General features: G+C 44.1%; 3 protein-coding genes across 7 annotated transcripts; 1 reads left to right on the plus strand and 2 right to left on the minus strand.

Moving 5' to 3' along the window:
- Positions 1 to 11,323: 11,323 nt before the first annotated feature.
- LOC112258561 (rap guanine nucleotide exchange factor-like 1) lies at positions 11,324 to 41,850 on the plus strand. 2 transcript variants are annotated; one of them, XM_042327334.1, is made up of 15 exons: positions 11,324 to 12,602; positions 25,980 to 26,058; positions 28,909 to 29,059; positions 29,750 to 29,847; positions 30,341 to 30,456; positions 30,742 to 30,909; positions 31,299 to 31,396; positions 31,619 to 31,741; positions 31,897 to 32,075; positions 32,283 to 32,373; positions 32,678 to 32,728; positions 32,954 to 33,041; positions 36,863 to 36,927; positions 37,047 to 37,101; positions 39,681 to 41,850. In XM_042327334.1, the coding sequence occupies exons 1-15, from the start codon at positions 12,221 to 12,223 to the stop codon at positions 39,803 to 39,805; spliced, it is 1,869 nt and encodes a 622-aa protein (XP_042183268.1). In that variant the 5' UTR covers positions 11,324 to 12,220; the 3' UTR covers positions 39,806 to 41,850. The 2 variants fall into 2 exon arrangements, with proteins under 2 accessions (XP_042183268.1, XP_024288771.2); XM_024433003.2 differs by having other exon boundaries at positions 11,325 to 12,602; positions 30,344 to 30,456.
- A 6,877-nt stretch (positions 41,851 to 48,727) lies between these two features.
- On the minus strand, positions 48,728 to 54,154 carry LOC112258562 (WAS/WASL-interacting protein family member 2-like). The gene is given in 10 exon segments (XM_042327335.1): positions 48,728 to 48,912; positions 49,079 to 49,180; positions 49,576 to 49,619; positions 49,621 to 49,668; positions 49,670 to 49,772; positions 50,180 to 50,857; positions 51,419 to 51,523; positions 51,775 to 51,907; positions 53,019 to 53,138; positions 53,922 to 54,154. Coding segments are annotated over 9 exon segments (1,314 nt in total). The 5' UTR covers positions 53,079 to 53,138; positions 53,922 to 54,154; the 3' UTR covers positions 48,728 to 48,871.
- Positions 54,155 to 59,828: 5,674 nt separating this feature from the next.
- Positions 59,829 to 120,141, minus strand: LOC112258563 (junction plakoglobin-like). Of its 4 annotated transcripts, none has more exons than XM_042327336.1 (16): positions 119,986 to 120,140; positions 83,436 to 83,490; positions 82,156 to 82,320; positions 81,446 to 81,699; positions 77,412 to 77,650; positions 75,610 to 75,811; positions 74,779 to 74,923; positions 74,544 to 74,647; positions 73,520 to 73,858; positions 69,711 to 69,863; positions 68,557 to 68,676; positions 68,222 to 68,372; positions 65,561 to 65,682; positions 64,762 to 64,804; positions 62,492 to 62,641; positions 59,829 to 61,008 (listed from the first exon to the last, which is right to left on the minus strand). In XM_042327336.1, the coding sequence occupies exons 2-15, from the start codon at positions 83,449 to 83,451 to the stop codon at positions 62,505 to 62,507; spliced, it is 2,190 nt and encodes a 729-aa protein (XP_042183270.1). In that variant the 5' UTR covers positions 83,452 to 83,490; positions 119,986 to 120,140; the 3' UTR covers positions 59,829 to 61,008; positions 62,492 to 62,504. The 4 variants fall into 4 exon arrangements, with proteins under 4 accessions (XP_042183270.1, XP_042183273.1, XP_042183271.1 ...); XM_042327339.1 differs by lacking the exon at positions 119,986 to 120,140 and adding an exon at positions 119,799 to 119,936; XM_042327337.1 differs by lacking the exon at positions 119,986 to 120,140 and adding an exon at positions 104,098 to 104,211.
- Positions 120,142 to 144,179: the final 24,038 nt, after the last annotated feature.

Below are 144,179 nucleotides of genomic sequence, written 5' to 3' on the forward strand. Positions count from 1 at the left end.
TTTATGAAGCCTTAGGTCTGTGTTTCGGTAGGTAGATCATTTGATGACCCCTCTTGAACATCTAAGTCCCGTTTGAGCCAATGTAGGAATGATCTGAAGTCTAGTGTTGTGACACTGAATAGGCCTCAAGATGACTCGCCGACTGCCAGTTTTATTATTTATTTCACCTTTATTTAACCAGGAAGGCCAGTTGAGAAGAAGTTCTCATTTACAACTGCGACCTGGCCAAGATAAAGCAAAGCAGTGCGATACAAACAACAACACAGAGTTACACATGGAGTAAACAAGCGTACAGTCAACAACACAATAGAACAAGTCTATATAGAGTGTACACAATATTTAAAGTAGCAGTTGCAGTAACCCTATGGCGTGTGAGTATACAGATGTAGGATATTCATTTGATCACTCTTTTGCTGCTGAGAATTGTCCTGCATAGAAGGAAATGCAGACTTGAAGTGTATTCAAGGATTAAAAAGGCTTCAAAAGTTTGCAATTTTGACTTCTTTAAAATGTCAGACTTGGTTTGCAAAGGTTGAAAAATGTATCTACAAATTTGCCATGAATTATAATTCAAATAATTCACATTTCCTGTTGTAGAAAACTGGCTCAAATTAAGATCCTACACTTAGAAAAAAGGGTTCCAAAAGGGTTCTTCAGCTGTCCCCATAGGAGAACCATTTTTGGTTCCAGGTTGAACTCTTTTGGGTTCCATGTAGAACCCTCTTTCTAAAGGGTTCTACATGGAACTCAAAAGGGATCTAACTGGAACCAAAAAAAAGGTTATTCAAAGGGTACTACTATAGGGACAGCCAAAGAACCCTTTTAGATTCTATATAGCACCGGTAAAGAAAGATGAGAGTAATAAAGAGAGATGAGTAACAACTCATTAGGCTACTCGAGCAGTATGTGTGAGTTTATTCACTGTTGAAGGACTCTGAATATGACTCATCTTAGCCGGGCTGAAATCATGAGATGCAATTCAAAACAGCAGAGCCATAACGATGGCACATTCTGTCTGTTCTTGTGACCGAGACAGAACATTTAGCAGCTCTCAACTAAATATGCAGCATCAGATAGACTTCTGGAGTGCATGTGTGGGTGGATGTGAAGGGATGGATGAAGGGGTGCGATGGGTGTTGAGAATGAGAAGTGAAGGCTCCATATATCAGAGTGCTTGAAGGGGGAGTCTGCCTGTTTGAGGAGTTAAGGATCATCTTTTGTGGAACGGCCCCAGAGGGCCCCAGCCTCCCTCTTCCCAGATACCCAGAGGAGAGCCAGCTGATCTCCATCCACAGACATCAGACACACTCAGGTGACCGGCCTCATTTATCTCTCGGCGGGGCGTGGCTCCCTCCTGGCTTTGTTTGTGTAGCCCCTGGAGCCCTGAGGGGGGGATGGGTGTGTGTGTGTGTGTAGCCCCTGGAGCCCTGAGGGGGTGTATGTGTGTGTGTGTGTGTGTGTGTGTGTGTGTATTTCATTGTGTTACTGTATATTCTGTGTGTGTATTTCATTGTGTTACTTAATGCTGGATGCAGTGTTTATCTACGACAGTATGTCCATGTCTGTCAAATTAAATCAAATTGTATTGGTCGCATACACATTCTTTCAAATCAAATGTTATTGTGTGCACTTGTCTATGTATGTGGTGTGTGTGTGTGTGTGTGTGTGTGTGTGTGTGTGTGTGTGTGTGTGTGTGTGTGTGTGTGTGTGTGTGTGTGTGTGTGTGTGTGTGTGTGTGTGTGTGTGTGTGTGGAGAAAGGGGTTTGCACATGGCATAAGGGCAGCATTGTGCCAGCGGTATGGGGGATAGAGGGATGACGGCCGGACGGACGGAGGGTGGAAAAGAGGACGGGGGATTGTCCAGATGAGTCATCGCAGATGTGCACCTCCCTCCCTCCAACTATGTCCACCCATCAGTAGAGCAGAGAGTGGAGTGGAGCGAGTGCGTTAGGCACGCTAGGTCATTTGTCATCTTGGTGGATGACACATTGTAGAGGAAAGGCACAGCACCGCTGAGACTCACATTCAATGTAGTCCCTGACTGATAGGGTCACGCAATCGCCACGGCAACGTCTGTCCCGATGTAGTTCAGCCACAGGGAATATCAATTCAATATCTTTTCATGTCCTGAGGTACAAAGCAAGTGTGCCACTATAACCACATTGGTTGAGACAACAAAGCAATTATGGATTCTAAGGTGATTCCAGTCATTCATAACAAAACAGAATGATATAAATATTGATCCAGTTGAACACAAGTGATAGTTTGCTTTTAAATGTTTTTTTGACCACACCAAACAGACCATCTGCAGTAAAGGACATTAGGTAGAACTCAAAACCTATAGTTCTGGCAACTGCGTGTCAATAAAAGTCTATATGTGACCCCCGTGACCTTGCTGACCTCAGCTCCATATAAAACCATTCACCATCGGAAGGGCAGTGCTCCCATAACAGCTAATCTGGTGATCATACTAGAACCTCCATGTGACATTTTCCACCAGTGTGTGGAAAGTGGAAATGACGGTTATGACCAGTAACCTCATGGTTGACCCGGCCCCTTTCCGCTCCTCTCCCTCCCAGCCTGTTCATTCAGCTTTTAGCTCCTCTGTGCTTCCCTTGAAGACGTTTGATTGGTTTCCTCCATAGTACGGTAATAAAGTGTAAAGTGTAAAGCACAAGCGCTTACTTTTGGGAGTGCAGGGGATTCCTTCGTGGAAACACCCAGTGGTCTCACAGACCAGGCAGTTACAGAGAAAGCAGAAATGGAGAAGGAGGATGGAGAGAAGAAACAGAAAGTCAGGGCTGAGGGGGATGTGAACGTACAGTAACATGATAACCGTATCCTCATTTAGTAGCATGGCAGACCTTGTGACTGAGGGCAATGCTTGCAATCACCACTACGCAACATAGCTCTGAGTCATAGCTTTGTGGTCAAACCTTGTTTCCATAGTTACCAAGGGGAGTTATTGTTTGGTGGGATTTTTTTTAAATTCAGGGTATTTCCAGAAATAGAGCCGTAAGAAAATGTATGTGTTAAATAAGGAAAGTCTTTTTAAAAAACTTAGAGGAACAAATCCGGATGCGGCCAATCGTTCTCTTTCAAATAAAAGGCTGGAATTTCCCGATAGAATGCAAAACTCCAAGGTCAGTCAAGGTGAAGAGAGTCATTTTAGGTATCTGACAATATGTTACAGTTGACAGTATTGGTGTAACTTGAAGCTACCTTATACATCTCCTGAGCTATCCATTGCAGCCATACCTCTTTCAAGCACCCCTGAGGTATCAGATAACAACTTGAGCTGCACCTGCTAGCTAAATCGGTGGATTTTTGACAGCAGCAAAGTTTCTGGAGGGTCAAGTTAGGAATTAGCCCACTGGGCACAGACGTCAATTCAACATCTATTCCACATTGGTTCCACGTCATTTCACTGAAATTGCCCAGTGGGAGGTTACCTGTCATAGCTAGACAAATGTAAGGCAGCCAAGGGGGAACAGCACTACAGGCGGAATAGGACAAGATGATGTGACATTTTCAGGCTATCTGGTTATTCAAGATCAGCACACCATTCACAGCGGTGGTTGTGAGGCTTTTGGTCAGCAATGATTCACTCTCACTTTGCATCTTGTGAATAGTATTAAATGTTTGTGTGAATTAGAAACGTCCATGTATTCAGACTGGACCAGTGCATTAGTGATGCATCAATATAACTATTCAATACGACTTCAATACAACTACACAACAGACTAGTATGAAACGTCCCACCTACACGCTCTATCTATAATCAAAAGTATTGTGAAAAATGCACTTATATGTGTATTAAAGTAGTACAAAGTTAAGTTTTTGGTCCCGTATTCATAGCACGCACTGAGTACATCAAGCTTGTGACTCTACAAACTTGTTGGATGCATTTGCTGTTTATTTTGGCTGTGTTTCAGATGACTTTGTGCCCAATAGAAATGAATGGTAAATAATGTATTGTCATTTTGGGAGTCACTTTTATGGTACATAAGAATAGAATATGTTTCTAAACACTTCTACATTAATGTGAATGCTACCATGATTACGTATATTTGTGAATGACTCGTGAATAGTGAGAAAGTTACAGATGCACAAATATCATACCCCACTCCACCTCCTGTGGAGAAGGAGGATGGAGAGAAGAAACAGAAAGCCAGGGCTGAATGGATGTGGAAGTCACAGGAGGTTGGTGACACCTTAATTGGGGAAGATAGGCTCGTGGTAATGGCTGGAGCGGAACAGGTGGAATGGTATCAAATACATAAAATACAAATTCAACACATGGTTTCCATGGTTTCCAGGTGTGTGATACTATTCCATTCGCTCTGTTCCACCCATTATTATGAGCCATCCTCCTCTCAGCAGCCCCCTGTGGTGGAAGTACAGTACAGTATCATGAAAAAAACGTATCCTCATTAGGTAACATGACCTTGTGACTGAGGGCAATGCTTGTAATCACTACTACGCAACATAGCTCTGCATCATAGTTTTGTGGTCAGACCTAGTCTCCATAGTTACCGACAGGAGTTATTGTTTGGTGTGAATCATTTTTAATTCAGCAGTAAGAAAATGTATGTGTTATTGAGAAAAGCCCAAAATAAACATAGAGGAACAAAGTCTTAAAGAGGACGAGCCAGTCATTCTCTTTTAAAGAAAAGACAATCAAAAGGTCCAAGGTCAGTCAATTCAGTGTCTATTCCACGATGGTTTAATGTAATTTCATTGAAATGACTTGGAAACTGTTGATTCAAACAGTATGTGCCCAGTTGAGAGAGAGAGAGAGAGAGAGAGAGAGAGAGAGAGAGAGAGAGTGTGTGTGTGTGTGAGTGTGTGAGTGAGTAGGGGACTCCACTCCTGTGTCAGTGATGTGAGGCGGAGGGGTTTCCCTGAGACAAGTCACACAGTACACATGTTCCCCATCCCTTCCCCCATCGACATCCCTACAGCTCTGGGACAGACGTCGCTGAGCCTGGCATATTGCCAGCGGTGACGGAAGGCTGTGGCCTCTGTGTGTAAGCGCTCCTGTCACTCGCAGACAGGAGCTAGGGAGCTAGTGCCTTGTGTCAATGAAGACAGCTAGTGGGGTTGCGCTGAAGGAACCAGAGACAAGGATGAGGTCATTCCTCAAGGAGACCAGACAATCAGAACTATTGTCTCAGGGGGCTTGCAAATCCATGCACGATCCCACAGCTAAAAAAACTCAACTGCATTGTGGTTGGTTGTGTGCGAGGTAGGCTTCACTACTACTGCCAGGCACTGTCTTGTTTGACATTTTATAGAGGGACACACTGCTTGCCGTTCGCTGCAAAGAAATGAACTGATAAGTTTGGCAACATTGCCTCAATGTCCAGGCAACAGCCTGAGGGAGTTAGTATGCAGTAGGTTGCGAGAGAAACGATGCCCCAAGTACATGTTATTGAGAAGAGAAGCCATGCTTTTCAATATCCCCAGTCATGAGCTCTCTTACTCTGACATGTGTTGTGTGGCACCTGTGTGCTCGCTGTTTGGAAAGACCTCTTGCATAGGCATGGAGCCGGATCAGTCAGCCGTGGGTGGCTGGAATCGGATCCCGCATTTTTACTCTGAAACAAAGTATTGAGTATGCGGCAGCTCAGAGTGAGTATACAGTTTCCTCCTGCAGTCGGGATGGTGACGAAACCATAAGCGACACCTGATAAGGTTCCATTTCATCTGAGTGCCTCGGCTGCTGGTTGCTGTTTAAGCCTCACGCTCTGTTGTTCTATCTTCATAGCTCCACTCATTTTCCTATACAAACATGATCGAATTGACTACCACAATCAATATCACTCAATTGGGAATTCCAAAAATACATCCTGAATGATTTTCAATCACAAGCCACAAGTACTGGAGTGATGAAGTCACACTCAACACCAGTAGTAATCAATGGCACTACTACACAGGCCTACTACCACTGACCTTTATTTTCCAATCTTCTAGCGATCCTATGTTCTAGTAGAATCAATATAGTGCTTTCACTACTACTATTGAAATGGCCGACGTCGGTTTAAACAGAGCAAATTAAATTGGAATGAAACTTAACTAAGAAAAGGCTATCTCTAAAATAAGGTCAAATAAATTGCGCTTAGATTAATAATTAATCCATCCCTGAGTTATTTATTTAATGAACTACTAAATCCAATAAGTGAATGGTGATTTTAATAATTGATGAATTGGCTTCCATCCAACCCCTGACTTCTTCACAAACAGTCTGTTAGGCAATGCTCTTTCTTTGACGTCTCAGCTCTTGCAATATGAATTTATTCAATTCTTTAACATAACAGCATGTTTGTTACCATGTCCATCGTACCTCACTGAGCTGAAAAAGAACAACCCAATAATCTGCGGTGCATTATATTAGGTGCCTGCCTTGGAACCAAGTCTTTTTCTGTTATTGTCACTGGTTATGACTGCCACCTGTCCATATAGACAACACCCATCCACCCACACTTAACAATGGGCCATTTGAGCAAATAGGCATATCCACAACAAAATAGGAGATAGAGCAAGACGACAGCACAACTGACATATAGAACTGTCTTGTTCTACAACTGACTTCTAGAACTGTCTTGTTCTACAACTGACTTCTAGAACTGTCTTGTTCTACAACTGACTTCTAGAACTGTCTTGTTCTACAACTGACTTCTAGAACTGTCTTGTTCTACAACTGACTTCTAGAACTGTCTTGTTCTACAACTGACTTCTAGAACTGTCTTGTTCGACAACTGACTAGAACTGTCTTGTTCTACAACTGACTTCTAGAACTGTCTTGTTCTACAAACTTCTAGAACTACAACTGACTTCTAGAACTGTCTTGTTCTACAACTGACTTCTAGAACTGTCTTGTTCTACAACTGACTTCTAGAACTGTCTTGTTACAACTGACTTCTAGAACTGTCTTGTTCTACAACTGACTTCTAGAACTGTCTTGTTCGACAACTGACTTCTAGAACTGTCTTGTTCTACAACTGACTTCTAGAACTGTCTTGTTGACAACTCTTCTAGAACTGTCTTGTTCTACAACTGACTTCTAGAACTGTCTTGTTCTACAACTGACTTCTAGAACTGTCTTGTTCGACAACTGACTTCTAGAACTGTCTTGTTCTACAACTGACTTCTAGAACTGTCTTGTTCTACAACTGACTTCTAGAACTGTCTTGTTCTACAACTGACTTCTAGAACTGTCTTGTTCTACAACTGACTTCTAGAACTGTCTTGTTCTACAACTGACTTCTAGAACTGTCTTGTTCTACAACTGACTTCTAGAACTGTCTTGTTCGACAACTGACTTCTAGAACTGTCTTGTTCTACAACTGACTAGAACTGTCTTGTTCGACAACTGACTTATAGAACTGTCTTGTTCTACAACTGACTTCTAGAACTGTCTTGTTCTACAACTGACTTCTAGAACTGTCTTGTTCGACAACTGACTTCACAACTGACTTCTAGAACTGTCTTGTTCTAGAACTGTCTTGTTCGACAACTGACTTATAGAACTGTCTTGTTCTACAACTGACTTCTAGAACTGTCTTGTTCTACAACTGACTTCTAGAACTGTCTTGTTCGACAACTGACTTCTAGAACTGTCTTGTTCTACAACTGACTTCTAGAACTGTCTTGTTCGACAACTGACTTCTAGAACTGTCTTGTTCTACAACTGACTTCTAGAACTGTCTTGTTCTACAACTGACTTCTAGAACTGTCTTGTTCTACAACTGACTTATAGAACTGTCTTGTTCTACAACTGACTTCTAGAACTGTCTTGTTCGACAACTGACTTCTAGAACTGTCTTGTTCTTGACCGGTGTGTATAAAGGGTTAACCTGCCACACACGTGTGTTTTCAGCAGGGCTCTAGCCTTTTGACCCTAGGGACCCTAGGGAAGATTTGATTTAAAGGCCCCCCTCACCTCATGGGCAAAACATGTTAGTGGCCCCCCTTTTGATGGCAGAGAGAAATAATTTACTGCAATTCTAGACATTTTGCCATGGGTGGAGAAGGTTTTTCAGTTTTAAAGCTAATACCATTCACTTCTACACATTTTGCCATTTTCGTTTAAAAAAAATATTTTTGGTGCTTTTTTCACAAGTATGTGGTGAATTTTCAAAACTAAGTAGAAACTCTAAACCCTATCATATGTTCCGAACCTTTGATTGAGCATTCATTGGATTTCACACATCGTTCATGCAAAATCAAAGTTGTCAGTAAAATACTATCAGAACATTTATTGTAGTGACCCATACATCCAATCTTGGTGGGGCAAACTCCACAGAAATGTTTTATATGCATGCCAGCAAACCCACAACACAACACTAAACAATACATTAATTGCACTATAACGATGACAAACAATGCCCACAAACTGTTAAAAACATAGCTGATATGGCAGACTTGCTTAAACAAATGTGGTTTCTACTGAAAATTGAGATGTACAAACAATGGCATAAGGGGACGACGAGCGGATAAGAGGCAATCCGTCATTCCGATTAAGACATTAACGAGCGAGCTAGGATGGACGTTGTCAAAATAACTATTTGTTCAGCACCTTTGAAATGTACAATGACAGAATTCAGAACATGGGCCGTTCTTACAGTTCTCCCTGTACACCAAGTCAGAACCATAGCATAAATAAAGGGGGCATATAAACAGACAATGAAAGCTCTTACAATATTTCTCTAAAACAGACTATAGGCTACATGTGCACCAACAAGTCAAAACAGTAGGCTAAGTTATTAGGGGGAAAGGGACCAAATTATTAGGGTGAGGCACATGGGCTACTAACGGCTTACTACACAACATACACTTAGTCTTACTTTCTCAGCTACAGTATATTTATCTCCCTGGCATATTACATAATTTATGCAGCAGCATACAACACATTTTTGGACTCATCTTGTTGTGATGTGCTTACTTGCTTACTTGAACTGGAAGGTGGGCAGCGGTCCTTCGTGGGCAAATTATGTCATCAAAGTCTGGCATTCTCAGGATTTATGGTGCTTTCAAGACAACTGGGAAATAGGAAAAAAACAATGTTGAATCATGACGTATGTGATCTTCAGGTCGGAGCTCTAAAAAGAGGCCAGAGTTCCAGAGTTCCAGAGTTGGAGTTCCGTGTTAGAGGACTGTTCAAAATGTATTTTCCAAGTCAGAGCTCGTTTTTTTTGAGTTCCTAGTTGTCTTGAACTCAGTGAAGTCTGAGATTTCCCAGGCCCGAGTTTCCAGTTGTTTTGAACGCGGCAGAAGTCATGATGGATTGACAGCATGGCCAATGTATTCAACCTTTTCTGGCTCATGGCATGTGAATATTTATCCATTTAAACTTAGAAAAGAGACCCATAAACACAGATTTGGACCACACATCCACTCCACTGAATAGCAGGCTGATAAGCTGCTATAGTGATTGCTTTGCAACGCTTGCAGTTAGCCATTGATTCCTTCCAAACCACTCATTGTTATATTTGCGATTTCCAACTTGTACAATGTTTATGGCCAATGAGCACTGATACATTTTATCTGTAATTTCTCTTCATATGACAAGGATTGAAAATAATTTGCCAGTAGATTGTTGACTTGATTCCAGATGACTGCTGGCTGAGATTTTGAAAGTATAATGTTGACATGATCAGTCCAATCAAAGCTACAGTAGATATGTGATTTGACATCATTTTATCTGTGGCCAATGACCTTGAGCCTTCTTGGATGGGCACTTCCAATGTAACTCTATGGCAGCACACAAGGGGCTTGAATTTTCTAGCACACCCTGTAGATTTTGCGGCCCATGAGTGACAGAACACAGAGCCAATCACGGCGCAACCTGAGAACATTACCAACCCCTACGCAATGTATTTTCAGCTTGCTGCCCCACCACCACAGAAAGCACTGAGCTAGGCTGACACCTGCATGTTGGAGCTGCCTTACTCAAGAAAGCAAAAAAATAGGTAATTTTTGTTTTTGACTTTGTTTGCAAACTGATATATGCCATGTATTAATGCCAAAATAACAATAACATATACTTTTTTTGCTAAAAAGTTGGGCTCCTCCATTTAGTTATTTTAACAACCATTTAATCCAACAGTAAAAAATACAAGGTACACATTTCAAAGCATATTTTTGAAGCACTGAATGGAACAAATAGAAAATGGTAAACATACACTGAGTATACAAAACATTAGGAACATCGTTCCAATATTGAGTTGCACCCCCCTTTTCCCTCCAAACAGCCTCAATTTGGGGCATGGACTCTACAAGGTGTCGAAAGTGTTTCACAGGGACTCTGGCCCAAGTTGACTCCAATGCTTTCCACAGTTGTGTCAAGTTGGCTGGAATTCCTTTGGGTGGTGGACCATTCTTGATACACACAGGAAAATGTTGAGCGTGAAAATCGCAGCAGCGTTGCAGTTCTTGACACACTCGGATGTGTGCTCCTGGCACCTACTACCATATCCTCTCGAAGGCACTTCAATATTTTGTCTTGCCCATTTACCCTCTGAGTGGCACACATACACAATCCATGTCTTAATTATTTTTTAAAAATCCTTCCTTAACCTGTCTCCTCCCAACTGTCTACACTAGTTATAGTGTATTTAACAGGTGACAGCAATGAGGGATCCTATCTTTCAACCAGATTCACCTGGTTAGTCTATTTCATGGAAAGAGCAGGTGTTCCTAATGATCTGTGCACTCAGTGTAATTTTCCATACAGTATTTGACTAACTTGACATGCACGATAAAAAAATGTTTGTATCCAATGGCAGGTTGTGAGCATGTTGAGAAATATGTCAGTCTTACAGTTCCATTGTCCTTATACAGTATGTAGGACAAATCATCAGAAATAGAGGTATTGTAAAGGAGCTATTGTAAAAATGTAGCATGGTGTTGTTATATGCCATTTCTGCTCCATGCGACATTGTACAAGATCACCGTTTCTATGTGACTTGTCAACTGATACAGTATCACGTGTTTCTCTGCTTGGAAGTACACTTAGTGCCAGGTTGGTAATTCAGCCATGATTACTACAAGTTTAGATAGCTGCGTAAACTAACTTATCAATCAAAACATTTTTAGCTGACATGGGCTAATCGAGTGATTGTCAGTGACTGACATAACTAGAGGAAGACTGCTGATGTACAACAACATTTCGAAATTGCCCCTTGTGTATATTACTATTCTAAAGCTTAACAGTAAGTTAAGACCCCCCTCCCCAAAAAATGTACGTTTATTTTTGTTGGTCGTGTCCCCCTAGCGGCCGGTGGCATTAGGCGACCTCCTTATATCGCTTTTATGCCTAGAGCCGGCCCTGGTGAGCAGCTGCCATTCAGCGGGCACTTAGGAGCACTGACGGTAACTGCAGATGAAGGAAGGAAGGAAGGAAGGAAGGGAGTGGGCGAGTTAATATAGCAGCGGTCCCTTATTCAGCACACACACCCGCGAAGAGTTTGAGTGAACGAGAGAGAGAGGGAGGGAGTGTGTGTTTGTCCACACAGAGCTCGAACCACTGCATTCAAACGGAGAAGGGGAGAGGGAAACGGCTGCTACTTATCTGAACAAGCTTCCACACATACGGAGGAGCCGAGGCCATTCCCACTGGCGATATTACTGCAGTAGATTGCATTGACGCCAGCAGCAAGAGATACCTCATGCGGGCATAGACGCGTCGCATTTGTCGGTGTTAAAAAGCTACTGGGGCGCCTATTTACCAACCCCCGCTGTTATCCTTATTTTGTTTCGGTTTATCTCATTGTACTCTGCTGAGAGTGTTTATTCGGCACCTTGCGTTCGTCATCCAGTGTATTTTGGCCGCTGCTTGAAACTGACAAACACTGTTCCTTGACGCGCCCGAAACGTCTGCAGAGGTGGAGGAGACGCCAGGGAGCGGTTGTTGTGGAGCAGGTTGGGATATTTTGCGATAAAAGCTACTCAACCAGAACGTGCAGTCGTATGTGAGCACGCTTTCGCCGATGACGATAGACTGCTGCTTCACAAATCGGATTTTTACACTGCTCTTTTAAAATCATGATTTGACAAATGGGTTAATTATCACCATGCAAGAGTTTACTACGAAGACCGGTCAATAGAATTACGCATGGATGCTTGTATAATGTAGTCACAACGTTAGTTCCTGCAGAGGTATTCAGTTCATATCAATCACCATCGAAAAAAAGCCTTATTGCGGTATTGTATCAAAATGCCTGCGGGAATGAAGCCCCTGGAAAAGTTTTTGAAGAAACAGACAACGGCGCTCACTCGAGCTGGTGGCTTTGGTGAGAAGGCGACTGGCACTGGAACTTCTCGGCGGCGAGCCAGCCTGTCTCGGGTGGTTCCGTTTTTCAGGGAAACTTCTCCAGAGAGCGGTCCGGCCAGGGAGGTGTTCAGCCCGGACACTGAGGAAGCACCGTGTTGGCCCTCGGCCACTGCGGACATTAGGAGCCCGTCGTTGTCTAGCGATGAGCAAAGCTCCGAGGCGAGTCTGGACACGAGCTGGACCCCGCTGCCTGCGGACACACCGGACAACCTGGCGCTGGCGCTCCTGGACAGTGTGGCGGGCAAACGATATGGCAACTGCACAGGTAAATTGACCTTGTCAATCAACAGCATTTATACAACACAGTGCATCCACCTATTGGCCTGTGAATCATCACACTCAGTGGTTTGACTAATGCCTCAAATGTTTCACACCAAGTCATGGTGTTCTTGCCTTTCACTTTTGCAAATTAGCCAAGCAATTCAGTTGTCAAATGAATGTAGCCCATCCAGGAACCCCAAACTACCATTTGGTCCTTGCTTAGGCTATATCATAGTCTATAGGCCAACATATGCTATTGAAAATAACTAAGATTTAGCTTATTTTCTCATTTTTCTCCAAACAATAACATAAACCCCAAATACTCAGTCAGTGATCTATTCCAGGCTGTAAAATTAGGGATTAGGCGGTGGTTCCGTCACATCATTGCCTTGTTATATTATCTGATTCAACGGTTACATAAGAACGTCTGGCCTCATTAAGAAAAATAAAAGCCTGTTTATTTAAAAGGGATGGTCCAGATGTTCTCAAACCTCAGAAAAGAAGACCTCGCCAAATGAATCATATTTTACGCTTTACATTTGTGACACTTACACCAAAAACGAAACTCGTCCAAAATCTAACGTATAGCCTCTAGGGTTCAGTTTATTCAACAAAAACATTTTGATTGAGCTCATTTGCACTTGCCCATTACAGTAGCAGCAGGTCTTTCATATGGAAACAGGCTGCTTCACTATCAGTAATGGAGGGTAGCGATAGTCTTCGCACATTGGCTGCTGAGTTTGTGTACTTATTTATTTATTTAAAAAAAAACGAGGTCATGATTCTCTTCCTATAATACAATGTTTCTGTTGGCCGCTAAAGAGCAGACGATACAATGTGTTTTATTCTGGAGTGGGCCTTGCGTGGAGCGTCTCAAATAGAAGCGAATTCTACTTTAGCGCTTGGTTACGCAGACGGTCGTTCACGCACGCGAGCTGTGTGGGTGAAATGATGAAATAACATGTATGTGTACATTTTTATTTTGCAACGCTCGCTCACGCAATGTAGCCAGTGAGGTTTGCATGTAATGCCTCTAAAGGGAAAAGTAATCTTAAACTGAGTCAGATTACGTTACTGAGTTTGGGTAATCCAAATATTAGGCTACAGATTACAATTTTGAACAGGTAACTGTAACGGATTTACAATTCGAAAGCAACCTACAGCAACGCGGGAGCCCACATTTGTATACACTGTAATATAGCAACCATAAACATATGAATGTGAGGGAGCTGGTGATGGGTTCTTGGAATGGTGCCAGAGAAGATTCCCAAGCTGTTGATGCTGTTGAATTGAAGTAGGTTAGTGGTTATAATGTGATTTATTCCTATCCTGTGGGGGATGGTTGGTGAGTGATACACTGCATTAGATGACACCACCACTGTCAATATCTACCTTTGAGCGAAGCCTCCAGTATGTCAATTTTTACTATGCATCTCATTGTGAGTCTTTTCCTTCCACTGCTTATTAGAACAAGTCATGCAGTAACAGGATTTAACAGAGTTTTCCAAGGTAGATTGCCAAGGCTTCCTGTGTAACATGCAGATTTTCCTCTCGGCCATTCCTTGAATTCTGCTCAGTTTATCTGTTATGTTGGTTGGTGCATGATGTGGGTTTCACACTCTGTAACACTAACAGATCTTTCTGGAACATCCAACAGATTTATGAAGTACGACTGCAATGTGCTGGTCAGGCATTATTACAGGCAACAATGAACAGATCAATAGCATATGATCAGGAAATGTCTCAGAATGAACACCTGCAATTAACTGTGTGGAGGACACATTGAGACATACTGTTTTAGTGATAATCCACATCAGTTCCTGTTCTGTTGCAGGAGGAATCTGCTCTACCTAGGTTCATATAGTGCATAAGGGTTCATTGTACCTCCAGTAAATTCTCTTAGAACTATTCTGCTTGCGGGCAACCATCCCCCATTATGCATTGCAAAGCCAGTGTACCTCCTGTCCTATGACCCCTTGACCTTGCTGACCTGCTCCCCGGGTCATCCTGTATGTTCCTGTTAAACTGACTGAGCATGCTTGAATTCCCCTCTCTCGCGCTGTTGTTTCTCTGTCAATTTCCGCCTACAGCATTTAACAGGAAAAGACATATCTCCACTGCATCATTCCTAAGAAGAGAGAAGTGGCGTTGTAGTGCTAGAGATGGAATTGGCTCTGTATAGCAGCCAATAGTCATGTTTGAAACAGCAGATGTGATTCCAGAATGTATATCTGATTCCGAATGAATGAAATTGGGAGATTTTAGTGATACATAGGTTGATGTTAAACCTGATTTTATGTATGCTTTTAGTTTGACAAATACTCAGGGATCTTGGTTGGCGTACGGCTGAAGAGGTTACATGAGAGTTCATCTGGTCCATCCCAAAAGGTCACTATTCTGTTTGACTTTTATTTGTCCGACTCATTTTGCTCTTTGACTTAATTCACTCCAGCGGACTGCGTTGGTGTTATAAACACTTAGTGAACTACAACCCAGATGGTTTAAATATGTTTAATCTCGTTTAACCTGTTTCTTGGAGGGCCAAGCTCGCTGCTGTTTGGATGGTGATGCTCTAGAATATGTAAAAAATGCGTGGCTAATCCAGGATTAGTTAACAAAAGCGGACCTGCCCACCCTTTCATGTGGAGCAGAAATTAATCTTTGGATTATGGATCTAGGTTGGATCTTGATCCTGCCTTATAGTCAAAATGTTTCTAATTAGGAAGTGTGTGTGTGTCTGTTGGATGCAAATGTGTTTATGGTGAAACAATGTCAACCAGGTCCACTACGACTCGGACACTGCATGCTCCCCGACCTTATGACCCCCTGTCTCACACACCCCTATATGACATTCTACCTGACAGACTTGAGTACACCACACCGTATAACATTTTACCACTGCGCACCACAGTGCTCTCACTGAGATACTATGCACCAGGCTGTCCATATCAGCAGTCCCAGATCAGTGTTGGCTGAGTGGCCCTCCAGATGAACACCATAAACCCTCTGAGTCACTGCCCTCTGCTTGTGTGTGTGTGTGTGTGTGTGTGTGAGAGAGACACAGTGCCGCAGGTAAAGAACAGATTATAAGCATTTTGACAGCCCCTAAAAAGTCCCGTCCTTTTCGAGGTCAACGGCAACGCTCTTATGTAACCCTGTTTACCTTGTGGTTTCATTTCTCGTCCACCCACGCTATTGGTTCTAGGACCAGGCGTGTTGAGGCAAGGGTTAGGCCATTTTTAGCGGTGTACATGTCTCGCAGAGTTACAGTGGATGTAAAGATCAAAACAGTCTGTTAATGAAGCCATGTCTGACTCGTAATGTGTGATACAACTTAGGAAACCACATGTCTACAGTCCATTCCCACTGTTATTGTCTGATAAATAGTCCAAATGAAAACAGATGGATAAGACTATCATCATAATAACAAAGAGGGTCATTTGCCCCTCCACATCCTGTGTATTTGGACAGTACACATTCTTAGTATACTATAGTATTACATGTAAAAGCACGGAACTAAACATGTCGTATAGGTTTAGACCAGTCACCCATGGGTTCAATAATGAGTTGAAATAGCTATGGTCGATACAGACGAGGGTGTCAGGGCACTGGAGATGCTGCAGCGGTTGCTTACAGTGCAGAACAGTACATGGCTGGTTTGTCTTGCAGAGTGACGAGGACTTTGGGGTTTGATGTTGGCTTTTGAAACACTTGCAATGCAGAGGGGGAACATGTCTCGTATCAAGCTCCACATCAGTTATTCACAAAGCCAAGTGGGATGTTTAAACTAGACTTTGGCTGTGCTTGACGCTCTCATTGCTTTGCATTCCACATCCAGCGAGACACTCCTTAGGCGGCAGCTCTGAGACTCTGAGCCACGCAGCTGAAAAGTCTGGTGGAACGAAAGGGAGCGGGAGGAAAAGGGACAGAGTGCAGAGAGAAAATGTGATTTGCGTTGGGCTGTGTGGGAGGGATTCTGATGATTCTTTTATGGAAAGAAAGTGGGATTAAAAGAGATGTGGCTGCCTAGTGCCCACTCCTTTTGGATGCTTTTACATAAGGAGAGGAGGGACGGCGGACTCTCCCCTGCCTCCTTGCTCTCTACATGCCTGCACTCTCCTCTCAAGCCCACGCACCTTGACCACTGAGGAGAGTAGAACACGATGGGGCCCTCCAGGGATGATTGACCTGCCTTACTTACTGTGTGTGTATATGTGTTTGAATCTCTATGTTCTTTTTGTGTGTGCGCTTGGATGCATGCGTTTGCATTTCTGTACTTTTTCTCTTGGATGGATGTGTGCGTTGATGTGCTTGCATAAGAGTGTGTGCTTGGATGTGTGTGAGAGTGGGTTGGAGCATGTCTATCTGTGTGCCCGGCGTGGAAAAGAGGCTCTCCAGCACAGCACCTGTTCACATGGCAACCAGCACTTCCAGGGAAGCAGCAGGAGGAGGAGGAGTGGGGGGAAGAGAAACAGAGGGAATGCAGGAAGGAAGGAGATGAGTGTTTGAGAACATGAGACTTGGGAGAGACTGAAAAGAGGTTTCATAAACTATATGGACAGTGTGCCAGCCAGTGGGAGGAAGAGGGGGACGGAGAGACTGAGCAAAATACTCTTGTTAACTGGCTTCTATATCATAAGGATGTTCTCATCTAATCATCACTTCTTTATCTACTAGCTTATCCAGGTGGCATGATGACAAGTAGATCAGTGCAGTGGCTTCTTTCTCTCCGTTGGCAGTTTGGTACCAACTAGTTTTGACCATCCAGAGGGAGTCGGGTTGCAGCAGCCTTGCCAGCCGGGTAGTGACTATGACTTACCCTGGTGAACTCCTTCGCCACTTGACATCCTTTGATGTGACCGGAGCGGTGGTTCTTATCTCTGCCATGCGGTGTGCAACATTAGGCACACACACACTCGCGCACAGATGGCCCCGAGCACATTGGGGCAAGGCAGTAATATCAACCCTTCTTCCTCCCTCCCCCTGTAACACTGAATACTGACCCAGGGACAGGCCTAATCGCAGGGGATGGTAGACCAATCAACTTGGCAGGCTTAGGAATCTGATTTGGGAACAGTTGTATTAGAGAGAGAGAATTGACTAGCATGGGAACTGTCAGGTTACATTTAAGGGACACACACTCAATCCAAGACCAAGAAAAATACTCTCTCCAGAATGGTCCCCAGCATAAGGGCCAGAGTAAGATGTACATGCTACATGATGATAAACTGAGAGGGTTTGGAGAAGGCATGAAGCCACTATGGCAGGTGTATTGTTAATTATTTTATTTTTGTTTATTTTATTTCACCTTTTATTTAACCAGGTAGGCCAGTTGAGAACAAGTTCTCATTTACAAATGTGACTTGGCCAAGATATGACAAAGCAGTGCGACACAAACGACACAGAGTTACGCTTGGAATAAACAAACGTACAGTCAATAACACAATAGAAAAAGTCTATATACAGTGTGTGCAAATGGCATGAGGTAAGGCAATAAGTAGGCCATCGTAGCGAAGTAATTGCAATTGAGCAAATTAACACTGGAGTGATAGATGTGCAAGTAGAAATACTGGTGTGCAAAAGTAAATAAAATGTGGATGAGGTAGGTAGATTGGATGGGCTGTGTATAGCTGCAGCGATCAGTTAGCTGCTCAGATAGCTGATGCTTGAAGTTAGTGAGGGTGATATAAGTCCCCAACTTCAGCTATTTTCTTTTCAATTCGTTCCAGTCATTGGCAGCAGAGCACTGGAAGGAAAGGTGGCCAAAGGAGGTGTTGGCTTTGGGGATGACCAGTAAGATATACCTGCTGGAGCACGTGGAGCCAGTGGGTCTGGCGACGAATATGTAGAGAGGGCCAGCCGACGAGAGCATACAGCTCGCAGTGGTGGGTGGTATATGGGGCTTTGGTGACAAAACGGATGGCACTGTGATCGACTGCATCCAATTTGCTGAGTAGAGTGTTGGAGGCTATTTTGTAAATGACATCGCCGAAGTCGAGGATTGGTAGGATAGTCAGTTTTATGAGGGTATGTTTGGCAGCATGAGTGAAGGAGGCTTTGTTGCGAAATAGGACGCTGATTCCAGGTTTTAGTTTGGATTGGAGATGTTTAATATGAGTCTGGAAGGAGAGTTTACAGTCTAACCAGACACCAAGGTATTTGTAGTTGTCCACATATTCTAAGTCAGAACCGTCCAGAGTAGTGATGCTAGACGGGCGGGCGGATGCGGGCAGCGAACAGTTGAAAAGCATGCATTTAGTTTGACTAGCGTTTTAAGAGCAGTTGGAGGCCACGGAAGGAGTGTTGTATGGCATTGAAGCTTGTTTGGAGGTTTAACGCAGTGTCCAAAGAAGGGCCAGATGTATACAGAATGGTGTCTTCTGCGTAGAGGTGGATCAGGGAATCAACCGCAGCAAGAGCGACATCGTTGATATATACAGAGAAAAGATTAGGCCAAGGAATTGAACCCTGTGGTATCCCCATAGAGACTGCCAGAGGTCCGGACAACAGGCCCTCCAATTTGACACACTGAACTTTATCTGAGAAGTAGTTGGTGAACCAGGCGAGGCAGTCATTTGAGAATTCAAGGCTGTTGAGTTTGCCGATAAGAATACAGTGATTGACAGAGTCGAAAGCCTTGGCCAGGTCGATGAAGACGGCTGCACAGTACTGTCTGTTATTGATGGCAGTTATGATATCGTTTAGTACATTGAGCGTGGCTGAGGTGCACCCGTGACCAGGTCGGAAACCGGATTGCACAGCAGAGAAGGTACGGTGTGATTCGAAATGGTCAGTGATCTGTTTGTTAATTTGGCTTTCCGAAGACTTTAGAAAGGCAGGGCAGGATGGATATAGGTCTGTAACAGTTTGGGTCTAGAGTGTCACCCACTTTGAAGAGGGAGATGACTGCGGCAGCTTTCCAATCTTTAAGGATCTCGGACAATGCGAAAGAGAGGTTGAACAGACTGGTAATAGGGGTGGCAACAATGGCGATGGATAATTTTAGAGGGCCCAGATTGTCTATCCCAGTTGATTTTGTTTGTGTCCAGGTTATGCAGCTCTTTCCGAACATCTGCTATCTGGATTTGGGTGAAGGAGAAGCTGGGGAGGCTTTGGCAAGTAGCTGAGAGTATGCTCTGTCTGACCACACAGTGTGTAGAGCAAAATGTTAGTAGTTCAAAATTTCCAACAAAAGCATTGTGTGGTTGGAGGAAGGGTGAAAGGCATATATTTGCAGTAGCCATCTCATCCGGAGTTCTGCTGTTAGAAAGGCTCAAACAGAAGACCCATCAATCCCAACCTTCAGTTCCAACATGGTCTTTAAACGTGTGAAAAGCAGCCATAAGGTCACAGCAGCTGCATTGAAGGGCAAAAAACGAAAACCGAGGAAAAACATCGTATTTGTCATTGTTGGTGTAGTCTGTTGATTTAAGGGTGTTTCCTGTGGAAGCCATGTGTGTTTGTACATGTGCACTTATTTTATAGCTCTGTCACAAGGGTGTACTAGAGAGAGAGATGCCATGCGGGCATATTGCTTACGCCCCTTTGGGTCCCCGGGACCAGGATTGAGAACCAGTGGCTTAGACATCTGGGGTGTGACCCCTAGTGTTTGGTGGGAGTGTCTTGGAAACATTGTGGACCTATAATAAACATTTGAGCATTGTTTCCAAATCCGGATATATATACACACTTACAATTACCAGTCAAAAGTTTGGACACCTACTCATTCCAGGGTTTTTCTTCATTTGTACTATTTTCTACATTGTAGAATAATAGTGAAGACAAAACTATGAAATAACATGTATAGAATCATGTAGTAAACAAATCTAAATATATTTGAGATTCTTCAAAGTAGCCACCCTTTGCCTTGATGACAGCATTGCACACTCTTGGCATTCTCTCAACCAGCTTCATGAGGAATGCTTTTCCAACAGTCTTGAAGGAGTTCCCACATATGCTGAGCACTTGTTGGCTGCTTTTCCTACACTCTGTGGTCCGACTCATCCCAAACCATCTCATTTGGGTTGAGGTCGGGTGATTGTGGATGTCAGGTCATCTGCTGCAGCGCTCCATCACTCTCCTTCTCGGTCCAATAACCCTTACACAGCCTGGAGGTGTGTTTAGGGTCATTGTCCTGTTGAAAAACAAATTATAGTCCCACTAAGCGCAAACCAGATAGGAAGGCGTATCACTGCAGAATGCTGTGGTAGCCATGCCTGATTCATGCAGTCTCCTCTGAATAGTTGATGTGCCTGTTACTTGAACTCTGTGAAGCATTTATTTTGGCTGCAATTTCTGAGGCTGGTAACTCTAATGAACTTGGGTCTTCCTTTCCTGTGGCAGTCTTCATGAGAGCCAGTTTCATCATAGCGCTGGATGGTTTTTGCGACTGCATTTGAAGAAACTTTAAAAGTTCTTAATTTTCATAATTGACTGACCATGTCTTAAAATAATGATGGACTGTTGTTTCTCTTTGCCTATTTGAGCTGTTCTTGCCATAATATGGACTTGGCCCTATTTGGTAAAAGACCATCTTCTTTATACCACCCCTACCTTGTCATAACACAACTGATGGATTGGCTCAAATGCATTAAGAAGGAAAGAAATTGCACAAATGAACTTTTAACAAAGTAACACTGGAATGAGTAGGTGTCCAAACTTTTGACTGGTACTGTATGAATGTGTCCTATAGCATTAGCCACTGTGGTGGGAAAGTCAAATCGAATCAAAGTTTATTTGTCACGTACGGCGTATACAACAGGTGTAGACCTTACAGTGAAATGCTTACTTACAGGCTCTAACCAACAGTGCAATTTCAACAACAAAAAGGTATTAGGTGACCAATAGTTAAGTCAAGAAATAAAAACAACAGTAAAAAGACAGTGAAAAAAACCCACAATCTTCAAGTATGTGACTGGCAAAGGCATTGCCTGGACTTGGATGGCCTTGGGTGCATATTTGAGCCTTGCTGCAAGCTCACTGGAGCGAGTGGCCAGACAAGTCTCCGCTGCCCAAAATGGAAGGTTGCGGTTGGGGAGGGGATGCCGCAGAGTAGCTACTGGGTGCAGTTTGAATTAGGTTACTATGAACAACAGGGAACCACTGCTGCGTGTCTGTGTTTGTCACCATTTGGTTTCGAGTTACTTAGAAAATCCAGATTGTCCATGCATATCTCTCTGTGTGTGTGTGTGTGTGAATTTTTCCTCTGCCATATCGATACAGGATTGTGTATGTGTTTTATGTGCCCTGATGTTCATTTGCATCTCAACGGCTGTGTGTTTTGGAGGTGGAGAATGGGAATTGGCGTGGGGAAGATGCACCAGATTAGTGGAACAAGCGCCAACAGGCAGAGTACACACACTCGCCCACACACACACACACTCTCTACCTCTCCATCTGACCGCTTCATGCTGAAACCCAAACACTTAAGAGAGAGCTGAGAGGGTGTGTGTTTTTGTATGCGCATAGTAAGGTAGAGTACAGTCAAAGAGATAAGGTCACCATAGAAACGGGATACGCATCACAGTTTATATAACTGCATACCAGACTAGTTCGGTTCGGCTGGTAGCTAGGGATGGGCTGAAATCTGCCTTTCTGTCTCTCCAATATCAAATTGATTTATAAAGCCTTTTTCTTTTTTTTACATCACCAGATGTCACTAAGTGCTGTACAGAAACCCAGCCTAAAACCCCAAACAGCAAGCCATACAGATGTAGAAGCACGGTGGCTAGGAAAAACTCTGTAGAACGGCTGGAACATAGGAAGAAACCTCGAGAGGAACCAGGCTCTGAGGGGTGGCCAGTCCTCTTCTGGCTGTGCCGGGTGGAGATTGTAAGTGTACGTGGCCATTAAGGACAGATTGCTCATCAAGGTGTTCAAATGTTCATAGATGACCAGCAAGGGCCACAGTGGTTGTAGAGGGTTCTACAGGTCAGCACCTCAGGAGTAAATGTCTTGTTTTTTTTAAATCAGTCCCACTGGTTCAGATCCAAACCACATGTACAGCTTCTGCTTTATGAACGGTCTCCAGACCTTGTGTTGTCATGAGGCTGAATCTCCTCCCCCCTTCCACCCTGGTATAAGGTGGCCCACAGCTGTGACTTGAACCACAACCTCCTTCCATCTCTCCATCCTGCCATTTTCCACCCCTGAAGGGAGTGTGCACTCCTCCTCCCAGCCTTTATGCTTCCTGCAGGGAAAGAGAGAAAGGGGGATGAAGGACAGGGTGTACTTCAAGGCTGTATGCTCTGCCCCCCCCCCACACACACACACACCACCACAGCCCTCTTGCCGTTTGGATTCAGGCACAGACTGTGGGAGGTGGGCTTTGATCCTGAGATCAGGGGCATTGCAGGGAGGGAGTGTTTTGTTTGTTTGTTTTTCTATTCATGCACAAGTGTTTGAATGAGAGAGTCTGTCATCTGTAAATGATTTGAGTTTGTGTAAGTGCCTGTATGTGTAGTGTCCATTTGGAATCATCTACCTCTGTATGAATGTGCACGCACGTTTATGTGTACATGTACAACGTGTGCGTGGGGGTGCACATGTTTGAGATTCTGGGCGTATGTGTTTTGTGTCTGTGTTTATGTGGGAGTTGGATTTGTGCTCCTCTCTCCCACTCCTGTCATGTGGAGCGGTGTGCTCACTTCTAATCTGAGCCAGAGATTTTCTGCACTTTTAAGCTTCAGCATAATACGTGGCGGGAGGAGAGAAAGTGAGAGAACAGGCTTTGGAGAGAGGGAAACCATCTCCCCACCCTGTTACGTGCACCGATCCATCTTCGGGACATGCTATTTTTCTCTCTTTGTAGCGGGGGTTGGACACACTGTATTAGTTTGACAGTGGAGCAGGGAGATTATCAGTGGCCATCTCTCTCTGTTACCACTGTGTGGATCCAAGAGCCTGTCACAATGGGTCTTCCCCCACGTCTAGAAGGTGAATGACCTGAACAGACCTCACCAATGAAACAGTGGCAACCTGCCCGAGAGCCCGGCAGCCATATTGGATGAGTCAAACAGGATGACTTCTCTCACATTCTAGTCCATGAGACTTTATTATGTAAGCTACACATGAAACAAACAGGGAATGTGTCCTCTCTATGCTATTTGTTTCTATGGTCTCCTTTGCCATACTACACTTCATAGCTAGCTCTGTAGCGCCCTGCTGTTCCTTTGCAGGTAGAGTTGAAAGGATGTGCTATTTTCCTGTGGTCACACACAGAGCTCCAGGGGAATAATGATGGGGAAGGTGATCGAGACCCGTGGCCTTCACCACTCTTCCTCGCCCACTCACTCACTACTTTCTCTTATTCTCTCTCTTTCTCATGCACTCTCCTCTCTTTCCTCTGGTTCTCTCTCTTTTGCATCCCATTTGTTTCTCCCCCGCCACCCACGTTCTCGCTCTCTCTTTCCTCTCTCTCTCTCTCTGTGCTTTGCCTGTCGTTTGACTTTCATACTCTTTCTTTTTTTATCGTTCTGTTTGCTTCCTCTGCTCATCTTTTGCCGCTCTTCCACTCTCTCGCTCTCTGGGCTCAGTCTCACTGCAGCCACTCAACGTGGCATCTCCCAGGCAACTGTGGGAAACCAGTACTGCCAAGAGGTCGACGATGCGTGGACTCACTCGCTGCAGCACGCAACGACTACAGATACCCACATTAGCCCACAAACGAGCACGTTTTAACACACACACACACACACACACACACAGCCACACACTAGCATGCACACAGTCGAACCCGCAAAATACCACACAAGCACACATATTTAAATGTCATCCACACACGGACACCGACAAATATATTACATTCATTGGAAGTGCTTAATTACCATATGTAGTGGATACTTTAGGAAGGGAGTGGATCAGAAGCCTCTATTACAATCAAGCAATAGAATCGCATGCAGAGAATTGGTTCTGTAGTTTTCGCAATATCCAATGTCACACAGTATTTGTCTTTCTTTCCTGTTGAAATATAGTTAGAGTAGCCAGGAAGACGAGCGGTCTGAACAGGTCTTAATCTAGTAGTGATCGAACAGCAACGCCTCCATGCTTTCTATGCTCTATGAAATCAGAGCAGGTATTGCCATTCCACTGTCCCGCTCCAACGTGTGCCAAATTCTGTCTCACACACACACACACATACACCCTCCCTCCCTCCCTCCCTCCCTCCCTCCCTCCCTCCCTCCCTCCCTCCCTCCCTCCCTCCCTCCCTCCCTCCCTCCCTCCCTCCCTCCCTCCCTCCCTCCCTCCCTCAGAGGTCAGTGGGTTCCGTTTGTGACGGTCTCAGTCTGGGATTGAGCATGGGGGCAGTTTGATCAGCACGGCTAGTGAGTGCTCTCTTAATGATGCACTCTGGGTAATGGAATGTGGGGCACCCCTTTTTGTGCCGCAGCTTCTAGTCATTTTCATCAAAACCTTTGTTTTTTTGTTGTTGTTGTTACATATCCTGAACACACGTCTGCAGGCCTATATTGTCAACATCCTCACACCCCTAGTGTGCGTGTGGTGTCTTGTTGATGGTCAGTGTGTTAATATCTGTCTGTAAAATACAACACTCTTTAACTCATGTCTGACCCTGCGAGGTTAAATATCCACTAGCCTGCGTATCCCCATAACACCAGCAGTAAACTAGAGAAAGTATATCCTGTCACCGGGAACAATCCCTCCACACTCCGTCTACTGCTTTTCCAGAATAACAACTTCCCCCTAACCAGAGAGGAAATAGGCCTACACTTTCCAATTTCATCCGTCTCGTTTGTCGTCATTTGAAATAATAATAATAATAATAATAATAATAATAACACCACCACCGCACGAGTCATTGACATCTCATCTGATTTAGTGGGATTGGAGCGATTTAACCGCAGTCCAGCCGGTCCGAGACTCCTAGTCAGGGTTTATAAATATGCCTCCCCTCTGGTGTGTAGAGCTATAGACTGCAGACTGAATTGGAGCACAGAGGACCAGGTGGCGGTTTCACTGAGACAGGATTTATCTTAGCCCAGTAGCAGAAGCCCCTGCGCTGTGCCAGGGCCAGGGATTTAACAGCAGACAAAGGTGACGTTAAGGGATTTCAGACACCCATTTTTTAATCTCTCTCTGACACCATAATCAAATTTGAGCTTTTGGGGCACGACCGGTTGAACAAGTACAGTGGAGATACAGCTGCACCGGCTGTAGAAGCACAGCCATGCATAATTAACATGCTTTTCTCTCTCTCTCTCCCGCTCTCTCTTCCTCTCCTATCTCCCAATATCCCCTCTTCATAATCCCTTTTTCTTACACTCTTTTCCTGCCCATTTTCTTCTCCCTCTCCCTTTCCTCCATTCTCTCTCTCTTTCTCCCTCTGTCTCCCTCCCTCTTTCTCTCTCTCTCGTTTCCACAGAAACCCTCCTGGATGACTTCATGTTGACACACCCCATCTTCCTGGCCTCAGACAGGTTCCAGCAGGTCCTACTCCAGCAGTATCCTTTACCTTCCCTTTCCTTCCTGGCCTAGCCTGACCTGGGAGCCCCAATGTGTAAACATACACACACCTACACACCCTTCCCAGACATCCCCAGGAAGAATTGGGATGCAGGAAGGCTCGGTCCGAGCACTCCCATCCGCTGTGCAAGGCGAGGGTGGCCCACTTCTGGTTTCCTGTCCGAGTGCTCGTTAGCGTCAAGATAATGCTGTTTTGTTCAACGCCGCTACTTCGCTAGGCTAATATAAACAATGGCACTGAACTAGCCTTGACACTGGACATGAATTTGGACATGGACAATTTTTTTATTTTTTTTTGTGTGCTTTTCTTTGCTTTAGAAAAGGTTCTCTTTGTCTTTTTGAAGCAACATGTTAAGTAGCCTAGCATATGATGTCCGCTATGTTAAAAGCAAGGGCTGTTTTTTATGGAACATGCACACAGTGTTCAAGTAAAAGCTCTTGCAAATTAGCCGATTTAAAAAAAAATATATATTATAATTAATAAAATTTATTTTTATGAATATTTATATTTTATACAGTATCAAAGCCATATTAGGCTACTCAGTCAGGCCGGCACTCAATTTGAGTAAGATTATCCAGTGCTGTTGCTCGTAACTTGGCAGGAGCGCTCGACCAAAGGTTTAAGAACCGAAAACTCCTTAGTAACAACAACGCCTCTGGCTCCCGTCTGCACCAAGCCAAGGAACAGTGTTTCTGTTTTGGCACCACCACAGGGGGTTCAGTAAAGTTGAGCAACATTCCCTGATGCAGAGCTGGGATTTGGGTCGCAGTAGTAGTGCATTCATTGGCAATGAGCCACACTGCTACTTAACGTCAGCCTCGTGGCTAACTCCCTTTCTCATATTATTACACTACAGTGGACCAAGAGATATGATATGAGGCTTCTGCCTACCTATCTACAATTAACATATTTACAGCAATGATATTATCCTGCCTATCTCTGGCTTTAGAATCTTAATTTTCCTCCATTATGATCGCTTGCTTTTTTGAAGGCTGTGTGTACTGTAAGTAAAGACTTTCATCTTTAGTGATGAGACAGTATGTATTCCACTAGATATTATGTGTGTCTGTGTGCATTTGTGAGTCTGTCGGTGCATGTCTGTGTGTAAGGGATAGTGGTCTATGTTTGTCAGAGTCTGGACGGATACTACACCCCCTTTTCTCCCAGAACCCCCGTTCAGTGTGTCTGACCTCCATTCCCTCACTGAAGACCCTGGCTGTGTGTGTTTTAGAGGCCTGAGCGGCCCTTCAGACGACAATGGGACTCTCGACGGAGACTGCAACACAAAGGCATTCTGGGAAAGACTGTCCGCATGCCTCGTTGCCCTTAATGCAGCTTGTTTGGGCTCTAGCGAGATGCCCCAGTGTGGCGGCGGGGGGGGGTGTTCTTACACATGATCAATGATCCAGCCTGTTCTCCATTGTACCTCTCAACCCTTTCCCCTCTCCTCCTCCCTCCCGCTGTCTTTCTCTCCCACCTATTCTTTTTCTCTTCTCCCTCTCTCCATCCACACCTCTCCCTCAGTCTCGCTGGCCCTAATCAGATCTTCTGTTGTGGAAACACGTTTGGCTGAGAGTTCCTACCTTTACGTCATTCTCCCTGAGTAACTCATCCCAGACCCTTCTCACACACACACACACACACACACTACACTTGTAGTGGCTGAGCGATCAAAGCCCAGAACCCCGGCTATGTTGAAGAGCTTTGGAGGGACTCCAAGCCTCTGTGGAAGCTGGGGCCAAACTCTCACACCAGCAATAGAACTCAACCCAATAGAACAAAACTGAGAGAATAAGATACTGCAGTGCAATATAAACCCAGCAGCTGGCCTTAGGGTTAGGTTGCGGTTTCTGGAGCTGGGAGAAGCAGGTGAACAGGGGATCATAGCTATAGGATGACTAGATCTGGCATGTCATCCAAGGCATTGATAAATACTGTTCAGTGTGTGAGTTTGTAGGTCACAGGCCTGTGGTGGACTTGGATTGTGGTCTGAAATAGAGGAGGGTGTCAGGGATGGTCCCCTTCAGTGTAGCCGTGGAGTCCGGTGGGTCGTCCCTTCTTTATATTTAGGATAGGATGGCAGGTTTCCCCATGCGTGTCTGCATGCGTGCGCACGTATGACTCCTCTTTGGTGGCGAGTCCAACATAGACGCATGATGGTATACCTCAAGTCACCGGATGAAAAATATCCCAATATCACACAAATTCTGGTGCTGCACCATGCAGAGCTCTTCAAAACTCTTTACTGCTCTATTTGCTAAGATGCTCTCCTCTCCTCCTGCTGTGGCTGGGAGCTGGAGGGAAAAGGAGAGTGTGTGGTGTGTGTGTGTGCAATGGATGGGTGTGTCTGAGCCTTCACCACACAGCTCTCTGCTCTCCTCTGGCTAAACTGTAATTACGAGTTGCTTGTTTGACTCTGAACACCGCACTGAAATACTGTGTTTTTCCATCTGCGTGTCTGGTGACCATGGTTCTACAGCTGTGTGTTTCAGTGAGTTTATTAGAGTTTCTACAGGGTGTTTTTGAGTGCCTGCATGTGCTTGTGTGAGTGGTAATTTAATGTGTGCCTTCTGTCAGTGTGGTGTGTGCGTGAAGGTACTCGTAACTGACGTTGTGCAACTATGATAGAATTACAAAGTGTGTGTGTATCCTTTGCTAGTGTGGCATATAAATCATTTTGGTGTGGATAGTAAACAAGTACTAGAAAATAGCTTTCTCCAAATGATTCCATATCTTCCCCAACTTCAATATTAATCTCCTCATGACAGCCATCAGTAGATATTCTCTCGGTCTCTGTGGCGTTTTTCCCCCTTGACTCTGGGTTCAGATTCGGTGTGGAGGGGAAGGCAGGGGAGGGCTGGCCCAGCTGGGACGGGGCAGAGAGGAAGCAGGCTGTGCTGAGTGTTGCTTTCCGCTACCTGGATACATACAGAGAACTGCTGCAGGAAGAGGGCGAGAGGTCCAACAGCTTCCCCAAGGTACTGGTCCAGCACACATTCATGGAACACACATACACACGCGCACGCACATGTACATACGCGTGCGCACATACACACACACACACAGACACACGCACATGCACATACGCATGCGCACACACACACAGATACAGCACGCACGCACACACAAACAGACATCCAGCAGGACGATGGCGTGAGATCTAACAACTCGTTAGTGTTAAACACGCACTTTACAAGCACACACACACCTGCTCTTCCATCCAAGCAGCCTGGCATCAAGGCCGTGTGCTGTGGCGTTCTCTCTGGGTGGGAGTTGTGTGTGGAGTGTTGATTCTGGCAGCAGCCTGTTAGGGCCGCCCAGGTTGTCATGGTGACGGAAATGACTCAGCTGAACACACCTTGGGAAATGAGGCTTTTGGCCTCTTCGATCTTTCCTTCTATATTCACATTAAAAACACATCTGTCGGTTTCCTTCATGGCCTCTAACACTGCTCCGTTCTGTCGCCACTGTCGTCTACCTATCGCTCTGTAGTGTTCTGTCTCGCTTTCTTTCTCTCTCGCTCCTTTCTCTCAGAATACTGTAGATGCAGTCTGTCTAGCAGCACATCTTGTGACAAACTGCAACTGCCCTCACAGTGCTGGTAGACACACAGACAGAGGCACAAAGTGCACTCTCTCTCTGAAAGTCATGTCTCTCCTCTGCCTCAGGAGCTATATCTGTGTGCAGTCCAACAACTCAGTCAGTTCCCTGAGCTCGTGGAAGACGTGCTGAAGCTTCAGCGCTGGACCGAGATCCTCCAATGCCCGTAAGTCACACATCCACCCCAGCCAGATACGCACGCACGTACACACACACCGAGCCCGCAGCCTCGTCTTTTAGCACCAGTCTGCTAGCGTTTCTGGTATTCTGGGGCTGTTGAAAGGCATTGCAGCGGGATGTTGCTGTGTCGCACCTCTTGGTTTAGTCAAAGCCTTTATTGCACAATCACTGTTAATTAGTGTAATAGGTTGTTTTTAATGGCCTTGGTTTCTCCTATAGCCTCCTAGCTCACACTGGCTTTTCTTGCACTGCAACTATTGTGGTGCCTTCCCCTATAAATAGGGCTAGGAGTTTACCTTGACCTTGTAAGGAAGAACTCTGGCCCCTATTAATTACAATCTACTTGCTTACAGGCGATGGTACATACAGACCATTTGGATCCATCCCACTGTAGCACACAAGCCATCACAGCCAAATACAAACTAGCTGGCTTTCAAAGGATGCATAGACTGACAGACCGTCTACTGTGTTTTCCTAAGCAGCTCCGAGGAGGACAAGGAGATTCGGAAGAAGCAGGTGCGTCCTCTTTTCCGCCACTTCCGCCGCATCGACGCCTGTCTGCAGCCCAGAGAGGCCTTCCGGGGATCAGACGAGAGTGAGTGAGACAGGATGTGATGCAAAATGCATCATACTGTGACACTTTCTGTATTTTGAAAGTTCTATATCTTGAAAATGTAATTTCTCACATGCAAAAGAAATTTGGACCGTATCAACAGTGGACAAAAAAATAAATTTAAGCCAAAAATATTGTTTATTGAGTGCTATTTTCCTTTAAGGTCTTAATATACAGGCCAACAGATATGAGGATATGGGACAAATGTTGTACACACTAGAGCCATGTGGGTGAAGTTTAAAAGGGTGTGTGTGTGTGTGCGCACAGTCTTTTGCAGGGTGTACACGCCGGACCACTCGTATGTGACGATCCGCAGCCGTCTGTCGTGCCGCGTGGGGGAGATCCTGGCACTGGTCAGAGAGAAGCTGCAGTACAGCGAAGACCAGCCAACCCAACCTGGCAACCTGCTGCTGGTGGCTGTCACCTCCGCTGGGGGTAGGACCACACACACACACACACAGATACTGTATACATTAAACCTACGATTACTTCTCGCCATGCCTACTTTTTGATTTGCGTTGTGCAGGGGAAAAAAAACCACTTCAACAACCAAAACACCCAATCAGACAATGCAAGCTTTGACATGATTGTTTGAACAGTGACGCTTACATCCACAAATGAGGTTTAGATTTAAATCCACAAATGACTACCCACCACTGCTTGGAGCTAAGCTGCCAAAAGTGATTTGACTCTATGGACATGAAAACAGTTTGTTGATGTTCTGGCATGTCTCTGTGCTTTTTGTTATGTGTTCGATGGAATCTCTACTAATCCATTGCGTGTGTGCTGATGTGTGAGCTCATCTGTGTTGTTGTTGTTCTCAGAGAAGGCCGCTTTCCGGCCTAGCGACGAGGCCGTCTTCACCACCCTGGGAGTCAACACTCACCTGTTTGCCTGCGAGCCCTCCGAGCTGGAGAGCCTGGTGAGTCCTAGAGCACGAGTTATCACTTAACAATGGAGAGGAATGAAAAGCCCTGGCTGGTGGCCATTTTGGATAGCAATAAACATTGTTTACATTTGATTCATTATAGTTCTCGGAGAGTTACCAATATAAACAAATATGCCAAGGAGATGGAACAACGGTGTTTTAGTCCAAAGCTTCTCTGGTAAAGACTCCTCAATTTTTGTTGTTCTTTCTCTTTAGCTTCCCTTACCTGAGGAGATCCACTGGTCGCCCGGCGACAGTAAACTACATGACATGAGTGCTGAGGAGGTAGCCACTCAGCTGGTGGTGTTTGACTGGGAGCTCTTCAGCTGCGTGCATGAGGTCCGTGATTGGTGGAGCTGATAGTACTGGGCAGAACCTCTGCTAAATAATTGCAACAAAAAGTTAGCAGCGATGAGAACGTTTTATGCTGTGTGTGTGGTCTACCTACATTTTCGATGCTCTAGACTTATTGTACGTTTCTACATTATGTCCAGGTGGAGTTTGTGTGCTATGTGTTCCACGGTGAGCAGGCACGCTGGCGCCCCCTCAACCTTGAGCTGGTACTGCAGCGATGCAGCGAGGTGCAGCATTGGGTCGCCACCGAGATCCTGCAGTGCCAGTCGCTGCCCAAGAGGGTGCAGCTCCTCCGCAAGTTCATCAAGATCGCAGCTCTGTGAGTTCCGGGTGTCTGTCTGTCCTATTGAATAATGTGCCAATTTGATTATATATGTTTTAATAGTGTGTATGGCCACGATAATAGTTTAGATTAGTGCCAAGTAGTGTTATTTGGTCATTCCTAACAGTGTGTTTTATGGTGTTAGTTTATGGTGAAGTGTGTGTTATTATCTAGTCATATCTAACGTGTGTGTATGTACTCCAGGTGTAAGCAGCAGCAGGACCTGCTGTCCTTCCTAGCTGTGGTCCTGGGGCTGGACAACCCTGCAGTCAGCCGCCTTCGCCTCACCTGGGAGGTAAAACCCCCACACACACACCAGTGGAGGCTGCTGAGGGGAGGACGGCTCATAATAATGGCTGGAACAGAGTGAATGGAATGGCATCAACCACATGGCAACCATGTGTTTGATGTATTTGATACCATTCCACTGATTCTGCTCCTGCAATTACCACAAGCCCGTTCTCCCCAGTTACGGTGCCACCAACTTCCTGTGATACACACCCCTCCATGCACACACAGTCAACATACACGTCAGCAAACACACTGGCGTAGGGATTTGTTTATAACTCTGGGGACTATTTGTCTGTGGTTTGTGGCAGGGCCTCCCTGGGAAGTTCAGGAAGCAGTTCCAGCAGTTTGAGAGCATTGCGGTGAGTGGCTGTTCGGGGTCTCCAAGGGGACAGTTAAGGGAGTCCTTATAATATGGGCTTACTGTATATCAGGGTTGGGCTAAGTTCCATTTCAGTCAGTCAAGATTCATAAGAGGTCTTCTGACCTCAAAAAGTAAATGACCCCAATCTGTGTGTGGCTACGGGTTCATTTATAAAGGCACATTTAGTGAAGGGTGAGTGAGTGAACGTGTTGTTGTTTTTCAGGATCCATCCAGGAACCACAAGTCATACAGAGACCTGATGGGCAGCCTCAGACCCCCCCTCATCCCCTTCACACCACTGCTGCTCAAAGGTGACACACACACACACCAGTGGAGGCTGCTAAGGGGAGGATGGCTCATAATAATGTATGTTAAAATGGAATGGCATCAACCACATGGAAACAGTGTTTAATGGATTTGATACCATTCCACCAATTCCGTTCCAGCCAGTACCACGAGCCCGTCCTCCCCAATTAAGGTGCCACCAACCTCCTGTGACACACACTATACACACATCAAGTAAATACACACAAACACTGTAGTTCTCTCTCTCTCCACTACCACAAATGCATATGTTCATCGGCAAAAAGTGAAATCTTTACTAATACAAAACACACACTGAAACACACACCCCATCCACACAGGCTGCCATTGGCTCAAACCACAGACTAAATAAGTGACGTCGGGCTGCTACTCAAGGCCTCTCTCTGGCCATGGACACACATACAAAAACACAGCTGAGGAAACACTACACTGTGTTTGTGTGTGGTGCTGAAAACAGGGGCACAAACATCTACACCCCGCCCCAAACACAGCACTCCCCCCCCAGATGTTGTCCAGATGTAAGCTCATAATATCTCTGAGAGACACACACACACACACGATGCTGTGTAGTGTGATTAGAAGGCAGCCGTTGAGCCCCGCCTTGCTAATTAACACCCATAGTTAATCTCTCCCTCAACCCTAGCCTGGGTACCAGTCTCTTTTAGCTAACATTCCACTCCTTTGCTACTCCTTGTCATTTGGAGTGGCAGTGGAATGTTAGCCGAAGAGAATGGTACTCAGGCTACCTCAACCCTGCACAAACACAAAGCTCAGCATGCTGTCTCCCTGCTGGGCAACAAGTATGCGCCGATCATACTTGTTTCATGTTAGATGCAGCCGATGCTGGAGTCTACATGTAAACATACTTCTACATCCTCTTGAGGAATGAATAGACTGCGGTACATTCACAGTCATACACTTACATACACAGACATCCAGCATATTCACACACATACACACATGAGTACATACTTGAGGCACACATCGGCATTGAGGCACTTCATAACCTACCGCTCCGACTTAACAGAAGTCCCTCATTATCGAAGAAAGGCACGTTTTCTCTCTCTTTCGTTTCCTTTCTCTCCCGCTCTCACACCCTCTTAACTCAACATGGGACCCTGTCTATAAACATAACCATGTGACATTCATCTCTCTACTTTGAGAACACACACCTCCTCCACAGGTGATCAGCTCCATAATGAGCTCTACCCCTCCCCCTCCACACTGACCTCCCTCCCCCTCCACACTGACCTCCCTCCCTCTCCACCCTGACCTCCCTCCCTCTCCACACTGACCTCCCTCCCCTCCACCCTGACCTCCCTCCACCCTCCCTCTCCACCCTGACCCTCTCCACCCTGACCTCTCTCCACCCTGACCTCCCTCCCTCTCCACCCTGACCCCACTCCCTCTCCACCCTGACCTCTCTCCACCCTGACCTCCCTCCCTCCCTCCACCCTGACCTCCCTCCCTCTCCACCCTGACCTCCCTCCCTCTCCACCCTGACCTCCCTCCCTCTCCACCCTGACCTCCCTCCCCCTCCACCCTGACCTGACCTCCCTCCCCCTCCACCCTGACCTCCCTCCTCCATTGCCACGTGCCCCGCTTTGAGTGTCAACTCTTTTCTCTCTCTTTCTCCATTCCTCACTCTTTCAAATCTAATCATTTCAAGAGAGTTCTCATATTTCTTTTTAGATCAACAAATAATTGGATCTGTTCAGAAATTGGTGCGTACACTTTTTATGTTTGGGTGGTCCCGGGAATCGAACCCTCGACCAACTGAGCTACAAAGGACCATAAACTTACACAAGACAAATGTTCAACACGATGTACATACTGTAAAAACCAACTCCTATGGCTACCAGGTCGACTGCTTTCACAGCTAGATGCTTCTACTTTTTCATAATATGACCATAGAGAGTGATAGAGGACTCATCTTTGTATCTGGCCCATTATGGCGTCTGTGAGCGCACGGGCAGCGCCATTGAGGCAGTCTCCATTTTGTTGTCGTCAATTTTTTTTTGTACTGTTTTCATGAGTTGGTAAACAAACAAAGGGTCCATACTCTGGAATGTGTTGTTTGAACAGGTATAAAACCAAGGTTGGCTTTTTATTGCACCTGCAGTTATGGAATGTTTGCGCACAAGTATAATTATTTGGCTGATCCATCCTGATGACCTGGTGAGAATTATGGGTTCCTCCCTTAAAGGGATAGTTCACCCAAATGAAGAAATAACACATTGATTTCCTTACCCTGTAAGCAGTCTATGGACAAGGTACAGCAATCGATGAACTATCCCTCTAAACCATAGCAAGTCCCACCCAGTTGACTACAAAAGGGTGAAAGTCCCCAATGGTGCTGCCAATGCTAAAACAGGCTTTTGGGCACTAGAGTACTCAATCATTCTCTATGGATAGGACACACAACTGCTGGATAGCAGCTTAGCATACTAGATAAGCATTGCTATTTGTATTGCTCAATGTTTCTCAATTGTGCAACATATAGGATTTAAAAAAAAATCTGCATCAGAAAATGTCCATAACATGTCTGCAGTAATAGTGGAATGATTTGTGTTTCACAGTAACTTACCCACCAGTGTTGGGATTTTCTGTGATATTCATCTATTGATTTCTCCTGCAGGAGGCTGTGTCTGTTGTCAAAACGGGAAAGGTTATTTTGGCTGTGTTTTATCTAGTGGAAACCAGGTCAAGTGGCCATGTAGAAATTGCTCCGTCATGTCCTGGTTAATAATATTCTACACTGTTCGCTCAATTTCAGTTTGAGAAAACAAGCACGGAATGCTGTAGGGAATCATTGTACTATCTAAATCGCTGTGAAAAATCTTTTCAATAATAAAAAAACAGTTTTTACAGCTGTTTGAACCTGGTGGACCAACACCAAAGTAAATGACTTTGGGAAGAGGGGGAGATTGGTTTTGAATGCAGCCTATTGCTGTTGCAATTCACCTAGCTTCCACATAGGGGAGACATTCTGCGGAATTCTAGGTGTACCACCTTGTAAATGTTTGTACAACCTCTCATCCGTCTCCGTGACGGTGTGTGTCGGTTTGGAAGAGAAGGTGTGTGTGTGTGTGTCGGTTTGGAAGAGAAGGTGTGTGTGTGTGTGTCGGTTTGGAAGAGAAGGTGTGTGTGTGTATATATGTGTTCGGGAAGAGAAGGTGTGCCTGCTGTCCAGTGTGCAGCTCATAAAGCTCCGCTCATAGCATCTTTAGTCCAGGGGTGAAAAAGTCACATTAGCGTATCACCTCACCTCCTCCCTCCCTCCTCCACACACCCTCCCTCCTCCACACACCCTCCCTCCTCCACACACCCTCCCTCCTCCACACACCCTCCCTCCTCCACACTCCCTCCCTCCTCCACACCCTCCCTCCTCCACACTCCCCCTCCCTCCTCCACACTCCCCCTCCCTCCTCCACACACCCTCCCTCCACACTCCCTCCCTCCTCCACACACCCTCCCTCCTCCACACACCCTCCCTCCTCCACACACCCTCCCTCCCCATGTCTAGCGCCATCAGCAGCATTCAGAACATTCCTCCTGACTCGATTAAACATGCCGGCCTCCCCTTAACCCAGCACCCGCAAATTCCAGTTCCTATTGAGGGATCACAGATGAACTCTTTGGCTCATCTCTCTCGGTCCTACCTCTCCTCCGTCTGTGGGCTAAAGCACCGGTAGACGAGGGCAGCCGCTGGGGCGAGTGTCGACAAGCCATTACTTAATTGTTCCCTGCCTTTCACTGTGTGTTTACCTTTCTCTCTCTCTCGTTCTCTTATTTTTTTATCTCTCAGATCTGACCTTCCTCCACGAGAGTTGCAAGTCGTTTCATGGGGAGCTTGTCAATTTTGAGAAGATGGTGAGTATACGTTCAGCCCCTGACAGAATAGCCAAAGAAATACATGCATTTTCTTATTGGCACAATCAACGTGATTCCCCTGACTACTGTCTTACTACACGCGTCTCCTCTCCCTCCAGCATAAAGTTGCAGAGATGGTGAGGAGCATCAGACGATACAGGAGCTCTCAACTGGGTAAGCATTAATGGCCACACCTCCCTCCACAGGCACACCTGTCTGTTAAGAATAGTCTTGAAGGCGCCGAGCTCCACCCTGCCATCTGTTTAGAACAGCACAGCCCTCAGGGCCGTTCAATCACACAACCGCCATTCACTACCACCACACACACACACACAGGCATTCTTGAGACATAATGATATTACTGTCTGACAAACCACCTTGCGTGCTAACCACGCCATTATGTCGAGGTAAACACTTTAACATGATCATTCATTACATAGCCTAGTGTGCATAAACACACTAACATTATCACCGCAGTACAGCTCAAAACACTGTGATATGGTTATCACACAACCTAGCATGTTAAATGTTCAATGTCATTATTATCACGTAGCATGACATGCTAAACACTCGATAATGTTGGTATCGCGTAGTCTATCTCGCATTACTTAACATAACTCACAGGCTGGTCCACTATTTTTAGAGCCAGCATCCCCAAGAGTCAGTGTAATTAATTTGTATCGTGCTAGTGCACTACTCAGAAACATTTAGCAATCTGTGCCTTACGCACATTAGTTTGAGTAAAGCGCGGCACTGTTAGACACACTAAGATCATTGATGTTTCGCACAAATCCAGCTGACGCTGTTACACAATCGACACACACAAGAGATTGCTGACATAATATAAGACCCTACGCAATGTAACCCAGTAGAACATTGGCCATCTCCACCCTCTTATTTCTGTATGTTTATTGAAATGGGGCATAAAGAGAGGTTTCACAGCACATGAACAACTTGGCCTATCTACATACACGACAACATATAGAGGTTTATACCTTCTGAATATTCTTCATTTGTACAAGCATATTATATGTAGAAAGATGCTAATCTAGATATTTAAAAAAAATCTGAATGTTCCTCATGATAACACTACTGACACAGTGCGCTGGCTAATGACAAACACCACACAATGTTAAACACCACTAAAATAATTTACAGTACTGTACCTTATGTTATTTTTACTGCTATCTTGATTAAAGCATTGTTGGGTTTGGCGCTTGCAAGACAGGCATTTCACTGTACTAGTGTACGTGACATTTAAAACTTGAAACATGAGACCAGAGCCTAAGCCAGGGCTGGGTTAATGTTGTTGTTGTATTTTTACTTTAGGTCTAGTTACAACTTCTGTCTATTGGAGGACACGTTCAATCACCTGGTTTCTAAGGTTTAAGCTCCTTTGTGATGTAAAGAACACAAACGAGACTTGACGTAACTGTGGTGTGTAGGACCCTGAAGTTGAATAGCTTCGACCCGAAAGCAGCAAAATAGGCTTTATTAGCCCTCACTCTGGGCTTCTCAAAATGAAATATTCCATAGCCTTCATTCAGGATAGTCAGACCAGTTACAGGAAGTGCTGAAACCCTTTTTTAGGGCTGCATTATATTGCACACAGTGCTATAATGAATCTGTGCTTAGATGCGTAAATCCTAGAGGGCTTAGTTACAGCGGTACAGATTACCGCTGTACCCTAATGGACTGTATGGAGTGCTTCGTTGGGTGACCCAGGGGTCGCTCTTTTGAATTTCCCCGTCATTTCTATCCCTCTCTTTCTCCCATCTTTCTTTTTTCTCTCTCCCTCTGTCCGTCATCTGATTCCATTAAGCATAGGTTACTTCTGCTTAGCGAGCTAGAGCACACAGGGAGATGTTTAACTGTGTGTTCTCCGACAGCTATAGGCTACATTCAGGCATACACCACGTACACAAACCCATTGGGCTCTGGAGTTAATGACCATCTAATCCTATAGATTGCTGCTGCTGTTGTGATGGTGGCACAGAGGAGGATAACGGCACATCCAAGGAGGATTTTCTGCGCCCAGAATGGGAAAGGACAATCTGTGGCCATTGTTAGCCTGCCCGACAAAAAGTGTTTTGCTGTTGGTTAGAACTGAATCAAACCAGTTTCTTTGCCTGCTGTGTTGTGTGGGCTCGCCGTGAGCAGATGCTGCTGCGATCCTCTTGTTAGGTCAAGTGGAAATAGTAGGGTTGTCTTTCGCCATCTGGTGGTGAGATTAGGACATTGCACGCCACAGCAGCTTCTCTGGGGGTTAAACACTACAATCTAGCGCAGGGATCATCAACTAGATTCAGCCTTGGGCCTCATTTTTTTTTATTGAGCAAGTGGTTGGGGGATTGAATATAATTACAAATAATATGTAGACTGCAAATTGACCTCAAGCATCCCAAACATATATGTTTGACTAAAATCGTACCTTGATTTGAATACAATCACGTGCCTCTGTTATGAGTGGGAATACTTGGGAAAGGGTTGCTTAATTTAAAGTAACTTGGAGATGATTTCCTAGTGTTTTTAGACTTATGTATGCGTGTGTGTGTGTGTGTGTGTGTGTGTCTAAAAACACCAGGAAATCAGCTCCAACCTATATATTTGTGCTAAGAAATTGGGTGTGCAAATAAAAACCACCTGCATGCCAAATTTGACCCAGGGGACCCTGATCTAGGGGCTGAGTATGATTACTGCATACATTGTTTTGTTGGGGGTAACTAATGAACTGACCTCTTTCTCTTTCGTAGCTCTGGATGCAGAGCCTTCCCCCTCTCACCTCCAGACCAAGGCCTACGTTCGCCAGCTGCAGGTCATCGACAATCAGAACCTACTCTTTGAAATGTCCTGCAAGCTAGAGCCCAAAGACATGTGAGAGAAAGTGCGAATGAGTGGGAGAGGGACGAGAAAGGGGGAGATCGCCCCCATACCCACCGTACCCCCCTTCTCCATTGCAACTCTGCCCTCAATGGTCTCAACTCTGATTGGCCGAATCAGCTAGCCATTTTTGCTATGCTGGGTGTTTTCCTGGCTTTCTCCAGCCTCATTCCTGGTCTGCTTGTCACGAGCCACTGCTGATTTTGTGTATAATACTCAGACTGCTGGAAACGGCTGAGAAAAATGACTGGAACTCTTTTCTTTGAAGCCTTGTGCGTGTGACTTTGTGAGCATGTTGTGTGAGGAGAGCACAAGGTTTCAGGACTGACTCGACTAGCAGATTGGACAGCCATTTTGTACAGAAAATGAGGATGAATGAATAGTACATTTTGTTTGATTTGTTTTTGTTTCCCCAACACCAAGTCATGCTTCTGCTTTCACGTCCAAGTGAAGCCTGTCCAGTTTGCACTGCCACCAAACCCCCTTCCCCAACTGGACCTTTCTGAACTTAACCAAACCAGGATGGTTAGCCCAAATGGGGAAAGGCTGGCTTTGTTTAACTAGACCTGTTGAACCGAAGTCTTTGACATTTGACCCCCAGACAGACTGTATTCCTGCTCTTGTCCCACCTTTTCTCTTTGAAGTACTCAGACGTGAGACAATCTAACCCTGTGACCTCTATCCTAACTCTTGACCCCTCCCCTCCAGCCAATATGGGCACTTACCACTGACAGCTCAGCGGCAGCCCTCAACGAGTCAGCGACAGTTGGATAATAGAAAATATACTCCTATGCTAGTTCATACTAGTACTTCTGGGCTAAAATAAACCCAGAGTTTATACCTCTGAACAAAAGCTTCCACCGTGTCACAAGAAGACGTGGTATTTCGGGTGATGGTGGAATGAAAAGTCTCTGAACCCCATGATGTGCTGCAGGCTTATTGGTTCCCCACGTCAAAGATCTCTCTCATTGGTTGAGTCAGTTGTTGATTGACAGCTCTTGATAATTCCACACTTTTGGGGGGTTCAGACTGAGGCCGCAGGTTCACCATCACAAGACAAACCCTTCTTTATGTACAGATGATGGGAGGCCAACAAAGCACTTTTGCCCGACCTCAGGGCACATTTTCAGCATGAGAATTGTTTGTGATTGTATAAAATGTTCAGTATAGTTCAGTTCAATATAATTTTTATCGCAATTTAACAAAGCCATTGTCGCAGAACTCTCAACAAAAGAACCAAGTCCCGTTTTATTCTATAGGCATGGTACCATCATCATGGCCACTTGTACTGCACCATAGTTTCTAATATGCTGATTGATGAATTTTCTCATAGAAAGTATATGGAGTTGAACAACTGGACCCAGTGACGTTGACACCACTTGTTTGCCTGCAACTCTCTCAGGATCCCTGGGTCGCGACCTTCGCGGAGGGCTGCCTGGCAATGCCTGTACGATAAAGCTGTAATGTAAATATTCTATGTGTAAATAGCTAAATAATATGGAGACTCTATTTTGTGTAAAATGCAAGGAGATTATTTAATTTGTTTTGTAAATCTGAGAACGGGTGTAAATGGAGACAGAAATGGAGTCTGCTACTGTAGTTGAGATTAATTATACAGCATATTTCTTCAGTTTTTTGTTTAGTTTTTCTTAAGTGACTGGGAGGCCTGGGGTGGGGGGTGGGGATCTTGACTCGCGTGGGGTTTTGTTTTTGTACAGAAGTCAGTGTTTACAGTCATCTCTCCTGAAACTCAGATGTGTCATTAGACGTAGCCCAAGGTTATATCCAAGCAGTTTTATCAAATCAACCCTTAACCCCGAGGCAATGTGTAGGTCTGAGAGACTTGGATAGGTGGTAATGTAGTAAGACCTCCACTTTGCCCTGTGATGGGCTAGATGGAAGTATCACTATATTGCTTGCACCGATCACTTGTTTAGGAGGTAGGGGCTAAGGGTTTGGGAGTCGATCTGCTCTTTTTACCATGGGGAGGCCCTTCACTCTGGTCTCGGATACTACGCACCTAAATAAAGCCTCTTCTGATGACACCTGTGTGCTGTTGGGTTATTCTGTCATTTTAACCTTGGCTACTGCCTCTTTTCTCAATTTTCACTTAACATACAGTATTGGCTCACAGAGCTGCCACACAGAATGATTGAGCTGTTCTTGCCATAATATGGACTTATCCCTATTTGGTAAAATACCATCTTCTATATCCCACCCCTACCTTGTCACAATACAATCGATTGTCTGAAACGCATGAAGGAGGAAAGAAATTCCACAAATTAACTTTTAACAATGCCATCCTAATTGAATGGGACACTTTTAAATGTGCCTTTAGGAGGAAATGCAATTCAGTACTAATCTTTAAAACAAAAGCAATTTAGGTCAAAAGAGTTCATATTAACAAAGGAAATAGGACTAACAGTACAGATGGATAGCAACTCTACCATAGAGGCACAGAATATGTTAGAGGAAAACCTAAAAGAAATGGAAAAACTTATTCAAGAAAGATCAAGTGTAATATATTATAAACAATGAAGTGAACCAGATAGAATATAGGGAAAAATGTACACTTTTTTTCCATCAACATATAAATGCTACCAAAAATAATTAACTGAAACTTGTTAAATTATGAACAGTCATGATTCACCAAACCATATTTTGAAAGCGTGTTTTTCTAATAATAATGTAAAATTAACATCTTTACAGAAAGACTCATGTGAAGCCAAATTAGAGAGGAGGAACTTGATGCAATTAAAGCCTTGAAGTCTGGGATGGATGGCATAGCAGTTGAGATATACCAAACCTTTTTTGATGTACTCAGTGAACCATTATTAGTATGTTTTAATCTACCGTTTTTATAGGAGTGGTTATCAGATACTTAACAAGGTAGTCTGATTTCATTACTACTGAAACAGGACCCAAGTGGTAAAAATGAAGATGCAGTCCATTGAAAAAAAATCAAGGCTCCTTACACTTCAGTGTTATGATGCAAAAATTCTGTCAAAATGCATAGTACATATAATTAATCATAATCAGACAGGTTTTTTTACATGGACGATAGATTGGAGATAATATAAGCACTGGACACAACAGAACACCCTGCAACCTCTGGGGAAACCAGGCCTGGTATTCATAGCCGACTTTGAAAAGGCTTTTGATAATGTACGACTGGAATTTATTTAGAAATGCCTGGAACATCAATTTGAGAATTTCTTACACAATGGTTAAAGTTATGTACAGTACCAGTCAACATTTGACACACCTATACATTCCAGTGTTTTTTTGTTTATTTTGACTATTTTCTTCATTGTAGAATAATAGTGAAGACGTAAACTATGAAATAACACATATGGAACCATGTAGTAACCAAAAAAAGTGTTAAATCAAAATATATTTGAGATTCTTCAAAGTAGGCACCCTTTGCCTTGACAGCCTTGCACACTCTTGGCATTCTCTCAACTAGCTTCATGATGTAGTTACCTGCAATGCATTTCAAATAATAGGTGTGCCTTGTTAAGTTAATTTGTGGAATTTCTTTCCTTCTCAATGCATTTGAGCCAATCAGTTGTGTTGTGACAAGGTAGGGGTGGTATTTCAAAGAATGGTATTTTATCAAATATGACTTAGTCCATATTATGGCAAGAACGGCTCAAATAAGCAAAGAGAAACAGTCCGTCAATGCAGAATATTAAGAACTTTGAAAGTTTCTTCAAGTGCAGTCGCAAAAACAATCAAGCGCTATGATGAGCGCTGCAGAGGATAAGTTCATTAGAGTTAACTGCACCTCAGATTGCAGCCCAAATAAATGCTTTCCAGAGTTCAAGTCACAGACACATCAACTGTTCAGAGGAGACTGCGTGAATCAGGCCTTCATGGTTGAATTGCTGCAAAGAAACCACTATTAAAAGGACACCAATAAGAAGAGACTTGCTTGGGCCAAGAAACACAAGCAATGGACATTAGACCTGTGGAAATCTGTCCTTTGGTTTGATGAGTCCAAATTTTTGATGTTTGGTTCCAACCGCCGTGTCTTCGTGCGACGCAGAGTAGGTGAATGGACGATCTCCGCATGTGTGGTTCCCACCGTGAAGCATGGAGGTGGTGTGGGTGTGCTTTGCTGGTGACACTGATTTATTTAGAATTCAAGGTACACTTAACCAGCATGGTTCAGGGGGCAGAAATGATTACATTTGACAATTTTAGACCTCAAAGGCTTCAGTCATAGAAAAGTTATAATTAAATCTGAACGGGTTCTCTAACAGATTAGTACAATGCCTCACCCCTTGTTCAATAATGGCCTTTTTCCCTTTATTCAGATTACAACCACTCACTTTCGGTTACTTGAAAATGTAATTATCTCCAAAATATGACTATTTTTAAAATAAGCTGTAGAAAGTTGGTTGTAATTTCAGTTTAATCCAAGAGAAAAGACCGAACAAATAAACCATTATGGCTAAACTCAAATATACTAATTGCATGGAGTTGTCACACATGCATCTAACAACATTATATGGAAATGTCTGCTCTACCCAAAATTACAACCAACTAATTGCAGCATTATTGCAAAAATGGAAGAGGCAGGTGGAACTGGGAAAAGGGAACTTGTCTGGCATTAAAGACCGAATTTGGTTAAAGGAAATTGGGCTAAATAAAAAGTTTAATATAAGAAATCAAAAAAGTGACAACTGTGTCATATGGATGGCAAAATAGTTTGGAAGAGATTTGATGTACCGATTCCATGGCACATGGTTTGAGTTTATACACAAAAAGATTCAAAACTTGAATTTTTCAAATTTAAATTATACATTTTTGCAAACCAATAGGATGTTATATACAGTGCATTAGGAAAGTATTCAGACCCCTCGACTTTTTCCACATTTTGTTATGTTACAGCCTTTTTAAAATAAGGCTTTAACCTAACAAAATGTGTAAAAGGTCCAGGGGTCTGAATACTTTAAAATGCACTGTATATGGGGAATACAACCATCCCAGCTCTGCAGATTTACTGTTTTGGTGTTATGTCCATATGTAGCTTGTTTCTGGACGCAGGTTACAGGAATAACTGAATAATTGCAACATTTACCTGCAGGTAACTCTGCAAATAGCACTGATGGGTGACTTGAAAAGTCGTAGTCAATCGATCAATAATATAATACTTTTAGCCCCCCCAAAAAACTTTAATTTACAATCTGTAGAAACTATGAGAAAGGTTCAGAACTTTTGTGAAACATCACAGTTGAAAAACATAGAAATCAAAACTGGATGGTGTTAAGAGATAGCCGGGAGGGGTTGAAGGGTGGGACTAAAAACAAGATAACTATTGTAAAATGCATTGTGTCCGTAAATTGTATATACACTACATGACCAAAAGTATGTAGACACCAGCTCGTCGAACATCACATTCCAAAATAATGGGCATTAATATGAAGTTCGGCCTCTTTTGCTGCTATAACAGCCTCTACTCTTCTGGGAAGACTTTCCATAAGATGTTGGAATAGTGCGGTGGGGACTTGCTTCCATTCAGCCACAAGAGCATGACTGAGGTCGGGCGCTGATGTTGGGTGATTAGGCTTGGCTCGCAGACAACGTTCCAATTGAGCCCAAAGGTGTTCAATGGGGTTGAGGTCAGGGCTCTGTGCAGGCCAGCCACATTCTTCCACACCGATCTCGACAAACCATTTCTGTACGGACCTCACGGAGGCATTGTCATGCTGAAACAGTAAAGGGCCTTCCCCAAACTGTGGCCACAAAGTTGGAAGCACAGCGGTAAGATTTCCCTTCACTGGAAGTAAGGGGCCTAGCCCAATCCATGAAAAACAGCCCCAGACCATTATTCCTCCAACAAACTTTACAGTTGGCTCTATGCATTACTACAGAGAACACGTTTCCACTGCTCCAGAGTCCACTGGCGGTGAGCTTTATACCACTCCAGCCCACACTTGGCATTGCGCATGGTGATCTTAGGCTTGTGTGAGGCTGCTCAGCAATGGAAACACATTTCATGAAGTTCCCGACGGACAATTCTTGTGCTGACGTTGCTTCCAGAGGCAGTTTGGAACTCGGTAGTGAGTGTTGCAACAGAGTATAGACTATTTTTACGTGCTTCAGCAATCAGCGATCCCATTCTGTGAGCTTGTGTGGCCTACCACTTTGTTGGTAAGCCATTGTTGCTCCTATAAGTTTCCACTTCACAATAAACAGCACTTTACAGTTGGCCGGGGCAGCTCCAGCATGGCAGAAATTTGACAAACTAACTTGTTGGAAAGGTGGCATCCAATGACTGTGCCACGTTGAAAGTCAATGTTTGTATATGGAGAGTACATGGCGGTGCGCTCGATTTTAGACACCCGTCAGCAACAGGTATAGCTGAAATAGCCAAATCCACTCATTTGAAGTGGTGTCCACATACTTGTGTATAAGATAAGTGTTGTTGTCCATTAGTTTACTCCAATTAGGGTAACAAAGGAAAAAAAATATATATATATATATATATATATATATATATATTTTTTTTTAAATAGATGCAGACAATTACATTGTAGCTTCCATCAATCCATCTACCACCTAAAATAAAATCAATGTCATTTTGTAATGTGGATGAACTATCCCTTTAACCAAAACCTGTGGCACATTATTACATAACGTCACTAATAAAAGATGACAATGGACTGGACAGAGACAGGAAAAGTATACTTTTTTTTTCTCCATCACTGACATTTTAATTGAATTGGTACAACATGTCTGACGCAGAAGAGTGACATGTACAGAAGGAACCAGGGCCTGGATTAAGCTAAGTATGAAAGTATGAAATGGGGAATGAGAAGAAGACACGAACAAGGAGGTTCTCTCAATGTGAGTACATACTGCTCCTGTTGAATGGCCACACAGGCCCTCTGACACAGAGAGGGAATATCTAAAAGGGGGACTGAAGGCAGATGACTAACAGTGTCGTCACTGGATTCTGACAAAAGCCTGCCGTTATCCATCCCTGTTTTATTCACTATATTACAAGCTTTATACATATTAAAAGTAGAACAATAGCCATGACTACCGTATTACCCATATGAGGTGGATAAACTTAGATTAGCTTTGTTTTTTTGTGTTTTTTTTACAAATCCTGAATTGACTCCAACAGCTAATAATAAGGCAAAACACCAGCAAAGGGTTGAAATAAAAAGTGAATAGTTGAGTGACAGTTTAAGGGGGTTCGGTCACGGTGCAGGGCTGTTTTAAAATAAGGAACAAGACTAACCCCACACAACACATAAACAATAGGAACAAAATTACAGGGACCAGCCTTAAAGGTTCACCTCCCTGTGTAACAACGTGCATTTGTTTCAGGCTTGTGGTCACAAGTGCATTAAGCAAAGAAATGTAAGGACTACATTAGATTTTTTTCTTTCAAAGACAGAACGTAGACAACTATGATTGAGTTGAACAACATGGCCGTTGTCATTGGTTTGTCCATTCGACCCTCAGCAGAAGATCTCAAAATTGTTACACAGACAGACATACAGGTCTGTACTGCCCTCTCACTCAACATCGGCCAAATCCATAATTCAACTTTGTATGTTTGTTTTTTTTAAATATAAAGACAAATTGAAGGGGTACTGCATCACAAGCATATACTGTAGGTCCCATGTCTCCTTATGGAAAATCCTCAAATACTGCCACCAAGTGGCTTTTGTGGGTATCAACAAATCATATCCTGCTGAGTTCCAGGAAAAGGTTTGTATTTGCAAGCATACATTTACTTTCCCCTCAACATAATTTCTCTCTATCAATTTTGAACAATAAACTCTTGGATTGCTTCCGACTCGTTGCCTGGGTTCGGGTTGAGTATTTTAGTGTCAATGTACTGGTTCAGCATCCTGTATCATGCAATGCATTTGAAAGGCTCGGTCATTAAACTAGTGAGGGTTGTAGTGTTCGTATGAGTTAGTTGTCGTGAAATGGTTTCAGTGGCCCAGACTAGTGTTAGAAGGCATAATAACTTTCTGCTGTGCATTTAGGACAACAAGATCACCCTCATGCATTTTGTCAAGACAGACAAGCTGAAAAGAAAGACAACATGCATCTATCTGGTTTGTCTTTTCTTCTGCGTAGAGGAAGGGAGGGAGAGATTGCTGCAAGATCCCATACATGTGCATCATCATTCTAAACAGGAAGACTTTTTCACAAACCAACGATCGCCACTGTCACAGGTGTTGATTACTGACAACAATCACAGAGAACGTATGAGACTATTGCTTTGATCAGTCCATTCCACCATTCATAAGGGAAACCACGACAGCCTTGCAGCAGGGAGAAAGGATGGGGGGGGGGTATGTGCTGTTCCCAGTTCAGGTCCGACTCAGTTGGCACTTTTGGAGAGAATCTCTTATCTAATAATGCCTTTCCAATATCATCTTTGTCATCTCCACTTCTCTGTTCCACAAACCGTATACCTGAGAGAACTTTCAAACAGTAGCAGTTCCCTACATCAGCAAGGGGTGCAGTGGTCCCAAAAAGTCAATCACCTTCAGACACTTAGAGCCAGGCTGTACAGTCACTGGTGTCACTCCCGTTTCATGGTGATGTGGGCTCTCACAGTGCATATAGTCTGACGACGTGGAGAACATTTTCTTTTCTCCATTTTGACAATCGCAACAGTCTGTGTGGTATGGGAGTGAATGTCTTTCATACCCGTGTCAAAGTGTTCCCCACACACACACACACACACACACACACACACACACACACACCATCAATGGGTAAGTAATGCCTTTGTGACAAACCAGGGCAAGTTCACCCGCGCGGACACAGGCTGGGAATGGCATAAGTAAGCTGCCAACTCCACCTTCAAAATGGAGCATGACTGCCATTGCATAAATTCCTGGGCTATTCTCAAGGGCGAGCGTGTGAGTGAATGGTTATGGAGCTTAAGTGAAATGGAATGTTATCAAATGAGAAGCATGTCGGTATATGTTATATGCTGTAGGTTCTATGTGAGAAAGTAGTGTGTGTGTGTGTATATAACCCTTGTCTCCTGTACAGTAGAAGTGAAGTGGTCTCACAGTGTTCACCTTCCCACAGGCGGTGCAGGAGGAGCTCCCCTCATCACTGCCAAAGACACCGTCAAAACAATAAAAAGCTGTTACAATAAACTACAGGCCTATGGGAAAATATTACTATTCCTTTCATGTAAACATTTGTTGTACTCTGCACCAGAACATGTGTGTATATTATTTATTGGCATATTGTGTCACACTGATAAGTGAGCCCTCACCTCTGTTGGCTTTGCTGGGGTAGATCTTGGTGAAGTGCCGGTACTCCTCTGGAGCAGGGAAGTCATCCAGAGGGTGGAAAGAATACTTGGACTCAAAGTCATCTGTAGGGAGAGAAGGTTAGGAAGATGACCGTTCAGGTCAGGGTTGGTGGTCAAGGCCATTGAAGGTCAAGAGGGAGGAGAGGACGGAAAGAACAGTAGGGAAGAGTGTGATGTGATGGTAGTTCAATCCTCTCTTTTGTACTGATCAAAGTCATCCAGCCGAAGGAGCCAATAAAAAAATGTATCTTATAACAAATAAATTACAGCCAGTTTACCCTTTACCCAACTCAAAATGTATCGTTTCCCCTTCACTTTTACAGATTCAATACTTACTAGGAACATTTTATACATTCCAAAAAACTCAGAAGTAGATTGACTAACAAAATGAGAGGTGGTTGTTAATGTAGAGGGAAACCGAATTTGAGGTCAGGTGATGCAGTATGAGGAAGACTCACCTACGAAGGAGCGGGAAATGGAGGTGTGCCCATTGCGGATAGGGTGGGGGAGGGGGCGGGGGTCCGGCAGGGGTACGGGAGGGAGGAGGGGGGCTTGCCACGGCTATGAGGTTCTGAGGGGCTACCTCTGAAGGGGGGTGGTGGAGGGGGAGCATCCCGACCACCGTTTCGTTGAGTCGACCCAGGCGGGGGTGGAGCTGTACAGACAAACGATATGGTCATTAAGGAATAACAGAGCAGCCACACTGACTAACCATCAGTCATTACAATACAACAGCAAGACAGGAACGCTAGAAAAACACTGCAGGCCTGTCATGACATGCCACCATACTGACTGTAGTGCCACGCCTTGCCACGGCTTTTTCCACATTTCTACACTAATAAACAAATCACCTCTCCTCGCTTGCCTCACATTATGATAGGTGATTGACAAGAGGAGATAGAGGTTAAAAAACAAATATAGTGCGACACAGCACAGTGAGAATGTGACCGAATTATGTAACTGAACAATGCATAACACAAACAGTAGAAAGCATTAAAGCTGGCCCTAACCCACAGCTCCATTACAGGTAGAGGAACAAGGAGAGCACTAGTAGGAACATACCTGCCCCTCTGCCGGGGGGCTCACGGACTGGAGGGGGGGGGCGTCCGCCTGGCGGGGAGGGGGAGGGCGGCGGGGGTGGAGCTTGCCCCCGGGTTGGAGTGAGTCCAGGTCCGGGCGACGGCTTCTTGCTGAGGGAGTTGTGTCTCTGAGGTAGCTCCGGGGCGGCTTCGTTAACCGGACTGGAGGGGCCGTTGGTCATGGGCTGGCGGTACGGGGGGGGAGGTGGACCCAGAGAGGAGGAAGAGGAGGAAGCTGAGGAGCCCCCTGACGTTGGGGGCCGCCGGTTGATGTTGGGAGAAGGAGGTAGAGGAGGGGCGCTGTTGCGGGCCGGCACCGGGGAAGTCCCCCTCTGTCCTGGCGTGGGAGGGAGGGGCTTCTCCCGGTTGTAGGAGGGGGCGGGTGGTGGCGCCTTCTGAGTCGGTGCAGGGGGTGCATTACCCCGGCGAGAAAAAGGGGGAGGAGGTGGAGGGGCGGAGGAGCTGTGCTTCATGCCACTGTTTGGGCTGCCTCCGCTGAGGGGGCGGGAGAGGTCAGGGAGGGAGGGCCTCTGGGATCGGGAGTGCTCCGGGGGAGAGGCCTGCTGGGCTGAGCATTCTGTGCTGTCCTGGCGAACAGGAGGACGAGGAGCAGCGGGGCGCGTGCCAGGAGGCGTCAGGGATGACCTGCCAACTGAACCATCTGCACCATAAAAAATGTCACGTCATCAGCAATTTATATGAAGATGAATTTATACATGAACAGAGAAACATGAGGACATGTCTCAGTGCAGAGTTACAACAGAACGGTAGTGTATTATTAGGTTATTTTAGTCATCATAATCCATTTTCTAATATTTTCTCCTTGACAGATGGTAAGGCACTGCCCTTCATATGATGAAATCTAAGACCAATGCAGACGTGCAGGTTAGGGAACTCATTATTGTGAATCAGCAAATCTCCTTCAGCAGTGCCTGTGTCAGATCCATTACAGCCCTGCCCTATGACAACACTGAAACCTGACGGCCTGTTCTACCTACACAGTCAAAAACCAGTGCTCATTTTTCACCTATTGCAATCGTGCTTTGACGAACTAGCTTGCTCTCAAACTTGCCAGCAATAAATATAATGGAAGGGAATTAAATTGCTGTTCTAAACCCTCCCCCCAATATAAGTTTTTGACGGACAACTCCTTCAGCGGTCCAGATTTTTTGGAGAAATCTTTGTAAGTGACATCATAGCAGTTAGGATATTAAATACTTGCCTCCGACTGGTCGTAATTTAGGCACACCTGCCTGGAAAAGCCCTCCCATTGGCTGAATGGACCCTGACGAGCCTCCTCCACTACTACCACCACCTCCTTTAGGCTCTGGACAGGGAAAACAAGGTTAAATTGCATACATTACAATAGTAACCCATTATATGCATAATTACCCTCATGGTCTCCCATTTCACTCCTGCGAAATAAACCTTGACCCCCAGTGAGTGTGCTCCATGCACTACCCTAGCCTCAGCAGTTCTGTGTGTCCTACTTCCATCCAATCAGATTAGTCAGTAAAACACTACCAGAATAGTAGATCTGAGACAACAGGGTGAACCTTAGTGGTGCTGTGGCCTTACTTTCTAAGATAGGTGCGCTCCTGTCATTGACCACGCCGACCTTCTTCAGCTTGGCCCCTTTGTGGATGTCACCGAGCAGGGCTCCTCTGCCTTTGGCCTCATCTCGATTGAGCTTGGGTGGGGTGGTGTTGCCCTGCGAGGGAAGGAAGGAAGGAAGGAAAGAAAGAGAAGAGAGAGAGAGAGAGTCCTCTACTTAGCTCTCCACAGTACACTTTATGCTACCGGAGAACAGACTGAGTACATAACCTCATTTCTCGTGGACAGACAACATGAACGGTACAGTAGATCTTATGATACAACAGGATGCGTGAGATAACGAGACGCATTAGATTGGGTGCTTTGGACAAGTCATGATTTCACAGGCGTCTTTCAAATTTGGGACTTGCCCGTAACTAACCGAGATTATACATAGCCTGACAGGTAGCAGCTTGCAGAAAGCCACGTCACAGTTGGTGCACGGGAATTAGCCGGGTAGAACGTGTTCTTGATAGGGGCTACAGCACAATTCATTTGAATAAGATTACCATTTCCTGAGTCCTTCACATCAAGTCCATTAATTAGTTGTCATTTGCATAAATCTATAGCATTATGCATCCCTGTCTGCATTGGCCTGGTTGGTCCACTCGCTCATTATGTGAATTAGATGTTGAGGATGATTACTCGAGCGAGCAGCGCTAATCACTTGACTAAACCAGAAGGGCTCTGCGAACATCCCAAATGGCACCCTATTTCTTATATAGTGTACTACTTTTGACCAGAGTCCTATGGGCCCTGGTCAAAAGCAGTGCACTATAAAAAGGGAATAGGGTGCCATTTGAGACACAATCTCTGATTGGGCTTGGCAGGGAGAGTATAGCACGCACAACCACAGGCCACGAGAACAGCTTTTTTCAGATTTCAGTAGTGCTCTCCGCACAAGGTGAAACAAATTCAGCTTCACAACACCAGTGAATATAAATCCCTTTGAAAAAGGGACCTACGAGTTGTCAAGTTGGTTGGACAACTAATTCATATGAACTACACTGGAGCTAGGCCTACATCATGGTTTGGAGCTAGGCCTACATCATGGTTTGGAGCTAGGCCTACATCATGGTTTGGAGCTAGGCCTACATCATGGCTCAAACCCATTAAATATGTCCCTATCATAGGTTTGATTGATACAGTTCTCTCTTAGACCAACACAGTTGCACAGGAAACATTTTTTGCATCCAGGTGACACCTTCCATGCTTCAATAAGTTCTTACCTGGCTGAAAGTGGGGGGTGGAGGGGGGCCTCCAGGAGGGGGAGGGGGAGGAATCGGCATCTTGACCCACTGAACAAGTCTTGTGGATGGCCTGGGTTCTCAGATACAAACTGTCACCACCTGCAATAACGCATTAAAACATGTTTCAGAGTCATCCAGTGACATTTCAGTCTCATCCATTGATAATGTTATCAAGCATGATTTTGTCAACTAGCACAGTTAGCTAAGTAGAGGTGGTCCCCTTTAATTTGACGGCTTCCCTTATTATTATTAATATATTTTAAACCACGTACCTAGATAACCTTCTGGGCTCATGTGACATTGTTATTGATGACGTCTTCATTTCATTAGCAAGTTGGCCTATCTAGCTCGCAGATATCTAACGTTTGGTCAGTGCTGCTGTGGAATGTAAATGAGCCGACTGTAGATAGCGCTAAGTAATCCAATAGTGTGAAATCTCCAAATAAACCTGGTCATCGGTAGCTAGGTCAGATTAGCCAATAGTTAGCATAACAATTATTTGACTAACGTTAGGTAAGTTAGCAAGCTGACAAACTAACGTTAGCTAGTTAAAACTAACGCTAACCAATTAACATACAAACTTGAAGCCATCGCGGCGGCCCTGCTGCAAAAGGATAAGTAGCTAGCTCCATACACAACAGCTCAAATAGCTAGCATCTTGTAATAAAGCATGGCTACGATACATCCTAACTAAACGTAACGTTAGCTATGAATCTCAGCTATATAAGTTACATACATGGCGCGAGCTCATCATGGCTAATGTGTTAATGGCTGTCATATTAGCGAACGACAGGATCTGTAGCGAGCTAGCTGAGTTAACCTGCCACAGTTGGCTACCCTTGCAAGTTAGCTTAATCAGGCTAGCTAGATTGCTTCACTTACTTGAGTTTCTTAGCAGCCCATTCGTTTGATATTTGACGTTTTAACTCATATTTGTTTCTTCGTTCTCGGTAGTTCCTTCATCTCAAGTGTATTATACATTTAAAGCTGGCCATTGCTATTTCACTCCTGCATTCACTCTCACAGCCTTCACTTGCAGCACAGATTTGCTGAAGCAATGAAGATGGAAGTGTGCAGATGGAAAATGTACACTGCAGTGTACCAGAGATGGTAAAGAAAGCGAGACACCCCACTCCCTAATTTATTCGGGGCGGAGCCACTCTGGTCTACCTATTGCCCCCGCCCTGCGGAAGCGAAATATCTGCGGGGCAGGGAGAGCAGGGAGGGGACAATAAGGCACCAACGAGTGGATCCAGGAAGTGAATTCCCAATGCAATCACCCGTTGTGATATTAAATATTAGCGACAGCAATATTACCAAAGATGTTCTACTAAGATATACCACATCCTGTCGAAAAAAAAATACTGTCGTTTCCAATGGGAGGAAAATGAGCCGAGTATGTGGGATCAAGTGTCGAGATGGGTTTTTCAAAGTCGCGTTGATTTGGTCTATCAGATGTCAGTCAGATGGCTTCGTGGCGTCAATAAAATACATCGTCATCATATTCAAATGGGGACGATCAAATCAAAGTTTATTTGTCACGTGCGCCGAATATAACAGGTACAGTGAAATGCTTACTTACAGGCTCTAACCAACAGTGCAAAAATGTATTAGTTAAACAATAGGTAAGTAAAGAAATAAAAACAACCGTCAAAAAGACAGTCAAAAATAACAGTGGCGTTTTGGAGAAGAAGGACTGCAACACTTGATTTTTGCTTCGATGTAATTATGATGTTGATAAAATCCCAGTAAAATTGGCCGCATTCCATAAGCAGGCCCTTTTAGCTTGGATGTTAGCATTTAAACACATTTTTCCTTTCACAGATACTTTCTATGGAACAACAAATATATACGATTTAAAAATAAGTCAATTTATTTCTTAACTGGTTTGAGAATAAAATGATTTTGGTTGGTCAGTTATTGAATGAGGATGGATATCTATTCTCATTTGGGGAATTTCTTGACAAGTTTAGAATTCCAATAACCCCAAAATAATATGTAATTGTTTTTTTATGCGATTCCAAGGGGGTTTGTATTTTTTATTTTTTATTCCTCTGTGGTTGATGTAAGTAATAGATTTACATGAAAATATATTCATTTGCAATATTAACATCAAAGAAAAATGTAGTAATAAACAGATTAGAAATATTGTTTGTGATACTACAATTCCCTCAGCAAGATTGTTTTGATCGAATATCTATGGTGCTATACAGTGGGGGAAAGCAGGGAAAATTGCTAACAAATATTGTATCAGTAACAAGGGAAAGGAAGTTTTAATTTAAAATGTTACATAGAATTTATCCTGTGAAACATGTTTTGGAAAGATTCAAGCTGAATATTGACTATAATTGTGATTTCTGAAGACCATTTTGCATTTGTTTTTTGCCTGTATTTATAGTAGAATTTTTGGGATTGACATACAGAACTTTGTTACAAAAAAAATAGCACCGGTTGTACAATTTAATGGTTTTGATGTAATAATTTATTTCAGAAATTCTGACATTGATAAAGATGTAGTATATTTACCTAACTTTTTTCACTTTATTTTTTTTCAATTTAAAGTTTTATTAAGTGTTTTTCAATCAACCAACAAACCACATTCCACATTCACAGATGTGACAGACTTTATTCAAAATAAATATATAAAAAAATATAAAAAATGTATATATTTTTTTTAAATGATAAAATAAAAACTAACAATAATAATGGAAATGAAAAAAAAAATAATAATAATAAAAGGAAGAATATAAAGAATAATTATTAAAAAAGAAAAAAGTAATATATATATATAAAACCTGCAGCAGCACTATGAAGGTTCTTATTAGCTATTTCCAGCCTTAGCTGAGACGACAAGCAAATAATTAGCTTTGAGTTTTTACAGCAACTTACACAACCTGTATCTGCTCATTTCCCTAATCACCCCATTCATTCTGTCCAATTTGAAATATAGTTGAGTAGTGGAGACCAGAGTCTATCAAACTTGGGCTGTTTCTTGTGGAGGTCATAAGTGAACTTTTCAAGAGGGAGAAAGTCAACAATCTGGTCAATCCACATGTTAAATGTAGGAGAAGTATTAGAGGCCCACAATAGAAGAATACATTTCTTAGCAAAGTAAGTAATAGTTATAAGCAAATTTTCTCTGTCAGGACCAAGAACAAAGTCCTGCTGGGCATTAAGAAGATAGATACATGGGGTCATATCAAACTGTACATCTAGTATTTTCTGTGCAGCAGTATGTATAGATTGCCAAAATCTGGCAATCTCTCTACAGCTCCAAAATACATGCATATACAGTGGGGCAAAAAAGTATTTAGTCAGCCACCAATTGTACAAGTTCTCCCACTTAAAAAGATGAGAGAGGCCTGTAATTTTCATCATAGGTACACTTCAAGTATGACAGACAAAATTAGAAAAATAAATCCAGAAAATCACATTGTAAGATTTTTAATGAATTTATTTGCAAATTATGGTGGAAAATAAGTATTTGGTCAATAACAAAAGTTTATCTCAATACTTTGTTATATACCCTTTGTTGGCAATGACAGAGGTCAAACGTTTTCTGTAAGTCTTCACAAGGTTTTCACACACTGTTACTGGTATTTTGGCCCTTTCCTCCATGCAGATCTCCTCTAGAGCAGTGATGTTTTGGGGCTGTTGCTGGGCAACACAGACTTTCAACTCCCTCCAAAGATTTTCTATGGGGTTGAGATCTGGAGACTGGCTAGGCCACTCCAGGACCATGAAATGCTTCTTACGAAGCCACTCCTTCGTTGCCCGGGTGGTGTTTTTGGGATCATTGTCATGCTGACAGACCCAGCCACGTTTCATCTTCAATGCCCTTGCTGATGGAAGGAGGTTTTCACTCAAAATCTCACGATACATGGCCCCATTCATTCTGTCCTTTACACGGATCAGTCGTCCTGGTCCCTTTGCAGAAAAACAGCCCCAAAGCATGATGTTTCCACCCACATGCTTCACAGTAAGTATGGTGTTCTTTGGATGCAACTCAGCATTCTTTGTCCTCCAAACACGACGAGTTGAGTTTTTACCAAAAAGTTATATTTTGGTTTCATCTGACCATATGACATTCTCCCAATCTTCTTCTGGATCATCCAAATGCTCTCTAGCAAACTTCAGACGGGCCTGGACATGTACTGGCTTAAGCAGGGGGACACGTCTGGCACTGCATGATTTGAGTCCCTGGCGGCGTAGTGTGTTACTGATGGTAGGCTTTGTTACTTTGGTCCCAGCTCTCTGCAGGTCATTGACTAGGTCCCCCCGTGTGGTTCTGGGATTTTTGCTCACCGTTCTTGTGATCATTTTGACCCCACGGGGTGAGATCTTGTGTGGAGCCCCAGATCGAGGGAGATTATCAGAGGTCTTGTATGTCTTCCATTTCCTAATAATTGCTCCCACAGTTGATTTCTTCAAACCAAGCTGCTTACCTATTGCAGATTCAGTCTTCCCAGCCTGGTGCAGGTCTACAATTTTGTTTCTGGTGTCCTTTGACAGCTCTTTGGTCTTGGCCATAGTGGAGTTTGGAGTGTGACTGTTTGAGGTTGTGGACAGGTGTCTTTTATACTGACAACAAGTTCAAACAGGTGCCATTAATACAGGTAACGAGTGGAGGACAGAGGAGCCTCTTAAATAAGAAGTTACAGGTCTGTGAGAGCCAGAAATCTTGCTTGTTTGTAGGTGACGAAATACTTATTTTCCACCATAATTTGCAAATAAATTCATTAAAAATCCTACTATGTGATTTTCTGGAGAGAAAAAAATTCTCATTTTGTCTGTCATAGTTGAATGAAGTGCACCTATGATGAACATTACAGGCCTCTCATCTTTTTAAGTGGGAGAACTTGCACAATTGGTGGCTGACTGAATACTTTTTTGCCCCACTGTAGGTTCCACTTTCAGAGGTACATCTTTTACAGGTAGGATAAATGTCTGTTTTCACTCTATGGAGTCTCATTGGAGTGTAATAAAATTTGTGCAAAATTTGTAATTAGATTCTTTCATTTTTACATTAGTAGAGGAGCAGTATGCCCTGTCACAAACTTCCGCCCATAACTCATCACTGATAGTCAGACCAAGGTCCTTTTCCCAGATTATTTTCAAAGGAGTAATGAGTATTTCTCAGAAATGAGTATAGATAAAGACGATTTTGCCTTTAATGGATAGTGCTGTGACAAGAAGGGTTTCAACAACATTCAGCTGAGCTCTAAACCTCTTGGAAGTAAATGAGGAAATGACATGTCTAATTTGAAGATTTTTTTTTTAATGGGATCTTGGCACATTGAATTCACTGCAGAGCTCTTGAAAGGATTTCAGTGCAGTGGTTTTCTGATGAAATAGTTCTGAAAAGGTCCTGATTCCTAGAGTATGCCAAAGATTAAAGTTGGCATCACTCAGGGCTTTTGGCAAGTCTGGACAATTCTGTGAAGTGTCTTGTGCAAGTTTTAAATTCACACGATACCTGTTAGCAAAGGTGTCAGCTAGAGATGACACGCAGGAGCTTGCAGGGATTTGTATACTACGTTGATAGTAATTAGCATTTTGGAATCTGAGAGTAAATAGAGCAGAAAATATTGATAAAAGTCACCTTGTCCTAGAGAAATTTATATGGTTATCAAAACGTCAGGCCAAGGTAAGCCTACATAAAACACAGCCCTTTTTTAAGTGTTTCTAAAATCCCCTATGGTAAAAATGTATGGTGGGAAAATGATTGGTATCATTTCCCTGTTTGACCGCTAGGTTTAATGGGTATTATGACACCTCCATTGGTGAACTGTCTGACTAAGACATCTTCATTTATCCACGATCTTGGTATGTACATCAAAATGGAGGCAGGCTAGAAGAACTTCTCTGTAATGGTATCGAATGACGCTGTGTTACATGAGGCAATTTACACATTCTTATGACAGCAACAATCATTCTGGCTGAAAATCTTGTTCTTGAATGCAAGGTTGGGGGAAGATTGGAGTTGAATGCAAGGTTGGGGGAGGATTGGAGGAAACTACACCACACATCATCTAAGCATCTGCATTATGTGTAACTAAAACACTATCTTTAGTAAGCAAGAGGGCAACTTCTAGTTGTACCCATATTCATATTCTGGGGTGTACTATAGACTTTTTCCTTCAATTTCATGCTTTCCAAATAGTGAAGGAGTCAGGTGTGAGATGGAAATGTCAGACACCCTGCCCAGCCGTGAACTACCACAACAACCACTTGGTGGCAGTATGCCTATACTGTATGAAGTCGACACACACGCACACAAACACACACAGACAGACTGCCTCCTTTCTCTTATGTTGTCCGGGAAATCCTATCCCTATAATCAATGCTGAATCTCTACCTTCTCTCTATACACTTTATTTCATACTGGTTCTCACTTGGCATGTGTGACGCACAGTAATGGAGTGGAGCCGTGACCCATTTCCGATTCAATGGCGCCGTTTCAAGCCGTGGGTGAGTTTATCCGGTACGATCTCCCTCTGTTACATGCACAGATGAATAGGGGTTAGTTATCAGTGTATTTATCATAAGCTTTGGGTTGTTATTACTATTTGAAACACGAATGTGCTACTGAGAGGGCCGATATCCTGCCTTTTAGGGACACATGAGGGCGCTGTGAGACAGAGTTTCCTTTGGATTCTTCACCACCAGCCTGCAATGGGTTTTATAGTCTGGGGTTTGGACCTTGCTTGACTGACAGTGAGTGAAAGCAACAATGACCTCAGGGCTAAATAGGATCCAATTAGCCATACAAATACACAGGAGACAGGCTAGTTAATATAGTTTGTTTTATTTGAAAAAAAGTTTCAAACTAAAAATGTTCTGTAAAAATGCATATTCATAGTGTTAATTTCCCCTTCATTCGTATGGTACACTCATCGCTTATCAACATCATCCTTCTATCATCCCTCGTTTCTCTTTGCCTTTTCTATCGTTTGGAAGGTAGGAATGTGCAGCGGGGTCGCTATAGAACACACACTCTACACACAGGATCACGATTACAGCTTCCCCCCACACACAACCACCCACCCAATCAAAATAGAAAATAAACAGAAAGCTATATGATTATCATCGTCACAAAATAAATCTCTTTGGCATTCTTCCCCTGCCTCTTACCTCAGAACCCCCCAAAATCAAGACATAAAAAAACCACCTCCTCCACAACGACCGTACATACTTTGAGGAAACGTCAGTTGTAGTAGCTGTAAAAGGGTGCGGGCCTGCCAGACATGACGTTTTGGATCATACACACATTTTATGTTGAAGCGCAATGTATTAAACCGCGATGCATATGTATACTGTGTCGGTTGAGTGTCTATAACTGTTGGTGAGCAAGACCAGTCCACAGGAAGAGAGGTGAACCAACCGCACCAGCTGAAGTTGTAGTTTAGTGTGCCTGGGAGACCACTCGGCTGGGAGAGAGTGGCTGTGTACACACATTCAGGGGAGAGGGTGCGTGTCTCGGAACCTCAGACCCGGCAGCAGTCTGGATCATAGACTGGACTGTTAGACAGTTATAGGCAGCACAGGGACCGCTGCTGTTCCAATTAGCCACCGGTCTCATAACGTGGCGAACAGGACTTCTTGTCTGAACTCAATGTTACTGGTTATTGTTGAGGACTACTGTATGTGGCTCTGCATACCGCCATGTAAATTATACACATGAAGAAAAATAATAATAATCTGCAATGTAAATATGCAAGGAAACGCCTAAAACCAACACAGCATCTACAAGTTAAAGTTCAATTTCCCTCCACATTTACTGTAACAAAGCAACTTTTCATTTTGAGGAACACTAAATTCTTGTTATTGTTTTTTTTTCTTTTCTTTTTCTTGTGTTTTCTGACAACAGCCCCTGATTGGCCAATGTCTCCCCATGAAATGTGGTGAAATCCTCTTTCAGCTGTCCCTCCATGGTGTTCACGCCAATTTCACCCTTTCCATTTTGTGCCTTCAATGGAAGAGGCAGTTATTTAGACATAATCCAATGTTTCATGTGGTCTTAAAATGTTGCAATTATGGTATGCTGAGTTATTATAGTTATAACTATATAACTGAGGCGGCAGGGTAGCCTAGTGGTTAGAGCGTTGGTCTTGTAACCGGAAGGTTGCAAGTTCAAACCCCCGAGCTGACAAGGTACAAATCTGTTGTTCTACCCCTGAACAGGCAGTTAACCCACTAAGCCGTTGTAAATAAGAATTTGTTCTTAACTGACTTGCCTAGTTATATAAAAATAAAAACCTACAGAGCTGTGGTTTTTTTTTTTTAACCCCTTTTTCTCCCCAATTTCATGGTATCCAATTGTTTAGTAGCTACTATCTTGTCTCATCGCTACAACTCCCATACAGGCTCAGGAGAGATGAAGGTTGAAAGTCATGTGATACACAAACCAACCAAGCCGCACTGCTTCTTAACACAGCACCATTCCAACACAGAGCCAGCCGCACCAATGTGTCAGAGGAAACACCGTGCACCTGGCAACCTTGGTTAGCGCGCACTGCACCCGGCCCGCCACAGGAGTCGCTGGTGCGCGATGAGACAAGGATTCCCCTACCGGCCAAACCCTCCCTAACCCGTACGACGCTAGGCCAATTGTGCGTCGCCTCACAGACCTCCCGGTCGCGGCCGGTTACGACATAGCCTGGGCGCGAACCCAGAGTCTCTGATGGCGTAGCTTGCTCTGCAGTACAGCGCCCTTAACCACTGCACCACCCTACAGAGCTGTGTTTTACAGCCATTCTGGGCGTGTGAGTGTCTGTGTGTATGTGTGTACTGGGGGAAAGTACGGGCTGAGTCTGTGCATTAGAGGAGTTCTGTGTAGCTGTGTGTATGCATCTACATCACTGACCTGGCCCTGTGTGTTAAAGGGGGTTCTGGGTAGCATCTACATCACTGACCTGGCCCTGTGTGTTAAAGGGGGTTCTGGGTAGCATCTACATCACTGACCTGGCCCTGTGTGTTAAAGGGGGTTCTGGGTAGCATCTACATCACTGACCTGGCCCCGTGTGTTAAAGGGGGTTCTGGGTAGCATCTACATCACTGACCTGGCCCTGTGTGTTAAAGGGGGTTCTGGGTAGCATCTACATCACTGACCTGGCCCTGTGTGTTAAAAGGGCTCTGGGTAGCATCTACATCACTGACCTGGCCCTGTGTATTAAAAGGGGGCTCTGGGTAGTATCTACATCACTGATCTGGCCCTGTGTGTTAAAGGGGGTTCTGGGTAGCATCTACATCACTGACCTGGCCCTGTGTGTTAAAGGGGGCTCTGGGTAGCATCTACATCACTGATCTGGCCCTGTGTGTTAAAGGGGTTCTGCGTAGCATCTACATCACTGACCTGGCCCTGTGTGTTAAAGGGGCTCTGGGTAGCATCTACATCACTGACCTGGCCCTGTGTGTTAAAGGGGGTTCTGGGTAGCATCTACATCACTGACCTGGCCCTGTGTGTTAGAGGGGCTCTGGGTAGGCCTGTCGGGGATCGTAGGCCATCTCAGGCATGTACTGCTCATGCATCTCTGCTTCCAGTGGCATCCCGCCCATGCCCAGGTCAGAGTAGCCATAGGGGGGGTAGCCTCCATCCAGCTCTGAGGGAAGGAGGGACAGAGAGATGAGGGATAGAGAGGGAAAGAGAGAGAAATGAGAATACCCAGGCAAACAATATAGAATACCCAGGCAAACAATATAGAATACCCAGGCAAACAATATAGAATACCCAGGCAAACAATATAGAATACCCAGGCAAACAATATAGAATACCCAGGCAAACAATATAGAATACCCAGGCAAACAGAGAGGCAAGCTTATTTGGAGTATTGACACTGACAGACAGTTTGCAAGCATCCAAATTACTAGACAGGCAGACAGAAATGAGCTTTGCTCCCATCAGCAGACGTTTTCCTGTGACGGATGGAAAGAAGAACAGGAATAATAATCTCTTCACCTTCACCTCTATTCTATTCCATTAATGCTATTTCATACCCTGTTTAATAATGTGAGCACTGCGCTATGGATTAAGCATCAGCATCGAAAGGACACACAGTGCTCTGGAAGGATGGTGACTAGTGCACCGCACGCAGGCACACACACACACACACACACACACACACACACACACACACACACACACACACACACACACACACACACACGGGGATATATGAGGGATAGAGTTCAGAATTATAATTAAAGATATTGAAATGAGGAGGATTTACTGTATGCAGAGAGAGGGATGGACCAGAGGAGAGGAAGACAGAGTGGAGATTCACAACTAGGACATATGGCTGAGACCTAAGATTAGCAAGAGAAAGACGCTGTATGACTGCAAAGAGACAGTAGTGACCGACAGAGCTAGGGGGGAAAACAAAATATAAATTCACCAGAGAGAGACAGAGAGAGTGCCAGTGGTTTCTATAGAGAAGTGTTACGCAATCACAGGAAGGAGCATTAGCCGTGCAGTGGAAAAGAGAGTGTGGCTGTCAACTCAGCAGCGTGCGTGTGTGTGAGAGAGAGAGAGAGAGGGATAGAGTGCGGGAGATCGCTTGACGACGATAGATGGCCAGTTAATGGAAATGTAAATGACATGTAAATTGAGACCAGAGGGGAAATAGACAGGTACCTCTGTGAATTGAATGACATCCTACAGTGTACCCCTCCTCCCCCATTACCACGCCCCTGACACCCTCCCCCTCTCCAGGACATGGCGGGAACAGACACATCAGAGAGAAACACACACATGAACGCACATGAATGCACACACACCCACACACAAACACACAATCTCTGGAGTACGGCCAGGGGTCTGAGTGCATTATATAAACAGCAGGGGTCCCCCACACTCCCAGGGCCTGAAGGACTGCTGAGGGGGAAAAGGACGAGACCTGGCTCCGGCTCTCTATAGACACGTGCCTCTCCTTTTCCTCCTCTTCTCTGATGCTCACTGTGTGTGTGTGTGTGTGTGTGTGTGTGTGTGTACGTTTGTGTCTGTATGTGTGTACATGAGAGAGAAACTCAATTCTTTGCGATTTTTTCCCCCCAATCATGTACAAGTATGTGTGTCTGCGTGACTAGTGAGACAAGGGCAGACTTTGCTGTGACAATGCTTGCATGTTGATTTAATGATCACCCTCTGGTACACACAGTCCACTTTCACAGCCACTGACAGGAAACCAATCAAGTGGCACTTAACCTAAATGAGGTCTGACTCTGGTGTGTGTGTGGGTGTCAATCCATTTCAATCCGTGTGTGTCAAATCATCTCTGCCTCTCTCTTCTGGTTCGTCGATCTATCTCTCTCTTGCCATTTTTTGGTGAAACGCAGTAGTGTAATGTAAGATGTTCGTTGCAGTAGTATAATTAAGCATTAAGGCCTGAGGAGGTGTGGTATATGGCTGATATACCATGGTGAAGGGCTGCTCTTACGGACGAGGCAACGAGGAGTACCTGGATACAGACCTTAGCTGTGGTGTATTGGCCATATACCGCACACCCCTGAGGTGCCTTACTGCTATTATAAACTGGTTTCAAACGCAATTAGACCAGTAAATAGTCATTTTTTGTTATACCCATGGTACACGGTCTGATATACCATGGCTTTCAGCCAATCAGCATTCAGGGCTTGAACCACCTGGTTTATCATCTAGCATAGAATACAAAAGTGGTGTTACGTTGGTGTACTGTACTGTAGGATAGGACTGGTCCACACTCACCATCCGCCAAGTATGCAGCTTGCATGGGTACAGCATTGTGGGCCTGGAGAGAAAGAGAGAGATTGAGAAATATTCAAGTAAAGATGTACCATTCGAACTTCAATACTATACTTTTATCGGATAATGCCCTTCTAAAAACCGACAGAGGCAGACGTTAACTTTACATCTGGTGCCAACGACGCCCAGTCAGTAAATCTATCCCTTTGGAGTTCAATACTTCCTCATGGTGGATGTAGTGTAAACAGTATACCTGTCTGCTTTGGGCCTCCCTGTCTCTGTTCCCCTTGACAACCTGATGAGTCAGCAGGTTACCAACTCGATGTGATTGATTAAAACCTATGCCAGATCTGCCACTAATCCAATCGGTGAGCCTCGATGGCAGTAATTATCCATTGAGCTTTGGAAGCCTGTGGCGATGTGTGGGGCTCAGAGATACTTAGCGCATTAGGCATGCAGGTTTTGAAATGATGTACAAACACTAGATAGAGTTAGTTATTGGGGATTCATTTTTATGGTAATGCGAGCATGAACGGTAAACATACAGATTGATTACTGAGTGGTATCGATTGTGTCGTGTCCACTTGTGTGCATTTGGATTGTGATACAGTTCTCCCCTGAAGCAATGACTGATCTGAGAAATATTGGATTGGTTTAAAGCAATCCCAGGGTGGAGGCCAGTCAAGCCCTTATAGACAACTGAGATCAACCTTAAAGGTGTTCAAACAGGGCCAGCCACTACTGACTGATCCTTGTACTAATCGCTCCCAGGCTATAGGCGGCATCAGAGGCAGAGGCTTACCATCTCCCAGGCTGCAGGGTCGTGTTTGAACAGTGAGTGGGTGAGCTCCACGGACACACGCTTCCTGTAGTCAGAACTCTTGTCCTCCGAGATACGGAAGAGAACGGCTGCTGCATAGGTGGCTGTGAGGGAGAGGTGTGGGGAGACATGGAAAGAGGGAAAGGTAGGGAGGGAGGGGTGTGGGGAGACATGGAAAGAGGGGGAGGGAGGGAGGGGTGTGGGGAGACATGGGAAGAGGGAGGGAGGGAGAGGTGTGGGGAGACATGGAAAGAGGGAGGGAGGGAGAGGTGTGGGGAGACATGGAAAGAGGGAGGGAGGGGTAGGGAAGGAGGGAGGGAGGGAGGGAGGGAGGGAGGGAGGGAGGGAGGGAGGGAGGGAGGGAGGGAGGGAGGGAGGGGGAGGGAGGGAGGGAGGGAGGGAGGGGAGGGAGGGGGAGGGAGGGAGGGGTAGGGAGGGAGAGATATCAAGAGGTTGTTTGTCATTGCCTCTATGCTATGACAGTTATGATGAGTACCCAAAATGCTAATGGGGTACATAGGACAACATTGAGAAAGCAAGATGGGGAAAGAGAGATGGGAGGCAGAGATATCATGTTTGATTAGTCAGCACACATTATTAAAAGAAGATGGAGAGAGCCCAGGGAGAGATAGAGAAAGATGTCATATTTGGTTGTGGTCTGTGTGCATATGCTTGTGTGTGTGAGAGAGAGAGAGAAAGAGAAGGGGGGAAAGTGTGGAGGTTTGTGTGTACACTCTCTTAAAAAAAGGTTTCCAAAAGGGTTCTTCGGCTGTCCCCATTGGAGATCCCTTTTTGGTTCCAGGTAGAACCCTCTGTGGAAAGGGTTCTACATGGAACCCAAAACGGTTCTACCTGGAACCAAAAGGGTTCTACCTAGTACCAAAAATGGTTCTACAAAGGGTTCTCCAATGGGGACAGCTGAAGAACCCTTTTAGGTTCTAGATAGCACCTTTCTTTCTAAGAGTGTAGGAGAGGCACGTGTGTGTGTGTGTGTCTATTTGTATGTGCAGTGCCTTTGGAAAATAATCAGACCCTTGACTTTTTCCAAATGTCATTACATTACAGCCTTATTCTAATATGGATTACATTTTTTAAAATCCCCAGCAATCTACACACAATACCCCATGATGACAAATCGAAAAAAACAAAAATACCTTATTTACATAAGTATTCAGACCCTTTGCTATGCGACTTGAAATTGAGCTCAGGTGCATCCTGTTTCCATTGATCATCCTTGAGATGTTTCTACAACTTGATTGGAGTCCACCTGTGGTAAATTCAATTGATTGGACATAATTTGTAAAGACACACACCTGTCTATTTAAGGTCCCACAGTTGACAGTGCATGTTAGAGCAAAAACCAAGCCATGAGGTCGAAGGAATTGTCTGTAGAGCTCTGAGACAGGATTGTGTTGAGGCACAAATCTGAGGGTACCAAAAAAAATGTCTGCAGCATTGAAGGTCCCAAAGAACACAGTGGCCTCCATCATCCTTAAATGGAAGAAGTTTGGATCCACCAAGACACTTCCTAGAGCCCGGCCAAACTGAGCAATCGGGGGAGAAGGGCCTTGGTCAGGGAGGTGACCAAGAACCCGATGGTCAGTCTGACAGAGCTCTAGAGGTTCTCTGTGGAGATGGGAGAACCTTCCAGAAGGACAACCATCTCTGCAGCACTCCACCAATCAGGCCTTTATGGTAGAGTGGCCAGACGGAAGCCACTCCTCAGTAAAATACACATTACAGCCCACTTAGAGTTTTCCAAAACGCACATAATGACTCTCAGACTATGAGAAACAAGATTCTCTGGTCTGATGAAACCAAGATTGAACTCTTTGGCCTGAATGCCAAGCGTCAAGCATGGTGGTGGCAGCATCATGCTGTGGGGATGTTTTTCAGTGGCAGGGACTAGGAGACTAGTCAGGATCGAGGCAAAGATGAACGGAGCAAAATACAGAGAGATCCTTGATGAAAACCTGCTCCAGAATGCTCAGGACCTCAGACAACCCTAAACACACAGCCAAGACAATGCAAGAGTGACTTCGGGAGAAGTCTCTGAATGTCCTTGAGTGCTCAGCCAGAGCCCGGACTTGAACCTGATCGATCATCTCTGGAGAGACCTGAAAATACCTGTGCAGTGACACTCCCCATCCAACCTGACAGAGCTTGAGAGGATCTGCAGAGAGGAATGGGAGAAACTCCCCAAATACAAGTGTGCCAAGCTTGTAGCGTCATACCCAAGAAGACTCAAGGCTAGAATCGCTTCCAAAGGTGCTTCATCAAAGTACTGAGTAAAGGGTCTGAATACTTATGTAAATGTCATATTTCCGTTTTTTTTATTTTGAATACATTTGCAAAAATGTCTAAAAACCTGTTTTTAGTTTGACGTTATGGGGTATTGTGTGTAGATTGATGTGGGAAATAAAATAAAAAATCAATTTCAGAATAAACCTGTAACGTAACAAAATGTGGAAAAAGTCAAGGGGTCTGAATACGTTCCGAATGCACCGTACATGGGACCGTTCTGAAAGTCTTTGTTTAAAGAACAGATATATGAATGTTTGTTGAAAGCCCAAGTGTTTGTTTAAAAAAGAGAGCTGTCTAAAATCCACTAAAGCGCAAGCTGCTGTTTATGAAGAGACTGACCGATGCCCTCGTTGTTGGAGTGCAGCAGCTCCATGAGCGGGGCGGAGGCTCCCTCTGCGTCGATCATCTCCGCAGACTGCTTGTCCAGGGCCAGCTCACACAGCACCCCCGCAGACACACGCTTCACGTTCTCCACATACGAGTACAACAGCTACGGACGGATGGAGAGAGAGGGGAGGGAGAGCTCAGACACATCTGCTAAAATGCACCAAAAACTCACAAGTACACACACTCACTTATTTTCACAAATTTTTCCCACTTTCTCTCTCTCACACAAGTGCATACAACACCAACTGAGAGTTGTGTTAGATGTATTAGACATTCATGTATTAGACCTGTACAAAGAGTGGGATGGTCTGCATGCTGGCGATTTCTCCCCTGTTGACGGGGTCTCTAGCCAGGATGTGCAGGGCTCCTGTACAGCCCTCCACTATCTCCTCCATACGAACACCATCCTGAGTGGAGAGTGGGGAAGAGAGTTAGGAACTATGTATGTGTGTGACTTTGTGAAATCCTCTGTGACGATAAGTTGATATATGGTTTTGTTTTCATCATTTATCATTGCGCGGGTGTGTGTGTGTGTGTGTGTGTGTGTGTGTGTGTGTGTATGTGTGTGTGTGTGTCTGATCTACTTCATGTAAGCTGGTTTGACAATCTTAACAATACAACTTTGACACTAAGAGAGCGCTGTATCATACAGAGAACACTGTATCCCAAATCATTTGGCCAAGCTCCCCATGGCTTCAAAACCACATAAAATTAGTAGTAGACTTGAGAGGTTGTGTATGTGTGCGTATCCTGCCTCAAGTTTAAGTAAACTATTCACAAACAACGAATGAGTGGAAAAACTCCCTGGTCGTCTCTCACAAACATAGCCCACACTTCTTATTTTCCCTCAAACCACAGCTCTCTGTCTATACGTGTGCATATTGTTGTGCAGATCAGAGTTCAAAGTGGGCCCGTGGACTGAAATGGATCTCTGTCACTGAGTCTCCCCATAGGCCGCTGGCCAACACTGGGTTGGAGAGTTCTGGGATGGGGGCGTGTGCTGGAGCTGGGGCATGGCGGTGACCACATGGACTATCCTGCTGGGACCCCTGTGTGACGCATTGCACCCCTTTACCGAGTCTGAAATACAACTTACTATTTCTACAGTGTGAGGAACTGTTTCAAAACACAGAGAATGCAGCCTTGGAATGTTTGTGATTTGATGTGCAGAGTGTTGAAAGAATGTTGCCTTGGGGGGCTTCAGCGTATTTGAATTCTGTATTTGGCTGAGGTGATTGTGTGATATGGCTAGCAAGTAATGGAGTGGATTCATCCGTGGTTATGTGGGTCGCAACGGCGGCGACTCACTCTGTGTATGTGCTGTAACTGTGAGTGACTTGCATATTTGTGGTGAAGGTGACATAACTTCCATCATTGTGGATTGTGACAGTGTCATTCCTGTGATAGTGAGTCTTATGTGCTGAATGGTGTCGTGGCTGACCTGGTACGTCTGCTGAGAACTGGAGGTGTGTCTCTGGGTGTCCTGGTGAGCCTTCAGCAGCAGGTTGACCAATCGGGGGATGGCTCCAGCATCCCTCAGTGGGGCCTGATTGACTGGGCACAGCGCCAGGTTACGGATCAGACCAACCGTGGCCTATGGGAAAGAGAGGGGGCGGGTTGAACGTAGCTGTATGGAAAAAGCACCAATATTATCTCTGTTACTGCTACAACACCTTATGCACAAATACATGATATACTGCATGATTATGAGAGTGCATGTATGAAAGCATATAGTACACATCTATTAAGGACTTGGCACTGCAGTGTGGAGCTCATGTGAAAGAACGCATACGTACCCTAAGATATACACCTATATGTGTGACTGTGCAAGTGATGCACGCTGCAGCAATGTAACTGCAATCACATTTAACAGAACGTGAGATGCCATCTCCTGAAATGGTCTGGCTTACCATAACCCTGCCCTGTTCCCTCCCATGTCCCATACCCCGACCCCTAGCCCCAACAGGGGCCAATAACATCTTATATAGTCCCCTTTTAAAAAACTCTTTCATTTCACATCATTAAATAACAACATCCCCTTTATTAAAAGAGCTCTGGCTGGATTGAGAATCCTCCACTGGCGTGTTCTGTGATGGAGGTCTGGTTGCCTAATCCTCCACACACGCCAATGCACACACACACACGCACACACACACACACACACACACACACGCACACGCACACGCACACGCACGCACACGCACACGCACACGCACACGCACAAATTCCCTGCTGTCTGTCAGTGAGGAGTGCAGATCAGGAGGAAAATGCAGGCATGGCCCATTGCGTCTGCCTCCACACCGTGCAGAGAGAGAGAAAGGGAGAGGGCGGAACGATTGGCTAATTCAACCTGTAAATGAAAGATTAGATCCTGCTTGTGCACAGAACATGTATGTGTACGCAGTCACAGATGAACATAAACACGTGTACATTCCAGCATACATATTTATACGGCTCTCTCTGCTTATTCATATGAGTTTGGATAGACAAGAACACGCACGCGCACACACACACACAGTATGAGGTTTAAATTCAGAAGGTGTAAATGAGTGATTAGGCACAGCTTGGTGCAGACAACCCTTTTGGCTGACGTAGAGCAGAAGGACGCAGAGATAGAGGAGGTGTGTGTGTGAGGGAGAGAGCAGTGTGTGTGTGTGTGTGTGTGTGTGTGTGTGTGTGTGTGTGTGTGTGTGTGTGTGTGGGAACTAAATACAAGTCAATCAGAGATAATGAACTCAGAAAGCCTAATAGCCCCTAAATGGGAAGTGTTGTATACATGGTCAAGTAATCAGCAACAAGCTTCCAATACATGGATAGCTGGCTTCCAATACATGGATAGCTGGCTTCCAATACATGGATAGCTGGCTTCCAATACATGGATAGCTGGCTGCCAATACATGGATAGCTGGCTGCCAATACATGGATAGCTGGCTGCCAATACATGGATAGCTGGCTGCCAATACATGGATAGCTGGCTGCCAATACATGGATAGCTGGCTGCCAATACATGGATAGCTGGCTGCCAATAGGCCTTAGAAAACCCAAACACCTTTCAGTCAGTTGAAGTAGAGGATGAGAGATGTCAATGTTTACCTGCTGCTACAGATGGGGGACATGTGTCACTGGAGTCGTGAAGTCACGCATGGCCACTTGCCAAGTGCACATGCATAGGCCTACACGCACACACAAAGCAGGTACAAATACTCTTAAATGGATGACTTCCCTCTGTCCTTTAAGACCAATGGCAGGTGAAAACACTAGATAGGTGCCTACCACACTGCCTTCACTCCCTCATCAAATACTTTCAGATCAGAATTGAGGGAAAGGACACAAGGAAAGAACGCAGATGGACTATTGGGACAGAAACACGACACACAGAGAGGCTAGTGCACATCGGGGTAAAAATAAAGGGCCATTCTTGTGGACCAGTGCCCATGGGTACGACAGAGCAGGACAGCAGGACACACACATACCCTTGACCATTGAAGTGTTCTGATCCGATTGGCATGAACTCAAGCGTGCTTCACGGATGCTGCTTGCTGGGAGCGAATCAGAGGAGATCAGAGACTGCAGCGCAGGGTTGGAGGGGGAAGGGAACGTAACCTTCCTTATCATACTAGTTGACTGTCGAGATCACAAGAGAGGAAAACTACCACTCATAAAGTAAAGATGGCATTAAAACAATGATAACGTACCACTGATATTACTAGTATCCAACTATTGCTATACTGTATTACTATTGATATTACTATTATGCCTACTATCATTTTACAATATCTACTCTATATCAACAGCATAGCTAATAACGTTAGACGTTGGTTTACCCTCATACTAGGCTGACATTTTAGCTTGATTTATTTAGTTGTGAGAGTGGTTATTCTGGCAAGTTGAGCATTTAACTCTCTTGCTATCCTTAAATCCACCTGCTGTCAACGATGGGTGTGCACTATTCCCTGATGAAAACAGACAACAATAACACATTGATATGAATTCACAAGGTAGCCACTGGATTCAGAGAAAAATCCAACCAATCTTGTTTTCATTGATAAAGAATGACATCGAAGGCCTTGCAAATCCCAGACGATGTTATCATTGTTCCACCGTGACGTTGTTGTGTGAAGCATGCTACACTTACTGCCTGTGAGCAGCCCCTTCTCTCTCTCTCTCTCTCTCACCCAAATTAGCCATCTAATTCTATTTTACTTAATCTTTGTGTATTGTCTCTCACTCCCTCCCTCCCTCCCTCGTTTTCTCCAAAACAAAAACAAAAAGCTAGAGAGGGGACAGTGGGAGCCAGCGGGTGTTGTCTGAGGCAGCCGAATGGTCTCCAGAGCAACCCAGCGGGATTATGGGAAGCACGTCCTGTGCCCTGCCACAGGGTACAGCCCAGTACCCTGCCTGCACTACATCTCGCATAGTGGACAACTTCTTCCCATATGCAGGTCCCACTTTCTCCAAAACGTCCCCTCTGACCTGCTTTCATTTAAAAGTAATCCTTTATTAAAGTACGACAATCTTCAAACAACAGTTCCAACTAAATGAAGGGCTCTATTCAATATGTGTCGCTGAAGCGTTACAGATTCCACAATAGAAATGTGAAGGTCATTTCCGATTGGACCGACATATGAAGTGTTTACTATGAATAAAGTCTCCACTAAAGCGGGAACATTCAATAACGCTGTAAACCTGAACTTCCACAATGCAAATGAAATAGAGCCCTAAATAGTACAGCCATGTTGTTTCCAATTCAAGTTTAAAAAAAATATATATATATATTAATATGTACAGTGCATCACACATTGCAAAGAAGGGGACAATGAGTGGTGGCTGTATGTAATGATTTTAACCTCACTCAAGCACCCGTTAAATGAGGAATCATTAAAATCTGACTGCAGCTGCTGGATATAGACACATAAATAAATGGATGTACCACAACCGGTTATTTAGGTAAACAAAACGATCACAAAGACAAAACAGACAGCCAAACAAAACAACCGAACACTCAAGCCAGACAAAACAATAAAAAAGATCAACTGGTCAGTCAAAACAACGACAACCAGCCTGCAAACTTCACTCTCTGATCTTTCACCCCTCACCTTCAACTGAACCAAAGTTCAGTAATGGAGCTACCAGCCAGACAAAACAACGAGACAGACAAAACAACGAGACAGACAAAACAAGCACAGTATACCTTTTTCTCACCTCTTCCCCACTCCCATCCCCTCCCCAACCAACTATGTCCCCCCTCACCTTCACCACAGGCCAGTAGTGGGGCTGTCCCAGCAGCTTGACAATGGCAGGAATACCATAATGCAGCCGCACAGCATTCTGGGCCAGCTCAGCGTCCTGGTGGCGTGACGTCAGGTGGCGCAGGGCACAGACGGCGGGCTCAGCCACATCCTCCTTTTCTCCTGCCCGCAGCACGGCGTGGATGAGCGCCTCGACGCCGCCGCACTGCGTGACCAGGGTCTTGTTGCGGGAGTTGTTGCAGGTGAGGTTGGACAGGATCCCCGTGGCGCACGTCAGCATGTTGACGTCGTCCGAACCCAGCTGTCCCACTAACACCTGCAGCAGGCCGTCCAGACCCTCCTACAGACAGAGAGAGAGGCGGGTCGAGAATTCTTCATTTGTCCGTCCTTTGTTTGTTCATTATATGTTTTACTGTAGAACTCCAACTATGTACTGTCTCTGTAGAACTCGATGGTACCGTCTTCACCAGGGGAGAACGACTGCCTCTATGAAACCAACGAATTTCAAGGCCGACCACGGGACTGTTAGCATAAAACAGGATCTCCCATTATAATGGATGGAAAAATGATCCTCCACATGGTCAATCTTCACATTTTTGAAGACAATCATGGCACCAATAGGTGCCTTTCTAATATACCAGATGTATGTCCTTGTACCAATTATCTTAAAATCGCACACAGAAGAAGTTATAAGGATGGTTTAGTTGTGAATGGCAGCCAGCAGTACCCTGGTCGGCTTTCAACTGGAGTTACTCAATGAAATGGGGCAGCACTGAGCTTGCCTGCAACGTCACTTCCTGGAGGAGCTCAAACTGTGCATGGTACGTCCCTGTAAGACGCCATCTTAACCAACTTCATTTGGCTTCAATGCAATACGGAGTCTTCACATAGGAATAAAGGGTGTCACGTGATCTATGACTTTGTTCATTCATACTGTATATACAGTCATTGGTCTTTATAGACTCTCTGTATTAGTCTATGGTACAGTCTATGCTGATTCAAAATGGACTCTGTGGTTTCCTGACCTGTTTAGTGGCAGCATCAGACAGGTTCCTCAGGGTCCAGAGGCAGTTCTGTGTGAGGCGCTGGCTGGAGCCAGTCAGGTGCTGTCCCAGGGCCTGCATGCCCCCTGGAAGGATGAAAGAGGAGGTTAAAGATCCTTTATGGATAGGATGAGACAACACACACACACACACACACACACATACGTACAGACAAACACATAACACACACACCCACCCCAAAAACACACACACTCACCAGCTTCCACTATGGCGGGCTTGTTGCTAGGGCACACTGAGAGAACTTTGAGCACACGGCTGGTGGTCCACAGCAGTTTCTCATAATTATAGTTCCTCATGATGAAGACCAGCCCCTCAGGGCCCCCATTGGCTAGGATGATAAGCTGAGAGGAATAACAATGAAAAAAAACACTGTCATATACAATGAAATATCGTTACAGAGTTTGGACATTGCATTACATTGCAATATGAATTGTCTCAAGTATGATTGTTTGAATAATAATAGCAGTATGTGTATTTGATTGAATTATATTCACTTAATATTCAGCATATTACTGATGTAATACAGGGTATTAAAGACACTAGTATTATTATTCTAACAATCATATTTGAGACAATTCATAATGCAATGTAATGTAATGTCCAAACTCTGTAGCAATGCAGCTGAAGGTAGCCAGTGGTAAGGCCATGTACAGTGTATGTGTCTGTGTTCATGCACACACACACACACACACACACACGTGCATATGCACCCTTGCTCCCCTGCAGTGCAGCTGCAGGTGGCACTAAAAGGGATCACGCATAATCCTGACCTGCAAGTACACACACACACACATGCACACACACACGCACACACACACACACGCACACACACACACACACTCTCCCCCAACTGCAGTGAAGAGATGCAGGTAGTCCGTGCCAATACCACTATGCCAAATATGATGTCTCAAGCATTATCCACACACATACACGCTAAAAACACACACACACACACACACAGTGCCAATACCACTATGCCAAATATGATGATCCCCATGCATACACGCCAAAGACCCCCCCCACGCACCTTGCTCTCCTGGTTTCCATAGGAGAGCAGCTGCAGGCAGTCAGTGGTGATGGCCAGGAACTTGGGGTTGCTCTTTTTCAGCAGGGGCACCATCCTCTGCAGGCCGTCGGCCAGGCGCACCGCCATCTTGGCTCCCTCCTGGTGCAGTAGCAGGTTGTGGAGAGTGGTGATGGCATAGAACAGCACTGACTCCATGGGAGAACTGAGGGAAGAGGAAAGGGGAGGGGGAGGGAAATAGAGAGGCAGAGACCAGATGAAGAGAGGGAGGTATGAGAGAAATTAGCATGACCTTTCTTTTCCCAATTAGTTCCCTCTGAATTACATTTGCTTTAATTAGTTTTTTAAAATTTGCCCTTGCTGCTCTTTGTATCATTAAAAAAAAAACATTTCTCTTTCAGGAATCTGCATCTAAGTCCCTATTTGACAGTCTTGTACAGGGAGGTCTTTCCATTTGTATTTATGTGAATTTTGTTTCTGAATTAATTAAATGTCTTAATTTAGTTTCTGTCTGATGCCTCCTAGACTGTTATACAGGGTTTATACTGTGTGAACAGAGATAAAGGGACTCTCTGCCTGAGAAATGACTATGTAAAATGGCCACCACTTATCGTGAGTTTAAAATGAGCCTGGTGGTCAGGTTGAAATGATGTGCAAACCAGTTTGGCCAAGTTAATGAGCACAGGATGACACCTCATTTCTGATGGGTAATAATGTGATATGCTAATATCTTAGCCTTCAGGCAGTAGTGGACATGGTGGATTGGATACACACACATAAGCATGTACGCACGCACGCACACACACACACACACACACACACTTACACACGCCCATGCTTGCACACACACACACCACACACACATGCACACACAAATGAGCACACACAGCACGTACACAACTGCAGATGCAGAGACAGGCCAGAACAGTGTGTGCCTAAATCCCTTTATTTCTAACACTGAATTCTACCTTGCAATTCTGAATTCTACCCTATCTATTTTTCTCTCTTTCACCCCCTTGCTTTTTCTCTCTCTTTCTTTCACTAATTCACTCCCCATCAAACCACCAACCTACAATGCCTATAAAAATATAAATACATCACTCCATCCATCCATCCATCCATCCATCCATCCATGTCTATTCACCCCAACCAGTCCATTCTCCACTTTAACCATACAAGTATTCAAACATCTACCGATCCTTCTATCCACTGATCCATACCTACTCCTTCACATCAAACCATTTACCAACAATCTATCCAAACATCTACCGATCCTTCTATCCACTGATCCACACCTACTCCTTCACATCAAACCATTTACCAACAATCTATCCAAACATCTACCGATCCTTCTATCCACTGATCCACACCTACTCCTTCACATCAAACCATTTACCAACAATCTATCCAAACATCTACCGATCCTTCTATCCACTGATCCACACCTACTCCTTCACATCAAACCATTTACCAACAATCTATCCAAACATCTACCGATCCTTCTATCCACTGATCCACACCTACTCCTTCACATCAAACCATTTACCAACAATCTATCCAAACATCTACCGATCCTTCTATCCACTGATCCACACCTACTCCTTCACATCAAACCATTTACCAACAATCTATCCAAACATCTACCGATCCTTCTATCCACTGATCCATACCTACTCCTTCACATCAAACCATTTACCAACAATCTATCCAAACATCTGTCGACACTTCCCTCCCTCCATCTCTCCACTCCCATCTACCCCTCAACATCCATCCATCTACCCACTAATCCCTCCCTCCTCTCCTACCTGAGCATGCGGACCAGGGCGGGGATGCCCCCGGACTTGAAGATGGCGAGCAGGCCCTCTCTCTGGTGGGACAGGCTGTGGAGGACGCTGGCGGCACAACGGGCTGTCTCCATGTCTCCCGTGTTCTGCATGGCCCGCACCACCGCCGCCACCATCTGGGGGGACTGCATCAGCACCCGGCGAGACGCCTCTTTCCGTGTCAGCTGGTTCACGATCATGGCCGCCTTGTTGACCACCACCTGTGGGGAATGAGACGTTGCATATTTGTCCATTTCTGCGCATGCAAAATGGTGGCATTGGGTTGGTCCCCATTATTAGGTCTGCACATTTCTTTAGGATTATGGCTTTTTTTAAACGTTGCCCTTCGGTAATTCGTTGGTACACCGAACATGGTCATTGATAACAATGACCTAATCTGTCCTAATAGTCCTAATCTGTGTCCAATCTAATGGGCTCAGTCACGACCTTGACAAGCACAGCCAGAGCCACAGAGAGCTAGGAGTGTCACGACTTCCGCCGAAGTTGGTGCCTCTCCTTGTTCGGGCGGCGTTCGGCGATCGTCGTCATTGGCTTTCTAGCTGCCACCGATCCACGTTTCTGTTTCCATTTGTTACGTCTTGATTATACACACCTGGTTCCCATTACGTTACTATTATTTCCCTATTTAACCCTCTGGTTCTCATCATGTTTTGTGTGTGATTGTTCCTGGTTTTGTGTTAGTCTTTTGTGTTGGAGAGTGTTATTCCCTGCGTGGATTTATTGGCTGGTTTTGTTTTTCAGAGTAAAGTACGTTATTTTACTCAGTTCTGTGTCCTGCGCCTGACTCCGTCCTCACCTCTGCACAACTGACACTTGACAAGGAGCTAGTCAAGCATGGAACTGGATCAATGCTAGTCAGCAGGACGGTGCTCAAGTGTGAGGAGGGACAGCACACAACAGTGACAGAGTCAATGTCACTACTGAGGACATAATAGTACTTCTATAGTACAAGAGACACAGTGCCTTCAGAAGGTATTCATACCAGTTATTATTCCACATTCCTTATTCCACATTTTGTTGTGTTATGGCCTGAAATAAACAGTGATTAAATAGAAACATTTTTATCACCGAGCTACACACAATACCCCTTAGTGACAAAGTGAAAACATGTTTTTAGAAAGGTTTGCACATTTATCTAATTTACATACTTTCTAGACCCTTGGGAGCGATTACAGCTTTGAGGCTTTCTGGGTAAGTCTCTAAGAGCTTTCAACACCTGGAATGTGTAACATTTGCCCATTATTCTTTTGAAAATTATTCAAGCTCTGTGAAATTGGTTGTTGATCATTGCTAGACAACCATTTTCAGGTCTTGCCATAGATTTTCAAGTAGATTTAAGTCAAAACTGCAACTCGGCCACTCAGGAACATTCACTGTCTTCTTGGCAAGAAACTGCAGTGTAAATTTGGCCTTGTGTTTTAGGTTATTGTCCTGCTGAACTGTGAATTCATCTCTCAGTGTCTGGTGGAAGGCAGACTGAACCAGGTTTTCCTCTAGGATTTTGCCTGTGCCTAGCGACATTCCGTTTATTTTTTATCCTGAAAAACTCCCCAGTCCTAAACGATTACAAGCATACCCATAACATGATGCAGCCACCACTATGCTTGAAAATATGGAGATTGGTACTCAGTAATGTGTTGTATTGGATTTGCCCCAAACATAACACTTTGTATTCAGGACAAAAAGTGAATTGCGTTGACACATTTTTTGCAGTATTACTTTAATTCCCTTGTTGCAAACAGGATGTATGTTTTGGAGTGACCATATTACCACCACACAGGCAGTCACATTGATCTCCTTTTATGCACTCTGAACATGCTTTGGTAGTACCCAATTTTGCCATCTACCATCAGGTCCTAATAGCCTGGTACTCAGGGCTCCATTGTCCCTCTAACCACTCTGACACCCATGAAAGTGCTTCGAAAAGCACATCAAACACTTATCATCAAAACAGTAGGCCTATCGTACTTTTAAAACTCACCTCACTGTGATGATCAATTTGAACTAAGAAGTTCAACAGCAGGTTGAAACAGTGTAAAACATGATTGTTGTGGATGTTGTTTGAAAGCCTAACACAACAAAATGGACAGCCTTTCTAAGGTGATGATTAATTCAACACACATAGACTATGAGCCCAAGCCTGAAAAAATAAATTAAAATGATGATTGTGCCGTTATACAACACACAGCCTAGTGCACATTATGCATAGCAGAAAAACATAAAAAAAAACTGATTTAAGATGTCTTGGTACATAATTGCTCTAGCTTATGCTCCAAAATTAAATTAATTCGAATAATCGCCTTTGAGTGTGGACCGTATTATTATACATACTGGATGGACTGGTTACCTTATGCTACTCTTCAAAATGTCTATCCATTAGTCTTGGAGAGAACATGTAGCCAGCCCTAGGTGATGCTCTTGGTTCATTGTTTGTGCAGGGTGGTTTACACTTAGCCTGATTTTGAATAGCCTACTAATAGGGATTTAAAAAAATATATTTTCATAATTAATTGAGAGTCACATTACCTTCAGCTATACAGAATATCTCACCATTATGCATTTCCATCTCCTCCACTCTCTCCTTTATACCTTTCCTGAGCGCGCAGACGGGCTGTCAACAGTTTAGTGAAATATGTTTTGTTAGCGAAAACATGTTACTATTGATGCTCCGGAACAGATTTCACTTGGTTTCCCAAATTAAGCACTGGGGTAGCTGCAGGATCAAGGTTTGAAAGCCAATGGTGTATAGCGTTTGGGCAGAATATCACCTGTCCGGGGCTGCGAGAGCATGCTCCTCAGTGCTTGATGGGTGGAGTGATCAGTGGTTGAATCTGTGTTTGAAATTCAACTGCTCTACTAAGGGACCTTACAGATAATTGTATGTGTGTGGGGTACAGAGATGAGGTAGTCATTCACAAATCATGATCAACACGATTATTGCACACGGAGTGAGTCCATGCAACTTACGTGAGTTGTTAAGCAACGTTTCACTACAGAATGTGATTTAGGCTTGCCTTAACTAAGTGGTTGAATACTTATTGATTTAAGACGTTTTAGATTTTCATTTTTAAAATGAGTTTGTACACATTTCTTAAAAACATAATTCCACTGACATCACAAAACATTGCAATTTAATCCATTTTAAGTCATGTGGTTTGAATACTTTCTGAAGGCGCTGTACACAGTACACACTACACACTTTTCTCTTACAATAGTTACTGGATGAATCATTTCCAAATCAGCCTATTTGTTTAAACAGTGTAATTGAGTTTGATCAAAGATTGCCTCCAGCAGGCAGGAGGGGGGAGGGAGGGGGGGAACACAGGGTCATCCATTGGAAGGTCTTTCATCTAGAAATCAAAGGCCATATTTTCAATTTGATTAGCTGCATTGGTATAAAATACTTTAAAGTACTGCTTAAGTAGTTTTTGAGGGTATCTGTACTTTACTATTTATATTTTTGACAACTTTTTATTTTACTTCACTACATTCCTAAATAAAATTAGATACTTTTTACTCCATACATTTTCCCAGGAAATGGTCCAATTTGCACACGTATCAAGAGAACATCCCTGGTAATCTACTGTCTCTGATCTGGCGGACTCACTAAACACAAATGCTTTGTTTGTAAATGATGTCTGATTGTTGGAGTGTGACCCTTGACTTACATTTTATCAACTACATTTACTTTTGATACTTAAGTATACTTAAAACCAAATACGTGTAGACTTTTACTCAAGTAGTATTTGACTGGGTGACTTTCACTTTTACTTGAGTCATTTTCTATCAAGATATCTTGATAGAGAATTTTACTTTTTCCACGTCTAATTAGCTGCATCACTAACCTCTTAATATTGATTGAAGGTTCAGATTGTTTTTAATAGGAGCACGTTGGATATAGTGTTGCTTAATGCATTCATGTGTTAACGACTGTGCTTTGCGAAAATGGGATTTATAACAAAGTAAATTTTTTAAAACTCTTCGATGTTAGTTACCGCATCATCGTCGGCCAGCAGCTTGGTGAGCTCTGGCACGGCGCGAGTGGCCAGCTCGGCGTCATCCTGGTAGTTAATGAGGTGGACGATGGCGGTCTTGAGGAGCTGCGAGGGCTCAGCTAGCCGCTGTACGTTGGTCTGCTGACCCGGGTCAGTCTGAGTGGACAGCACCGCCTCGCCCTCCACCAGGGTCTCTGGGAACATGGCCGCTCTCACCCGCTGGGCCCGCGTCAGGGTGTACTGGGCCTCCACCTCTGGAGGTAGAGAGGGATGAGAGAAGGATGAGAGAGGGAGGAGAGAGGGAGGAGAGAGGGAGGAGAGAGGGAGAAGGGGGAGATCAACAGATACATGGATAGATTTATCCATAGATAGTGTTTCAAACTAGTGATATTTTGAAAGAGGTTCTAGCCCCTAGTCAGTGAGTCCCTATGTTTTCAGAAGAACCATGCCTATTTTAAGACATGAAGCCAGTCCAAACTGGCCCGTGTACGTATGTGACGGCCTATGAGCGAGTGAGTGAATCACAGCATGATTATGACATTGAATGAGTAAGTGTTGACCTATTTGTACAGAAAGAGAAGGAGATGTAGAGAGACTGAAAGAGAAGTAGAGCAAGAGGGAACAATGGAATGAGAGAGAAAGGGGGGGATGGGAAGAGAGAGGGGGAAGTGGGAAAATTAGAGAAAGGGAGAGAGAGAGAGAACTTATACCTGTAGGGTTTTCCACCAACGTGTTGGTGACGGCATACTTCTTGGCGCTGTACTCTGTGCCCTCGTCATCCCGCACGGTGGTGGCGCCTGATTGGATGCCGGAGTCGTGGGCGTAGTATGTCTGCTGCCACTCGGCCACCTTCACCGAGCCCTCTGTCTCGTTCACTGGGAGGAGAGGGAGAGAGAGAAGTGAGAGCGAAAGAAAGAGTGAGAAGCGAGCGAAGAGAGGTAGAGAGAGAGGGAGAGAGCAGAGAGAGAGAGAGGTAGGTAGGTAGAGAGAGGTAGAGAGAGAGAGAGAGAGAGGTAGGTAGAGAGAGGTAGAGAGAGAGAGAGGTAGGTAGGAGAGAGAGGTAGGTAGGTAGGAGAGAGAGGTAGGTAGGTAGAGAGAGGTAGAGAGAGAGAGAGAGGAGGAGAGGTAGGTAGAGGTAGAGAGAGAGAGAGAGAGAGAGAGAGAGAGAGGTAGGTAGGTAGAGAGAGGTAGAGAGAGAGCAGAGAGAGAGGGGACAGGTTGGAAGAGTGACATAGCGTCGGTAGGTAGAGAGAGGTAGAGAGAGAGAGAGAGAGAGAGAGGTAGGTAGGTAGAGAGAGAGAGAGGTAGGTAGGTAGAGAGAGGTAGAGAGAGAGAGAGGTAGGTAGGTAGAGAGAGGTAGAGAGAGAGAGAGAGGTAGGTAGGTAGAGAGAGGTAGAGAGAGAGAGAGAGGTAGGTAGGTAGAGAGAGGTAGAGAGAGAGAGAGGTAGGTAGGTAGAGAGAGGTAGAGAGAGAGTTGTAGGTAGGTAGAGAGAGGTAGAGAGAGAGTTGTAGGTAGGTAGGTAGAGAGAGAGAGAGAGAGAGAGAGAGAGAGAGAGAGAGAGAGAGAGGAGAGAGAGTAGAGAGAGAGAGAGAGAGAGAGAGAGAGAGATAGGTAGAGAGAGAGAGAGAGAGAGAGAGAGAGAGAGAGAGATAGGTAGAGAGAGAGAGGTAGGTAGGTAGAGAGAGAGGGAGAGCAGAGAGAGAGGGGACAGGTTGGAAGAGTGACATAGCGTCTAATTATCACTTTTCCCAATCCTAGAACCTGGATTAACCTTGTGACAGGGTGGATACGTAGAAATAGTGTGATTGATTGACTGAGAGCCAGTGGTCCGTTGTTTCCCCCAAGACACTATATTTATGCTCAGCCACTCCGTGGACGGTTGCCAGTGTGTTTCTAGGGTACAGCAGCACCGTGCTCCAAACTTTGGTTCATCAAGGATGGTTCTTTGCAGATTAAACGATGCCCGCGAGTCTTCAACAAAATACTTACTTTGCATGGACATCATCACTGTCCAGTCTCAAAACTGGCCTTTGGAGAGAACTTTCTGGAAGAGAGGAAAAAATAGAAAGAGAGAACATTAGGCCATGAATCATGGTCCTGTGTGGCGCAGTTGGTCGAGCATGGCCCTTGCAGCGCCGGCGTTGTGGGTTGGTATTTTGGTATTCATTAGGATCCCCATTAGCCGCTGCAAAAGCATCAGCTACTCTTCCTGGGGGACCGGTACGAATAAATACGAAAATGTATGAAGTCACTACTGTAAGCCGCTCTGGATAAGAGCGTCTGCTAAATGACATGCATGGGAAAAACAGCCATCAGAGAGCTAATACTTCTGAAGGAAAAAAACAAATGCATCCAGAGCAACTATACATTACAATGTCCTTATTCCTGCGGGATAACTCAAGGAAGAACAATGGAGCATCTACTGTATTAACTCATTGTATACCTAACTAGAATATGATCCGTTTGGTAACAACCGAAGAGTTCTAAAAACACCGTTGGCTGTTTATTTGTTTGCCCAATGCTTACATGAAAGTGACACAACTAAACTATGACATTCCAAATGATGTAAAATGTCACAGTAATGTCGATATAATATTAAGTGTCCCCATAAAATCGAACTGGGTTTGTGCAGCACGACAGTAAGGACTGAGAGTGGCGTAAATGGGACAGACTCCCTATCCCGTCCCTACGGTACAGCCCGACCCAAACTACTGCAGGGGGGGGGGGACAGGACGGTGGGAGAGACGGTGACATTTAAGAAGTGGTGAGCGTCTCTCCCTGAAAAGGGTTCTACTTTCCGTTTGCCAAACAATGCTTAATTCATGACTATAATTAGGCCAATGGTGGAGATGAGTGACAGAGGGAGGAGGGTGGCGGTGGTATTGCAGAGAAATAATCCAAATGCATTATGGGAAAGAGCATTGTCCCCTGCTGTTTGTGACAAATACTCCCCAGGAGACAACAGAGAGGTTTTCTGCGTGTTTGTTGCTGACGTAAATAGCTGCAAAGTACTTGCTGGAAGGAGCTAAATCAATTATTGACCCTAATTTTGGGAGGGAAATCTTTTTTTTGTTGCTCTCCTCTGGGCTAATCCATGTCTGAATTGGCCATTCTGCCAAATAGCTCAGATCTATTTGCTAACCACTTACTGAACAACACATAAAACAAAGTGATAAATACATGATGAGTGATCTAGGCTACTTGGAATGTGTGGTTGTGTGGAGCGCAATATGAGTGTGTGTGTGTGTGTGTGTGTGTGTGTATGTCCACTGTCCATGTATCTGATGCTGATCTTGTTCAAAGTGAGATATCTAAAACTCAATATGCTAGCCTATATATAAACCACATTTTCTCCATACCGAATGAGAACTAGCTAAGAAATGATGACAAATACGACTCTTTAACTGAGCTTAAACTGACTGGAAGGCAGACGGAGAACAAAACAAATGAGCAAAGCGTAACTGCTTTTCTCCAGGCATGGAAAAACGGCTCATACATTTCATCATCACCCCCTTCACAACGTAATGAAGTGTTCCGCGTGACTGACAGGTAGATGAAAGACCTCCAGTTTCCACACCAACCACACAATCTCCCATAGAGCCAATGCTACTGAGTGAGGGCCTCGATCCGCACCCCCACTTACGAGACAATGAAGCCTGTCTGTCTGACACAAAATAGCAGGGTGACATGAAAACAGAAGCATAACTCATAAAAAAGCAGATTTGGACTTCTGGACTGTCATAACGGGCTTTCAGAGAGCCATTCGCTCAAGTTTACCGTTCAATGTTTACCGTTCAATGTTTACCTCAGCAGCACCTTGAGAGGAAAAACCTGAATGTGAGGACTCGATATGAAACATTTAGAAACCTCCACTGTCTAAGACAAACTGACAATTCTCTTTAGCACAAGGGTGTTTCTGGCAGAAGCCGTTTTTCCTGTCATTCTTAAGTTTGTTTCTGTAATCTCCACAGACATGCCTTTTTCTCGCAACCTCTTTTTCCCCCCATCTCTCATTCTATCCATCCCTCCTGTACTCTCTCCATGGACACCTAATCTCTTTGCTCATTTTTAGCCACACCATTAAACTCTCTGTTGTATTTTCTCAATCGTTCCTTCAACCCTCTATACAAAGAATTGCTTTTCCACCAAATGCTTTTTCTCTTTTTCCTCTTTCCAAACCACTGTTCTTCTCTAAAGTCTCTCTCTGTCCCCCCTCTCGCTCCGTTTATTCTGGAAAAGATAAAAACCAACTCCACCACTCTCTCACTGTCGCTTGGGGACACACAAGGCTTCTGGGAAATTGCTTTTTAATTGTTGTTGTTATGATGCCACACAGCCTGTTTTCCTCAAGTCATTAATCAAACTGGCCATGGAGGGTCTCATATCGACACACACACACACACACACACACACACACACACACACACACACACACAGCTAACGGTGGCCAGGGATGGTATTTAGTTAGTTAAAAAGCACTTAAAAACGTGGTGGAATTCAAAATGTATTTTTACAGAACTGCCTTGACAATGAAATAATACACAGTTAGCATATTACTCTTCTGCATTAACGAATACGGTCTGTTTGTTCATTCAGTTTATCTGAAGGCTTCGGTTGGTTCAAAGGGAAAAACCTTGTCTGTTGCCCCTGCTCTGTGATTTAGAAAGAGAAGGAGATTTTCGTATTTCCTTTTACATTAGAATACAACTGTGATACTACTTAAAGTAGGCTATACACACCACGTACTGCTGGGTTTAATCTCGGTCAGTTGTTTTGAAGAGTATTAAGTGTGTGTGTGTGTGTGTGTATAGACGTGCATCCCCATAGGTCAAGGCCAGAAATAACCTGGGCAGGAAAGAGCAGAAGAGGGGAAATTCCTGTTTTCTGTCCATTGTCCCAGTGAAGGTCATGGTTTATATTCACGTAGTCTCTTTTTCTCCTTCCTTTTCTTTCCATCCCATTCTTTCTTTCACCTTTACAAGTCCCCCGCTTGCTGTATCAATAACTATTGGCTTTCGCTCCCTGTATGTTTCTACTTCTCTCTTGTATTCATCTCTTGTATACACTTCTCTCTTTCACTCACACACACAGTACATCAAGGCTGCTGTTGCCAGGGATCTGAGGCGCAGGGAGGATGTTTTTGGACGACGCACAGCTGTACAACGCTACACCAGCAGATCTACCCTCTTGTATTCAACCTTAAGGGTCTGTGCAAGTTTGGCAGTGTGCGTTTGTGTGTGCGTTTGTAGGTTGCAGGTCAACAGAGTGCGTGTGATGTGTTTGCATGTGTGTAAGACGTATTGATGTTGATGACACACAAATGTATTGATGGCTGACTCACGGGTCCTGGGTACTTATACTTCACTGTGGATGTGTGTGTGCGACTGACAGTGTGTGTGTGTGTGTGTGTGTGTGTGTGTGTGTGTGTGTGTGTAGACAAGGTCAACGGTCATCCCGTCTCTCCATGGCTGACTCATCTCCAGGATCTGATAATGAGATGACAGTCTCTCTCGCTCTCTCTCGTTCTTTCGCGCTCTCGTTCTCTCTCTCTCTAACCGCTATACACACCGGGCCGTGCAGATGAAAGCAGCGGCCGTTTATTTGGCATCACAGTCGGCTGCAGATACGCCGTGTTTGCCAAACTCCTGGAGCGGATCTGATGACACGGTCACTCCCCCCCGGTCAGCCTCCAATTACAAACCCAGCCAGTGTTCCCAACATGCTGTGCTACTGATCTCAGAGCGGTGAAAAGCTTCTGCTGTTGCTGTTGTAAATTCTATTTCTATTGTTGTTGATCCCCAGGGCCGACCCTACCATTTTGTGGGCCCTAAGTGAAAATGTGTTGCCCCCCCCACCCACCTAGTAGGAAAACAATTTAGTGGCCCCACTCTTGAAGGTGCAGAGAAAAAAAAAGGTGAGTTCATTTCCTGCAATTCTACACATTGTGACACCCCACACAGAGTGACTAACTAAATCAATGGGGGCCCCCTGGAGGTCAGGGCCCCTGGGCATGTGCCCTACATGCCCAGTTGATAATTTGACCATGATTAGTACACATTTTTGATAGCTGGCTAGACTAACTTACCAATCTAAAAAATCTTTGCTGACATGGGCTAATTGAGTGACTGACATTACAAGAGAAAAACTGCTGATGCACAACCAAATTTATAAACTGCACCTTGTGTATTCTACTATTCAAACTCTCAAAAGTAAGTTGAGACCACGACTGAGTCCCCCCCCCAAAAGAAAAAAAGTGTGGGACCCTAAGCGGTAGCTTATGCTGCTTATGCCTAGGGCTGGCCCTGTTGTTCCCTCCCCAATGCTCTCCCACTGTTCCTAGACCTGTGAAAAGTTGCTGCTGCTGTTATTCTAAACTCACTGACACTCTCACACTGTTCTCAAACCTTTGAAAAGGTGCTAGTGCTGTTGTTGTCCCCTCCCTGTTGCTCTGTTCACCCTCTGTTCCTAGACCTGTGAGGAGCTGACTGCATGTTAGGAAGTGGCCCTTGTTTGGTGACTGACAGTGCTGCTGTGATGTAGAGGTAGTAAGATAGAGTAACATGCTGTACCTTGATGTCAGGCTGACCTAAGTATTCCAGTGGAGACACAACCACCACACTGAGCTCCAGAGAAACCACCACACTGAGCTCCAGAGAAACCATCACACTGAGCTCCAGAGAAACCATCACACTGATCTGTAAATGAGTTTGGAGCGTGGATGCTGTGCAGAGTTCTGCTTTTGTCCTCTCTACCTAAATCATTCAGGTGTTTACAACATCCTTCTGTCACCATCACCCTGACAGCAGCTCAAATGTCACTTAAAAGGATAGTTCAGGTCTGATCTATATTTGGGTCGAATTACCCTTACCTGAGTTGTCTGAAGGCCATGGGGACAGAATCCACAAGAATCCATGATTTACTTCTGCACGGCGACGAGTTAGTGTATAAGCATCGTCAAAATTCATGAACGTAAACAGTCAAAACAATGTTAGCAATGCTGCACTACAAGCCCTAACTTCATCAAAAACACTTCAAACTATTTGGCTCTGGTAATCAATCTGCGAGTGCCCAGTGGAATATAATACAACTTTATTGTCCATTTTAAAGCAAAAAGATGCGGCTGTGAGACTACATGATGAAAAAGTTCCAGTTTAGAGTGACAAAATTCCAGCGATTATTTCAGAATTATGCATGGTAAAAAAAATATACTGAACATGTAAAATTAACATGTAAAATGTTGGTCCCATGTTCATCAGCTGTCCGGGTGGCTGGTCTCAGAGGATCTTGCAGGTGAAGGATCCGGATGTGGAGGTCCTGGGCTGGCGTGGTTATACGTGGTGTGTGGTTGTGAGGCCGGTCGGGCCTACTGTCAAATTCTCTAAAACGCAGTTGGAGGCGGCTTATGGTAGAGAAATTAACATTAAATTCTCTGGCAACAGCTCTGGTGGACATTCCTGCAGTCAGCATGCCAATTGCACACTCCCTTAAAAATGTTGACATCTGTGGCATTGGTTTTTGTGACAAAACCGCACATTTTTGAGTGGCCAGCACAAGGTAATGATCATGCTGCTTAATCTGTCCGAACTCAGAATCAAATATTCTTCTCAAAAATAACATGTGGTAGAACATTTATTTTGATTGGCAATTTTCTGTGTTTATCAAAGAGCCATCAGGTAGCCTGATGTAAACAGACATGTAAACAGGATTATTAGGAAAATGGTTCTTCTTGCAGAGCATGTAAACATTTTAATTGAACTATTATATTAATCTATTCACAATAATACCAGTATTGTGTGCATGTAACCGTACTCAGAGAAAATATTGTGTATAAGGGATAAACGTGTACAAGAAGCCGTTGATATGTAAAGCCTTTACAAGCAATATCTTCTCCCTCACATTCTTTCCCCAAATTATACAGAGGCAACTGTATGTTTTCCTTTTCTGACTTTACAGAATATTACCCACCTCTTTCTTCGCTCCCCCTCTCTCCCCATCCAACCTCATTTCTCAGTTCCCCCTCTCTCTCCATCCAACCTCATTTCTCAGTTCCCCCTCTCTCCCCATCCAACCTCATTTCTCAGTTCCCCCTCTCTCCCCATCCAACCCCATTTCTCAGTTCCCCCTCTCCCCATCCAACCCCATTTCTCAGTTCCCCCTCTCTCCCAATCCAACCCCATTTCTCAGTTCCCCCTCTCTCCCCATCCAACCTCATTTCTCAGTTCCCCCTCTCTCCCCATCCAACCCCATTTCTCAGTTCCCCCTCTCTCCCCATCCAACCCCATTTCTCAGTTCCCCCTCTCTCCCCATCTAACCCCATTACTCAGTTCCCCCTCTCTCCCCATCTAACCCCATTACTCAGTTCCCCTCTCTCCCCATCCAACCCCATTACTCAGTTCCCCTCTCTCCCCATCTAACCCCATTACTCAGTTCCCCCTCTCTCCCATCCAACCCCATTTCTCTCTGAGAATAGTATCTGCTGAGTCAAACTGCAAAACCTCTGCAGTATTTACTGTATCTCCCTCTCTCACAACTCCTTAATGCCGTCTGCTCCCCTCCTCTCCCCCGCGTACCTCTATAGACTCTATAACCAAGCAGCAGTCCCTTATCTTCCTATAAGGTATTTGCTGAGTCAGAGGGTATAGTATGTACGGGAGCTCAGGGATCTGAAGAGTCTTTAGTAAATCTGAGGTTACATACTGTGCTCAGCAGGAAGTGCCCTTTAGGTCCTATGGGAAATGATAGTTCACTGAGCCATGACAGGCACAGTTGCACAGGATGTAGGCCTAGACAGGTAGGGTAGCAGGAAACTATACATATGTGGGTCAAACTTCTGTTGAGTGGGGTGTCTCACTCTAAACATTCAGGCTTCTGCTTATCAAAAATCCTAAATGACTTGGAATGATCATTTAGAGATATTCCTAGAGATCTACCCTACCTATTCAAGTGCACACAACATGTCCGGCTGAATCACACCATCCTCTGCAAGTGGCTACACTCCAGCAGTTAAACTCCACAGGGTAGCTGATCTAATATGAATACTCATCAATCAATACAGACTGATCACCGTAGGATGGCGGGTGATCATAAACAAAATGATGTCACTAATGTACTTCTGGAGATCGACGAGGTGATTAAACATGGTGCACTCACAGAATAGGATAGGAGGATATTGGGAATTAGTAGATGTCAACGTCGCACCATCACTCATGGTTCCCCATGTGAACGAGAGCAACATGGACTAGCATTCAAACTCAGAGGTAACAGCAGAGTTTCGGCTAATTTGTGCCGTAGCTGAGGCCTACGCAGTGTCTTTTTAAAGCGCCAGATGTCATAAGAAAGTCTCCAAATGAGTCGCAGAGGGTGACAAATGATTTGAGCATGACAAATAACTATCCTCCCTAGTGGTGAACTTTCTATTGATTTCAATGGAATGTGACAGACCAGATAGAGAGGAATTGTGGTCTATTATATTAGACCAACTAACCAAGACGTTATTGCCAGTTACTTTTTGCTCTCACTTTAAAAAAAAAAAGTTAGTTCAAAAGAACTGCCCTTCACACAAGCACGATAAAAGTGATGAGTTTGGTTGTTCAAAGGAGCTTTCGGAATACATTTCTGTAATAATGAGTTGGCATAAGAACTTAGTTTGCTACAAACTACAAAGCTAGAGGATAAATGAAGCGGACCAAAAGGACAGGAAATGATTTCTTCCCAGTAATTACCAGAGACTTTGTTCCGGTAAGAGTAGTAGCGTTGCCTCAGACGGCTGGGCTAATTATCTCATCTCTGCCACGTAAGTGGGCACAGCTCACAAGGAACCCGAGCACAAGGGAGAGGATGATACAGGTCGAATCTGAGATCTGAAAACTGCTTTTTCGGGATCACAAAAGGGACATGCCTAACCTCACATGCCCCCAATGAGGAACAACTTATTTTCTCTCCCTCTCTCCTAATCTTAAATTGCACTGGCAAGCGCTGTGCCGACGGCAGAGATTCTACTAAAAAGACAGCATCAGGCCAAACGTTTCAAGGCCAGGTAACAAATGGATCCTGTCACGACGGTGTCATGAATTCATTAGTTGGCCATTCTTCCGACTGCGCCCAGTTCCAGTTCCCAGCCAGACTCAGCCACTAGACTGAGGTGACATCAAGAGGAGACCTCTCTACTTTTCAATGAAGCCTGAAAAACAATTTCCGACTTTTTGTCAAGAATCGAAATATTCCCCTAATGGGCTACTTAAAGTAGGCAAAACAAACAACAACTGCAGCTTTCTGTTCTAAAGACGTCAAAAAGTCCTGAAGCTGGTGGCTCAATTCAAAGACACCAGACAGACAGACATTGTGGCTTTAAGCAGTCGCATCGCTTCCCGCAACTTCAAACAGCCACCAAAGATTTGAGGAAAACAGCTACAGGGTGATGATCGAAAGTGAAAAATCCTATTATCACCCCTTCTGAAAACCGTCATTTCATGACGGCTGGCGTCAATTCAACAGCGGTTTTAGAATCTAAATTTAGACAATAAAAAATCCTTGGGAATTGGGATGCGTTTCTTTTGTGTGTGATGGTTGCGCCTTTGATGTCCCCTGGAAGCCTTGTTCGCTAATGAGGTGTGGGGAGGGGATGCTGAAAGAAAAGACCTCCTCTTATCTCCTGTGTGTATCCCAGCACAGCATTTTCAGTTCAACAGGACAACCAAGTCTGCCATGCACACACACACACACACACACACACACACACACACACACACGTCTCTGTGGGGAATTGAAAGCCTTTTCATCTTCAGTCTTCAGTAATCTGCTGCTATTAGCAGTGTTGAGCGGAGGGAGGGAGTCGCATAGTGGCCCTGGGATGACGGATATGTGCCAGCATGGCGGTGACTGGTGATCCTGAGAGGTGGCGAATAGAACAATCCCTCTCATCTTGACAAGTTCTGCACATGGGACACAGAGAGGGAATTAATCCCCAGGAAACTCGCTAATTAACGAATGCAAAAACGTATTTGAGCCTAATGAGACTCCCGTCATCATTGTCTTATCAACGCCTCCCTCGCTCGTTATGAGTCTGCAGGCTAAGCTATTCATAGTTTCGAGAAATAGTCTACATGGGGGTGCTGAGAATCAGAGTACGGAAGAACGGATACTGAACGATATATAGCCTGTGTTTGGTTTGGTAAACTGCCGTTGGACATGCAGTTCTGGAAAGGAAATGAGGTACACTCACCAGTAACAAATGAAAAGAGGGATAAACCTGCGCAACAGTGTGAAACATAAAATGCAAATTAAAGGGCATGAAAACTCTTTCTGCAATATATTCAGCCATGCATGCTTTTGAAAAAAACAAGCCTCAGACTGTGCTGTCTGTTCAGCCAAGGCCAAAGCTATGGTCCACTGAATCAAGTTTATTGCGAAAAACGGAACCTCAAAAGTCAGATACAGGAATAAAATAAACACACTCGTCAATAACTTCATCCGAGTAGAATTCTGAGTGGGAGAATGTTGTTGGAGAGGAAATGGATTATTCTGAATGTTTCATGTTCAGTGGCGATTTTAACATGTAAATCTTGGTGGGGCAAACCCCCCCTCCACAAAAAAATTGGGATGCATGCCAGCAAAGCCACTACACAACACAACACTAAACAATACATAAATAGCACTATAAAGGTGACAAACGGGACCCACAAACTGTTAGGGCCTACATAAAGCTGTCCCAACAGCAAAGTCCCAACAGCAGTCCTAACACCTTACCACTGCTACACCTGGCTGTCAGCTGAGCCTTGTATGGCAGCGAAACAGTTCATTTCGAGCTCTCCCCGTATATTTGGCGGTGACGTAGTGCCCCCATGTGTGACAGAACACTGGGCCAATCATGGTGCAATTAGAGAACATTAGCAACCCCTACGCTCCGTATGTAATGCGGTCTGTGTGTAGCTGGTTAGGAGTCCGGCGCAGGACAGCAGGTATGAGTAAATAAACGTACTTTACACAACATAAATCAAATGCAATACAAAAGAGAGCCCACATAAACAGACCTCACTACATACAAAACAATCACTCACAAAAAAACATGGGGGAACAGAGGGTTAATTAATTAACAAGTAATTGGGGGATGGAAACCAGGTGTGAAAAACAAGACAAAACAAATGGAAAATGAAAAGTGGATCGGCGATGGCTAGAAGGCCGGTGACGTCGACCGCCGAACACCGCCCGAACAAGGAGAGGGACCGACTTCGGCGGAAGTCGTGACACCGTATTTTCCACTGGCTGCCCCACCACCACAGAAAGCACTGAGCTAGGCTGAAACACCTGCCTTTTTGGAGCTGCCTTACTCAAGAGACCATGTTTGTATGCAGCTTTATTAATTCAAATATTTATTTTTACATTGTTTTCAAACTGATATGTGACACATATATATTTTTTATTATGTATTTTTTTTCATTTAATTTGAGTACCCGAGTAAATGACAAGATTACTCGAACAGTCCAAAATGCCCATAGCAGACATCATTACGAACGCAAATACATTCATTTCAGAGTAAAAAAAATGTCTAATAACCTTCACAGTGAGCAGTCAAAATGTTTTTGTTTGTTGTAGGTGGTCTTTATTACAGGCCGAATGGCATCCTATTGAATCCATAAGACCCAGAAAGTGCTGCCTGCAGGTAAATCAATGGGAACGCAAGGCAGGGATCGATAGTGCTTCTGCTTTCTCTCTGGTGGATGGAGGCTGTCAGCCCACAGAACATCAGGACATCTGACGGCAGGAATGGGGATCCCGGGGAATGATGAGAGAACGATGAAACGTAAACACGGGAGAGATCGAACCCCCTGCTAATATCCATGATGGATTCTGTGAGTGTCACGCTGGGGCGCTGTGGTGTCTGTTTGTGTGCGCAAGAGTAAGTGTGTGTGTTAGTGTGAATGTGTGTGTGTGTGTGTGTGTGTGAGTGATTGGGTATGTGTACAGTACACTGTGGTCTGTCAACGTGCATGTAATTGACGCCCTGAGGGGGAGCAACACTTCCTGCATTTAAAGTAAACAAGGGAGGTTGAAGGTCGCGGAGTCTCGCTGTCATTTCTACTGGATCAGATCAGGCAGGGTATGACATTTACTGCACCATCCATATCCAATCCAATGTCTGGCTGTCTGTTCATTCGGGGAAAACACTTTAAATGGTTGAGGCACGATCGTGGTTTTTGACCAAGACGTGATTCATTTGATCTACTTGCTTCTGACAAACCTGGAATTCTTTCTGTCCCGACTGCATAGTGACCATGCGGAGGTATCAGAGCCTCGTGAAATATGAAATTGCTGCATAAACACGGAGAGAGAGAGTGAGGAGAGTCACGTATTATTGAATTGCACAGGGGAGTCTATATCAGGAACATGTCTACAGCTGGTCACGAATCAACACCGTAAATAAAGGTGTCAGCCTACATAGTGGAAATGAAATTTACACATTCATTCTCACGTGTGCTCCCACATACGGACACTGATAGAAGCACACCCAATCACAGGCTAACTAAAGCCAAATGATTTAGCCTACATATCCAGTCAAAGATTCAAGAAGATGGGAAATATTCTACTAAAATCCTGCTCCTGTGTGTGCACTGCAGCAGCGTGCTGAAATGAAAACAGTGAGAGTGAGGAAGACCATGACGAAGCCCAATCAGACTATTAAGTGTAACACCAGTCTAGGTCCTCTGAAGCGGTTATTGTGTCTAAGTCTGTAAATGTTGACAAAGGGCTCTCTTATCCGATTATTTTTGGTTGTTGTTGACGACATTGGAATGGATCCTCTGGACCTGGTTTCTGGATGTGATTTGCCAGTTCAATAGCTCATATCAAGTGCTCTTGGGAAGGTTGAGGGATGAAGGTTTCTCTATTGAGTCTGAACGAGAGCCAATAGAAATAAACCCTTACAGTGATTAAGCTCTCCCTTTCAAAAGCGTCTCATTCAGCGGACCGTAAACTGCACTATATGATTTGACAGGGAGCCTTAAACTCTCAAATAAAATAAAAAAATATTTAAAAAAAAAACATCCAGTTTAATTCCAAACACAACACATCTGCAGTCTGACTACAACCCTCATCCTACCATTCCACCACAGGTCTCTTCCCTTCCACCAAATGGGCAGTCATCTCAAAGACACACCAAACCATAACATACAGTACATAATGATCACATGTACTCCATCTTGGACTATAGCTTATTCTGTAATAGTCTCCTGAACAAAACAAATATGTCATCTAATTTATACCATACTATTCACATTGTCCTCTCATGCCTTCCTTCCCCAATGGGCTGACATTGCAGCTGTGGTATGGTGTGTTGTGTTAAAAGTAGAGAGGAAGGAATTTCCCTCTGTTCTTAACCTCCCCCTCCCACCCACCCCCTCTGCTCTGTCCCCTCTGTAGGATTTTAACTAAGCACAGAGTGAGTGGAAGAAGATGCTAACCTAACCACCATCATAAGTTCCAGTCTCTCTCTCTCTCTCTTTTTCTTTCTTTCTCTTTCTCTCTCTTACTCTCCCTCTCTCTCTGTCGGCGCTATGAGCATTATAGGATATCTCACACCGATATGGACAGAGTGAGTCATTAGCCACTAGCAGCAAGTTTGCTGACATAGTATAATTGCAAGCAATGAGTGGGCCTTGTCTGCAGCTCCCACGCTAGTCTATAGTCTGTGTGTGTGTGTGTGTGTGTGTGTGCGCGTGCGTGCGTGTCTGCATCTATGTGTGTAATCAGTCAATGCACTTGAGGATATGTCCGTGTGCGTTTACAAGCCAGTTAATGAGAAGGAGGGAGAAGCATGTTTTAAAGGCCCAGAAGGTTGGGCCCAAAGCTGACGGAGGGGAACGATCAAAGCATCAGGTCTTCAGAGAGAGGAACGCGGAGGGCTTGAGCTATCTTCACTCATCAGATCCCTTATCCGTTTTGGCATGCCTTCCTGTGCTACGAGTAAATGGGAAGAGATCCCCGAGCCAACGGAGGATGACTTTAAACAGTATGAGTGGGAGGGTTGTGTGTGGCTAGCTCACTGTAGGTTGATTAAAGCTGAGGAAATGAAAATGAAAAGCAGGGAGGGATGGACACAGACTAGAATTCAGGCCATTGTGGTACAGTGGAGCCAGTGCTAGATAGATAGTGTGGATGGCACCACTAGGGCCGACCCTCACAGGTCAAGGTCAGTAGAGCAAAAGCCTGGACATGGCAGAAAGTGTCTATAGGGGTTCAAAGGTCACTGATAGGAGAAACAGCAGACTCAGCAGTACGAGAAGGGAAAAAACGGCAAATGGATGAGGTTCGGGGTGAGAAAGCCAGGCTTTACAGTAAATCAAATAATCAAAATGCTCTATTGCATTTCCTCACTACAGTGCAGTGCCTGGAGGACTGTGGGGGGACAGGGTGGGGGACAGGTTATGCCCTGGCCATTCCAGGGTGGGGTCAGGTCACGCCCTGGCCATGGCAGGTTGGGGGACAGGTTGTGCCCTGGCCATAACCACTTATAGCAGCTCTATTTACTAATTATATCAGTAAATTGGTGCCAATTTGCCCGACATGTTTTATACCAGGTTTTCCCCAAATCCTTCTCTCCACACAGGTTTTGAATACCTTTTATGGATAACTAGGATGCGAGAGTCCAGTATGCAACCAGAAATATGGCTTACAAATATAATTTTGTTGGCAAAATTGCACGGACCCCTGCTAGCATGCTCCAAATAACATGCCAAAATCAACTCAGTCGTTTTAAAGTAGAAAGGGGAAAAGAACACTGTGAACGCTGTGAGGAATGCGGTGTGGTGTGAGTTTCACAGCGACCCTCCAAACAGGACTTTCAAGTTCCATCCCAAGCTCCATCCCCAGCTTTGTTTCGCTACTTCCCCCTGGTACCAACCACAGCTAGCCTCTTCTTTGATTGTGCGATATGGGGAGACGAGCGTTTTACCCAGCAGATAACATCCTTTTTGTGGCAGAACCTTTTATCCACGCTCCACACTCGGATAAGACATCTATCCAGTCCTCCTTCATACAAGCAAAAAAAGCTTCAGGGACCGAGATGAGGCGGCCAAATGTTTGTTTTCTCCCACTCCAGGTTTCCCTTGATGTGTTGCTTTTTAGTTCCCCCATTCCCTGCATTTTACCCTCAGCCTCCTACCACAGCCCTGAGGAACAGATAAACGGATAAGACAAACCAATCCCTGCCAGGCTCGGCTAAGAGGGGGACGGACTCTGAAATTAGTACAGGAGGAGAGAGAGAGAGAGAGAGAGAGAGAGAGAAATGAAGAGAAGGCTTGAGAAGTCCAAAGAAGAGAAGAAAAACAGAGTTCTGGCTCTTGGTGGGCGGGGCGAATTTGTGGCGATTACACACTAGGCGTTAAAATAAATCAGCCGAGCGCCTAAACGGCTCGCTTTGGAATTGTGCCCACGGGATGGAAAGCAGAGCCCAACCACAGAGACCTCAGATAGAGAGAGAGAAAGATGGGGGGTGAGAGAGAAAGCGAGAGAGAGAGAGAGATGAGATGAGATGAGAGGAAGAAGGGGTGCATGAAATGGACAAAGAAGCAGAAAAAAGATATACACAGAGAAGATGAAATAGAAAGAATGAACTAGAGGGGAAAAGAAAGAGAGAGGGAGGGAGGGAGGGGTGAAAGAGAGATGGAATGTGAAAATTGGAGATGAGAATAGAGAGGAAAGAGTGACAGAAAGAGCGTGAGAGTGACTGAGGAAGACAGAAATAGTAGGGAGAGGGAGGCAGAGGGCTAGAGCCTTCATTTACAGGCAACATTAATCCAATTTTCTATATCGGATGGATGTAGAATTTACTTTCCCTCTGTTTGAAGGGAGCAGAGGAAATCCCCCAAAATCCTTATTGAGCGTGTCTGGAAAATAATATAACATGCACAGGAGAAAACACTAAGATACTAGCTTGCCTTGCCAGAAGAAAATGGATCTCAAATATCATAGAGAGAGAGCGAGGGAGAGAGAGAGAGAGAGAGAGAGGCCTCCAAAAATGTGTGTCTTAGCTGCACAACAGAATTCAGGAAGCAACTTATTACTGCCAAAACTCACAGTTCTTCCTATAAAAGATGTAGGTTGGTTTTCCAAACGAACGAGCTTGGTTTGCTAACAGGGACTACTTAGCCCCTCATCCACTGGTGCGTGATGCCAGGAGGACATTATGCTGTCGCTGCACTGTGTGAAAACCCGGCCAGCTTCTCAGCTTTGCATACTGAAGCACTACATGATGTCGTAGCAATGCAGCCAATTCCAACTCTGCCACCGACAGACTGAGCAAAAGACAAGGCAACAGAGAGCGTAGGAAAGTGGAAAGCGGTTCAAAGGAGGTGAGGACCGAGGGCAAGCGAGGTGAGATGGAGAGAGGAGAACTAGACAAATAAGAGGGATAGGGAGAACATAATGAGTAGAAAAATAAATAGGAGAAGGGGGGATATGGCGCAATAGAGGAATGAAAAAGTAAAAAGAAAGAGTGTTAGGCAGGAAAGGAAAATGGTAGAGAAAAGCAAAGGAGATAAGGAACAGGGAATGAAGAGAGGAGAGGAGGAGATTGTGAAGAGGTGAGAAAGTGAAGGAGGTGGGGGGAGACAGTGATGGTAATTGGAGAAGACAGGGCTTTCAATATTCCGAGCGAGGCGTCAATTGAAAGGAGTCGTCGATTGAAAAGGAGTCGACGGGCTCACTGGAGGGGCCTGGCTTGGTACACATCCTCTCACTGGAGACACACGGGTTATAGACTACTGGGGCCTGCCTGAACACACACACACCATACACATGCGCTTATGCAAACACACATGTACACACGCATGCACACGCTACTTTTCTTTCACAGCGACAAAGCAGTGATTCAAATGGTGCATATCTAACTGCAATGCTCCCCACTGACATTGCATGCTACATTTTAGCACAAAACATTATTGAAAAATATATATATATATATATTATTCTGAACAAAACATGTTTTCCTCCTTTGGCAACCACCTCATTTCTATTTCAACAAGTCTAAGTCCTCTCATCATCTCTACCTCCCGCTCTCTCTCTGTCCTGTCTAGATCTGTCTCTTTCTCCTCCTGTCTTCCTCTCTCCTCTACTCACCTCTCCCTTCTGCCCTCCTTTCTTCTTAGATCATGTGGGAGCTGTCCTTGACCAGAGAGAAACTGGCTCTGTCAGATAGAGATAAAAGTGTGTGTGTGTGTATATATATATGTGTGCGTGTGTGTGTGTGTGCGTGTGTGAGAGAGAGCGAGCCTCAGGGGGTGGCATTGTGGCCTGCAATACGTCACTCTTTCCTTCAAAAATCCCTGATAAGCACACAAAACACAGCACCAAATTATCTGAGGTCATGTCTCTTAACCACTGTCGCCACTGCTTTGTTCTCATGTGTGCACACACACACACACACACACACACACACACACACACACACACACAGAGAATACTGACAAATACACACAATGTTTTTTTTAATCAAAATGCCTTCTGGAACATGTGAACTTTAATGTGCCTTAATAACAAACTTGTATTCTATCTGTAAATACAAATAAAATTGTTCAATTACGGGCCTAGTAGGTTTAGCCACAGAAAAAGACAGGAACCTTCCCGCTAGCCATGATTGGCTGACATGCTGAGAGATGAGTTCAGATTAGTATGCCATGTAGCATGCTTCTGTCTATAACATGAGCTGCTCAGTATGTGTAGATAATCCTTTCTACCATGTCTTTTTTGAAAGATGTCATGAGGAACTGAAAAAGTGCTGTCCTGAATTTAACAAGCACTATCGACAAAGATCAGTGGGGAAAAGTTGTGATGGAATACTTTCTGAAGGACGATCGTGCCATGCTGACTCTCTCTGACTCTGAAAATGAATCAGACGATGAGGAAATCCCTGATTTAGGTAAAACACATTTTCGTTGAAGCAGTCGTTGTAGAGCCTTCTGGTGACAGTGATGGGGAAGAAGCGGCGATCAACAGCGTGGTTGTCATGGAAGAAGTTGACCGAGTTTTGAAATCAGTGGAACGCCCAGTGGAAGCAGAGAATAACAGCTAAAGAGATTGAGAAAATTCTGCCGTTTGATTGAAAATTTGCTGAGGGAGTTGAAAAGAGAACACAGAAGGCTGTTGTATAAAACACCTGTCTTCGGGTTACATCTTCAAACTAAGGGCAACCATGGCATCCATGACAGAGAGGGAGAAGCGTTCATCCAAGTCTAGTTAGGTACAATTTCAGATATTATTCATGTTTAGTTTTGTCAGAAAGTAATTTACATTGCAAGTTAAAGCATACTGTTAGCTAGCTAACGTTAGCTGGCTGGCTTGCTAGCTAACGTTATATGTCAAATGTGTACTGTTGGGGGTACTGGAGGACCAGGGTTGGGAAACACTGGATTAGGATATAAACCAAGGACTAGATCAAATGTATTTTTGCTACTACTTTCACCTCTTTAAATGTTTGGTTGTTTACTACACTACCTTACTCACTCTGTTTAGCACATGGCCTCAAATGTGAATACTTAAAGAGATGGGTAGGGCTAAGGCTTAAGAGGGTGTGAATGATGCTGAATGTGTGTAGACCAGTGGTGGTCGGTGTCATTCAAGATGCAGCATATTGGATGGCTGTCATTCATATTCCATTCACCCAGCTCAATGTAACATTGATAGGTTTAGGCTATTACATGACGGTTGCATTTTCCTTGTACCCATCATGAGGTTGCTACAACATAGCTTATGACACATTCAATACCGCCTTGCACACTCTTGCCTGCATCTAACCGATCTAGGGAGTAATCATTAGTCCAACAGTTGCAAATGTGAATTTTTATTGGACAAATTCAGGTATTTTTATCCCCGTTTCGTTCCGTTTGCTTCCATTTAACAAGTGTTTTTGAACAGAATCGGTGGAATGAATACATCCGTGATCACACGCCAACACAGTTCACTTTCATAGTATCCACATGAAAACAGCGACTATCTACGTGCTCTCCTCCTCGCACCTTTTTCCTTCGCTTGTGGACATCAGTGCACAACACATCATCGGTCTGTGACCAGACGAAAAAACCTTTCCAAGCCAAACCTTCATATCATGACCACTATAACCACCACACACAGCCTGCATCGTCGTCACGCCATAGTCAACATAGCTACTATAACAAATGTGTTCGTAAACCCTCTACAATCATGCAGTACAGTGTACAGTCAGAAAGCGGTGGCAATAAATTAATAAAACCAAATGCTTCCCTTGACTTGGAAGAATCCTAGTGTTGGATAGCCATAGCCAGCTAGTTAACGTAGCATCCCTCTCTGTTTGAGCTGAGTGTTTGAGTGGGCTAAACTAGCTATCTGCATTCACTAGCTAAGTGAAAGTAAGAAAACATACAACCAAATATAGCTAGCTCTAGCTCTCATTTCTCCTTAATCTTGGAAGAAATGAATTTGTTCAAAACTGTTAAACTATTGTCTTTCTCTCTCTTTGAGTCAACTACTCACCACATGTTATGCACTGCAGTGCTAGCTAGCTGTACGTTTTGCTTTCAGTACTAGATTCATACTCTGATATTTTGATTGGGTGGAAAACATGTCAGTTCATGCTGCAAGAGCTCTGATAGGTTGGAGGATGTCTTCCGGAAGTTACTACGTCTATGGAAGGGGGTGAGAACCATGAGCCTCCTAGGTTTTGTAGTGAAGTCAATATACACCATGGTGCTACCCTACAGAGTGCTATTGAGGCTACTGTAGACCTTCATTGCAAAACAGTGTTTTAATCCATTATTTGGTGATTTGAATATATTTAGTTTAGTTTTATCTAAAAATGATAACTTTTTTAATGTTTCACTATTTGTATTTTTATGAAATTCACTGAGGATGGTCCTCCCCTTCCTCATCTGTGGAGCCTCCACTGGTGTAGACAAAGAGCTCTCCAGTAGGTGTACCAAAACATTCTAGGGCCATTTTCTCAAAAATGGGGAAACAAGTTTATCAACTTTCAAAGCAGAATTACTTTCCCATTGTTCCTCAACTGCAGTGTATGATAGAGTGTCTTGCGAAAGTATTCACCCCCCTTGGCATTTTTCCTATTTTGTTGCCTTGCAACCTGGAATTAAAATGGATTTTTTTTTTTTGGGGGGTTGTATCATTTGATTTACACAACATGCCTACCAATTTGAAGACGCAATTATTTGGGGGTGAGAAACATTTTCTTGTTTGTTTCACAAATAAATATTTTGCACCTTCAAATTGGTAGGCAAGACAAAAAAAACAGACAAAAAAACAGAATACTTGAGCGTGCATAACTATCCACCCCCCCCCTCCCCCGAAGTCAATACTTTGTAGAGCCACCTTCTGCAGAAATTACAGCTGCAAGTCTCTTGGGGTATGTCTCCATAAGCTTGGCACATCTAGCCACTGTGATTTTTGCCCATTCTTCAAGGCAAAACTGCTCCAGCTCCTTCAAGTAGGATGGGTTCCGCTGGTGTACAGCAATCTTTAAGTCATAACACAGATTCTCAATTGGATTGAGGTCTAGGTTTTGACTAGGCCATTCCAAGACATTTAAATGTTTCCCCTTAAACCACTTGTGTGTTGCTTTAGCAGCATGCTTAGGGTCATTGTCCTGCTGGAAGGTGAACCTCCGTCCCAGTCTCAAATCTCTGGAAGACTGAAGCAGGTTTCCCTCAAGAATTTTCCTGTATTCAGTGCCATTATTCCTTCAGACCAGTTTCCCAGTCCCTGCTGATAAAAAACATGCTGCCACCACCATGCTTCACTGTGGGGATGGTGTTCTCGGGGGGATGGGAGGTGTTGGGTTTGTGCCAGACAGCGTTTTCCTTGATGGCCAAAAAGCAACATTTTTGTCTCATCTGACCATAGTACCTTCTTCCATATGTTTGGAGAGTCTCCCACATCCCTTTTGGTGAACACCAAACATGTTTGCTTATTTTTTTCTGGCCACTCTTCCGTAAAGCCCAGTTCTGTGGAGTGTACGGCTTAAAGTGGTACTACGGACAGATACTCCAATCTCCGCTGTGGAGCTTTGCAGCTCCTTCAGGGTTATCTTTGGTCTCTACTTTTGCAAGGCACTGTATATACTTTCTAGCTTTAAGTATTTACTTTTATCCAATGTAAAAAAAAAGTGCTACATAGGACCGCATCGAGCTGGTCGGTCACATATGGACAAAGCCAGTGGGACAAGAGGCCATTCCTAGACTAAGGGTCAGTACAGATAAAGAGAGATAAGTAGACCTCTGAGAGAAACATTTTAAGAGTGAGGGAGAAGCTGAGAAAAAGACAGGGAGAGAGAGATGGACAGGAAGACAAAAGGGAAGAGACAGGTAGAGTGCATCAGTGGGGGAAGGGGGTCATAGATGGTAAGATAAAGAAGAAAGAGTGAGAGATTGTGAGAGAGAAAGAGAGAGAGATAGAGAGACAGTGAGAGAAAGACAGAAAGAGAGAGAGAGAGAGAGAGAAGCTTGTAGGCCAAAACCTGGGCCCTCCTACGCCCTCTTGTCCTCCAGTCATCCTGACTTCTGTATGGCTCAGCAGGCCTACACACACACACACACACACACACACCGAGAACAGAAGTGGGTGCGGTAGACTACAAGACCAGTGTATGCAAAGGCCATTTGAATAAGACATTAACCTGAAAACAACAGACGCTGGCTGTTGTGGAGATGTAGCCGGTCTGGTCTGGTCTGTCGCGGGGAGACCTGGCAGAGACCTGACAGCCTGCAGATACCCGGCTTCACTCACCCTCCCTCCCACCCTCCGACCCAAGGGGTTGGCACGGTAACCGCAAGGCAACGTGGGCAGATCTGACAGACGGGGCTCTCCTCCCCCCCTCGGCCTCATGGGAGAAATAATCCGCACACTGAGTGAACTCTTCCTCCACACACAGACAGAGAGAAACAGGGAGAGAGCGAGAGAGAGAGGTCATGATCAGATGAGATCCTGCATTTTTCCCCATGTTCTTAAAAAAAATATAGATTTAGAGTTAGATAAACTTGGATTTTTTTTGTCAGCAATATATACAGGATGCTACCCTCTACAGCTAACCTTCATTCCAAATCAAAACTCAAAACCTCCAACCTGATTTTGGACAGAATTCCGTAATCTCCTGGAAGGTTTACAACTACCAAAGAGTATTATTCCAACGCTATACAGCAAATGAGCTTGAAAATAACAGAAACCCGAAAACACCATACAACCTGCAACTGAGTGAGTAATGTTTAGTCTGAAGCTATATTTTATTTCCAAAAGCCAAGAAGAAAATGCATTACTTTATGAGGACTGAATGCTAAATTAAGGCTGCCAAGCTTGATACAACTTCAATTAGCACTGACGTGTCAAGTGAGAGGTGTCAAAGCCCTTTAGCCCAACAATGGCAGGAGAGTCACGCAGTCGACTCCAACCAAATGGAGAGGCCTTAGAAGCACCTCCCGCTGTTCAGAGGTAATTAAAATACAGTAACCTGTGTATGTAAAGAATGATAAGGCAAGAAAAGATCACAAAATGAAGCTCCTTATGGAAAATCAAGAGACACTTTTTTGCTGACAATTATAAAAATGGGAACATCCGCAACCTCATCTTCCACACAGACCATCCCCTGGCATGGCACAGTGCTATATTAGCACACTACCCCTCTGTTAAGAGAGGGGATGTTAACGAGGGGTGGAAACTCAGGATACTAGACACTAGACGAGGACTCTGAATCAGCTAATATAAATCCCTGTAAGTTTGGAACAGTAATGGTACAGTAATGGTACACCCCCCCCCCCGACCTACACATAGAGGACCCACGCCAAGAGGACCTACATCCAGATCACAACACCACCAGCCACATACACACACCCACCCCAACTAATTAATACCCCCCCAAAGTCAACCATGCCCACACCCCATTTAGGCCCCCTCAGATCAGATCTATGCCCCTCCTGCCCACCCCATGCACCGCACCCCTGCAAAGTGGGCCTCAACATGGAAGTCACACATATGTCCAGGCCGTGAGCGGGGCAAACAGGCCCAACCCCCACTCTTACACTAGCCCAAGCCAATGGCATGTACCAGATGCTCAGCAGGCTCTGCTCACACTTACTGGCCTGAGGCCAAACCACACGACCAACAACATTGGACACTTTATGGAACACAAAGCCTTCACTATCTCATCCTGGAATATCCAAGGCCTGAGGTCATCTGCCTTTGGCCTAAAGAGCAGGAACCTGGACTTCATCAAAGAAATTGTAAATACAGACATTGTCAACCTACAAGAAACCTGGTATAGAGGAGACAGACCCACTGGTTGCCCTCTAGGTTACAGAGAGCTGGTAGTCCCATCCACCAAACTACCAGGTGTGAAACAGGGAAGGGACTCAGGGGGTATGCTAATTTGGTATAGAGCAGACCTAACTCACTCCATTAAATTAATCAAAACAGGAACATTTTACATTTGGCTTGAAATTCAAAAGGAAATGATCTTAACAGAGAAAAATGTCCTCCTGTGTGCTACCTATATACCCCCACTAGAATCCCCATATTTTAATGAAGACAGCTTCTCCATCCTGGAGGGGAAAATCAATCATTTCCAGGCCCAGGGACATGTACTAGTCTGTGGCGACCTAAATGCCAGAACCGGACAAGAACCTGACACCCTCAGCACACAGGGGGACAAACACCTGCCTGGAGAAGACAGCCTTCCCTCCCCCATATCCCCCCTAGGCACAACATAACCAACAAAAACGGGGTCACAACTCCTGCAGCTCTGTCGCACGCTGGGTATGTACATAGTCAATGGTAGGCTTCGAGGGGACTCCTATGGTAGGTACAGCTATAGCTCATCTCTTGGCAGTAGTACTGTAGACTACTTTATCACTGACCTCAACCCAGAGTCTCTCAGAGCATTCACAGTCAACCCACTCTGACACCCCTATCAGACCACAGCAAAAATCACAGTCTACTTGAACAGAGCAATACTAAATCATGAGGCATCAAAGCCAAAGGAACTCAGTAATATTAAGAAATGCTATAGATGGAAGGAATGTAGTTTGGAAACCTGTCAAAAAACAATTAGGAAACAACAAATTCAATCCCTTTTAGACAACTTCCTGGACAAAACATTCCACTGTAATAGTGAAGGTGTAAATTTGGCAGTGGAAAATCTTAGTATATTTGACCTTTCAGCTTCCGTATCAAATCTAAAAATCGCAAATAGAAAACTGAAGAAGATGAACAACAATGACAAATGGTTTGATGAAGAATGCAAAAATCTAAGAAAGAAATTGAGAAACCTGTCCGACCAAAAACATAGAGACCCGGAAAACCTGAGTCTACGCCTTCACTATGGTGAATCACTAAAACAATACAGAAATACACTACGGAAAAAGAAGGAACTGTAAATCAGCTCAATGTAATTGAAGAATCCATAGACTAACCACTTCTGGGAAAAATGGAAAACAATAAACAATCAACACCATGAATAATTAGCTATCCAAAATGGAGATGTATGGGTAAACCACTTCTCCAATCTTTTTGGCTCTATAACAAAGAACATAGAGCAAAAACATATACATGATGAAAATACAAATTTTAGAATCAACTATTAACTATTACCAGAACCCATTGGATCTCCAATTACCTTGGATGAACTACAGGACAAAATAAAAACCCTCCAACCCAAAAAGGCCTGTGGCGTTGATGGCATCCTCAATGAAATTATCAAATATACAGACAACATTGGTCATTCAAGGCTAAAGTGGATTGTTTGCGAGCCATTTCGGATGACTCAGTCAGTTCATTTTTTTCATGTTCCAATCGATGCACGTTGACTAGAGCGCCTCATTGTTCTGTTCCTTGAGCTACCGTCATTATACCACAATGTGCCAATTCAATTAGGTTGCCATCCCCTATAATTCAAATAAATGAAGGCTTATGTCAAAACAATCAATATGTAAACACAAAGGAGGAAAGGTGGAGGGGAAGTCAAGAAATAAATTGAAAAGCATTCTTAGAAACAGGGGTAGGGAATTGGCTCAGTAAATTGTGTCGTAAATACAGAGGCTGAAATAATCAACCACATCTCTCCTTTAAAGATCAATTGAAGATGACTCTTGTTAAGGTGCCATTTGATGGTGTGTGAGTCCAGAATATGTTTTTAACTATTGTGGGGAAAGCAGCATTTTCACTACTGCGTGTATTTCTTTCTAAACCATTTGGTGTTATTTTGACTAGTGTGAGTAGTAGCAGTGTTTTGACTGCTGTAAGAGGTCAAGTTGAGTGTCATGTCTTCAGTATGATGCTGTGTGAAGTCTTCGCACTAGAACTACCTTGTGGTATTCAGAATAAAGGGTACAGTTACCTCTTAAGACCACTACGTAGTGCACTCTTTAAAGCAGAACTGAACTCAAAAAAACAACTTCTCTAGTTGAAAATGACATATGTGACATCGATATTAGTCCGAAACATTTATTCCAATGCCAAAATTGACTAGAAATTGGCAAGTAGTTACATTTTTGTCATAAAGTCAGTATAATCCAAAAGAGAGTTTTGTGAGATTTGTGTACATGAGTTAGTTGTGACTTACTTAACGGTTGGGTTTTGATTTCGACACTACCGACTTGCCGACTACCATGGGATAAACAGTTGCAGTGATTGTGGTCTATCCAATCGTACAGCTGCACACAGACAGTGAGACAGACTTGGCCAGCAGCACAGCAGATCAAACTTGGTTTCCCTAAGACAACAGCGTCACACATTTTTTTGACTTGAGAAATACTGCACCAAACACCTTAGCTAGTAAAATTGCTAACTAAAAGCTCCTCGGCAAAAACATCCAAATTAATTACAGATTGCTTGAGTTATCTTAGAATCATTCTGACTATTTTGAGGAAGTGATACTGGCTTTGTTCCTATGGTGTCCAATGAGGGGCAAACTCAAATAACTGCCACATCGAACCACACCCCCAAGACTAAAATCTTAATGAGCAACAGAAAAACATGCAGAATCGGTGCGCTCAGTCACTCTTTAAAACACTGTGTATAGTGTTTGTATAGTGTTTAAACTAAATGCAGAACAATGTTTAAAATATCAGAAGTGTTCAGACTATTGCAAAAAGACCTAGGTTTGGTGTATAAAGTGCATAGTTAAGTGGTTATGCAAAGCACTAGAATGTTCTACAAGGTATTTGAACAACAGTGTCGTTTTGAATACATAAAGTATTTGGGTCAGACTATCGAGGGCAGTGTAGTGTAGTGTTCCGACAACAGTAGATGTGGGACAATACTGCTCGGAGCACGGGGGAGAAATCCTGGTCGGTAGAAATACACCAAACTGACAGGTTGTATAATAATTAGGCCTTACATAACCATAGGGATAATACACCTGCTTTTGACAACAGTGGTCATATCCAGTATCCACTGCCAGTTCTGTCACTGATCAGCACATACACAAATGCACACATAATAACAGGCATGCAGAGCACATATACCCACGCAAATGTGTGCCCTCTACAGACAAGGCCACACACACACACACACACATCGTGCATGGAAGAGGACCAGAGCAGACCTCACTCTCAGTAGGAGACTATAGGACTAGCTGTTCCAGGTGTAACCTGCCATCTCTCTCACAGGTCCCTGACAGATAGAGTACAAGCAGCAGGGCTGGAGGAGGGAGAGAGCTGGAGACAATGTGTGAGGGAGAAAAATAAAGAAAAAGAGGGTAGCCACTTCCAGCATGGTGAGGGATGGGTTGGATGGGTTGGAGCAGAGAGATGGAGTGAGAAAGAGAGAGTGAACGAGAGACAAAGAGAGAGTATGGACTTCCCCTATGGCGGGGGGAATGAGATTAGCTAGGCTGACTGCCTCAAACCAGTCTCCTCTGAAAGGACCAGACACTGCTGTCAGCCTGAGCCCTGCGGAACATCAAACCTTCGCCCAACACCCCTGACGGTTAGCACGGCATATTTAACAGACCCTGTCTATTATAAAACTCATCTTCCAGGAAAAGCAAAGCACTCTCCACTCACGTGCACACAACCCAGTTTCCTTTTCACCACCACTTACACCAACCGTAACACCTATCATACTGTCACTGTCATGGTCCAAACCTGACGACGAGAGGACACTTATTAAACCGACACTGTCATGAATCTGCCGCTCACGATTACACCCGCTTCACTCAGGGAGAGAATTGACATACTCCACAGATGAATCATGGAGAGTTTGGGGGCTTGTCAAGGGAGGTGAGGGCTTGGGTGGGGTGGGGGGGGCGTGTTGGCAGGCAGTAGTGGGGCTGCAATATCCCTGAAGCTTCGCTGAGCGGTGTGTGAAGAATAAGGGAGTGGGGGGAGAAGGGAGTCGGCGATATCGCGACGTGAGCAGCTGGTAGGGGATAAGCAGAAAGGCTCCACAGGGGAAGCGCCTTTAGCGTGTCAGGCTCCGTCTGCAGGTTTTCCCTGATGATATGGGCGAAAGAAACAGAAAGATAATGTTGGCTAGCGCTCTTACACTGCTGGCAGCAGTTGGATGGATGGTTGGAATGTGTGTAGGTAAGGGAGAGAGTGAAAGGAGGGGAGAGAAGGGGGGCTGTGTGTGTGAATTTGTTTGAAGGGTTTCACTTCTAAGCAATTCTGAGTGGTCCAATTTCAATCACATTCACTCACACCTGCGGCTGGAATGTGCTGAAATTCTCCATGGCAACCACTGACATAGTCCCTTTAAATCTGGGCTCATGATTTCAGAGGTACCATAAGAGGAAGGGGCCTTAGTTTTCATCTTGAATGGCGGCTTACCTTAAAAGTGTCTGCAACAATTTTTTGTTGTTGATTAAGTATAGTCTTTCAGTTCTGGCACTGAGGCGCACGCAGAACTCGTCTCACACTGTGCCTTTCCTTCCATTTGATGCAATTAGTATGCTCCTGACATTCAGCCGCTTTAAAGGCAAAGTGATCCTTAAATTGAGCAATACCCTAAGGACCATTACAGAGCTGCACTTACAGGGCTAAAGCTGTGCTCATACGGACGTTATCTTTGCTTTGATGAGTTTGTTTTTTAATTGGGATGTTGTTGTTTTTTAATTGGAGGCCTTGGCGTCGTTTCTAGTTGAGTTCAACTTTGAACCTGACCTAGTGAATCTTCCTTGACCTTTGAGGGATGTTGTTGACAATAGCCACCTGGTTTACAGTACCTGAAGCCCCCCGCCCATTGCTTTGATGCTATTCCACCATCAGAAGACCCCAACAGCTATTGGAGAAATGAAAGAAGAGTCCATTGATTGAGGCCTAAGATCATTCTCCCACAAAGCGTCGCCTTGAAAATAAAGCCCATGTTGAGGCGGCATAACACTGTATATGTTGCAGGGAGAGATTAAGTGAAGGGGAGGAGCATGCTATTCCCACCATCCAACCACGTATCACAGGTCTCTAGTAATGAAGAAGCCTTGTATGAAACAATCCCTTTGCATAACCCACAGATTTACCACTTGTACACACCCAGGCCAGTGATCACACCCACACAAATACCCAGTCACACCAAATCCACAGATGTAGCTAGTACACACTTGACGCCACACTCACCCACCTTTAAGCACGTACGTGTTTAACAGACACACACACCAGCCAAACCTGCAGATACCACACACGGATGTGACAACATACTGTTGTTACTAGTATAATTAGAGTACTAACTAACAAACTAAACCCCAACACGAGACAACTACCAACAAGCCAGACGGTCGGACGAACACACATACACATGTTTAGTTCTTCTATCCTCATGGGGACCTAAAATGTATTTACATTTACCTCACCCTAACCCTAAACGTAATCCTAACCCAAACCATTAAGCTAAACCTAATTCCCAATTCCTAACCCTAACCTAACCACTAACCCCTTACCCTAACTGTCTTTGTCTTCATGGGGACGTGGGATATGGGGAGACGTTTCCTTGTTATACTATCCTTGTGGGGACTTTGGAGAATTTTAAGTCCCAACAAGGATAGAAGAACCCCACCCCCCACCCCCACCTCCCCACACACACACACACACACACAGACTCCTGCTCACTCAAATACCTTATTATAACTTTATCCCCTGACAGTCTCTGTGGACCTGTGTGAACCCGGGGCCCTGGCAGTACTTCCTCCTGGTCTCTGGCACATGGGCAAGACGCCACATCTCTCTGAAGAGAAGTGATTTTGATGGCCAGTTTCAACAACAGTGTCAACAAACACTGCAAGACAACTGTAAAAGTGCTGTAAGCAATTTGGTAACCACTGATCAAGGCTATACACAGACTCTGGCTGCATTTTACACTGAAATGGCGGAAGGCAATATGAAACTCCACTTAATAGAGGGCAAGATGGGGCTATAGGCATGTTTCTGATAGTTTCCCAGTAAATTAAGCCTTGATCAGCAGTGGAGAGAAATAGGAAGATGGAAGGAATAGCTCATGCAACAAGATGCAGCCACTGCTTTAAAAGCTTTACGTTTGAACTTCCAGTTGGTTCAATTTTCCACCTGACAAACACATTATGTCAGTCACCTGGGTAAAACCTGTATCCGGGCTTCAGTTGGCTCAGGTTGTCCCTAGATAACTTAGGCAATAATCCATCTTGTGATGTGGTAGGCTATATTTGACACTTCACATAAGCATTCAGCCATCTAGGTATTGAAATACGGACGACTGGATTCACCTGATAACCTGAAAACTATCATGGGTGTTGAGATCTGCCCAAGTTTGACGTCAGTTGCCAACCAACCAGTTAGAAATGAGATTTCATTAGCACCCATAGCAACCTGGCTTACTGTCTTCAAAGGCTACTGCCGACAAGGATGCACGTGAAGATGTAATAAGTGGGGAAAGGAGGAAAACCATTATGATAGTAATTCAAAGAAGAGGAATAGTTTGCCACATGGAAATGTCTATGGGGAGAAGAAAAAAGCTATTTGGAGAGGGAAAAATGCTGTAGCCTATATATCACAAGCATAATATGAGGGGGGAAATGAGAGCTGCTGAATGAGCATCTGAATGACAGCAATTTTATAGCATTTGGACAAGAAAATAACCATACCCTATTTTCACAAGGGGATAATTATTAATGACTAAAGTGGCCGTAGTAGGTCCGCGAGAGATGGAGTGAGCGGTGGCAGTTGATAGGTGCTTGATAGGGGCTTGTAGAAAGCAAAGCAGAGCATCCACTGTCACAAGCTCTTTTAGCAACTCGTTTTCCAGCCTGATCGCATAGACTAGATGTAACATAGTAAATAAAAATTGGCAGGTAGCCTAGTGGTTAGAGCATTGAGCCAGTAACCGAAAGGTTGCTGGATTGAATCCCGAGCTCACAATGTAAAAATCTGTTGTTTTTTCCCCTGAACAAGGCAGTTAACCCACTGTTCCCCGGTAGGCTGTCATTGTAAATAAGAATGTGTTCTTAACTGACTTTCCTAGTTAAATAAAGGTACTCAAATTAGTATGATATGTTACGTTTGGTATGGTTACATAAAACAGATGGAAAAGGGTAGTTGGCCAGGGTGGGTGGGTGTATAGGGCAAACGTCTAGCAAGTAAAGTTTGCGAGTTTGAATCTTATCATGGACAACTTTAGCATTTTAGCAACTTTTCAAGTACTTACTAATTTTTAGCTACTTTGCATGTACGCTAACCCTTCCCCTAACCCTAAACTTAACCCTTGTAGCTAACCCTTCCCTTAACCTAGGATTGGGCAGTATCCAGATTATCATAGCATCATACCGTCCTTCTCTTATACTGGGATATATGGTATTACCGCCCCCACCCCCCCCCCAAAAAAAGCCTATTGGGCATCTATTACCAGAATGCTAACAAAATTAGCACAAATAATAGTGAATTTCCATGGAGGCTGATCCTAAATATGCTAACGAGCACAAACAAAAATAAACAAATTGCAAAGACAGGCAATCCAGCTCATAAAGTTATACATATATAGGTAGGAGCTACCGAATGTCATTTTTGGTGAGTTTGGACATGTAAAAGCGAATGTGAACGAGAGACGTGCAAATTAACAACGTTTTGACGCATGCTTGTCTGAAGGAAGAACAGTACTGGCTCTGGAGCAGCATGTGTACACCCTGTGTCTTTGTGGAATCTGGAGTCTCTAGGGCAATGGGCCTCCCTGCTCTGCTCAGAGAAGAGGGGCCGAGAACGAAGAGGAGAAAAAAAATGTAAGAAAATCAAGATAGTGGCAGCTGTAGAAATAAATCATCAAATGGATTTGAGTTCTGAAACTTAGATGAACTAGCAAGTTAAATATAGGGTTTGGGTTAATGCAAAATTCTGCATTTTTCACACTGATTTTTTTTAATGCATATTTTGCGTTTTTTTTTTAAATGCAGGCGTAAAATGCTTCTTATTGTAATTTCTGTTTGGCATCAGACTAATTTTCTGCTTCAGTTGCCCTTCTCGACTCAGATGAGAATTCACAACAGGCATTCTATCAGCAGACAGCGCTATGACTGAAATGTAGCTACTTTTCTCCGGTACTTTCGCAGTGTAGCCAGACAACTTTTCTTAGATAAATGCAAGATTATCTTTAAGCAAAACATTAGAAAATGTAGCTGGCTACATTCTTTCTATGATAAACATTAGGAATATCATGGCTATGCATCGATTTTGCAAAAAAATTACTTGCTTTTTCTTTGTAAGCTCATTTACTTGTGTGCCTACCAGCCGAATAGTGTTCCACTTCGGTTGCCATGTGATGAAAATGAAGCCATTTTCTGCCGAATGTGTTGCACTAATGTATTTTCTGTGAAGAAAAACTATAGTTGTAAGTCCATGAACACTCTATTGAAGAGGGAAAAAAACACTTGACTTTCATTATTAAACGCGACCTGTCACTACACAGCTTGACTCACCTGCTTCCGCTTTCTCCCCTGGTGCTATTTACAAGCACTCCCCTGGTGCTATTTACAAGCACTCCCCTGGTGCTATTTACAAGCACTCCCCTGGTGCTATTTACAAGCACTCCCCTGGTGCTATTTACAAGCACTCCCCTGGTGCTATTTACAAGCACTCCCCTGGTGCTATTTACAAGCACTCCCCTGGTGCTATTTACAAGCACTCCCCTGGTGCTATTTACAAGCACTCCCCTGGTGCTATTTACAACACTTGACTGGCTCAACTGTTCTGGGGAACTACGTAATCTTCATAATGTAAAATAATGTGACAGGTGAAATGAAGTACGCAATCTGGTTTATCTCCCAAGGTATTGCACAAGTTGACTACAGGTATTTACTTAAGTCTCTACAAATATTAAAATGTATTGAAAAACTTCAAAGGAATAGTTAACGCTAACCTTAACCCCTTACCCTAACTCCTAAACTGAACCCTAACCCCTAAAGCTAACCCCTAGCCTAGTCAACATTAGCCAGCTATCTAAAGTTAGCCACCTAGCTAGAATTCGTAACATATCATATGTTTAGCTAATTCTTAACATATTGTACATTTTGCAAATTCGTAACATATAATACGAATTGAAATTAGTAACATTTGTAACATACCATACGAAACGTAAAACATCAAACTAAATGGAGTGTCTTGAATTTACATACAGAATAATATGAAATGATCTTAGACCAGGTTGCGTTTTCAGAATACACCAATAATCCAATCCAATTCCATTCACTCCATATGCTCCGAACAGGGTTGCCAAGCCCGTAGTATTCTCTCAAATTGGGCTACTTTGAAAACGCTGTCGGGGATGAAAATGTCTTGGTCGTAGGTTGCAGGATTTTGAGCTACTACTACAGTGCCTTGTGAAAGTATTCGGCCCCCTTGAACTTTGCGACCTTTTGCCACATTTCAGGCTTCAAACATAAAGATATAAAACTGTATTGTGTGAAGAATCAACAACAAGTGGGGCACAATCATGAAGTGGAACGACATTTATTGGATATTTCAAACTTTTTTAACAAATCAAAAACTGAAAAATTGGGCGTGCAAAATTATTCAGCCCCCTTAAGTTAATACTTTGTAGCGCCACCTTTTGCTGCGATTACAGCTGTAAGTCGCTTGAGGTATGTCTCTATCAGTTTTGCACATCGAGAGACTGAAATTTTTTCCCATTCCTCCTTGCAAAACAGCTCGAGCTCAGTGAGGTTGGATGGAGAGCATTTGTGAACAGCAGTTTTCAGTTCTTTCCACAGATTCTCGATTGGATTCAGGTCTGGACTTTGACTTGGCCATTCTAACACCTGGATATGTTTATTTTTGAACCATTCCATTGTAGATTTTGCTTTATGTTTTGGATCATTGTCTTGTTGGAAGACAAATCTCTGTCCCAGTCTCAGGTCTTTTGCAGACTCCATCAGGTTTTCTTCCAGAATGGTCCTGTATTTGGCTCCATCCATCTTCCCATCAATTTTAACCATCTTCCCTGTCCCTGCTGAAGAAAAGCAGGCCCAAACCATGATGCTGCCACCACCATGTTTGACAGTGGGGATGGTGTGTTCAGGGTGATGAACTGTGTTGCTTTTACGCCAAACATAACGTTTTGCATTGTTGCCAAAAAGTTCAATTTTGGCTTCATCTGACCAGAGCACCTTCTTCCACATTGTTGGTGTGTCTCCCAGGTGGCTTGTGGCAAACTTTAAACGACACATTTTATGGATATCTTTAAGAAATGGCTTTCTTCTTGCCACTCTTCCATAAAGGCCAGATTTGTGCATTATACGACTGATTGTTGTCCTATGGACAGAGTCTCCCACCTCAGCTGTAGATCTCTGCAGTTCATCCAGAGTGATCATGGGCCTCTTGGCTGCATCTCTGATCAGTCTTCTCCTTGTATGAGCTGAAAGTTTAGAGGGACGGCCAGGTATTGGTAGATTTGCAGTGGTCTGATACTCCTTCCATTTCAATATTATCGCTTGCACAGTGCTCCTTGGGATGTTTAAAGCTTGGGAAATCTTTTTGTATCCAAATCCGGCTTTAAACTTCTTCACAACAGTATCCGGACCTGCCTGGTGTGTTCTTTGTTCTTCATGATGCTCTCTGCGCTTTTAACGGACCTCTGAGACTATCACAGTGCAGGTGCATTTATACGGAGACTTGATTACACACAGGTGGATTGTATTTATCATCATTAGTCATTTAGGTCAACATTGGATCATTCAGAGATCCTCACTGAACTTCTGGAGAGAGTTTGCTGCACTGAAAGTAAAGGGGCTGAATAATTTTGCACGCCCAATTTTTCAGTTTTTGATTTGTTAAATTTTTTTGAAATATCCAATAAATGTCATTCCACTTCATGATTGTGTCCCACTTGTTGTTGATTCTTCACAAAAAAATACAGTTTTATATATTTATGTTTGAAGCCTGAAATGTGGCAAAAGGTCGCAAAGTTCAAGGGGGCCGAATACTTTCGCAAGGCACTGTACATGCACGGTGGCCGCCATGGCATTTCTCTTCAAAAAAAATACAAATCTATTCATTGTGACCTGCTGCTGACTATCAGGCAATGAAGCAGGGGTATGTGTGTGTTGAGAGAGCACTGCAGTATGCCGCTTAGTCCACTATTGGCTGAGTCATGTGAGTGAGAGGAGACAGCAGCACACCTGCACATCGTGACAACTTTTTAACAGTTGTAGGTAGGCTCTTTAACTTGTCATTATGCGCAAGTGGAAATTTGAAGTGGAAGTTATGGAACTCCCTGGTGTGCTTCTGTTATGGGGAAAAATCCTCAATGAAACTGACATTAAATGTGGAGAATGATACATTTGCATCTGTTGGCCATCAAGTAGCCTATTAATTTATATGCCATTGTAGGCTACTGCAGGCTACCATTGTGTAGCCTACCTGGAGCAGGCAAACAGATTTAATAAATAGCCTATAACTTCAGTGTATTGTTTTTGTAACCGTGTGTTATTATGCAACTATTAAATGGCCATGTTTAGTTCATTAACTTGGAAGTTATAAAAGCTCTATCGCAATTGCCGATCAGTTGTTAGAACGCATTATATTGACTGTAACAGTGAGTCAGATTAGGCTACAGGTAAAACAAATACTGGCTGTTGACATGCAGTTCAGATCATATACATATTATTAGTATTTAATTCAGTGATTGAAATTATGACCCCATCCTCAGTAGCCTATTCCAGCAGGCTATTGGGAAACACAAGCACTCCTTACTTCGAAATCACCAAGCTATTCATGTTGAACAAATTAGTATGTTAAGTTGAACTAAGCAAGCTGCTAAAATGTTCAATTTACATCTTGCTTATATCATGGCCAGGTTACTGTAAACTATCTGAAATAATATGTAGGCCTGTCAGGGGCAATAGGCTAGCTGCATCTATCTAAGCAAACCATGGCAAAGTTGAATTACAATCATAAACCCAGATTTTAGTCTGTAGCCTATGCCTATTGAAATGACAACAAGTCAATCTCATAAATGGGCCATTTATAACTGATGGTAGGCTAAAGGCTGTATCCAGGCACTCTGTGTCGCATCGTGCTAAAGAACAGCCCTTACACGGAACCCAAACGGGCTGCGTACGTACGCCATCGTGCATAAATGAATTTTGTCCCCCTGCACCAAACGCGATCACGACACACAGGTTAAAATATCAAAACAAACTCTGAACCAATTACATTAATTTGGGAACTGGTCGAAAAGCATTAAACATTTATGGCAATTTAGCTAGCTAGCTTGCACTTGCTAGCTAATTTGTCCTATTTAGCTAGATTGCTGTTGCTAGCTAATTTGTCCTGGGATATAAACATTGAGTTGTTATTTTACCTAAAATGCACAAGGTCCTCTACTCCGAAAATGAATCCACACATAAAACGGTCAACCGAATCGTTTCTAGTCATCTCTCCTCCTAGGCTTTTTCTTCTCTTGACTTTATATTGCGATTGGCAACTTTCATAAATTAGGTGCATTACCGCCACTGACCTCGTTCATCTTTCAGTCACGCACGTGGGTATAACCAATGAGCAGATGGCACATAGGTACCTGCTTCTATAAACCAATGAGGAGATGGGAGAGGCAGGACTTGCAGCGGGATCTGCCTCACAAATAGAACTGACTTCTATTTTAGCCCTTGGCAACGCAGACACTCGTTGGCACGCACGAGCAGTGTTGGTGCAATAATTGAATAATATAGATTTCTAAATGTATTTTGCAACGCGAGTGGTGTAGTCAGCCTGTTAGCCCTGGTATATTGGCCATATACCATACACCCTTGTGCTTAATCATAGCAGTCAAACAAGTTACATCGACATCCATTGATGGAAAATGATTTGGCTAGTTTAATAAGGGCAACTTATCTGTTCTCTTGCAACATATCGAATTCATTAATCACAATTGCAATAATTCATGGTATGGTAAAATGGTTTATTGTATAAATGTGGCAACTGCTGTCTTGCTCTGAAGAAAAATGTGCTAGTTTTCAGGCTTTTTCTGCGAGTTTTGAGGGGTCATTGGGCTAGAAATGTTATTAAGACCTGGCAACCCTGACTCCGAAACAGAAAGTTAAACATTGATTTTCCCTAAGAGCAAGAACTCCAATCCCTTTTACACGTAGCCTAGTCTACAATTTGGAAACATGACTGACGCTCACCATGAGTCCTCGTGTGAGAGAATTTGATATAGGTGTGGCACTTATGCGACTCAATCACGTATCGATTTTCACAACAAACACCACTACAAAATAACTTCTACTGTAATTTCAATGACCGTGACGGCATCGTCAGGGTGGTCACGTACAACGCACATGAGGACACAACTGTAGCATACGGTAAGGTAAGACTGAGCATATTGCAATAACCACACAAATATTTGGTGAATTGACAACAGGATGAGTTTCATGTTTTAGAATGAGCTAAAACAATAGTCTAGGCTACTTATACCAAACTAGTCATGCCTAGGCTATTCTACTCGCATGCATCCCTATTTGGAGATAGAGGTACATGCACCGTTATTCCTGAGTTGCTATCAATAAACAGTCAAGTTTCTCCTAGCACCGACACCGATGGGTTGTTGCGTACACCCCATGTCACAGCCAAAGAATGTCGATTCAAAAGCAACAGCAATATTGCAGAAGTGTGAGACAATTCTGGTAACAATTATATAGCTCAATGTGTAAGCCTATTCCACCGAAACAAAATGTACCACATCTGGCAAGACTGAAATGCTCATCTGCTACGTATCATAGGAATGAATGTCAGGAAGGTTGGCTGGCTACATTCACGGACACAATAAAAGATGCCAGACAAACACGACACAGAGGGAGCATATCAGTCTCAGTAGCTGGCAAGGAATGTCACGTGGTATTGATAATGCTATAAACTACATTTGATCAATAGGCTACCATACCTATTCACAACACATCACAGCATCTTGTTGGAGAAAACACTGTTGCTCGAATATCTTTGATCGGAAGAGAGAACATTCGCTTTCCGAACACTACAAAACATGACATTATCTCAAATAAACTCCACTAGGTTACAGCATGCGACTGAAGCGACGCCCCAGAACGCCAATGTGTTGACAGGTTGGTTACCTTCCGCAATTAAATCGCCGGTTTCAGGACCTTCTTGTGCGCAGCACTCCGAGCATAAACTTTTCTTAAACCCGGTGTTCGCCTGCTCGTTCTGGAGCCCTCTGTTCCAAGCAAGTCGGGAATGTGTTGAGCAACGGTTCAGTGACAACGTCAATTTCTTGGAGTCTCCACCCATGGCACAAAGAGAGACCCAATAGGCGGGTCGTTGAAACGGTCATTGGCTAAATCAACAAATAGAGTGTTATTACAAGGTAATTGAAAAGTATGCGCAATATCGGTAACAATTTTCAATTCGTTCTGGAGTGAGGAATAGCCTAAATATGTCCTCTCCTTTATGTTTCTCCCTGCGCAATTGTGATACATCATAAGGAATAACTATCATCAAGAGACATTCAAGAACAATTTAAAAACAGAATACCTAATATGAAATTCACCAAATGTAATAATTCCTGCTTGTTTTCAATCTAAGCAAAAAAGCCAACATTGAAGTTTCTGCTTTCCTATCACCCATACATCTCCAGAACCTGCCACCATAATTACACCCAAATGAAACATGTGGGCAATATCATTTAGTTCTTCTTATGTAAATCTAATCTAATTAAACTTTCAGTGCCCTCATTAGAGAGTTATGCCCAAATAATCCCTCTTAACTACTATACTCAGCCAGCCTCTCCACTTGAAGATTGTGATGTATGATTGTCACTGAGGCAACAGAGAAGCATTGTGAAAGTAATGAATCAATGTGTGTCTTATACAGAATGTGCCTTAGAAGTGTGTGTGAGGGCTTCTCAAGTGGCCCAGTGGTCTAAGGCACTGCATCACAGTACTTGAGACGTCACTACAGACCCGGGTTCGTTCACAACCGGCCGTCGATGGGAGTCCCATAGGGCGGCGCCCAATTGGCTCAGCATTGTCCGGGTTAGGGGAGAGTTTGGCCTAGGGGGCTTTACTTGGCTCCTCGTGCTCTAGCGACTCCTTGAGGTGGGCCGGGCGCCTGCAGGCTGACTTCGGTTGTCAGTTGAACAGTGTTTCTTTCGACACATTGGTGCGGCTGGCTTCCGGGTTAAGCTGGCGGGTGTTAAGCAGCGCGGTTTGGCGGGTCATGTTTTCGGAGGACACATGACTCGACCTTCGCCTCTCCCGATCTTGTTGGGGAGTTGCAGCGACGAGAAAAGATTGTAACTGGATATCAGGAAATTGGGGAGAAAAAGAGGGTAAAAAAATAAACAAATAAAAATAAGTGTTTGTGTAGTTGTGTGCATGCAAGTGTGTATATGTGCATGTGTGTGCGTAGGTTAAGAGAGCTCAGAGGTCAGACGGGTCAGTTTAGGCCAGGGACACCCAATCTAACCTGTCTTTCTGCACCCACCTTCATACTCCATATATGTGTTCCTGTCATGTGTTCCACTTCATTGACCGGAGAACATACTGTACACTGAAAAACACTTAGGGCCTAACCAACTGGACCACAAACCACCAGCTCACCACACAAGGCAGAATGTGTGAAAGAAAAACTCCAGTGACAAGTCTCTGTTCTCTATGACGGCTCTATCTAATAGGTTGGATTCAGTCCTCTCCTGACCTGACACTTCCTCACATGGTGTACGAGTAACCATTCTGTTATGATATTTGGACATATTTCTGAAAATATGACAAGACATGTTTGAGATCTTGTCACAAAATGACCACGAATCAATCATTGTTTCCGACAACAGTCTTTCGTGTGGCTAATATGAAGAAGAATAGTTGAATTAGAAGAATAAAAGGTTTGCAGCTAGTGTGCTGGAAGAGAAATCCACAATCTATGAGAACATATACTACATGACCAAATGTATATGGACACCTGCTCGTCGAACATCTCATTCTAAAATCATGGGCATTAACATGGAGTTGGTTCCCTCTTTGCTGTTATAACAGCCTTCAGTATTCTGGGAAGGCTTTCCACTAGATGTTGGAACATTGCTGCAGGGACTTGCTTCCATTCAGCCACAAGATCATTAGGGAGGTCGGCACTGATGTTGGGCGATTAGGCATTGCTCGCAGTCGGCGTTCCGATTCTATGGGGTTGAGTTCAGGGCTCTGTGCAGGCCAGTCAAGTTCTTCCACACCGATCTCGACAAACCATTTCTGTATGGATCTCGCTTTGTGCATGGGGACATTGCCATGCTGAAACAGGAAAGGGCCTTCCCCAAATGGTTGCCACAAAGTTTGAAGCACATAATCATCTAGAATGTCATTGAATTCTGTAGCGTTAAAATTTCCCTTCACTGGAACTAAGGGGACTAGCCCGAACCATGAAAAACTGCCCCAGGCCATTATTCATCCTCCACCAAACTTTACAGTTGGCACTATGCATTAGGGCAGGTTGCTTTCTCCTGGCATCCTCCAAACCCAGATTCGTCCGTCGGACTGACAGATGGCGAATCTTGATTCATCACTCCAAGGAACGTATTTCCACTGCTCCAAAGTCCAATGGAGGCGAGCTTTAATCCACTGCAGCCGACGCTTGGCATTGCACATGGTGATCTTAGGTTTGTGTGTGGCTGCTCGGCCATGGAAACCCACTTCATGAAGATCCCGACGAACAGTTATTGTGCTGACGTTGCTTCCAGAGGCAGTTTGGAATTCGGTAGTGAGTGTTGCAACCGAGGACAAACTATTTTTACTAATTACACGCTTCAGCACTTGACAGTCCCGTTCTGTGAGCTTGTGAGGCCTACCATTTTGTGTCTGAGCCGTTGTTGCTCCTACATGTTTCCCCTTGCATGGTGTCCACATACCTTTGTATATATAGTGTATTTGTGTGGGTTGGCCCATGACAGCGACTTGGATTGAGAAAATTAACTCAACCAATTTCACACTGGGGTGCCCATCTAAGAACTGTGCTCGACCTTGTGACTTCCTTCTCATTTAATTGCCAGTTATCTGCTGAGACATTGATTGTTTTGCTACTTGACATGTTTCTCTGAATAAATGAGAAAGTGATTTAAAGGGTAGATAGATGTCGAAAGGTGAGAGAAAAGCACACTTCATAATGGGTTCAAATAAACACAAACAACAGCACGATGGAGTGTCTCAGAAAACAAATGATGCCATTCATATTGTCTCTGTCCGACTTCATTATTTAGTGAACGTTCAAACCCATTTCCGTTCGTTTTAAGGGGCTTTAATGCCAAATGTGACCGTGTGGGTGAAGTTATGAGGATTTTCTTTGAGCTATCTGCTTAGGAATGTACATTCCTCTTACGTTGGCATCTAATTGTGGTCAAAGTTCAAGGCTTCTCACTGTTTGGGAAGTGATGGAAAGGCCATGTGAGATATGAATGAAGAAGAAAATTACTTTTTCAATTATCACAGAGACACTGAGATTGATCTCTTTCCTTTATCCTAACCCCTGTGAGACACATACACACACACCCACAGAGAGGTTGGAGGGCACGATCAGCAGCAATGCAGTGCCCCTGCAAGGCTACTACTCTGGTAGTCAAATCAAAGTATATTCATCATATATGCACAGGATACTGTGTGAACTGTGCAATGAAATGCATTGCAGTAAATACATCCTGAGTGGTAGTCCAATAGAATGGCGATAAAGACGATACATTAACATTTTGGCTTGTGTTAGCTGTTAATTAAATACTGTGTTTATGGTAAGACCTAACCATTTTGCCTAAACCTCTGGGGTTGGGGTGAGGACAGGGATTTGTTCTACTTCTAGACCAGACTTCACAACAATACCCAGGGGCGGACTGGCCATCTGGCATTTCGGGCAAATGCCGGATGTGCTGGCACGGTTTTAGCCTCGTCTGCCTGTCTAAATATATCTTGTTTGTGTGTGTGCAAAATGATCATTATCTGGTTAATAATTGGGGACTCAATGAATGCAATGGGCCAATGTGTTAGAAATGCCAGGGCCAATTTCGGTCCTAGTCCGCCCCTGACAATACCCAACAGTTGTGTGGATCTTGGTGAGCTTCCAGTCCCATTAGATTTACTGCCCTGTTTTTGGAACAGATTGAGCAATATCTTTCTGTCAGCAGCAGGGGCTTTACTTTAAAACCCAGTCGTGAATGAGTCTGTTCCCAAACTCATAATGCACCAGATAGTAGGAGACTAGCTGCCTCATTCAGCTTACACATGGAGGACTCGACACAATCATCTCTCCTGCCTGTACAAGTCATATGACGGCACAAAATGACACAAAAAGCTGAATTTCCCTATGATTATTGAAGGTGCAGCGGAAGTTTCCCCAAGTTTCCCCAGATTACCATGGCTGGTTAAGCATGACGAAAGGCCTCCATTTTGTTGCCATGGTGAGGAATATTACTCCCTGCCTGTGAGGAGATAGCAGCTAGCGTCGCATGAAGACCTCTCTCTCTGTTTCTTTATGCTCTCAAAAGTAGCTTCATTTCCGGAGTAGGGCTATTCTGTTCGCTGTGTCTGCGGACAATTACTGTCTTAATTGTGTCCGGATTGGTTGGGCAGATGAGGCCTTTATACGTATCTATCATAGACACATTAGCCCCAGCAGGAGCACTCACCATTGTTGGAGATTGGCATTAGTTAATTAAATGTACCTTGGACAGTGCGATGTCAGTGTGCTTGGTTGAATATGAGAGTGGAAGGACAGTGGATTGCGGGAGTTTTGAGAGGTGTTCAATAAGACTGTTTTCACAGAGAGAGGCTGAAGGAAGAGGCAACTTGGAACAGATTGTCTGAATGTGTGGTTGACGCAGTGCTGTAGTTGTGCCACTATTAGTCCACTGGCCAACTGTTGCTTCTCTTCCTGCTACAAACACAATAACTTATGTTGAAGACCAAAGAGTCTCCATTCGGGCTCCAGAGTGGTGCAGCGGTCTAAGGCACAGACCCTGGTTCGATCCCGGGCTGGATCCCAATCGGCCATGATTGGGAGTCCCATAGGGCGGCACACAATTGGCCGAGCGCCGTCCGGGTTAGGGGAGGGTTTGGCTTTGAACTATGGCCGTGATGTCATTGTAAAATAAGAATTTGTTCTTAACTTACTTGCCTAGTTAAATGAAGGTTACATTTGACAGTATTGGGTGTGTTACGACTAATGATTTGTCTAGCTATTCCAACCAGGTGGTGGATGGGGTCAGCTCCCCCATGTGATGTAAAGTGCTTTGGAGACCCAGTGGAAAGCGCTTGGCTATAAATGCTGTTAATCCATTATTATCACGCCCCCAGTCTAGACAGCGAGCAAACACCTCTGCTGCAATCACTGACTGAACTGGAGGCACACTCTGAAAGAAACTTCCACTCTGCATTAGAGAATAACAGGCAAAGCATCCATAATCACCATCACGGCATGCCTATGGGCTCCTGCCATCACAGCACTGGCTTGCAGTGCTATAGAGGGGAGCTGGGAGTGGCTGTCATCGCTGTTGCCAGTCTGTGAAAGCAGCATCTTTTTCGAGGCGGCGGCAATTTGCATGATTAATAAAAGTATTTTAATTAGGACTCATTCCTATCAATGCAACTGTTGTTCGCAGCGGAAAATAACAACAACAGCCACTATCAGGCTGTCCTCCCACGCCTGCTTCACGAAATGAAAAACTGAAATAAAAAACAGGCTGTGGTTTGGCAGCTGGCAGATAGGAGCCATTATCATTGTAATTAACATCCAGCCACAGTGTAGCGCAGTGGAGGGAGACTCACACTCACTGTTGTTTTCTGCCCAAATAACCAATGGGAGGAGCAAGAGGCAAGAGCACATATTACCGCCATTATCCACATCTGAAAACACTGTGCATTAACACTGTTCCCGGTTCCCATACCCATGGGCTATTTTGTATGTATTGAAGTTACTGTGCACTGCAACAGCTGTGTTGAATGCACATTCATTGTTTTATAGTCAATTGTTCAAAATACATGTTTCTGTTTTAGTTTTTTCTTTGGTTTGCTACTCCTGAATATAAAATAGCAGGGTGTACTGTTCTGACCATGCTTGTTCCACAGGAATGAGTGGACTGAAGAGTTAAATTGCACATCTGGAAACACGACCAGAAACTATTCAAGATATGTGTGTCTCAATGACACAGCAGTTCTCTATTTGTGAAGCTAAAAAACTTAGTGCAATGTTGCTACTGTAATTACAGCGTTACTACACAGGTATAGGGCAAGTTAGTGTAAAGTGTTACTGTCTTTGTTTTTGACGAGGACTCCTTCCTACCACACTAGAAGGCTTTCTAGTACCTCTTTATGCCTATAGTTACAGTTGAAGTCGGAAGCTTACACCTTAGCCAAATATATTTAAACTAAGTTTTTCACAATTTCTGACTTTTAATCCTAGTAAAAAGTCCCTGTTTTATGTCAGTTAGGATCACCACTTTATTGTAAGAATGTGAAGTGTCAGAATAATAGTAGAGAGAATGATTTAATTCAGCTTTTATTTATTTTATCACATTCCCAGTGGGTCAGAAGTTTGCATACACTCAATTAGTATTTGGTATTATTGCTCTTAAATTGTTTAACTTGGGTCAAACATTTCGGGTTAACCTTCCACAAGCTTCCCACAATAAGTTGGGTGAATGTTGGCCCATTCCTCCTGACAGAGCTGGTGTAACCGAGTCAGGTTTGTAGGCCTCCTCGCTTGCACGCGCTTTTTCAGTTCTGCCCACAAATTTTCTATAGGATTGAGGTCAGGGCTTTGTGATGGTCACTCCAATACCTTTACTTTGTTGTCCTTAAGCCATTTTGCCACAACTTTGGAAGTATGCTTGGGGTTATTGTCCATTTGGAAGACCCATTTGCGACCAAGCTTTAACTTCCTGACTGATGTCTCATGATGTTGCTTCAATATATCCACATACTTTTCCTGCCTCATGATGCCATCTATTTTGTGAAGTGCACCAGTCCCTCCTGCAGCAAAGCACCCCTACAACATGATGCTGCCACCCCCGTGCTTCGCGGTTGGGATGGTGTTCTTCGGCTTGCAAGCCTCCCCCTTTTTCCTCCAAACATAACAATGGTCATTATGGCCAAAGAGTTCTATTATTGTTTCATCAGACCAGAGGACATTTCTCCAAAAAGTACGATCTTTGTCCCCATGTGCAGTTGCAAACTGTTGTCTGGCTTTTTTATGGCGGTTTTGGAGCAGTGGCTTCTTCCTTGCTGAGCGGCCTTTCAGGTTATGTCGATATAGGACTCGTTTTACTGTGGATATAGATACTTTTGTACCTGTTTCCTCCAGCATCTTCACAAGGTCCTTTGCTGTTGTTCTGGGATTGATTTGCACTTTTCGCCCATTGTACATTCATCTCTCGGGGACAGAACGCGTCTCCTTCCTGAGCGGTATGATGGCTGCGTGGTCCCATGGTGTTTATACTTGCGTACTATTGTTTGTACAGATGAACATGGTACCTTCAGGCGTTTGGAAATTTCTCCCAAGGATGAACCAGACTTGTGGAGGTCTACAATTGTTTTTCTGAGTTCTTGGCTGATTTCTTTTGATTTCCCCATGATGTCAAGCAAAGAGGCACTGAGTTTGAAGGTAGACCTTGAAATACATCCACAGGTACACCTCCAATTGACTCAAATGATGTAAATGATTCTATCAGGAGCTTCTAAAGCCATGACATCACTTTCTGGAATTTTCCAAGCTGTTTAAAAGCACAGTCAACTTAGTGTATGTAAACTTCTGACCCACTGGAATTGTGATACAGTGAATTGTAAGTGAAATAATCTGTCTGTTAACAATAGTTGGAAAAATTACTTGTGTCATGCACGAAGTAGATGTCCTAACCGACTTGCCAAAACTATAGTTTGTTAACAAGAAATTTGTGGAGTGGTTGAAAAAACATGTAAACTTCTGACTTCCACTGTATATATTTACAAAAAATAAAAATGGAGGATTGGAAATTATGCAGACAATTACATTGACAGAAGCTACAATCTATCTCCAATATTAAAGCTGATCTACCCCTTCAAATATGTATTGAAAAAAAAATACTCTAACTAAGATATGACCCAGATATTGTATGTTTGATCTTGAGTAACAGGAATACTGAACAAATACAGTACAGTATATGAGGTTGCTCTAAGAGAGTACATACCACCCCCACTGTTGTCAGAGTATCTGTGGCTTACCTCCAATCAATTTTACTAAAGGATAATTCTCTATGATCTCATTATCAAGCTGCACTCAAGGCCATTTTAAGAAACCACAGTTCATATCTCCTGAGTGGATCTTAAAACTGAAGGATTTCGGCCGCACTAAACTTTTAAATGTCCAATCAAGATGAATCAGAGTCTTGACTGGAGTAACCATGTGCTCCTGATGGCTCTTCAAAATACTAGGGGCCCACTAAAGCGTCTGGATTCAGGTCCTCTTGCCCCTTTAATGAGGAGCACTGTAAAAAAGAAGAACATAAGCAGAGTGATTATGTTTAAAGGGTTTAGGCAGTGTAACTACAGTACTGAGTCGGTGCTGAGGGTAGAAAAAGTATCCTTCCCCTTTAAGGCTTTTCTACCTGTGCTGCAGTGCATAGGAAGCCAAATGAAACATGACTAGTATCTGCATCCTATTTAAAGATGGAATAAGAGAAGTGGGGCCGAAACCCTTGAGTGCTTATTGTGGAGGAAAAGCAGCCAGGTCTGCAAGCCTTATACAGCAGCTTGTGAATTTCGTGAATGTATGCTTGCGTGCACCTCTGCAGACCTGTGCGTGTGTATGTGGTGTTGCATGTGTGCATAGGTATGTATGTGTGTGTAGTTTTGTATGTGTGGGCGTGCGTGCGTGTGTGTGTGAGCCCATTTCAGTGACTGAGGGAATTTATGCGTGAAAGCACCTGAGCGTGACCTTTTAGTCACAGCAGGACGTCTACCTGACAGACGTTGACAGGATCCTTCTTCCTGGCTCCCACTCTATGGTCACAGGTGTATATCATTCAGTGAGAAGGTGAGGAGAGGAGGAGCAGGAAGCCTGGAGGGATGCAGCCTTGTCTGTCAGTTTGTGTCTGAGGCAAAATAATAACAGCGTGTGTGTGCATGCATGTGTGTGGGCGAATGTGCGCGTGTGGAATTCAGTAAGTCAGAATGTGCAAAGTGAGTAAGAGATTTTGTTTTGTCCACTTCCTCTCCTCCCATCCTCCCCGCATGTAATTTTTTCTATCTACTAAGCAAATAAGTAAATAATCAAACAGGATCAACATACGTTGCCATTATCACTTAGCACATCAGCAGCTGTAATCCTCATCTTCTGCCTCTACTTCACAAGTGAGACACACACCGAATACTACAACAGAGCAGCACAGCAGCACATCGCCTGCCCTGCAGGTAGTGACATATGAGTAATCCTGTTGAGGCACTGCTGAATACATTAGTCATTCTGAATACATGGTTGTTGTTGTTGTTACAGAGCCTCAACACATATGACAGCTAGTAACAGCTACAATGAAAAACTGTGTGTGTGAGTGTGTGTGTATGCGTGAGTGTGTGGGTGTGTGTGTACTCGCGAGTGTGTGTGTGAATGTGAGGGAGGGAGGGACTCAACAAAAGGCCAATGAGAGTGAAAGCAGCATGAGGATGATAAGCCCTGAGGCATTTCAAGCTCACCAGCATTATCTAACATGTATGGTGGTATCAGGGAGATTAGGCTTCAACCGTGTTGTAGGACTGTGGTGCTATGCACGCACGCACGCACACACACACATATACACACACACACACACACGTGCAATAGCATAATTTGCATGCACGCACACGCACACGCACACACACACACACACACACACACACACACACACACACACACACACACACACACACACACACACACACACACACGTGCAATAGCATAATTTGCATGCACGCACGCACACACACACACACGTACACACACACACAAAAACACACACACACACAGATACAGATCACATGTACACACTTATTTTTTTTATCAGGACGTCACATTGAGAATGAGATCTCTCTTGTAAGTGTGTAAACACATGCTGTTTATATACACACGCAAACAGGCACACATGCAGGTACACACGCACAAACAAACACACACATATAAACACATGCTTGAACAAACAAACACACATACATACGGGCACGCTAGCATGGGTCTCAGGAGATTATACAGGAGTACATTCCTCTGGCTGATAAATTTAGCAACGATGCACATCTCTCCCAATACCCTCCGGGTTAGACAATCACAAGCCAACCAAGGAAGGGAGAAGAATGAACTAGGTTTGATATTCTATAGCCTACAACCAGAACCAGGCTCAAATTAGGTTTCTCATCATACACATGTGCTATCAGTAACGTGTCACAATAACGTTTTTTAAATCAACCATCGGCCATGGAGAAGGTCAGAGGTCAAATAGTTGGTGATAGGACAATGAACTGGAAGGTCACGATCGCTACAGAGACGAAGCAGTGCTCATTAGCTGGGAGTTAAACCTCCATAGCATACATTATCAACCAGTTGAGTCACAGACCAGATGTACAGTATTTTCTGTGACTCAACTGGGTCTCTGTTTATATATATATATATATATATACTGTATATATACTGTATATATACTCATAGTATTGATACATACTCCCTTAGAATAAAGGTCATATACAGCATCAGACTGTAGCCTATATTATACTATTCCTGTCCTACTGTAGACTTCTTTAACTTCACCTCTTCCATCTCCACACAGGCTCTGAAAGGAATGTAGCTGTCAGATCCTTCTCAGAATGAAGGGAGAGTTGACACAGTGGAACATGCACTGTTCACTGTAAAGTGTCAGACCTCTATGATGGGTTACAGTTGTGTCTCATGGCAGAGAGCCAATACCTGATTGATGTCGGATTCAGAGAGTGCTCAACACTGCGGTGCCTTCCACTTTAAAACCACATGCGTTTACGTACGCTAATTCAATGCAAGTAAATAATATAAAGTGTTATGTGATATTATATTAGAAATCATTGGAAAAGAACAGGGAGTTCTTGCCATTCAAAAGCAAGTGCTTGTTCGATTTCACTCCAACCTACCTATCTGCACATTCTCAGCTGGTTGTCAGATGTCTTGTACGGTGTCTTCTTTATTACGGGCAATGGGGTTCAGTACACATCCTTGCATTTTGTATCGGAATGTAAGCTGTCCCTCTATGATGTCTTGTAGATCAACGCATTGCGCTCTTTTTTTTTGTCTATGAAGCCCTCTTCCAAAAACTTCCGTCATACCTCATTGTTAACCTTAAGACGTGTAAGTTACCAGACCCGGACTCAGGAATGGCTAAGCTGGAGATCCCTTTGTTCTGCAATTGCTTTTTTGTTTTGTTTTTGCGCCTATCACCGTGGAATGATCTCTAAAACTCCTTCAAGTCGGTGGAGTTGGTGCCTATTGGGCAATTCAGGTGGATGTTGCAGAGCCGTATACTGAAGAATATGTTTGTTTCATAGGATTGTGTTTTGCTTTTCATGTTTTGTGAAAGAGGCCGTGGTCTCAGCATGACTCCTTGCTTAAAAAAAAGGGAAAATATAAAATATGTCTTATATGGTGCCAAGCGTAGAAATCAACCCAAACACGACTTGTCAGTTCAAGGTTAGGAGGATCTTCTATGAGACATGGTGCAGGCATTAAATAGGATAAACTCATCTCAAACAGAATCCTCAGAAGAATCATTGTTTTTACTACAAGGGAGTTTGGGACAGGTAATGAGTGCCTTTGGGCGGATAAGGAATAAAATATCTGTTTTGACTCTTTTCCCTGACATTCCTGTCAATCTCCACAACAAATTATATGTTGTTTCTAATGATGTGTGTGTTTGTGTGCGTGCGTGTGATAATGGGACACTGCTGTCTTCATTAAAGACTACATATTAACTTGCGGCAGGACTCACAGATGATAGCAGAGGTGTGGACTCGAGTCACATGACTTGGACTCGAGTCACCATAGTCCTTTTTGTTTTGAGTTGAGCGTACGTACATATTAACTTGCGGCAGGACTCACAGATGATAGCAGAGGTGTGGACTCGAGTCACATGACTTCAGTCACCATAGTCCTTTTTGTTTTGAGTTTCAACTCAAAACAAAAAGGTTTTGAGTTGTCCACACCTCTGCTATCATCTGTGAGTCCTGCCGCAAGTTAATATGTAGTCTTTAATGAAGACAGCAGTGTCCCATTATCACACGCACACACACAAACACACACGTAGAGCGTGAAACAAAACACAGTATACTGTCTCCAATTGATTTTGTGGAATAAATCATGGTCGGGTTTGGGCCTTTTTGAGACGAAGTTGTCTTTTTTTTACCAGATAAGTTGACAGAGAACACATTCATGAGATGCATAATGCTTCCTGTAGGGTTCTGACTGACAAGTAACAGGAACATGATGGGTGATGATATCACCCTGTCAGACTCACCCACCGACACAGGATACACGGTGGATCCATTACCCATGGTCCTTCATTGATTAGGCTCAAGGGAACCAGGACCAGGATGTTGTGGGTCTTAGGACCAGGATGTTGTGGAAACTTATCTGGCTAAACAGGAAGTGGATTTGAATCAGAATTTAACGACTCTCGGGTTGAAAGGCATGGTAATCGCGGAGTTGGCTTTTCGACATCCTAGGAGGGATATTATACGTAGGTTTTTGTGTTGTATATTGAATTGGAGTAAATTATCACCCCTATGCCTGTTCAAAATCTTTCTGTGTAGTCTCCTGGTGCTTGTTGTGATATCAAATCAAATTGTATTTGTCACAGGTGTAGACCTTACAGTGAAATGCTTACTTACAAGCCCTTAACCAACAATGCAGTTTTAAGAAAAATACCTAAAAAAATAAGAAATTAAGTAACAAATAACAGCAGTAAAATAACAATAGCGAGGCTATATACAGGGGGTACTTGTACAGAGTCAATGTGTGGGGGCACCGGTTAGTCAAGGTAATTGAGGTAATATATACATGTGCATAGAGTTATTAAAGTGACTAGTCTAGGTAGCCATTTGATTAGATGTTCAGTAGTCTTGTGGCTTAGGGGTAGAAGATGTTAAGAAGCCACTTGGACCTAGACTTGGAGCCGCTTGCCGTACGGTAGCAGAGAGAACAGTCTATGACTAGGGTGGCTGGATTCTTTGACAATTTTTAGGGCTATGACACAGCCTGGTATAGAGGTCCTGGATGGCAGGAAGCTTGGCCCCAGTGATATACTGGGCCGTACGCACTACCCTCTGTAGTGCCTTGCGGTCGGAGGCCGAGCAGTTACCAGTGATGCAACCAGTCAGGATGCTCTCGATGGTGCAGCTGTAGAACCTTTTGAGGATCTGAGGACCCATGCCAAATCTTTTCAGTCTCCATACCTTTTATGATGCTATTATTGATTACGCGCTCCTCCTCTCCCGTATGATTCACACAGCTGTGCAGTAGGAGGCATGTGCACACACACACATGCACACACCAATTTTTGGCACCTGTTGTTTCTGGTTGGAGAACCCACAACCTGTTCAGCAGCTGTTCTGATGGACTGATGATGTGGCTGCTCCCCAACACCGCTGCCATTTGAACTGTCCAACCCTGGCTCTAACCCTTTCCCCTTCACCACCCAATCCCCATCTGGGCCCCCATCCACCCCCAGGCACTCTGTCCCTTCCCTGGACATGAGGCCGGAAGAACCAGCAGCTGCCTGGGGTCCGGCCATGGAGGACTGCCCATTGACGAGCTCAGAGAGGCTACACCGAGAACAGGCTTTGTGTTCCCAGGCAGATGGATAGCTGGCTATCTGTTGACTATGAGCCATCCACTGTCCACCAACCACCAGCAACCCCCTGACCCCCTGACCCCCCACCACTACCCTACACAACAGGGCCTGTTTAACCTCAGTACAGCGGCTGCTTTTTGTCTGGCTCACCACAATGTCCCCTTGCACACACTGCTCACTCACAGCACCAGATCCAGTCTTTTAGAATGCAACTTATATACACACACACAGACACACACCCCCACACACACACACACACAGACAGAACACACACACAGACACACAAACACACGCAGACACACACAGACTGAAAACATTTCAGTCACAATGGGACTGAAGCAGAAAATGATACACATGGGAGTAAAGGCTTTGTGGCCACAATATGGACCATATGGACACGATACTGCTGCCTCATGCCATGATGCACTCTGTGTTCTTGTTGTTGTAGTGAACACAGGCCTCAAGATGAAATGCAAAACAAATTATTTTAACATTTCGATTGAAGATGATTGTATTGATAACTCCTTAAAACACATGCTGACAATTTTATTCATCACCATGGTTACACATGAAGACTTAAGCTTTTTTTTGTGTGTTTCTTAAATTATACACTATAAGGATTTTTTGTGTGTGTGCTGCAGTACAGTACAGTAGGAGCTGTTGGAGAGGGCGTGTGCATGAAAACATTGCATTAGGGTTGAAAAGATGTGCCGCATCCACCCAAACACATTTCACGGAGTGTAATGTCAGAGTGCTCCCAGCGAAGCCCACTGCGGTCCATCAGAGAGAGTCATGATTATCACAGGAAATGTGTCATGGCGTGCAGTCAGTGCTCTCTGTTAAAAGCCATCAGAAACAGAGCGGCTGAGTGGGTGTGCTTGGAACCACAGCCTCTATTCCGAAACACGCATAAGCACATGCACGCACACGTACTCGCACATAATTCTCGAACATACATCAACGCTCACACATACAACACCTGTAGACACACTTACATGTTCATGCTTTCAAACATAAGCCATCAACTGTCACATTCCAGCCAGTTCGCTCAAGATTCACTTCGAAATTGGACGTCCATGCATGTCCAGAGGACGTCAGGAGATGCTTTCAAAACCTGCCTCTAGGGGCAAGATTGAGGTTTATTACCATCAAGTAGGCTTGGGTTTTGCTATGTTGTTAAGGAAGGGGATGGCAGATGGACGTAAGCCGCAAACTCCGGCTCCGAGTGTCACGTGCTCAATCCCAGTGGTAGACACTCGTTCTTTTCATACATTTTTACCCTATTCCGAACCTTATTAACCCTTAACTTAACCATTCAGAATTAATGAAGGGGGAGCCATAGCAGGAGGAGCAACCCAGTAAAGAATGTTTCACTAGAGCAACTTAGAAATTTGACGTTCGGAGAAACGTGGACAAAATGTCAGAATCTGAAGTCAAATTGGTCAAACCATGAGATCTTGTTGCACACTCACGCACATGCACACACACAAATATTCAAAGCACCAACATAACCTCAAAACCTCAAATGCAACAAATACACACACACACACACACACACACACACACACACACACACACACACACACACACACACACACACACACACACACACACACACAGCAAAGCAAAATTGGTTTGATTAAAGTTCCTAGAACATTTGTTAGGTTTCGGCAAATGTTCTCATAACACAAAAACTGTTCAGTTGTGCTGATGATTGTAGGAAACATTTGCCTGATGTTGAAACGTTCCCAGAACACATTTAGTCTGTTCTTTAAATGTTCCCAGAATGTTTTATTATGTTATGGAAAAAGTCTGGTGGGAACGTTGTGGGGACTCTGCCATCTTTTGACCAATCCCTTAGTTAGAGAAAAGCTAAGCTAAGTTAAGACATTCCACGTGTTGTGTTATTTGGTTCTATTATTCATGAGAAGAAGGTTTTTAATTATGTTGTTGTGCACATTTTAGCATATTAGCTTATGTGCTAATATGTATCTACTGGTGTAGTGTGGCCACCTTTAAATGCATCATAGTTATTTTCTCAAACTCTTTAGGGATTCTTGTGATGAGTCCAAAGACCAAATTTGGAGTGAATCTGACTTTTAGTCCATGAGAAGATTTTAAAATGATTTTAAGCATTAGTGATACAAAAAAGTTCATTGTTAATGGTTTCCTTATTTTTTAAGATACTAATGCCAAACTTAACATAGTTATTCATGGCGTTGTTCAAGTTGATGGGCCATTGTGAAGTGGATTTACAAAGGATTTTAATGGACAAGTAAAATCTGATTTCCTGATTTATCAACAACTCAGCGATCTCAACCAATCCCCTAGCTTTTCTCAAACTAAGTTAAGAGCTGTACCATGGGCCTACATACCGAATTATTATTTGGACTCATGGTTCATGAGAATAGGTTTTCCAAAGGTTTTCCAACATTTTCAAGATGGAGGAAAGTCTGTCCAGACACACCTTATAGGTCCATTGAGGCAAGTTTGTTTAGCATGAGGTAAGACAACTGTCCTCACCTGTGTCTCTTTTACATACATAGTTTCAGGTCTCTAGATCAAACTGGGCGGTGTATATGAGGGTTTAAGTGAGACAGCTTAGAGCAGCGCCACCTATAGGCTGATTGGGCAATTATTTTTCACCAAGTTACTCATAGCCTCTAGTTTCTGTGTGCCAGATTGGAAACAAATTAACAATCTATGCTTGAGTTATTTGCCCCTGATCAAGAAAAAAAACTATCTAAGAATAACTTTGCTGAGAAACCCTAATTATTTGGAATCACATGACAACTATTGTACAAACATAGTTGTATTGTATTTTGTTGATAGTCACAAGCGGGGATTTAACTTGGGAGCTTTGGAATGTTATTCCCTGAAAATGAGCCACTACACCACTGGGATGAGACTAACACAAATATCATCTGACTTCCAGGTTGTGGTCTTTGTCCTTGCAAAAGAGATGATAAATAAATCTGAAGTAAAATGAAGTATCCTCTTTTATTTCTTACTCCGCTAATCTTCATTATATACTGTAAGGTATTTACTGTAAACGTTTTGACTTCTATTGTCCCTACAATATTGATTTCAGAAATAATGTTAAATTATTGCCTGGCAGAATACTGTGAGGTGTACATACAGTCGATGTGCATATGTACTAAGACATATAGCCATAGTTTGGATAATAATTTAAGGATTTCAGTGAAAAGGGAAATCCACTAGAAACATTGGGATCATTCACCTCAGTCGATCTACAAACACATAGCCTATTAGCTATACGATTGTAATGTTATACCCCTAAAAGGGGAAAAAATTTGAAATGATCACACTGACACGTAGCATCAGCAACTGTTCATTCATTTGGAATGATGAATTGCATAAATCATCAACTCTTTACATAGATATCTCTTTTCTGAAATTACACAGCGCTCACATTTTTATTCCTAGGCACTACTAATCAATCTCTGCACAAACAGACATCAATGGAGTGCAGATTATCGCATTATCACATTCACATAAATTACTAGAATATTACTTACGATTCTGTATTAATATACGTGATGTAGTGGTAATAATACAGTTGAGGTCAGAAGTTTACATACACCTTAGCCAAATACATTTAAACTCAGTTTTTCACATTTAATCCTTGTAAAAAAAATCCCCCTGTTTTAGGTCAGTTAGGATCACCACTTTATTTTAAGAATGTGATTTGTCAGAATAATAGTTGAGAGAATTATTTATTTCAGATTTTATTTCTTTCATCACATTCCCAGTGGGTCAGAAGTTTACATACACTCAATTCGTATTTGGTAGCATTGCCTCTACATTTTTTTTTACCTGGGTCAAACATTTCGGGTAGGGTTCTGCAAGCTTCCCACAATAAGTTGGGTGAATTTTGTCCCATTCCTCCTGACAGAGCTGGTGTAACCGAGTCAGGTTTGTAGGCCTCCTTGCTCGCACATGCTTTTTTCAGTTCTGCCCACAAATTTTCTATTGGATTGAGGTCAGGGCTTTGTGATGGCCACTCCAATACCTTGACCTTGTTGTCCTTAAGCTATTTTGCCACAAATTTGGAAGTATGCTTGGGGTCATTGACCATTTGGAAGACCCATTTGCAACCAAGCTTTAACTTCCTGACTGATGTCTTAATTAAGATGTTGCTTCAATATATCCACATAATTTTCCTCCCTCATGATGCCATCTATTTTGTGAAGTGAACCAGTCTCTCCTGCAGCATAGCACCCCCACAACATGATGCTGCCACCCCCGTGCTTCATGGTTGGTATGGTGTTCTTTGACTTGCAAGCCTCCCCCTTTTTCCTCCAAACATAACGATGGTCATTGTGGCCAGACAGTTCTATTTTTGTACGATCTTTGTCCCCATGTGCAGTTGCAAACCGTAGTCTTGCTTTTTTATGGCGGTTTTGGTGCAGTGGCTTCTTCCTTGCTGAGCGGCCTTTCAGGTTATGTTGATAAAAGACTCGTTTTACTGTGGATATAGATACTTTTGTACCTGTTTCCTCCAGCATCTTCACAAGGTTTGCTGGTGTTCTGGGATTGATTTGCGCTTTTCACACCAAAGTACGTTCATCTCTAGGAGACAGAACGATTCTCCTTCCTGAGCAGTATGACGGCTGTGTGGGTCCTTGGTGTTTATACTTGCGTACTATTGTTTGTACAGATGAACATGGTACCTTCAGGCATTTGAACATTGCTCCCAAGGATGAACCAGACTTGTGGAGGTCTACAATTGTTTTTCTGAGGTCTTGGCTGATTTCGTTTGATTTTCCCATGATGTCAAGCAAAGTGGCACTGAGTTTGAAAGTAGGCATTGAAATACATCCACAGGTACATCTCCAACTGACTCAAATGATGTCAATTAGCCTACCAGGAGCTTCGAAAACCATGACATCATTTTCTGGAATTTTCCAAGCTGTTTAAAGGCACAGCCAACTTAGTGTATGTAAACTTCTTACCCACTGGAATTGTGATACAGTGAATTTAAGTGAAATAATCTGTAAACAATTGTTGGAAAAATGACTTGTGTCATGCTCAAAGTAGATGTCCTAACCGACCTGCCAAAACTACAGTTTGTAAACAAGAAATTTGTGGAGTGGTTGAAAAACAAGTTTTAATGACTCCAACCTAGGTGTATGTAAACTTCTGACTTCCACTGTATAAATAGGGAGTAGGCAAAGGACAGGTCAAGGGCAGGTAGAGGTCGGTAGTCCAGGGAGGAATCTGTAAGGTACAGAGCGGCAAGCAGGCTCAGGGTCGGGGTCGGGGGCAGGCAGAGGTCAGTAATCCAGGGCAATGGCAAAAGGTACAGAACGGCAGTCAGGGTCAGGGCAGGCAGAATGATCAAAACCGGGAAAACTAGAAAACAGGAGTAAAAAAAATGAAACAGGAGTAAAAAAAAAAACACGCTGGTAGGCTTGACGAGACAAACTTGCAACAGAGAAACAGAGAACACAGGTATAAGTGCACAGGGGATAGTGGGGAAAATGGGCAACACCTGAAGGGGGGTGGAGACAAGCACAAATACAGGTGAAACAGATCAGGGTGTGACAGATTGTTGAACACTTTTCTGGTTACTACTTGATTCCATATATGTTATTTCATTGTTTTGATGTCTTCACTGTTATTCTACAACATAGAACATAGTAAAATATAAAGAAAAACCCTGGAATGAGGAGGTGTTCAAACTTTTGACTGGTACTGTATGTTTGGGCATTACCTTAATAAAATATCAGGATGTATAATGATGTAAGAAGATTGAAATGCCATTTCTTTAAAAGTTTGGTAACTTCATATAATAATGTAACATTACACATCAATATTGCAGCAAAGTTTCCAGAACTACTTCCATTATCTTTGAAGTATGTTTTTAGAACATTCTGGATCATCATGTCATAACCTTACAGAATAGCTTCATAAGGAATGTTTCTTGTTTGTTGTTATATGTGTTAGTATTAATAACTCAATCAACATTAACTGAATATTCCAGGAATGTTTTTTTCTTCTTCACAACTTCTATGGACGGGTGGGTTGATTAGCAACACAACCTGTGGCATGGGGCACAAAAGAGATAGGGTTGGTGTGATGTCGTGTGTGTAGGTGGCAGGGAAGTCAGGCGCAGAAGAATCGAACTTGGTATAATTGGAGACGTTTAATAGACTTGACAAAACTCCATAATCAAAATACAAGATAAAATAACAGTGGGTACAAGAACCCGTCACGCACCAATACATAAACACACGAATATACAAACAAACAATCTCTGACAAGGACATGAGTGGAAACAGAGGGTTAAATACACAACATGTAATGAATGGGATTGGAACCAGGTGTGTAGAAAGACAAAACCAATGGAAAATTAAAAGTGGATCAATGATGGCTTAGAAGACCAGTGACGTCGACCGCCGAGCACCGCTCGAACAAGGAGAGGCATCCCTCCCAGTCCACGAGGTACTGACGTCTCAAATTCAGGATCGATGTCCAGAGGGGGCGGAGGAACCTCCTGCACCTCAGCTTCCTGGAGCGGGCCAGCCACCACCGGCCTGAGGAGAGACACATGGAACGAGGGGTTAATGCGGTAATCGGGGGGAAGCTGTAACCTATAACATACCTTGTTCACTCTCCTCAGTACTTTAAACGGCACCACAAACCGTGGACCCAGCTTCCGGCAGGGCAGGCGGAGGGGCAGGTTTCGGGTCGAGAGTCAGACCCTGTCCGGGGCCTCATTGCGGTGACAGTTGGCGCAGTATGGTGCGCTGAAGGTGGACATGGGCGGCGTCCCATGTTTCCTCTGCGCGCCGGAACCAGTCATCCACTGCAGGAGCCTCGGTCTGACTGATGCCAAGAAGCTGATAACCCAATACACACTGAAAGGGAGACTTAGAAAAACGATCCACAACGACCAGGATTGTGGTGTTTCCCTGTGAAGGTGGAAGATTGGTTAGGAAATCCACCAACAGGTGCGACCACGGCCGTTGTGGAAGGGGTAAGGGTTGTAACTTCCCTCTGGGCAGGTGTTTAGCAGCCTTGCACTGGGCGCACACCGAGAAGGAGTACGCCAGCTCCCACACTACTGGCGCCACCAAACAAGAGGCGGGGAGTCTGGGAGTGGGATCCATGGGCCGCTCCTCTGTGTCATACAGCCTGGACAGTGCGTCTGCCTTAACGTTCTGGGAACCTGGTCTGTAAGAGAGGGTAAACACAAAATGGGTGAAAAACATGGCCCACCTTGCCTGGCGAGGATTTAGTCTCTTCGCCGCCAGGATGTACTCCAGATTGCGGTGGTCAGTCCAGATAAGAATGGGGTGTTTAGCCCCCTCAAGTCAATGTCTCCATGCCTTCAAGGCTTTGACGACAGCCAACAGCTCCCGGTCCCCCACATCATAGTTTTGCTCTGCCGGGCTGAGCTTCTTAGAGAAGAAGGCACAGAGGCGAAGCTTCGGTGGCGTACCCGAGCGCTGAGAGAGCACAGCTCCTATCCCAGCCTCGGATGCGTCCACCTCCACTATGAACGCCGAAGAGGGATCCGGATGGGCCAACACAGCAGCCGAGGTAAACAGAGCCCTCAGGTGCCTAAAAGCCCTGTCCGCCTCAGCTGACCACTGCAAGCGCCCCGGGCCCCCCTTCAGAAGTGAGGTAATGGGAGCAGATACCTGACCAAATCCCCGGATAAACCTCCGGTAGTAGTTGGCAAACCCTAAGAATCGCTGCACCTCCTCCACCGTGGTGGGAGTCGGCAAATTACGCATGGCTGCAATGTGGTCACTCTCCATCTCCACCCCTGTCGTGGAAATGCGATATCCTAGGAAGGAGACGGACTGTTGGAAGAACAGGCATTTCTCAGCCTTGACGTACAGGTCATGCTCCAACAGGCGACCAAGCACTCTGCGCACCAGGGACACATGCTCGGCGCGTGTAGAGGAGTATATCAGAATGTCATCAATATACACCACTACACCCTGCCCGTGCAGATCCCTGAAAATCTTGTCTACAAAGGATTGGAAGACTGATGATGAGATACTCATAATGCCCTGAGGTGGTACTAAATGCCGTCTTCCATTCGTCTCCCTCCCGGATACGCACCAGGTTGTACGCACTCCTGAGATCCAGTTTAGTGAAGAAGCGCCCCCCCGTGCATTGACTCAATTGCCGTGGCGATAAGAGGTAACTGTACCTCACCGTGATTGAGACCTCTATAGTCAATGCACAGGCGCAGACCTCCATCCTTCTTCTTCTCAAAAAAGAAACTCGAGGCGACGGGTGAAGTGGAGGACCGAATGTACCCCTGACGCCACCATCTTCACTTGTGACAGGGGATAAACGTGACTCCTGGGAAGTGCAGCGTATACCAGGTTATTTATCGCACAATCCCCCATGTCGATGAGGTGGTAATTGAGTCGCCTTCTTTTTACAGAAGGCGAGAGCCAAATTGGCATATTCTGGGGGAATGCGCACGGTGGAGACCTGAGTCTGGACTCTCCACCGTAGTAGCACCAATGGAAACCCCTAAACACCTACCTGAGCACTCTCGCTACCTCCCCGTGAGAGCCCTCTGTGGCCAAGAAACAGTGGGGTTATGACAAACTAACCAGGGTAGGCCCAGCACCACAGGAAACGCAGGAGAGTCAATAAGGAAAATACCATTTTTTTTCCGTGTGACCCCCCCTCCAGGGCAAACTTCTGGGCGCTCCTCGTCTCCTGCCTCAGATGGTAGAGGCGCTCACCCGCCGCTCTGCCCTCGGGTGGGTGGTCGAAGATTGCCTGGAAACGGCAGGTGAACTCCTCAAAATGGTCCATGCCATATCTCCCTCTCTCCACACGGCGTTGGACCACTCCAGGACTTTCCCGGTGAGGCACGAGACGAGGGCGGACACCTTCTCACGGTCCGATGGAGCTGGGTGGACCGTGGCCAGATAGAGGTTTAGTTGGAGGAGGAAACCCTGGCAGCACTCCCGTCGTACTCCTGTGGCATGGAGAGACAGATCCCACTGGGTTCAGGCGGTAAAAGAGGCGCTCAGGATAGACCCCGGTTGTGCTGGTGGAGGCGCTGGAAGAACTCCCTCTCTCTCCCAGCGGTCTATTGTCTGGACAACGCAATGATGACGCCCAGATGGTAAAGCATTTCCGCAAGCTCCTGGACACGCTCCTCCACCTCAATGGCCAGGGTATCTTCTCCTGCTGACTTCATAATAGGGTCAGAGATTCTGTAATGTCGTGTGTGTAGGTGGCAGGGAAGTCAGGTGCAGGAGAATCGAACTTGGTATAAATGGAGTCGTTTAATAGACTTGACAAAACTCCAGAATCAAAATAAAATATTAAATAAAAGTGGTTACAAGAACCCGTCGCGCACCAATATATAAATACACGAATATACAAACAAACAATCTCTGACAAGGACATGAGGGGAAACAGAGGGTTAAATACACAACATGTAATGAATGGGATTGGAACCAGGTGTGTAGAAAGACAAGACAAAACCAATGGAAAATGAAAAATGGATCATTGATGGCTAGAAGACCGGTGACGTCGACCACCGAGCACCGCCCGAACAAGGAGAGGCATCGACTTCAGCAGAAGTCGTGACAGTTGGCTTAGATTACTGACAACATTTAAACTATATTTAGTCTCCAATGTTTATTACACGTTTAAACATAAATACATTTGCACAATGAGCACCTGTTGTACCTCGATTACATTGTTTCAGTTGTTGGCTAGCGAGCTAGCAAATTTCAGCTATATTCGCATCGACGTGACATCAGTCAAAACACCTTAAAACAGGACATAGTGTCAATAACAAAATAAAAATAGCTGAAATGAGCCATCCACGATTCCCCACATGGCAGCTTCTTGTCATTGTTGCTAGCAATCTGCCCATCCAGAATCACACGGCCTTCTGCCCCATTGAAGCGCACACATGGTTTTCATGATGTTTCCAGCTAACCCGTCTATGCTCCATCATTTTCTTGCTGAAGTATGTTCCAGTAACATTATTAGCACCATCATGTCATAATGTCACACTATAACTTCATTACACCATTGTAGGAATATTCCCTGCTTGTTGTTACGGGTGTTTTTAATAACATATCCATCAACATTAGCAGAACGTTCCGGTAATGTTTCCTCAGAACCACTTCTATTGTTCCCACCTTTTGTTGCAGCAGTGTGTTTAAAGAACATTACCGGAACATTGTGTTCCCTTTCCTTGGCAACCTAATAAGAACCTCAGGGGAATGTTCCGTGGTAGTTTTTATGATTTTATGAACATTTTAGCGAATGTTAGGCAATAAGTAGGATAGAATAGTATATGTACAGCAATAGTTGAATATGATTACGTTGAGCTGATACCCCCTCCCCTTTTCATTGCAGACTGACAACTGGACTCATCTGCCTGGCAGGAAAATGCACCCTAAGACAGAGAGGTATATATATATATAGAGAGAGGTGTGTATATATATA

This window comes from Oncorhynchus tshawytscha, linkage group LG09 (assembly GCF_018296145.1).
Source record: "Oncorhynchus tshawytscha isolate Ot180627B linkage group LG09, Otsh_v2.0, whole genome shotgun sequence".
Lineage (NCBI taxonomy): Eukaryota > Metazoa > Chordata > Actinopteri > Salmoniformes > Salmonidae > Oncorhynchus > Oncorhynchus tshawytscha.

What these genes read in the sequence shown, in the direction of transcription:
- LOC112258561 (XM_042327334.1), top strand. Translation starts at nt 12,221, where the DNA reads ATGCCTGCGGGAATGAAGCCCCTGGAAAAGTTTTTGAAGAAACAGACA. An exon ending in ACCGAGATCCTCCAATGCCC is followed by an intron (nt 29,848 to 30,340) that starts GTAAGTCACACA and finishes TGTTTTCCTAAG; the next exon opens with CAGCTCCGAGGAGGACAAGG. An exon ending in TCTTCAGCTGCGTGCATGAG is followed by an intron (nt 31,742 to 31,896) that starts GTCCGTGATTGG and finishes CATTATGTCCAG; the next exon opens with GTGGAGTTTGTGTGCTATGT.
- LOC112258563 (XM_042327336.1), bottom strand. An exon ending in ATGGAAACCAGGAGAGCAAG is followed by an intron (nt 74,924 to 75,609) that starts GTGCGTGGGGGG and finishes TATTCCTCTCAG; the next exon opens with CTTATCATCCTAGCCAATGG. An exon ending in ACCCTGCAGCCTGGGAGATG is followed by an intron (nt 64,805 to 65,560) that starts GTAAGCCTCTGC and finishes CTTTCTCTCCAG; the next exon opens with GCCCACAATGCTGTACCCAT.